The following is a 139,026-nucleotide window of genomic DNA, read 5'->3' on the forward strand; positions in this document are numbered from 1 at the left end:
AAATCCGTTATTTTTCGTACTAAGCAAATCCATTAAAATTAAACTTGGCTATTTATTTCATAAGTGTTGACAATTAAATTTGTTTTGATATGATACAGCCATTTTATAGTTTTCTCAACAACTACCCAAACTTTCTGAATAAAATAAGCTAACATTTTTTATCCCTGTTATTTGATTACGTCTTAAGTCCCCCTTCTGTGTTATGCCAAGCCCCAATACTTTCTACCTTATTCCCATCATAAATCCACTTCACCTTCATTTTTGTACAGCTTTAAGGGTCATTAACAAAGTGCAAGGTTCACTGCGCTCCGTAAACTGTTGTCCATGGTGTTGACTCCCACCGTAAATTTTACTTTAAGGAAGCGAAAGAAAAAAGAGAATTCTTTAAGATTTCCGGCACAGCCAAATGATATAAACAAACACACAATTTGCGCCACTTAGCAGCAAATGGACGAGGCCATTAATAATTCCATTTTTTCGTAAGGTCAACCACAAAAAAGTCAGGGGACGGCAAGGCAAACGAAAAACAAAGCCAAGAACCGCCCAGATAATAAGGAAATATGACTTGAGGCGGACCGCAAGAATCTGCGACCACAAAAATCGGGAGGGGAAGGGGGAGGCTGAGTGGTTGGGAGTTTTGGGAGGCTGGCAAGGGACATATACTAGTAAGCGTGGCGAGACGGGTCTTGTAAAACAAGCCAGCAACAAGAACAACTCAACACAAAACAATAAATCGAGCGGGGAGCAAGCCAAGGAGAAGCCGCTCTCATAAACAATGTAATAATAAGGCCAACGTTGTGCGAGAACTTGGCTTCGACTTGAGCGCCAGAAAGTGGCTGTCCCCCCACTCGTATAAATCTTACCCAAAGCCCGGGGATTTCTCTGATTGCCGGCCATTAGAAAAATGTTAATTGTCATTAAACGGGGATGCCCAGACATTCCCCAGGGATAACCATTAAGAATCGGAAGTGACCGGGATATTGATGAACAGTATAATAAAATTAACACTCAACGGTGTTCGTTTTTGTCCATTTAGACAACTTCCAATTCCAGCGGAAAAATTCCAATTCAAATTCAATTAAGTTGGCTGAATTTAATTTTCCAATTTCATTTTACACCAGTTTTTTTTTGCACTCAGTGTGACAGGATAATAAGCTGGATGAACTGTCATGAACATTTTTAATTAAATTCAATATCCAAGATCTTTGTTCTGGTACTTTTTTGTTTGTCTTTCTAAAATGACGAGGGAGAAAATGGAAGACGGAAATATGATTGCAAATAATTGCATAGGTTCTGGATGCTGTAATGAGAAAGGATGGAACAAAGTTTGGTTCGACAAAAAAGCATGCATTTACAAAATTCAATTTTATGCGGAAGTTTTATTTAAAGGCTTAAAAATTGATTTGTTTAACTGAAAATGTTATAATAAAAAATTAATAGCTTAAATGTTTTATGTCAATTTACTATTGACTTGTTAACCTTAATCACCAGTGAAAAAGTCGGTTTTACAAATCGTGTTGCAAACAAGGGCGGCCAAATTGCGTCGAGCATTTTTTTTAGATGTCCCTTTGGCTTTGTATTCCTGGCCGTCCACCATGATTCCCATTTCGAACACCTCATTCGGGATTTCGCCGGTACATCCCAAATATTTGTAAATAGAATTTGGGCGTAAGTGAGAAAGAACCACGCCGGGATGCATGGTCTCCCAGTCTAAGGGTAACTCCGAGCGTTTAAGATACTGCTCTGGAACATGGAAACCTTCCATCTTCCACTCCTCAAAAAGTTTGTAAAGGGCATACGAGGCCAGCTCTATCATGGGCATATCGTCTTCTTCAATTTCATTTGCATTATGTTGCATAGCGTTCAGTTTGTCAATGATTATGCCGCGCAATGCCTTTTCGCAGGCTCTTTTCTTGGCCAAGGTTATAGAAGGACCCTCGCCAAAGTACTGCTTTGAGTTCACGGTCAAATGGGTCGTGAACTGACCGTCATGGTAGCGTTTATTGGCAATGCGGTTGATGATCACACCCTTTAACTCATTAAGGACTGTCGTAGCGTCCTTGGGGATCAAGCACTGGCGCAGTTGGCGGTTCATGGCCGAAATGCAATCAACCGGTTTCTCGCTCCTTATGTCGATTTCCCTTCCTTCCACGGAAAGCTCTCCGCTCGAATCCATCTGATGCCCAAGTTCACTCATATTGATGGAATCATCCTCTGATTCATTCGTAAAGGTCATTGATACACCGCTGGTGTCCACAGAAAGCTCTCCGCTCGAATCCATCTGATGCCAAAGCTCACTCATATCGCTGGAATTATCCTCTAATTCCGTCTTAAAGTTCATTGATATACCGCTGGTGTTCTCGGCAAGTGAATCTGGATCAGAAGACTGGATGCGATCCTCGTCAGCGAAAATTTCATCCGAAGGATCCAATGTCGGAATAGGGTCTTCAATCGCCACTGTTAACAGAAAATTCAAAATTCAGAATGGGTTCACAACGTTGCTAGAGGGTTTACTCTTATTTGAAAACTTGAGATTATAAAAGATATATGTATGAGCTTATAAAAAAAGAAGCAAGTTATTGGACAAAATTTGGGGTCAAAAGGGCCTTAACTTCAGTTTCTTTTCAATCGATTCTGGTTTTCAGAAAAACTGAATGTAAACATTAGTCCCGGCTTATGCAGCAGAAAGGTTATGATTCATGACAGTATTATAAATCTTACCCGAGGTCGAAGCTAGAACCGAATCTTGATCCTCCTGGACACTATTTTCCCCATCAACAGCATCTGGCTTACCAAAAGGATATGGAGCCTGGAGGGTCTCATCAATTGCAGTTGGTAACTGGTTATCAGAAAAAACTGAATGGTAACATAATTATTATTACTTTAGGTTATGATTCATGACAGTAATATAAATCTCACCTGAGGTCGAAGCTAGAACCGAATCCTGATTCTCCTGGACACTATTTTCCCCTTTGATAGCAGCTTGCTTATCAGAAGGATCAAAATCCGAAATAGTATCACCAACCGAAGTTGGTACAGGAGAATGGTCCGGATTTAGGCCGGTATTATCAGCCTCAACTAATGTCGATGCAGGAATCGTATCTTGTCTCTCCTGGACACTTTTTTCCCCATCAATAGCAGCTAGTTCATCAAAAGGATTTGGTGCCGCCATGGGAGCAGCTAATTCTGAAGATATATCAGGAATCAGGGCCATGGCGGCATCATCAGTTTCACCTGGAATCGGAGCAGAAACTACATCCTGTTTCACTGGTTCACCATTCTCCGTCGACGGCAACGATTCGTTGTTGGCATTTGAATCTTCAAGTTCGTCGGAAAACATTTTCTTAATGATAGGCACATCTGAACCACAAGCTCGCTTCATTTTTCTTTTTTTATGATCTCCTGTATTGTTTTAGACTTATTTAATGTCACCTCACCTGTCACTTCGATGTCAATGACTTGTAATTATTAGACTTCAACAGTTCAGTGTGACCGTGCGTTGTCAAAAAGCTGCAGACAGAATGAAGTGACTATTGGTCAAGGTCACACCATAACGATATAAAAAATGCAAGGTTTAAAACTGTGCGTCATGCGATAAGGAATAATAATTTAAAAAGCTATAAAGCAAAAGAATAGGGTTCTGTATGAATGTGTTAGTTGTAGTAAAAAGAAATTTTAGATTTACTAAAAAATCGGAAAAAGAAATGAACAAAAATTATAACTCTGTTTTTTTATTGAATAATGACTATTTTTGGTCCCTTTAGATATTTTAAAGAATATTTAATTTTGGAAATATTTGAAGGAGTTTTAAATTAAAATTGATTTAGAAGAATAAACAACGATTTTTTTAATTGAAATTCAATTGTGGGTTAGGGTAAAAAAGTCGAAACTATTCCAACGTATGGCCAATTTGCTAGGCATTCATTTTCGACGATTCTATCCCCTGCTGCATGTTTTACACTCCGAACACTCGAACAGAACGATAGCTCAACCCGTACCTTTTCGCAGGACCCCCATCGTTTATCATTGAACCACTCGATGGACTTGCAATTCACATGGCTCGATGGCAAACGGGAGGGGATAAAATAGTTGGCGTGGCCATAATTGCTAAGCGCCTATAAAGTTGCCCTTGGTGTATTATGGGCCACAACAAGTTGGGCTGCACTTTCAGTTCGTGCACTTGCCAGAGGCCAAAAAGTCAGCAACGTGTTGGGTCTGCCACAAAAACAAGAGCCCGGCCAAAAAAAACAGGGGCACAACACGGCGCAAAATTCAGCTAAAATAGAAGCGTTAAAATATTGCCAACATTTTCCCGCTTTTAATAGGGCAAAAACCAAAAAAAAAAGGAAAAAAAATTAGAAGAACAAGAGGAGGAAAGTTAGCACTGCCGTCTATGGACCGAGAGCAGCTGATCCTGGCTAAAGCTTTTACATTGGTGACTTGGAGCGGAAATTATGTAAATTTAAGTGTTGGGCGCTGCTCCGCCCATCGCCCCGTTTTTGAGCAATGAAAACATGAAAGCAAAAATCCACACAGCGAAAAAAAAAAGAACGTGGAAAAGATGCCAACAAATAACCAATAAAAGCAACAAGCAACGAGCCATGGGGGCGAAAGGAAAACAGCATAAAGTTGTGCTTGGGAAAATTCGTACGTTTGGTTTGGAGTTGAGTTTTCTCTTGTTTTTCCACGGGGGTGGGGGCAGTATTGGTCCTGGGCCCGGCAACAAAGTTTTCGTAATTGTTTTTGCATTTTGCGGCGCACACATTCGGCCGGGAGTGGAAAGCAGGGCCCAAATGTGTCCTTTGGTGTATTAAAAAGTTTCACGTTTTTTTTTTTCTTTTTAGAGAACGAGGCGCTGGCCAAACATTTGCTGCCGTCGGGTCGTGGTCCATTGCCCATTAACATTTTATATGCAATTATGATTATTTTACCATTGCGCATTTGCGGTAATCTTTGGGGAGCAAACGTTGAAAGTTGAGTTGGCCAGGCAAGCGGAAAATTTAATGTGCTTCAATCGCTTCGAACTGGGCTAAAAAGGGAATTTAGGGGGAAAAAGACAGAGACAAGCACAATGTTTGAGAATGTGGAAGCTGGCTTGGAACTGCAATCACATTGCAGCCACATGTTGCAGAATGTAAATTGAATCGGTCGAGAATTTAATTGCTTTATGCAGTAATTAAAATCAGAACATGTATACTTTGCTTCAATTTGTCAATTTCTTGCAAATGATTTCGAGGGTATAGATATCAATTAATTAATTAGATAGATCAAAATTACATTCACTTCATAGCTAAATGTATCATACATTTAAAAGACGTACGCTTTGAAATATATTTTTAAAAGGTTACAAGTGAGGAGAATTCGTTTAAGTAGTGTTTACTTTTATATATTTTTATTTTTTATACCCTTGCAGAGGGTATTATAATTTCAGTCAGAAGTTTGCAACGCAGTGAAGGAGACGTTTCCGACCCTATACAGTATATATATTCTTGATCAGCATCACTAGTAGAGTCGATCTAGCCATGTCCGTCTGTCCGTCCGTCTGTCCGTCTGTCCGTCCGTCTGTCCGTCCGTTTATATGCAAACTAGTCTCTCAGTTTTAAAGCTATCTGCATGAAACTTTCCCAAAAGTTGTCTTTCTATTGCAGGTAGTATATAAGTCGGAACGAGCCGGATCGGACGACTATAGCATATAGCTCCCATAGGAACAATCGGAAAAATAAATGAAAAAAAATTATAACTTTGCTGTTTTTTAATTTTTTGTTTAGTTCTTCGACATATAGTAATGGTAAAATATTTCCGATTTACGTTTTAAATTTCATCAAAATCGGACGACTATAGCATATAGCTCCCATAGGAACAATCGGAAAAATAAATGAAAAAAAATTATAACTTTTCTGTTTTTTAATTTTTTGTTTAGTTCTTCGACATATAGCAATGTTTAATTATTTCAGAATTATGGTATAAATTTTATCAAATCGGACGTCTATAGCATATAGCTCCCATAGAAATTTCAATGTTTTTTTTTAGCACATACTCAAGTAAATCATAATTTAATTAATGCAATAGCTGCAAGGGTATATGAACTTCGGCTTGCCGAAGTTTGCTTTCCTTCATGTTTGTTTTATATTTTTGTCATAATAGTATTAAAAATGTGTGAACATTCATTCAGATGGTAGTATTTTTCCTTTCAAATATTATTTATTTTTCTAAATTAGTAAAGAGATCATTTTGATTGGAATTTTGTTTGTATCTCAAAGAATTTTTTTTAAATTTTTTTAAATTAGATGATTTTTTATTGGAATTTTGTTTGTATTTCAAAGAAATTTTAAAATTACATTACTTAGTATATGATTGTCTAGAGAAAATAAGTTTTTTATCTATTAAATTTTACGAATTTTACGTTAACACAAATTTTGTTGGTCATCAATTTGTAGTGCCTTTTCATAACCTGTACAAAACATGGTCAAAAACTTTCTATTTCCCCCTTTTCTACTCTATCCTTTCTGGCCTAAGTTACAATGCAGACAAAGGCCGTTCTGTACCCGCCCTTTGAACCAACCTGAGTGACTGCAACCAGCAGCCATTCTGTGGTCATTAGCCCAAACCAAACTTGACTTCTACTCTGGCCTGAGATTTTCTGCAGAATTTGCAAAAAAAAAGACAGTACTAGAAGTAGCAGATGAGAAGAGAATGTGATGGGGTAAAAATGTATCCACAAAATGCGACGGCGACACAAATCTTCTTTATTGCTTGCTACGTTTTGCATACACAGCCTGTCCTGTTACACTGAGAAGAAAATTTTGCACTTAAAAATATAATATCGGTAAAGCGCCGGTAAGAAGTAGAACATGTTTCTTGGTAAGGAATTTCGGCATATCTGAAAGAAATTCTAATCGCACTTTTATGGATGTCTTTGGATATTTTGATTCCAAAAGAGAATAATTTGATTTAAATTTCAGGTAACATTTCTTCTCAGTGATCCATGCTCCTTTGCGGGTGTTAGTGTGCTGCCTGTGTCTGACTGTGGACTTTGACAAGAGGACATTAGGCTGGGTCCTGGACAAACAACTAATGGCCTTTCGAGGACATTTTCCCTGGTCACAGGTGCTCGGGCTTACCTACGCTCAGGTTGTTTTAAATTAAAAATCTATATGTACGCAAACAGGCAACGAGGGCCAACATGCTAAATATTCTTTACATGCTTGATCTGAATTCTTGTGATTTATGCTTGGGTTCCATTCGATAATTTTATTGGTTTTGTACGAGTTTTGGTGCTGATGCTGCTGCTGGAATATTGCTCATACGCTACATTGCCCGTCCAGCGTAACTGAGAGTCCACATGAGCGGATATTCTCTAATGTTGACTTGATTATCAACAGTCGCTGCACATCTTGCATGTTCGCAGTTGGTGCTGCATGTTGCAGCTGGCATTTGACAGCTGATGATGTTGCACATTTCCCTCTGGTCGGATGAGTTTTTGGCTCCACTCTGTCCAACTCTCGTCGGTTGCCATGACCACACTAATAATGCAAAGCTAACTACGAATTCCAGAAATTAGAAGGAACTGAAATGTTACTTTCTCTGGAAAAATCATTCGTCTTTGATAGGAATTTTAATTTCGTAATATTTACCAAAAGAGTAAGAAATAAATTATTTGGATATCAAAATAGTATGTCAGTTAATTTTAATTAATTAATTTAATTTTAATTGTAATTGTAATTTAACTTAATTTTTCGAAGCATATTATAACGATTTAAATATTTTTAAAAATGTATGAATGGTGATTATGTTTTAAATACTTATGTGAAAGATATTAGCATAAGTCGAACATTATTTTATTGATCCATTTAAGGGCAACTTGCAACCTAAATTTGCACTACATATGCTCGTATGTGTCTTTTGGGGTCTCATAAAGCACTTAGGATAATTTTTAAGTATTTTTCGGGGACGCTCCGGCAGCACTTACCTTATCAGGAGGCACATGCTGGGAGCTGGGAGCTGGAAGCTGGTTGCTCCACTATCAGGTAGCTGGGGCAACTCTGTGCAGCCAAGTGGTGAAAAGTATTCACATTAATTCAAGCAAAAATAAATTATAAAGGCAAAGGGCCTGCCTGCCCCCTCGTTGTCGGCGACTTTTCGCTGCGTTGTGCATTTTATGACGTTTAATGTGTTTCTGCTGTCAGCAGCAGAAGTTGCAGTCGCTGCCTCCGTCGACGTAGATGCAACTTTTAACTTGTGTTGTCGTTTTTTGTGCTGCCGCGTTGAGTGCATTTTGTTGATTTATAATAAAATAATGTAAAAATATTACACAATAATGAATGCGCCGCGCATCCCGCTTGCTTTCGGTCCTGCTCTGTCTCTTTCTTTGTCCTTCTTTTTCGGGATGAAATATGAAACAAGGAAATGCTCGAGGTGGAAAAAAGTTTCAGCCAAGAATATGAAATATGCGAGAAATAAAACTTTTAACTAAAATTATATATGTATATAGCCCCTGCGTCTATCCACTTACATATGTTGCTCATGGTAAGGTGTGTGTTTGTGTTTGTATTTGTCATGTTGTTTACGTTCACTTCTGGGCCATATTTCTTTCGTGCGAAACTACACGAAATATTTTTGCGGTTTGTTACTGCTGAAATACGCTCACAAAATATGTTGTAATATCGGTGAATGATGAATTGTTTTTGTTTTTAGCAGACAATTTTTTTTTACTTTATTGACATTTGTATTGTTATTTTCAAAAAAACCTTTTATTACACATTGGAGAAATTGGAAATTAAAGAAATTTAGCTGAAGATACAAAATTTGAGCTTTTAATGCTTTAAGAAGGCTCATTCAAATAAGTAGTGTTGTTTCAGGAGTATAGAGACCTTGCGGATCTGATTATCTTTTTAACATATTAAACTCCATTTTAGTAAGCACAAAATGTTTAACTATAATTTTGTATTATTTTAATTTAAATGTTTAAATACAGTTATAAATAAAATTTAAATATACAATGAAGATTTAGTAATACTTAGCGGCGTAAGGCAGCATTCTTCTCCTAGTTAAGAAGCTTCATTCCATAAATCTTATTGGGTTAGAGTAACTGGCAACTTTACCCACAAGGACCCCTAACTTCCCCTCACTCAAAGTCAACACATACAGCTCACATTTTGATGCGCTTCGAGATCGTGGCGTCCTTGCAACTTTATCGCACCAGAAATTGCATCATATTTCACGGACCTCAGCGTGACAACAAAATATATATATATATATAAGTAATACTCGTACGAACTACATATATTGCTCAAAAAAACCGCTCACACAAAATGCTCGCGAAAGGTAACTTTACTCACCTGGCACCGTGAGGGGCCAACTAAGACGTCTGTCAGCGCGAAGAGAAGCGAACGAGTAAGGGAAAAAAGTTGTCAAAAGTTTCGCGCCACACGGCGTATGAGTAATGCCAGACAAAAGTCAGAGATACTTTAAGAACTGCACAATTTATTAAGAATACTCGCGTTTGATTATAATTTATAATGGCACTCGTTCAGAGCGCAATCTTTGGCATAATTTTGAAAATCCTGAAATAAACTTTGAGCATGCACATAATTAATGAAAGACCAAATGTCGTCTTCAGCATAGTGTGCAAAAGGAGCATCCTGAGCGCGTCCAGTTACAGATGCGTCGCAGGAGCAGAAGGAGCGTCAAGACGCAGCAGGAGCAGCATGCAAAAGGGAGTAAACAAAGTGTAATTAAAAACTACTTAGCGAAGGACCTGGTTCTCTACTTCTTTCAGCCCACCTGGAGAGTCAGACCCACCTGCGATAAATAGTTTTGCGCTGCTGTAATTTATTATCGTTAGCGCTATCCTTGAAAAAGTAGCGCCTGATGCCGCTGAGGTATGAGCGGAAATATTCGCTCCAATTAATCGTCGCAATGTTAAACTGCAGCAATGAACGCTCCTCGTGCGGCAGCAGCTCGTTCAATTCGTCAATGTTGCGATGGGCGAACTTCCACTCCTTCAATCCAAACCAAGCCATCATGTCGATTATGCGAGATATCTTCCTGTACGCCTTCACATAGCTGCATGTCGGAAAATTCACCAGATTGTTAACCAGTTTTTGCAAAATAATAATTTTGTCTGCTAACTAATGTCATCTTATTTCTTTAAAAAATGTTTTATTTTATGAACAAATTATTTTGATATAAGTAAAATAGTCACACAAAACTATATACCTATATACCCAAAATAATACAATGTAGGAACACCCTATTAAGTGCATTTTGAAAGAAAAGAAATTAATTAATTTTCACTAGTTTCTCTCTATGTAGAAGTGCAATAACGCGTAGAGGCTCAGAATGGAAGTAGAGATTTCTGTCAATATGTTTGCTAATTGAGGGGAGCTGGTGATGAGCAAAGCGGTCTGGTAAGGGTCCACCTACATAAATAAATGGCAAAATGCTGAAGCTAATGCGCTCTAATTGCAGTTTGTTAAATATACCGTATACGCCCGTTACTAAGAAGCTGGCCAAGAGACTTGACTGAATGGAAACGACAGTCTTTGCTCTTAGTTTACTTTGGCTAAGAGGTCAATACAATTTAATTAACTAAATTATTATATTGTATTATAAATAAAAATTCGGATACATCTCTACTGATAAATAAATTGGTTGACAATATTATTTATAAACAGAATATTTTCCGACAAATCTGTGAAAGTTTGTTTCAAAAATCTAAACTACAGAGATTACCTATACTTTAACTTGAAATTCGATATGAAAATAATTTCTCATTTTTAAATTTTTTAAGAAAGTAATCGCTCTTGATTGCCCCTTTATCCTTAACAAACTCGATATCAGGAAATGAGCCCCCGATGGATACCCTGAATAGGTCATTCAATTGCCTTTCCATGTTCCATTTAAAATCCATTCAATGTAGCCGACCCCCGAAAACCCACACACCAAACATTGCCACCTCTGTGAACATATTCTCAATGGAGGCAGGGGTGGGCGTGGCCTGGGTTTCAGAGTGGTTGTATGTGAGGGCAGATGAAACGATGTGTGAGTGTACTTACATGCGCTTTTGTCCGGTGACCATGGCAATTAAATCTAAAATATAAGCTGGGATATTGTGCAAGAAAAATGCAATTGCACAATGCAGAGGCTTCGATGGTATTATAACGTACGAGAAGCACCTGTGACAATAATGCGGTCGATCGAAGGATATATACATTCGTGTGGGCGAGAGGGGTCGTGGATATGGCGATTTCAGCGATTCCGTGTGGTATTTGGGTTCGATTTGGTTTAGTTGGCAATCCCCAGTTCGTTTTGTGTTTTTAGTTTTTGTACGTTGGATTTGTTTTAACGTAGTTTGAACCAAGTTGTTGGTTTTTTTTGGTTTTTGTTCCGAATTTCGTTCAGGTTTCGTTGTTTCAAGGTATTAGCAGAGCATAGATAAATTTTCCATTCGCAAAAATTCGAAAATATTTAAGCATCGGATTAGACATGCATACAATACGGCAGCGAATCGTGTTGATTTTTTTCCAGGGTTAGAAATTCAATTAAGAATATTTATTTTCAGACCACACAGTAGTGTGTGTGTGTTAAACTCACCAAAGCGCCTTGTCGAAAGGTTCGTGAAATCCTTTGCGCGACAAGTGCATATACTGGCCCCAGGTTATATTGTTCACGTCGGACACGTAATTGTAGACGGGCAGCTCCGATTTACCATTATCTTTACATTCACGAAGCTCAAATCTGCGAAGTAAAATTATGGTAATTATTTCGGGTCAAGCTAGAAATTGGATACGTATTTATCCAAAAGAAAAAATTGTAGATGAACATTTTTTTTTTATTTTAAAACAAAATATTTCAATACTTAAAAATGCTACACCTAGATACCAAACCAGTACAGAAAATAATTAATTTAAAGTAAAAATATTTGTTTTTACTGGGTGTTATTAAAATACTTTTTCAAAATTAACTTAATTTTTATTTATTTAATTTTGTGTAGATGTTAGATGTTAGAGAAAATATTTATTTATTATTTTAATTTAATGAACCAATATACTTGTCTTTTAAGTCTTGAAGTAATATTAAAATATTACAATTGGCTAGGTGCACATAACATTACAACTTTAAATATTGATTTTAAATACAATTTTTGCTTTTTATTGGATTTTATAGATAAAATATGTATGTTAAAAAAAAATAAATTAAAATGGTTAAAAAATGTGTAAAAAAAAAAAATTACAAAATTACAATAACCTAATTTATTAGGTTCAAAAAGTAAATAAAAAGCGTACAAGAAAGCCAGTGAACTTTTTCCATTCTAGCCTGCGACCTTTGCCCATCTTAATTTTTCCGCTCTTGGTATCTACAAATTTTCTCCTTTTTCCTGCTGCTTGCAAACAACCGAATGCTATCAGCTTGCGGTGCAACTCTTTACAACTTTTACACATCCTCTGGCACCGCTTCAGCAGGATGTCTGAGTGCTGGTGTGGACTAACCTTCGAGCTATATCCCAGGCGGTTGCTATCATGGCATTCACCACGTAATCGGCGGGCACCATATTCGCCTTGCAGCTGGCCGTGCCGTAAATGCAACGGACGAGTCCCCGGGCAGACCAAGTGCATAAACCTGATGGCCCGTACAAATTATCAGTCCAGCCGGGAAATGGATCCTTGTACGTTGACATTACTGCGAATAAATAAGAATTAATGGCTGCTTTGTTCGCTCCGCCAGAGAATCGCAGACGGAAGAGGACTTTTACTGCGGCGACCGGGAGTTTCCTTGTTGATTTTAGCCAACGTCAAAGTGATAATGGTAGCGACCGGTCCGCCAGTTCAGTTCCCAATCTTCCATCCCACCTCCGCCAACTCATTGCGAACTTCCCCTGCTATTTGCCATTTTGCTAACTGATATGCCTGACTCCCAATTGCAAGTTTTGGACTTGATTTTTTTCAATATACTCTAGAGCAATGGGGTTAAAGTGTTTAGATAAAAACGGGTTTTGAAATATCTATCTTATTTTGATAAAATAAAGATATAAATGTATTTATATAATAAATTTGTTCACTCATTAGTCAATGACTTCTAAATTATAAACAAATCTTTAAATTGTTTAGCTTTCTAAGCTTTTATTCAAACTCTGAATAAAATATATTCGTCTTACTAAAATCCCTTTAAACTAGTTTTAATTTAATGGGTACTTAGAAATGTTTTTACGCATTCTGATTCCTGAACTGATTTTCAAAAGCTAATATACCAATTCCAAGTATCAGACAGGACATAATATTTATTTTTTTTAATTATATGAGATCTTAAATGTGATTTTTCAATCAAACTTTGATTGATATAATCGGGTTTTGTTTTAAAAATAAACTGTTAATTGATTAAAGATAAAGAGCTTATTAAAATAATTTTCAAAAAAAAGGTAATAAGCGACTGCTTTTAGTTTGCTAAAGTAGAATTACTTCTTTATTTTTAAGTTAACTCAATGTTGAGTAATTAAAAACATAAAAAAGGATTACATATTAATAAAAGATTCTTTATGAAAATTAAAAAAAGTCTTAGATAATAATTAAAGATTCTTGTATTCAGTACCTTCATATAAAAGTAAGGGAATTTAGTTGACTACCAGATCACCCGAAAATTGTACTTTTCCATTGCCATCCTCGTTTGCACAGCCAGCTTAGAATCCAGCTGCATGAGGACGATGCTTTGGCATTTTTGTGTTAAAATAAATGAAAATTTGTTTGTGCTTTGTTTCTCGAGAGCTTCGGCAGCCAGAATCCCCCCTCCCTTGAGCACTGAGGCGATGGGAAAACCAAGTCAGACATCCTCTGACTTTTTGTTACGTTTTGCTCGTTACGTTACGTTGCGTTGCAGCCCAAACAAAGAAGCAAACGAAATCACAAAAAAGACCCGAAAATATAAAAACTTTTTCCACATGCATTTATCTGGTAAGCCCTAAGTCCTCTCTCTCTTCTTCTATATCTCCTATCTCATGCTACCGAATGTAGACAACTCTGTTGGCCATTTTTCACAAAATTTTAAATATTCCTTTTTTCCTTGGCCAACGAGATCCTCGGGGGATCTCACCATGGCAGAGCTGGATATGTTCCTTGTGTGGTTTGTTTACACAATGCCTGCCCCAGGGTATTTGTGCTAATTATCTGACAATTAGTTTGTTAAGTCAAGTCTGCAACCGCAATAAATATTCCGCACGCCACCCACTCACCTATGGGCGGTCGAAAGATGCCCGCCGGCATGTGGAATGCCCGATGATTCACCAGATTCTCGGCACACTTCTTGGTCATGGTGTAGGTGTTGGGCATCTGGCCAATTAGGCAGTGCCGCATCTTCTCCAGCGTTTCGTCGTCGAATGTGCGATAGATCTGCGGATATACACAAGCCCGTGAAAACATTTTCCAATTTAAATAAACTGTCATATCGCATATCAAATATGATATTCACGATTTTTGTGTGACACTTTTTTTGCGCGGAATACATTTGTTAAAAGGGTATATTGGCTTGAAATAGTTATAGGCCGGGAATGCTTTAACGAAAACAAGCAAAATGTGAAAAAAAATTTCATATTCATATATTTCAAAATTTTTTATTGTTCTAAATATTTAAGAAATGTCTTGATTAATGTTATATATTAAACGGCTTTTCAATTTACATTAAGTGCATAAAATATATAACTTCCATACATTTTAAGGAAGGTTGGTATTTCCTCAAACCTTATTATTTAATATCAATATTTAATTTTCAATTACATTTTGTAAATCGATAATTAAATAATATATTAAGTTTAATTTAAATCAGATATTGTTGTAAAAAGTAAAAAATATTGAAAAATTTCTGTTTAACTTCTAAATAAAGTAATTATTTTCCGTACAAAATTGTTTAAACTTCATATATATCGCCTTTCAGATTAAGAAATAAATTGATAATTAAATAATGTATTAAGTTTAATTTTAATCAGATATTGTTGTAAAAAGTAAAATATATTTAAAAATTTCTATTTAACTTCTAAAAACTCTACCGACAGACCGATTTAAAAATAAAGAAACATAGCTAAAACAGTAATTATTTTTCGGGATGAATCATTTAAACTTTATATAAGTCGCCTTTCAGATTTTTAAAAAGTTGGTTTAGAGGATCTATAATAGTCTTAAATATTTTGTACTTGAAGTTCCACAAGTGTTTCTTGTCTTCTTTTTAGGTATTTCATTTTATGTGGGCGATACCAACCTGCATGATTTTTTCGTAGCCAATTTCGTTCTCGTACACTTGTTCCTTGATGAATTTGCGATTGCAGTTGCAGTAGAGTGTTGAAATGTGCACGAAGGACTGTGCCCACGGGAAGGATGAAATGGAGGGACCACCGAAATTGGGAGGAAAACACGCATGTCGAATGTTGATTGAATTGTGTTGGAAATTGTTTGCCCGCCAACGCCGTAAAATATGCAACACCCAAATAAGTTTGGAAATCGGGAAAAATGGGAGAGAGAGAGAAAGCAGTACGTAAATATTACAATTCATACGAAAATATTTTTTCATGTATTGGGACAGGGGAATTATGTATTTTGGTTACTTAAAAGCCCGATATGTGAATATTTAACGTATATTTTTCCGTTATTTATTTTCACTAATGGAAAAATGGCCATACCGGGCCAAATAGTGGGTTGATATTTAATGTTGGTGTCTTTAATCGGCTTTAAAACTGTTTGCCCTGAATCAATATTCAACTCCAGCGTATTGATTACTGATATATTGGTTTGTTCGTAGAATTTGATTGAGGCCTTTTAATGCAGTGTTTCGGTGAAAATTTCAAAATGATTATAGTTTTTAAGTCCGTTTTTATTATAAAACCACCAACATTGTCACCATAAATAGTCCATGAATAGAGTTTAGTGAGTTAAAACTGTATTTTCAAGAACCTTACCTTTAACTGTTTCATTTCCATGGTCAAATCGAGTATTTTCTTGGTGCCCAAAACATTTATGTCAATAGCGTCGCTCAGTTTCTCATTGAATTTCACCGAAGCCACAACATTGAAGACAATCTACAGGCGAAAAAGAAACCAGACCCACGAATTGTAATGCATATTAAAAATAAAAAAGAACAAAAAGACAAGAGCTCAGCAGCACAGAAGCTCATGCAAAATGCACAAGAGATGTGCATACAAAGCAGCAACAGTCAGTGATGTGGGGTTTTATAGGTACATTCCTTGATGGCTTATTTCACTAGTTTTTCTTAAGTTTCAAGCTGATCAATAAAAATTCAGGATATTATGTTATAGTGATTGAACATTAGACACTATATATAGGAACATCAAGTGGTTAGAGTAATTGGTTGATATATGTTGGTATATACATATTATCACAAATATTACAACAAAAATTTTATTTTTAAAAAAAACCTAAAAAAAATGTAATATGTTTTAGATCAAGATCATTGACCGTGTACCTTGAGGTAGTTACTTTTCCATCACTGGCACAACCATTACTGCAGCGATCTGCTGCGGAATGTTCGGCCTGCGTTCTATGCTAACCTCAAAGTCAGAATCAAAATGCTGTAAAAGAAGCTGTGGCAGATGGAACAGGTCCTGAAACAGGAACAGGAGCAGGAGCGGGAATCCTGCAGTGCGGCGCGTGCATTGAACATCGACAACAAAGCAATTTCAGCTTAAAACAGTGCAAGCGGACTCTAAGCAGACCGACCAGGCTCGAGTGACTTGTATGCAAAATGTTTTCGCAAACAGCATGGGAAACGGAGGGAAAATAAAAACGACCAACGGATGCGGATAAATATGTGGATGTGCCAGGATGGCAGGACAATGGCTCGCGCATGCCGAGCACTTGAAGCATGCACAGGAATTTTCATTTATTTATATATTGTGTTTTATAACCAACAGCAAGAGGAGCAACAGCAATAGCAACAGGAGCAGGAGAAGCCGCCCGCCAGGATGCTCTACACATTTTCACAGTTTTACGTGGCGGTGGGTTTTTCAATTTTTGTTGAAAAGTAGAATATATATACATTTATATGCACATGCATACATATCGTGCGCCTCTTGTGATCAGCAAAACAAAACACAAAAAAATATGGGCGAGGAACGAAAGAAATAAACTGACTGCCTGGCTGGTGTTGTCGTAAACATTGCGCCTGCCTTTGGCATGCAACGTTTTACGTATACGTAATGCACATCCCAGAGAAGATGAGGGGAAGGTTGTGATAACCAGTGAAACACTTTGAAAAAATTGGACTTTATGCACTATACTTTATGACTTTTTACCATTTAATGTTCCTAAAACATATATTTATTAATGAATTTTTTATTTTTACAAGCGATTTCAACAAAGGTGTAAACTTTTTTAAGGCTTGCCTCTTTTTATTGTCTTTTAAAAGACTTTTCTTGCCTTTCTTAATTTTGTAAGTTTATAACATTTTTCATTTAAATAAATTGATAGAATCATATTTAGACAACAATTTTTTGTAAAATTCAAATAGATAATAAAATTAATTTATTAAAAATTAAAAATAGTTCAAAAATAATAATTAATAACAATAGGTAAACATTAAAATAAATTAAATATAAAGTATTTATGGAAATAATTCAGTTTATGGACAATGAATACATTTGCTCACTTGACCAACATATATATATATATATATTGAATTAATTCCATGTTAGGAACTATATTTTTTCTGGTGTAAATAGATAGGAACAGACAGGAATCGAGGGAGCCATCCAGATAGGCAAGCTTAACAAAAGCCCATGCAAAGTTTCTCACACAAAAAGTCCATTGATTGAATTGCCAGCAGGAGAGTGGCAGAGGGACGTGGATGATGCGGCGACGAGAGGGACGGGAATGACTGATAAAACATCAACAAAACTTACTCACCTGGACCTCAGACGAGAGCATTGCTCGGTCGGCGGAATCAATGTCCAGGTCGATGGCACTGTAATCAGCGCGTATCGGATGCACCTTCTCCAACAATTGCGGTGACTCCTCGCGCATCCTATTGAATATCTGTCGGAGGCAGTTGGTTGGGTTTTTATCCGACATTGTCCTTGCCTGCGGGAAGGAGAGCATGACAGGCTCCCGCATCCTGAGCGCTGACACTTACCGATTCATTGAAAAAGCCCTGCAAGCGTTCCTGCACGCTCATGTTGTCCTTGCTGCGTATCAGCATGTAAATTTTACGCAATCCAAACGAGCGAAGCAATTTCTCTGTTAACACTTTGCCCACGAAACCCGTTCCGCCCGTAATGAGTACGGTGGCATTGCTATAGAAATCCGTAACCGGTGTCGCACTGACGGCACTCGAGTGTGGGATGGTGCCACTCCCATCGATACTGTTTGTTCTCGTACTAGAGGACGCCTCCTGGAAGACCTGCTCCTCCTCGTCCTCCCCGGCCTCGTTGCCACTGCCACTGCCACCATTTTCATTGCTACTACGTCGCGAGGAGCTGGTGGACGAAAAAGCCTTGCGAGCAGCTAAAAGGGAGGTCAAATATTCAATACATTTTTGGGTCATTTTCAAATATTTTACATGGGCATATAGTATAAATTAGTATTTATGCAATTGATTCAAACAAAATTAAGTCAAATCGACAGCATTATAATATATTCAATGTTACACGTTTCGCCGAATTTATAAAAACCAAAACATTTACAAATTCCGATTTCTCACTTGGGGTTTTTTTTTTTGCTGTTTTTTCACTAGGTGCAAACAATGATATTTTGATATTATGTACAACAAAGTTTGTACTTAAGTTGTTTGACAATTTGGCCCTTTTTTCTATATAAAAATTCAAAATTTTAATGTTATCTTTTTAAATGACTTGATAAAACAGCATAAATTAATGGCCCATTCATAAAATTTATGTAGAGACTCTCAAGTTATGATTTTGGCTCGTGATGTCTATTGAATAATATTAAAGTAATACTTTCTGAAATTGTTCTTTGGTAGCAACTCTTTTTAACCTTTCCCTAATTCCTTAAGCTTTTAGACTCAAATGTGATTTAATCATTGTAAGTTCCTTTTTTAAGTTACTTCGAAGTCTATACATCACTCACATTTACTAGGATTTGCCTCATGCATGTTTTAATAATGTTAATAATGTTAATAATTGTCCCGAAATCGAACCGTTCACTTCAAGGGTAAAAAGAACATTGACAAGTTTTCAATTTCAAAGCGGCTAAAAACTGGGATTTTAATCAATAAACGGCAGACATATATCGAAAAGATTTTCCCACCGCAAGTCAATTATATTAATATGAAGTACACACGATATATGTGTATCCATTATAACCCAATTACACTATACCTATTTGTGTGTAGAACGACCGCTTGCACTTTTCCCTGCAGGTATATACATATATTGTTTAAAATGTGAGCTGTGCGGGGCCTGGCTGACATTGTGGTTGCATTTGACCCGATGACCTGGCCCGCAGGATGTCTGGCGGAAAAGAGATGGCGGATCAACCTGCTTCGGTCACGCCGTACTCTTTCACTCTTTCCCTCGTTTTCCACCCGCTTGTTGAGCCATTTTAAACAATGTTAATTATTCAATTATCAACAGCCAATGCGGCTGCCATGTGACCATGTGTCCTTCTAACTGCTTTTGACCATGTGTGTATGTGTGTTTGAATCAGAGTGTAAGTGTCCCTGTCGGTGAGTCTCTGTCTTTGTGTGCATGACCATATCCTCCGTCACAGTTGGTTCTTGTTCGTCGCGTGCGAGAGTGGACAGCATATGTTGTTTGATTGCTAAAGAAAAACGAGGCAAGTCCAGCATACACGAATGGACTGAAAAAAAACACTCAATAACTAAGAATTAAAAATTTAAATTATTATTTATTTCTTAATTATTATCTGTCTGGCATTCTAGGAAAAGTTAGCAGGATAATAATGCATTTAAATTAGAGATAAGAATAACATTTTTTTAAATTTCATAAAAAAGTTTAAATTTTAAAATTTTAATTGAAAATTGACTTATACGTTTTTTTTCAGTGCAAACACACATGGTACCATACCTCATTGCGTGACATAGTTGTGGTTGTTGCTGCAGCCGTCATATATTTGTGGCAGTTGTCATTGTCCACATACAGACAGTCTGGTATAGCTTGCATTGGCATTAAGAAAAAAGATTGGTCAAATTGGTCGCTGGATGATTATGGCTTAGACACTTAAAGAGTTTAAATTTTAATTATTAAAGCCCGTTTAACGAGAATTTTTCTTTAAAGACTTTTGGAAAAACGGTATTCTTTTTAATAAGTGTCCCGACACAATAACCTGTAAGCAAAGTTATTTAAAATGTATCACAAACCCGACTTAAAAGTACATTTTTTGAATTGAAATAATTGTTGATAAACTGTTTAGGTATACTTAAGAAAAATCATTCAATTTTAGTTTAGGCTAGATGTAAATAAATACGCATGCCAAAAAAATGGTTTTAAAAAATTTTTTGAAATATGTATGACATTTTTAGGTACTTGCATTAAAAAATCGAATAATTTATGATAGTTGATTTTGTAATCATACAGCCGTATGTTCCCCATAAATCTTAAGCAGTACGTTAGATCGAATTCTTTGACTTAAGGTACACTTTTATATGAAGTGTTAAGGCTATACTTAACTTCAGGTGAAAAAGTTTCCATTTTACTTCAGCATTTAAGCAAAACCACCACATAAGGGTTAAAGCTTGTCTTTGTCTTCGCTGTGCTCACAAGAAACTTTAAGCTTTTCGACCATCTTGGGCTTTTTATTGTCCATTTCCGGTTTGAGTCTCCACTAATGGAAAGTCTTCTAAGTGAAGAACCCAAGTAACAAAAATTCAAGTCAAAACACTTTAAATCTAAAAGTACATTTTCTCCTTATCCCAGATTTATAGCAACATATTTTTAGCAGCAGTTTAATTGTAGTCAACCAAATGAAGCGGAAATGGCAAGCCACTTTTATTTGTACAGTTTATGGTCCTCGCATTAACAATAATTAAAGTGCTGCGTTGTAATTAAATGAAAAAGATAACTCGTATATTTTATTGGTTTCCTTAATGACTCGAAATGTTTATTCGTTTTGGTTTGCAAATTTAATACAATAATAATTACATTAATTAGCCTTTCTGTTTTTTTTTTTTAATGACATATATTGTACATTCCGTTTGCATACAGCTGTGTGCAGATGTAGGTTTTAATACATAATCGAATTTTTATTAAATAACTATTTAAATAATTTAATTTAATGCTACTTAAATTATTTCAGGTGCTTATTTGATTTGCTTTATTTTTTGTGTCTTACTTTAAATTGATTTGGTGAATTTTGGCTTTGAAATAAGAACTTTAAACAAAAGATTCTAAGCACTGTTTGAACAATGTTTTGTGTGTTTTGTTCACATAAATTGTGCTTGAAGGAACGCCTTTTAATTACAATTATTATAATACTGTTCATGGCTCACGACCAGCATTCACACTCAATCAATACATATCCTTCTGCAAACCAATTATCAGCAATGGGACTTGTAATCACAATTTATTAAGATGAAATCACAGAAGTTACTAGTCAAGTTCCAGCGACACATTTAGTTTGCGAAATTAGGTTATATATTATCTTATTGATATTTTAAATATCCATGCTTGTCCAGAATATATACAGTTAGTATGAAAAATAAGATCTTTAATTAATGTGTGGGGGTTAAATGTGAAGAAAGCTATAAAATTGACATTTACCCGTAAAACACAGTGTTTTTCCCGATGACTAGTTATATTTCTAATTAGATTTGTTCAAGTGCATGGCGTTCAAATGTGTCAGTGGAACAAGGCTATAATTTGAATAACTCTAGATTAAATTATAGTGGTTGCCACAAGGACTTTCCCTGCTCCTTCTCCTTCACCTGAGGGCCGGGCATGTGGACACGTGATACCTCACTGAGTATACAGGTGCCATCGCAATCCGTCTGGCTGCCGAATTCCTGTTCGCAAATACAACTTGAACTCTTTCTACTGAGTAAGGCCAGCTGAACGCCCGCTCCGGAAGGAATTTCCTCACTGGGCGGCGTTGTCGATGGTAACTCCATGAGTGCCATGTCGTCCTCGCATTCGATTACGTTCGGGTGCAGAGGCTTGAAATTGTTACGGCGCCACGGTGGCATTGAGACACCTCCAACACCTGGACCCGAAACAGCTGGACCCGCGGCAAAGGTAACCACACTTTGGTGTTGATGGTGGCCGTTGTTGTTCTGCCCACTACTTCCGTTGTAAATTGCGCTGTTAGCACCGCTCCCATTGACCCGCGGCATATGCAAGCCCGTCTTGCCATTGTTGACCCCACCTCGGCCCGGACCAAACAGATTACTCCGAATTCGCATCGAGGAGTTGGCGTAGGTCGAACGGAGGGAACTGGCGCGTGTGTGCATCGAAAATGTCCTTTCGTGGGCGTCCAGACTCGTTTGGAACTTGCAAAAGCACGCAGCGAAGCGTTTATTAAATTCTCGCTTAAACTTTTCCTGTACGAAGAAAAAAACCAGAAGAAAAGGGTTAGTTTTTTTTCTGAATACCAAGAAATTGCTAATAAAAACTATTCAAACCCTGCTTTAACTTTTTCTTTGCAACTAAAACTCAACTGAGCGTTGATTAGTAAAGAAATATTTAAAAAATGAAAACAAAATTGTAGATGCTAGCAGACCAGAAATACGAATTTATATATTTTTAAAGACTTTTGTCAGTTTTTCAATGTAAAAACGACAAACTAATTTTATAAAATTTTTACATGTCAAAAAACTGTTAAAAAAGTTGAAATAATTGTACTTGTATACCTTTTTGAAGGAATTATTTGCTTCTTTTATTTAAACATCGAAAAACCGTCTTTATATATAATATTTATTTTTGTAATAACTGAAAGGGTAAACAAACTTCGGTTATCCGAAATTGATTTTCTTCTAAAGTGGTTAAGCACTTTTATTTAATATTTTAATAGAAAAAAAGTCTTTAAGAGGATACAAATTACATTTTATATGCTAAAAATAATTTTATTGTCTGTGACAGGGAAAAAATAAAATCTTTTTTATCTCAAGTTATCTGAAATTGGTGTTTGTTGCACAAGCAGAATCAAAGTTTCTGCGATTAGTCGGTCTAATTAAAAAGAAGAGTGGCAGTAAAAATTTCGGAGAAGCCGAAACTTGCCGCCAGCTAAGGCATCTTTTTGGCTAATGAAAATGGTCTAGAAAAATCTCCACCTCCGCTGCCAAATGCCATTTGTCTTTGCTGACAGTAAAATAGAATATTTGTTGACAAAGTTTTCACGCACACCCAGAAAAAGAAAAAGTTTACGAGCATTCGTAGATCTCGTTCTCAATCTATCTTTTACAGACAATTTAAGTGTCAAAGCACACAGTCGTGGGTTTTTTTTCGGCTTGCCACTTTGCCATTCCGAAGATTTTTGTGGATTTGCCTACACTTTGTGGACTCACAATTCCTGCGGTTCAGACAGGAGGTGTTTGCTTATTGGCTACAGTAAAGCGATGCTTTAATTAACTTTGACAAACAATTTTTTTGTGTCAGCTATTTTTGGTATAGGAATTGGAAATTGTTTCAAAGTAAGCCGAATTTTATTTTTGCTTAAATGTGACGCGGATGCTAATAATCAGTGAAAAGGAAACCCAATTTTCAACAGAGTTATCGATTCGTGCACAACAAAATGAAGAGAGACAAGTTTTCCTTATTTCGAGCTTTCTTTAAGCTGTGAACCAACAAAACTTCCATAGAAGTGTTTCATTCGATAAGATATGAAAAAATTTAAATAAGCTAATTAATGAACTGATGACAAATAAATGTTTTTCAATAAAGAAAAACTTGAACAAAAAAGATAAATAAAAAATCTTGGTTTGAAGGCTAAATAAAATCATATATTTAAATAATTACTTACTATATAATTTATGACAAATTATTATTACTACTACGGAGATCGATTTAATAATTTTAACAATAAGTTTGAATTTGATTTACTTTAATTTACGTCATTCCTCTACTAAAAACTAAAAAATGAACACTACTTAAACATTTGGCATATTAAATATAAGTTTAAAGTTGGTATCTATGGATTTAATATATTTCAATTCCATTTAATTTTTTTTTATTAACCACGAAAAATACATAAGAAGTGGCAAATACTTGGAAAGCAGTTCCTGCAAAAATCCTCATGTCAATATTTGAATCCCACAATTTATATGCCCAACACTAACCGAAATCGTTCTTAAGTCCCTCGTCAATTCCCAGGCAAATTTTGTTTCCTTTTTGGGACTTATGTCCATTTAGTGCGACTCCAACAAACGTGTCCCATCGGAACAGCTTTGAAACCAAGGACACCAATCAAAACGCAGACAGGCAAATGCGAATTCAGCACTCAGTAAACAAACCAGGACAAACAATCATCACCATCTGGCTAACTTACATTGTAGATGCCATAAATAAAGGGATTGTAGCAGCTATTGCTCATGGCCAGCCAGTCGCAGCAGAACCAGACGATGCTAATGAAATGGTAGTCGTTGATTTCCGGGATTGTGACATACAGAATATTATAGAGCTGCAGTGGCAACCAGCACAGACCGAAGATAATGACCACGATAATCAGCATTTTGATGACCTGTGCGAACGGCGGACAGAAAAAGGAAATTAAGTCCCGACCGATTTCGCTTCCCCCTGTGGCCTTACCTTTTTCTTGTTTTTCAGCAGCGTTATGTCCCGTGAATCCTGTGCGTTGCCCGGCGCCCGAGTGCCCCACAATCGCACCGCCATCTGAATGTACACAAAGCTGATGACACAAAAGGGAACCAGATACTGCACAAAGACCAGTGTGTAGCGAAACGATTGCAGTTGATCATCCGATAGGTTCTTGTTCATGCAGAACGGTCGCGTCATATTGAAGGTCTCATTGTTCTCTATTTTTGGGAGTCAGGCAAAAATGTGTGAGCACGTGGGCACATAATTAATGAAAATCGTATTGACTTACCACGAAACCTTTCGGTCAACTCCTCCACCCGAAAGGCGATGGCAAAAGGTACGGCAAAGAGCAGGGCCAACATCCAAATTCCCCCAATTATGAACTTCGAGATGAACTTTGTGGGTCGTGCCCTGCATGGGTAAGCCGATTTTTAATGACCCTGCCATTTCCAAATTGCAAATGATGCCCCAACTCACCTAAGTGGATTGATGATGGCCCGATGTCGATCGATTGCAATGGCGGTCAGCGTAAACACAGAGACATTGACGCTCAGTGCCTGGACAAAAGGGCAAAAGCTGCACATGAACCACGGCAGATTCCAACTCTGCAACAGGGCAGCCTGGAACTGCACAAATAAAATTTATTGAACATATTAGTAAAGCTTTTCTCTGAGTATTTTGCAAACTGTTCAATGGTATATGGTTAGTTTTCATGGCTTATCCAGACAAAATGTTTACAAAAAGCTGATCTTTAAAACAGATCTTTATACTCTTGCAGAGGGTATTCAACTAACCTCTTTTGCAACGCATATATAAAGCTCCCAAATGAACAATCGGAATATTAATGTAAAATTAATTACAACATGAACTAAAACTGTTTTTTTTTTAGTGTGGCTATAGCTTACTATTTTAAAATAACAAAGCCATAATATTAAAACCGAACAACTATCATATATCTGCCTTTCCTATATATGGAAAAATTCAGCGGAAAATCAACATAAAATATATCTTAAATAGAGTAGTTTTAGAAAATATTTAATTGTTTGTTGTTTTTGCAAGGGAATACAACCTTAAGCTTGCCAAAGTTTGTTTCCGTTTCCGTTTTTGTTTTTATTATTATATAGTTAGTTTTCGGCGCTATTCATGAAAAAAAAAACTTAAAATAAATCATGTTTTTATTTGTGCAAATACAGGTTTCTTAAATGTCAACACAAAGATTTGTTACAAATTTTGCTGGTGAGATATTCTCTTCTACTAGTAGTTAAAGGTAGTTCTTAAATTAATTTAAAAAACTAATTACTAAAGGTCATAAGATTCAGAATTATAATAAACTTGTTAGTTATAATTATTTTTTGTTTATTCCAAGCAGGTTACATTTGGCCGAACGTTTTTCTCAGTGCTCACAGAAAGGGCAAGCACATGTGAATGTCGGTACGATGTGCGATGATTAAATCAACCCAAAATTGCGAACCCATTCAAGTCACATGGCAAACATCATTAATGGACACTGGTCCGCAAACAACAGGAAACTGTGGGGGTGTTTTGTTTTGGTTTGGCCCTGTCCCAGCAACTCATGGGCAAATAAATGGCCAAAATCTCCACTGAGTTGTTGGACTGAGATTTACGTGGCAGGGAATGCGAACGTGTATGCGGTTACTGCGGATATTTGAGGAACGCGCTTTCTCCTTTCGCTACACTCAATAATGGTCGCCGCAAATTGCAATTTTCTCGCCAGCTTATTGATGACATTTACTGGCGGCTATGACAGGACCAAAGTTGTGTTTGATTGCGGGATTAATATAAGTTAAGTGCGGAATGTGAAGGCTGACTTTGACATAAGTTCAAAGTTTAAAGGAATGATATAGTTGCGTTTTATTTAAGGTTTTTATTTGAGAGTAAAATAAATGGTGTATATTTGTTATATGACTCACCAAGCTCATTCAAAAAGGAATTATTGTCTTGTTCATGGTATCGTTCGAATTTTAAATTTTCCCCTTAAAATATTTTATGAATGAAAGAGCAAAATTCGACAAAATTGGTCAAAATCAGGAGCAGAACAAACTTTTGTATTCATTATTTTATTTAAATTTTTGTTGCTGACTAATATTTAAACATTTTCTAAACAGCTTTTCAAAGCACCCTTTGTTTGTGTATGTATTTAATAACACCACCAAATCAATTGCTGGTAATGGCTTTACCATTTTCCCAGTATCACATACAAATTCAATCTGCTTTCATATGCTGCCGCCAGCAATAGGGCGAGAAAATTGTTCACTTGGCTTTTAGCACTTTAATTTCGGTGGCTTAAATGTTATACTAATCCCATTAACACATAAACCGAAAATCGCAATCAAATTTAAAGTAGGTAATATTCCATTACCCCAGCTTTTTAGGTGTGTGGAGAGTAGGATTTGATGACTTCCTAATTTTGAAATTGAGCGCTCGCCGCCCGGAAATTAAATTGATGTTGGATTATGCCGAAATTGATGTCACTGGGCCCTGTGCGGCTTGAAATGTGTGTTGGTGTCATTTTAGGACTACCTATTTATGGCGAAAATAAGTGAAAACTAATGCTAATGCTGTTGGCGTGTGTGATTTATGCATATAAACTGTAAACAGCGCCGCGTACGAAAAGCATTTAAGTTGATATCCATTAACCCGACCAACACTGCGTATGCGCGATGTTTAATTCAAGCATTTTACAGTCACATGAAATAAGCCTAATTACCTGTAATGCAATTAAGCATTGCGGTCGTAACTCACCTGAAATGGTATGCAGAACAGGCCAATGATCACATCGGCGAATGCCAAATTAGCGATATACATATTTGTGACAGTTCGCATTTGCCTGGTAGTGGCCACTACCCAGATAACCAGGGTGTTGCCAATGACAGCCACAATGCTGATCCCCCCGTAGAAGATGGACAGCAGGGCCACAATCTCAGCGGGGGCCGCGTATAAACGTTCTGCGAATGGATTGAAAAATAGTTATGATTGCTGTTTGTTCTCACTCAAAAAAACTGTAAGGTTCAATGGAAATTAAAAATGTTTATTAATGATTTTTTTTTAAGTTTAAAATTTTGGTTCCCTGTTGTCCCATTAAAATGGGTTTGTTGGTTTGTTTATCCCCCTAATTGTATAGGACAATACTTAACATACAATATTTTTTAAACTTTAAATAATTTTGAAGTTTTAAAAAGAAAAATCAAAATTATAATTCAAAATTTTCTGCATCTCAATAATCTTTATTGCTTCAGTTCAAACAGCCCGACCTTCATTCTAATCGCTTACTTTGCTAATTTTTTTAAGATTAAAAATTTTATATTTTTTGCTGCTTTCTAAGTCCTTTTAGTTTAGTGTTGAACCGTGTGAAAATCTCGCTGAACTGACAGGAGCAGATTAATTTAAGCATCAGTTGTCTGTCAGTTGGTGGCAGGGCGAACGACATTGACATTCCTGCTGAGTGATAAATGTCAAGGAAATTGAATCGGATTTATAATGCTAAAGAGAAATTTATAAAGTCAATTTAAGGGACTAGTTTTAGATAAAAACTTATACTTCAACATAGCATTTGTAAGCATTTCCAAATAACACATATAACAAATTTAAAATTTACTCAGTTAAAGTCATCGAATTTGGGCCTTAATTTGCCACCCCAAAAACTCATGAATGATTCGAGATCAAAGAACTAACAGCGAGCTGTCAATACAAAAAACAAACTTCTGAATGTTTTGATTGATGGTACGTGGAGTCAATATAATCCAGTTGGTTGAATCGTGTCCCCAGTTCTCCAAAGGGATTAGGGAATAACTTACCGAATTCCGCTTCCTCCTCGGCTCCTGGCAAGAATTCCAGACGGGATTCCTGCTCTATTAAGTCCATTGCCATGGCACTATGTTTTTGTTTTGCTTAATGATAATATAAAATCCTCTAAGCCTTGTACTTAAGTTTGACCTTTCTGTGTTTATGTAGTGCTATACATCCTTAGGCGCTTCTTGCTATCTAAAAGAGAGATATAAATTGCTACATTAATTTACAGCTTCTGCAAAATTGTTTAAAAGTGACTTACAACAATTCTGGTGGTCCGAGTAAATCACGAGTGCAGACAACATGAAAAACAAATGAACCAAAATAACATTGAAAGCCAAACAAGCAATCTCAGTTATCCCTCAAGGAACTGACCAATTTGAGTGGGTGGACATGAGTAATGGCTCAGGTGGAATCACATGTCAGCTTCCTCATGTGAAAAGTTTGTTTTGTATAATTGAAATTGGACCAAAATTCAACTCTCTTAGGTTGGTGATTGTGGGCAGTGAAATAGAATACTGCACGTATTTCGTTTCTAAGAAAAACAGTTTTCACTCCCCAATAATATTTTCATGTTTTTATTGAAGAGTCACGCCAACGCTCGTATGTTTGCAAAGCCGCAATAAGGTTGGTCTTTTAATAACAAATGAGAACTGACAGAATTCATTGAATAATTGAGAATAAGATTCTCAGTGCGGTTAATTGGCCACTTATCTAATTATTAACATTTTGGGGGACTTGTTAATTTATCTTATGTAGTGTAAACACTGCCAAGACTTGTTAATTTATTGGACAACTAAATGTTTATTTTATTGGCAGACAGAATTGTTATCGAGTCTTATATACAAAATTTGAAAGCAGTTGATATTATACAACAATGATATTTTATTTCATGTTTATACAATTAATTCCACATAACTTAACATACTGTGTGGATTTTGTGAGACCCCCAAGGTCAAAGTAACAAACAAAATTTGTTTACAAGAACTTTACTTTTGTATATTATTTGCCAAAAATATAAATTATTTTAAATTCTCATAAATTCCTGAAACCATATTTTTCTCATAAGTATTTTTTTTTTATTGTATAATTTTAAAGCTTAGAAAATGCATGGAAATAACAAGAAAATTTATATAAAAATGTATACCTATTTTCTAAATTAACTATTTTATTTATAGCCAGACGAAACTATAAACTTAAATAATTTATATGACATTTTCTATAGCCTTTTTTGCATAACAATTTTACACCTTTTCTTTTTTGTTGAAAAAACTTCGGGGAACCACTATGTGACATGCACACAAATTACCCATAATTACTTCTTTTGTTATTTTCGTATAAATTATGAGCAGTACTCCAGGCAAGTTGCCTTTTACTGAAATAAGCATTTGCTCCCTAATCCTGTTTAAAGCAAGCCCAAAATCCTTAAGTTCGACCTATTTGCGTAGCTCAACGAGAACTGCAGATAATACGCCAGCTTAGGACCTAATGCGATTTTTCAAGTGTAAACTAGATGGGGATTGTTCATTGTTGAAATTGCGTATGTCGAATTCCACCGCCACCGCAAACTCATTTAGTTGGCGCTTCATCAGCTTAAAGGTTCAAAGCCATCAAGGCCAAGCCAGAAAGTGTTTTTTTTTGTGTGGGGTCCTATGCAAAGAATCGCTGCAAGCTGTTTGAAAAATTGAATACAATTTTTCAGTGGCAAGTGGGGGAATAATCGGGAAAGTTGTCGGATCTTTTTATGCTACACAGTGAGTGCAATTAGTCTGCCCATGCGAGACGTCGAGATTTTCTAATTAACGTCAAAGAAAATCTCTCTCCATTTGTGTTCCTCTTATTTTGGTTTGAATTTTGATGGTCAACTAATTGAAACCCAAGGATTTTCAGGTCATTAAGCTGACGTATAGGTTGGCCTGTGTGTGCCTTTGAAATGATGCACTAGGAAAAATGGAAGCTATGAAATAACTCCTTAGTCTATTAAGATTCAATTTTTAATATTTCAATTAAAAACCCTATTAAATTAATTTTATTAGTTTTAAATTTTGAGCATTAAAAATAAAATTTTGTAAGGGTTTAACCTTTGTTCAAATTTTAAATTTTTCTATTATTTTTTTCCGTGTTGGCGACCCCAGACTGCGTGAAAAGTGCTGCCGTAGATTTTCCATAAAATTCTTTTGAAACACACTCGAGAACAAAGCAACAGGGATTCTTGTCACCAAGGACCAAACCATTAATTTGTTAAATTTTTAGACTTTTGACTTCACTCAAACAAGAAACACGGGTCGCACGTGCGTACTAGCAGCGAAATATTCAGGAATGAACCCGGGTGAATTGAATAACTTTTTTTTTGAATCGAAATTGTTCTTCAAGCAGCGAATATTATTAAAAGTGTATCCTAATATAACGTCGGTGGGACGTGGGAGATCAAAGAATAAATTTATATTGGATGGCAACGAGTAACGTAGCTTCAAAAGTTCGGCCTATCAGCGAGCCAGTTGACAACAATGTATTATGGCAATGGGGGCTCCCACGTCCTGGTCTCTTAAGTAACATTGAGCAATGCGTATACGACACATAAGCCGAGGAACAACATCCACATTATTGGAAGGCTTATGCCTTTACCATTCCCGAGTAGGAGCGTCAGATTTAATGAAAAAGGAAACAAAAAGACAACATGTCCAATAAAAGCGCAAGCCATTTTAATACCCTTACAGGGGGTGTTATCTTTCTGTCAGAAAGCTTTTCATTTCACATTTTTATACATATGTTCTTAATAAAAACTGTACGAAATAATAAAAAATATTATAATATTTATCATACTTTTATTCATTTTAGAGCATTTATTTTCTAAGGAAGACATCATTTAAGGTAACAACAATTTTTTTATTTTTCTGACATAGGAGCGATTAAACCAGAAGTATTTAATCAATCTTAAAATGGAGTTTTCGTAGTCAAATAAAATTGAAATTAAATCATTATGCAATTCGGTTTATACTCTTCTGTTTAATATCTTTTTCGAATTTGAGGGTGAGAAAAGGGACCATCCAAAGGTTAAAGAATTGGGCGTGTAATTTCCAGGGGTCCTGTGTGTATCTTTGTTTGCAATGCCAACGGTCTTTGGACTTAAGCTTGAACTAAGACGGCGTGTGTTTACGACTTCTGGTTTGATTGGACTTTTGGGACAAATGTTTTCAGCTGTCTAGTCTCATTTTAATAAATAATCACTTGGTTGAGCGAGGATTGTAATTAAGATTGTTTGCTGTTTTAGTTAATGTGTCAAACAAGTAGTGATAAATTAGGACCGCTTAAGAAAATGTCACAGAAAGTTCAGAGCTGGTCTTATCTAATTTAATGTGTTCAAAGGAAGCTTTTTTAACCTTTTCATGCTTGATTACTTATCGTTCCCGATGTTTGGATTATTTACCCTAATTTTTCTGGTATTCACAATTCAAATTGGCAGAACGCCGGATATTATTAAGCCCTCGCCTATGCAAATTGATGGCGACTTGAGACTTTTCTGCCAGCAGGACTCAAAGGCGAATCAATTAAAAATTCATCAAACACAATGCCCCAGGGGTAAGGTAAATGATTTCAGACGGCTTATTAATTTGCGAAAGGCACGCTAAGTGTTTTGCCACAATCGCTGACCAAAAAGGATTGCCTAGCATCAAAAATTCTGTTCAAAACACTTGATAAAATGCTTTAAGCTGTCGGAGGACAAAAACTTTCCTACAGTTCATTTAACTTGCTTTTTCTACAATTTTTTTGCTCTGCTTTTGGGCTACCTTCCCCTTCAGTGACAACCAAAGGACCTCGTTAAGTACCTCCCATTATGGTCGCCGGTCCTTTGACATTGTTTGCGTAATATCCGGCCAAGTTTATGCTCCCTTTTGGGGATCTACCATTTTACAATTGCAAAATACTAAAATTAGCAAGAACAAAATTCTTTAAAAATTAATAACAAAATTATGCCTTCCCGCCGATTGCCTTTTGTGGCACACAATTTAATTGCGTATTACAGGCAAGGATGCTCTTAAAAAACGCCCCAGGTGTCCTGTTCTCTCGGACACGTGTTTCGTAAAAAACAGAGATGGCAAGCAATCCATTGAATAGAAGTGAAAGTCTCGTTTGAACAGAACTTGTCAAGTATGCTATGTTTAATTAACATAAATAATAACAAATAATTTGAAATAATCAGAAATTTCTTTATCTTTGATAATAATATTTTATTTAATTTAATTTTAAGTTATAAAATGTTTCGGGAATTTTTTGGCATACGTTTTGCGCAATTTACAGACTAATTGTAATAAATGTGAGTGTTACCCGCAGGTGCTGTGAGTCCAAAAATAACAAAACTCTCTTCTGGCACTCACGCCTGAAACACTTATCCAGTTAAATTGGTCTTAATATAGTTTTATTTTGGCACACAACGCCTTGGGCCACGTTAGACTTTTCCGTGTGGAAATCTAATTAAAAGTCCTTTTGTAAACTGTACGAATGTTTCGCTTTCCATAAAATTTGAATTCACTTTCACTGCAGAACTTTAGGTTTCTTTTAAAGGAGGCAGCCAAGCATCCTGGCCGAACGAGTTCCCGTTATCAACTGTTGGCAGTAGGTCCTTCTCGGGTGGCACAACTGTTGAACGGTTGGCAATTCGCACACGAGCCCAAAGTACGAACCCCAGCCGATGCCGGAATTTTCAAAGCACAAGAAGACGAGGCGTTTAAGAGGAAATTTTGGCACTCAAAACACAACAAGTTGCACTTCAAACCTGTTTGCCATCGAACAGAATCCGACGACCCTTGGAGTAAGCAGAAAGTAAAAAAAAAGAGTAATACATAGTACATAAAAGTATAAATTTATGGTGCTCATTTTCATTCCTCTGGTAAGTTTATGCTGATGAAGCTAAGTGAAAAATTATCAAGAATTGTAATAAGCAATTAAAGAGAGTTCTGCATACCCTCAGAAAACAAAGTTAATACAAATTTGCTACCAGCGGGTACCCTGCTCTTCTTCTCAAGATTTGCACTTATCACAGCCCTTCCGTGTCATCAGCTTTAACGCTTCCAGACACAATGACATCGCGCACTAAATCCTTGTGGCTGAACACATTCTTATTTGCATACATAGTATACACACACCTTTATCATCACCCCCACGATTTCTGAATGGGAATTATATTCCCTATTATGTTGAACAAACGGAATGCCAAAATATGTACCATTCTCATTCCTTTTTGTTTGCCTAATACATATGCAAATTTGGGAGGAAATGTGGCGGAAATTGAAAACAGATAATCTTAAAAGTGCTCTTTTGCACACAACAGAATAATTCTTATTGATTGATGTCAACAAATCAAAAAAATCATGGCAAATCAAACACGGAAATCTTTGGAAAAATTTGATTGAATTTAACATTTCTAGGACCCGCAAATTCTTGCTCTAGGAATTTTTATTTTTGATCTAGCAGAAAGTTTTTCTTTAAATATTTAATAATATAACCCACATATCTTGATGAAACTTTAGTGCACGTATGACATCAGTTGAGATTGGGGGAAATATTTGTAAAGCAGATCACGTTTGCTCGCAACTCATTAATATGAGAAACCCTTTAGAAAAAAGGACACGTATTTTTAATTAAATTGGTAAAAGTTTGAGTTTAAAGGCAGTGAAAAACAAAAAACGGAATAAAAGTTTGCTTTAGAGAAGGGTTCTAGGGACCACGAGCACATGTCTAGTTTAATCAAACGTAATAGAAAACCATTTCAAAAATGTCTCAATTTTTTATGTAACTAAACGTTAACCAGGTAAAAAGAAGACTAAAATTACAAGTCTGAAGGTGATTGTGACACGAACCCCCAATCGTATGCGGAAGGGGTATGAGAAAATCATTGTCTGCGGGGAGTTGCTGGCCTGTCAATTTAAAATTCATCCTCTTTTTTTGCCTTTGGCTGACAAAATTTCCAGACGACAGGTGGAAATAGGCCGTAACTGTTTCCGTTGAAATGTGTTTATTAGATTGAAGCACATCTGTACCGATAAAAATTGATTTCATTCTATTTCACTCCAACTCAGCTTTAGATTTTCATACTTCAGACTGCCCCCTGCATTCCACTTTGAGTGGCATTTCGTGAATATCGATTAAAACAAATTCCTTGTATGGCAAAATATACAAATATGCCAATCAAAATGCTCTAGAGAATTCAATTAAAATTCTTGGACATTTGGAGTTACGCATAAGTTCTTGCATAAATCAAGTTGCGTTTAAAATTTCTTAATTAAGTAAAGACTTACTTATTTGATGGCCTTAAATAAAACTGATTGAAAGCAAATGTGTTTTTTGCATATTGGGCCCCTGCATCTCTACACAATCAACAAAGCAATTGAAGTGCACATAATTAAACCTGCTCACATTTCAAAGGACTTTCACCCAGACAAGTTATTGCAGTGGCAATGACAGACCTAAATCAAGTTAATCAGCACATTTAAATGCACACAAACGGATCCATTTGGCACTTTTTTCCTCGCCAAAAAGCCAAAGAAATGTCCGGACCGAATCCCACATCTAATCGGACATCTCAAGTGGCGAAAAGAAACCCCAAACTCAATCCCACAAGGAATACAACCAATGCCAGACAGGTTGAAAACAAGTTTCACGGTCTATTGTCGGCTTCTTTCTGCGGTTGAATAAACTGACACAATATAAATATTAAATGCGACTAATTATTGCCCAAATGTTATAAATATTAATAGAACATGGAACAGTCTAGACCTGCTGGATATTTCTATCAAAAAAGTCATGTCGCTAATGACAAATGTTGAAGATATCAACAATTGATTGGCTTTATTTTTGGGTCAGCTTACTGCCTTACACGGTTCTCCATTAAGACTTAATTATGAAATGATAATCACTTAGAAAAGAAAGAAGAATAAGAATAAGAAAATAATGCAATTAGCACAAATTGTGATGATGATGGAAAATGTCTCATAATTATTATACTTACTTAAGAAAATACATTTATAAGTTAATTTGTAAGCACACCTAAATCTCTTTAATTATATTATTGAAATTAATTTTATTACTTAAATTTTATCAGTTTTCATGACGTTCTGCCTTGCAAAAGCAGATGAACTCTGTCCTTTCTAAGTCAATTTAAATAGGATATATTATCCTGTCCATCAATGGCAAAGCAACTGACATATTTATTATTGTTAAAACTTTATTGTATATGTATATGCATTTACTTCACTGATTTCGATTGACATTTCACAATTTGTGGTATTAATATATTCAGACTAAAATGATTACTGTAGTTGCTTTAATTTGCATTTAAGGATTTGATGCAACGTTTATTTTAACTTAATGAACATCATTTGCTTCAAGCTATTTCTATTCGATTATAAATAGAAGAAATTTATGCAGGAAGATGCAGTCAAAAATAACATTAAGCTGCTGACCATGAAATAATTCTACCCCCGGCAAAAAATGTCAAAGATTTGCAAATCCTGCATTATAATCTGCAGACATTTTAAGCAGAGACTTTGTCGAAGGAGGGTTGAAAATTTACATTGTTCTTGGCAAGGGAGAACCCTTCTTTCCAAAAACGTTAAAGTAAAATAAGAAAACAGAAGCGAAAAATGGAAGTTTTTCAATAAAAGTCAACAAGCGGGAAGACAAGTAGAAATATTTATGTGGCTGAGTACGTGATGGCACATTGCCAGATGGTAAGTAGAAACCTTTTAATATATACAAGCACTTTGATGCGAATTGGAACTAGTAATCCCATGCAAATCTAGTCTCATATTCTGGAATCAATATAAAATAATTAAGTGTAATCAAATAAATTAATTTTAGTTTCTTACTCTAAAAAAAAAGGTTCAAGTGCAAGAGATAAATGCAAAATATGTATTACACCCTTTTATTTACTTATTAAGTTCTTTTTTATTGAACAATAAGTTATGTCCAAAAGTTTTGCCGATTTTGAAAAGTTCCACGTTGCAATTGCGCAAAATTTGAAGACAAATTTTTTTAAATTAGTTTGAAGACTTTTTATGCTCTTCAAGTTGACTTGGAGATCCTTTAAATTGCAACTACTTAGAGGTCTTCTGATTAAACACACCCTTGAAAGTTCTTTAAACTTTCAATGAAGCCCTCTTTACATATCTTCAATTCTATAAAAAACTCTTTAATTGCCCAAAGCATCTGCCACCCGTTCAGTGAACCTTTGAACAATCTTGAGTTAAGCTCGATTCAATTGAGTTTCCTCCGCACAAGTTCGGCTAATTTTTTAGCAACCATTCGTAGCTAATACAATTTGCCATTACAAATTCCAACAGTTCCTTGACCTTTTTGCCAAACAATGGCAATGTAGAAGACGTTCCACAAAAAAAGGTGGAACAACAAAGCCGACCATGATGAGCAATCCCATCCCAATGGCCCAATTAAACGATGCAAACCTGACAAAGCATTGCACAGGCGTCATCAGGTGTTGAGGGGGATTTTTTACAAGTCACAATGTTACTTATAAGATATAGAAATATTGGTAATTTTACAACAGTGAATAAAAGAAGGCAAGAAATACCACTTTATTAATCCTCCATTTTAAAGTAAATAGCGTCATATTAAAGCTCGCGTAAGTAGGCTATGAAAATCTCTTTAAAGTTATAAAAATAAAAAGAATCATCCCCAGGCTCTTTCTGTGAAGCCAAATCAGTAGCGTAATTTAAAAATTTAATTTATACGGCCAAAAAATTATGGAAAAGGCTTTCATACCTTACAGCTTCAAGGCTGATGTAATTAATTGTGTTATGTGAAATCCAGACAAGCCGTATGGATTTCGTTAACTGAAGCCAACCTGAGATAAATACATTTAATCACACTTCAGCCGCAACAACAGTAGAAACTTCATTAACGAGATTCATTATGACCGTGAGTAATTAGTGGCTTAGCAATAGGAATCCAAATTCCAAAGGGTTAAATGCCAACCAAAACAAAGGATGAGTTTTTGGCCAGGAAAGTAAAGAGAAAGATTTGGCTATATGTCTTCATTTTGTTAACTTTTACAAACAGCAACAAAAACAGAACAGGAAAAAGCCATTTGTTCTTTGTGTTTTCTCAGATTGCAATTTGGGATGTTTCATGTTTGTTTCTTTGCTTAATATTTACAGTGAGCTTACCCTTAAAAATGCAAATAAAATGGCTATGAAATGCCAGCTAGCTCCTTAACGTTTAAATTACATTCCATACTTGTGTTAAATATTTTGCTGTTTTCATCATTTTAACGGTCTACTAGCAAAAAAATCAGAAAACTTTGAGAAGGTTGTTACGAGGCTTATTATTTGTTTTTTCCATCGCCTCTTGATAATTTCCTTACCAAGGCTGCGTTTGTCGCACCTGTAATAACCTCCAGCCACCTCTAATTGAATTTCTCTGGCGCTGGAAACAAAGGTAGAAAATATAAGCCAACAGATTAAAACGGAAGAGCTTTTCCAGCTGCCGGACACTTGAAGGAAAAGCAAAAGACAGCTTACTCAAGCTGACTCCACATTTTGTTAGCTGACATTTAAAATACTCAATGACGAGCAAAACCATCACGAACCGAAAAAGGATTGTATCTGCATTACCAATGAAAATATTTTACTTAATGTCTATCAAGTGCCGAAAAATTGTATATTCAATTAGGAATTCCTTTTTTCTCATGCTTATAAATATTTAAGCATTTTCTGTGCGTAATTGAACTTCAATATTAACTGCATTTAATTTTCTTACTTCCAGGTAAGCTAACCGCAACAGAAAAATTCCAAGCAAAGTGTTTGACTATCGCAAGTAAACAAAACACTTTATATTACAAGCTCTTTTATTGTCCCACGTGATGCCAGTCTATTGGATGCTAAAAATTCATTGATAAAAATTCATTCATCGCAGACAACAAAAATTTACTAGCCGACTGGGAGAACGTTTAAATTGCTCAATTGCCAAACAAATCAACAGAGTGTATGTGGTTTTAATAGATTTTTTATTTGTTTATTGATGCGAGAACTCGAAACGAATGAGTTACTCTTCCCTCGCACCGTTGGATAACTATTTAATTTGTCTACAACGTACGCATTTAATGCTCTTAATTGTAACGATAATGCATTTTTATCCATTTTTTGAATAACGGAAGCACATTTGATGTGCGTGTCATACTCAACTTACCTTACAGAAATTAATTACTTTTCCAATGGATTAAATTAAAGTCCGTTTTTTTCCAATAAATTAATTAATTCTCATTTACTGAGGCTAAGTGTTTTTCACTGTTTAATGCAATTAGCTTTCTGGTTATTTTGCTATTGATTCCGCGGTCATTTGTTTTACGGCCATAATCAGCAGGCGAATAAATAGAGTACTGTATCTATGTTTAATTATACTTTTAGATAAACACACTTTCAAATGGTTTTTAGTTATGGCCCAAATGTTTCAACAGCATATCTGTGTGGAATATAATTTAATGATTTAATTTAGAAGCGTATTGCTAACGAATTTGCGCGAATATTTGGGTATAATTTTTTTTTTTTGATACAGTTTCGATCGCGAGCCACAACCTCACGATAAAAGCTTACGGAGCCAACTGATGGCAATGAAAACTCGGCAGCCTGTTAATTTTTTCTTTGCGTGCCGGCTTCTATTGATTCCCACACAGATACAAAGAGGGGCAGGCGCGTTCGCACACAAACAAACGCAGCCCCCAAAAGTATTTATTTTATCTCGAAAAATTACGCATACGTCAGAGTGGGCGGAACGGGGTGCATATGACATGAGCAAAAACTCAGGTGCAGCCCCACAAGAAATCTTAATCAATTTACCTTGTTTTTGTGGTGTTGTTAATATAAATCAATAAAAAATCCAACACCAACTCAGATGGGAGTCTGGGCGTGTCTCGACGTATTTACTCGCTTATTTGTTTACTGATTATTGCTGCCACCCACCCCAAAAACAATTTTATTGCCTCCCCTCAGCAAAATTGATACAGATAAGTGAAAGTTTCAATGTCTGCGTATTGTTGAATTAGTAATTACCATTTAATACTGAATTAAGTCGGTTTCTAGTGGAGTTTCCGCGCCTACGCATTTTATCTGCCCCAGACAGACACTCTTGCTTGTAATTGTTTTGTTAAGCCAACTACTTCGCATTTAATGATTAATTTGTTGAGGGTTGGGGGCAGACGATACAATTTAATCTAGGAAACAATTTTTTGCAGAAGTGAATTTGGCTATTTAATGTCAATTCTGCTAATGAATATACGTTCCTGAATTCGTACTTGAATTCCATTTAAAATGAAGTCCTGGGGGGAATAGCAAATACATTAATGAATTTTAGATATTTTTGTTCCATACAAATATTTTACTACCTTTAATAAATTGGATTTCTTGTTGTTGTCTGTTTATGAGAACTTCAAAAAGCTTGATAACTTTGTGTGCATATGAATAAGCACTGCTTTTAAATATATAAATATTAAGTAATTTAGGTATATTATTAAGCAGTTTAGGTATAATTTAATGTGCATTTCTTTAAGAGAAAAAACACTTGACTGAGAAAACAATAAAATTTTATAAGTCTTTGTAAGTCCTCAAAACCTTATAAAATTTTACAATTTTCTGTGACGCTTCTTTCAATTCCTTTAACAATGCCTGAATTGTTATGTTCATTTTCGCTTGCCCAAATTCCCTTAAAGCTGTGCAAATTGAATTTGAGAACATAAACTCATCATGACCGGCACATGCAAGACAATGTCCATCAATGACCCATCTTTGGGTCGCAAACAGAAATAGAAAATGCCTGTAGCCAATGAGTTTTACAGACGAAAATGAAGTCTAAGCAAAGTCCGAAAACTAACCAGTGCCAGAGATAAATGTTAACAGGATTAAGGCACATAAATAAAAAAGATGCCCTACAAACACCCATCATAAATATTTAATGAGCAAGTACTAAACTTGGCAAACACATTACGGTGAAATAAAATTATTTTGCATAGATTGTACATTAAAATAAATTTTTATTAACCTCCTCACAGCGTTTTCAGTTCACAGCTGAATTATATTCCCCTTCGAGTTGTAATCAATTAAATTGCCATTCAATTACATCAAATGGATTTGAAATTCGACACGAGTTTGAACAAACATCGCATTCAGTCAAGTTGTTTGCACAGAAGCTCCATAGCCAATTACTGACCGAAAATGGTTTAAAATTGTGTAGTTCAGGGGAAATTCTTGCATTGAAATGGTATCCCACGGCGGCCAAGTTCCACACATACTTAAGAACAGATTTCGAGTCGCTGGCATCATGGCGTCCATTAGAGCTCGTGTGCGAATTGAATTAAATACAAACTAATTTAACTAAATTCGCATTATCATCGGGACCAGAAAAGTTTGCCTCTACTCGCAACTGAGTTGAACCAACAGATCTTGCGCAGCCAGAACTCTGTTAATTGTTTTAATTAATTTAATTATTACCTTACTTTATTTTAGCTTACTTTACCGAATGTAGACTTTGCGAAATGCCCACCGACGAAGTTTAAATGTCTCGCACGAGAACATTTTCATTTGACATCGACAAGTATCATCGAAATCCAATATAAATAAGTATATATCGCATTTTGCTCCTTTTTTATAGGTACACAACAAATTGATTGATTTACCTCTGTCTGGCATTGTCTGGCATTGGCTCTTTGATTATTTGCCTTGTGAAGTGTGCTTTTTATGGGCTCCTCTTCCTGAAATTGAGTGAATGAGAATGCCCAAAATGAATTTTATTCATTTCGGGTTCCCCATTAAATCAACCCATAATCGATTTCTTTATTGGGCCACGTTTTTTACGCATATAATTAAATGCATTTATGCATAAATTCCACCTGGATGCAATCGGCCAATGTTAACAAGCGATTTGTTTTGATTTATCTGTAATAAATTACATAGCCTAAATTAATGGCAGCAGCGCTTCTTCCCTTTCGCCCACAATGCGTCTATCGATCTCCTCTTGTTTTCTGTTAATGGGAAACACAAACAAAACAAAGTGCGATATGATAATGATTTTGAATCATTTATAGTCTGGCTTCCTTCCGACGGCACGTGCTAAACTTATCATTGGGAAAGGGACTGCGCTTGTGTGCTTTGCAGATACAATTTATGTTTGGCTTTTGGTGTAATCAGTCAGCTAAATTAACTTTCCCTGTTCCCCCCGCACAACCCTTAAAATTCGTTGTCGGGTTCTGTGATCTTTGGACTTGGACCAAACGCCCCTCACACCTTTTCGGTATAATAACTGAAGCACGTGGCGCCTGTTCAGGTGCTAATTGGTTAAGCATGCCATAAATTGAACTCGCTTTTAGAATAAAATCACAAAAGATGTCGCGGTCTATATAAAATTAGCCGAACAGCCACGATCTAAGCCAATAAATCCGACGAAAGCGAGTTTATTTTAATATACTATAGATATTTTGGAGCAATCGTTGTGAAACGCCCAGAAAAAAGCATCTAATTGTTTATTAGCACGGGTTGACACGGCGCCATAAAAGTATGCATTTTGAAAGTGCAGCTGAACGGTTAGTTTAAAACATGCATTTTAGAAGATTCCATTTTAGCTGTTTTCTTGAATTTTTGTCTGTTTAAGGTCTTTTTGATCTTTTTTTTTTGCCGGCTTACACAGTTGTTAAATATTTCTGTTATAAAAGTCGATTTGAACCCCTTTTTGCCCTGCAGTTGCGAAACAGAAGCTAACCTATTATATAACAAAAAATTTAAGAAACGGCCTTTACCCTTTATCGTATAAATAATTCGTTTAAAAGGGACACCTGTTGTCTCTTCAAACGTCAGTTTTGGGAAACTCAACTTCTTAGCTGCTATTGAAGGGTTCATCAAAGTTTTATTAGCTGCTATTTCCTCTTAAAGCAATTGACTAAACCTTGATTAAACCTTTCAGTTTTTCTTCAACTAATAAATAATTCGAACGAAAATCGTTTTGCTTACCCTGAAACTTTGTCCTTTGACAAGGAATGGCAAGGAAATTGTCCTGCTTTTCTGTCACCTTCCCACTCTATTTGAACTGCTGTGCAAGTTTTTCCCTGCAATTACCACACTTGGTCTTGGTTTTGGTTTTAGTCAGCAGCTGTGGCGAGTTATGAACTGCCATATAAAAGTTGCGTCATTTTCCGCAACAAACAGAAGGAAAGTGTAGGACTTTACTCGGACTGATAAGAACGTGACGAAAACTAGCTCTTGGCAAAGACCATTTTCTACAGACTTCTTGGTGAGACCTTTAAATTATACAACAATTTCTGTAAGCGGTTCACAACTCGAACCTTTTGTTATGACTGCACTTGAAAGTTTCTTTTGACTTCCTTTAGTTTCTTTCACCCTTTAATATTGAGCTTGGGAAGTCGGCGATGGGGTAACCAACGTTTACAGAAATAGCAATTTTACTCCGTGTACTTATTGAATTCAACTTTTTTCTTTTGCGTCGGAGGGCAGTAAAAAGTGGTATATATGCCAGGCAAATATTTGTACTGAACAAACTGACGCGGGGCTCATTTATCCAATACCCAGCAATTACATGCAATAATTTTTGCATTATTTGTTGGCGATTTTATTGTCTCTCGAGCTGCTGGATCGTTAATTAAATTGTTGTTAACATTAGATTTCAACGCCTGATGCGGCGTTTAATCCGCTCGCCAAATAAATGTTTCCATTTCCCCCTCGGGCCAGATATTTTTATCGGTTTTCTTTATTTTTATTTATTGTAGTTTGCGCCGCTTAATTATTTCTATTTGCTTTTAATGCAGACCATAGCACAGCAGAGCAATAATAAACAGTGCTGAATAAATGAAGAACAAAACAAAATAAAAATAATGAAATGGTATTCTCTCAATTCCATTTGATCATAACTTGTGTTCTTTAATGACCTAAGAATTCTGTTTTTATGCCTGTACCTATTCTAAACAATTTGGCGATAAATTTGAGAAAAATTCCATACGAATGTATTTACACATCGAGTCATGTATCTGTATCTTGTATCTGTATGTGGGTCTTCTTTTCCGGTATTGTTTTTATTTTTATGACTGCACGGAAGTAAGCAGCTCATTCAATGGAACCAGCCAAAAGAGACAAATGAATGAGCAAATAGATTAAAAATCACAGATTTTATAAATGGAAAGATCCCCAGTATGAGCAATGCTTTTTGTCATATGTGTTTGTTTATGTTAAAAGGAATTTAAGAAATCCAAATGTATATTTAAATTGTTTTTTGTTGCCTTTTAAAGAGAGGAATTCCATTTAATTACTCTTTTTAATACCATTATGATTGTATTTTGTACTGTATTTTGCTTTGGGTTCTTTAGTTCTTATGCAGATGGTACTATTGGAATGTGTTTCCTAACAAAGTTGTGATGACCTTCAACTACCAAAATCATGAACGGTATTTCTTCATTTTAAAATGCCCTTTATATTATATTTAAAGTTAGCTTCAGCTCCATTTGGTTTAATTAATTTTCTTGGCCCCACATAAGTTTGTTGGAAAATATTGCTTTATTTAACAAGGAAAATCTATTAGCTTATCACAAATTGCTCTCCGCACATGCTCAACTGGCGGAGGAGGGATTCGGGCACTTTTCCCTGGAAAATTGCAACGAAAAGTTTGCTCCACTGCATTTACGAGCTTGCAGAAGGCGATGTTGAAAACATAAACAGGACTTTTCTTAAAATTTAAGACTTAATAGTCAAGACAAGATGCTGCACAAGCTTTGTTTCCGAGCAAAAACTTGAGGAGATGTGTGCGTCGGTGCAGTTAAAGTGGCTGACCAAATATTCCGGCTCAGAGGTTATTTCGCCTTCGGAGATGTTTTACCTAATAAATTGCTTATATAAGTTTACGATCTTTTTGTGTGTTGATTTTGATGCGTGCCGAAGCGTAACATTTGGTTAAGTTTTAGTCGGACTTCCCATTGGACTGGTTTTAGCCAAAAGTGGTGCGCACATAGCCTGTAAATGAAGAGAGCGGGTAAAACAAGTCAGAAAGTTGGCAACGCGATGTGCTCGACCACAATTTCATAGCCAACTTTTGGGTTGAAGCTTCAAAAATGCATTTAATTTCGGCATCTGATAAAAGCACACATTTTCATCAGCACTGAGAGCATGAATATGAACGAATGACAAACGGGCAGATTTGAGTGTGCAATTGGGCGTGTCCGCAGGTAATTTGAATGCCTCATGGAAATGTAACCTAGAAGCAAATTAATTACGCGCCAAGCAAAAGCGACAACTTACACATTAAATTAGTAGCACTTGAGATACAATTTGGATTTATTATTAGTCAAGGGAGGAGGCGAAAAAGCGGTAACAAAAATGCTATAACATGGAACACAAACAAAAGCAGATACTTAGTTGTAGCCGTGATAGGAATTTGAGCCTCGATCTCGGGAATAAGGCAGGCCAAAGCGATCAGTGTCATCGTAGTAGCCATAGCCGCGATTCCGCTGGCCCTGATAGTCCCGCTGCCAATAACCCGAATATTGCCTCAAGCCGCCATTACCTCCGTATCCACCATATCCGCCATATCCTCCTCCCTGCGATCCCAGAATGTTCGTGGTGGGATAACTGCTGGTGGGATAATAGTTAACCGAGCCATAGCCCTGGGTTGGATAGTAGTTCGAGGATCCATAGCCCCCCTGGTTGGGATAGTACGTTGTGGAGCCATAGCCAGAGCCTGGATAATATCCCGATGAGCCGTAGTAGTTCGTATTATAACCGGGATTGTAGCCGTACGTTGGGCGATTGTAGTTATAGCCATAATTGGGATAGCCAGTGCCGGTTCCAAAAAGATTTATCACTAAAAGGAAAATATATTTTCATCTGAGTTATATTCTTGAAGGAATAATAAATAAATTGCACAATATTATATTTTCTTGGAAATAAAAGTTGAAGTGTCCAACAAAAGTTAAATGTTGAATATATTGCTTATCACAAAATATTTATATATTTAAATACTTTTCTCCTTGGATAAACAACTCACTAAACTCCAAGCCAATTTTTTATTTTTTTAATATATTTTTTTTTTGCGTAACATGTAATATTCGTCCTTCTGGTTTCCTGTACGCATACTTTTTTGATCGCAGATGAAATCATAAACTATGCGAGATTAATTTCTATGAATTCAATTTAATGTAATGCTACATTTATATTATAGCTCCATCTGTTTTTGTACTCACATTTGGCTGAAGTCGCGGCTGTGGCCAAATCACCAGTCGACGTCCTAGCTGCCGTTGCTACCTGATTTTCGGGCAGGGCAGCACTCCAGACTCCAGTTACGGCCAACTGAAAAGTCGTTTTGGGGGCTTGTATTTTTGGGGATTGTACACAAATTGGATACCGCTCAGAGCACTCACCATTAGAGTAAATAGCTTAATGAACATTGTTATTTTTTTTACTATTTTTCAAAAGAAGCAATCAGAATACAGTGAATAAACTTCCCGTAAAGAGAGCTTTGGAAACCAAGACAACTGCTTGGCCCGATTGTTGGACGTTAAATAATTCTGTTTCTCAGACACGGGGCCAATTTATATTTTTCATTTTCCGGCTGAGTTGCTACGCTCAAGTTGAAGCCGCTGTCGACGTCGTGGAGACAAACAAGCCGAAACAGAAACAGAAACAAAACAAAGCCCCCAACTCTCGCACTTGTCGCACTTTTGTATCTTACTTGGAAGCCAAGCTTGGTTTTATTACTCATACGACACGTTGGTGTGGCCAAAGCAAAACTTCGGCTCAAAAGGTGGGAAATTGGCGCCCAGTTGCTATCCAGCCCTAAAGAGTTCTAAAGAGAGGGAGACCTTTTCTGCCACAGTGACTGTGATTATGTATTATTATTAATAATACGAGTAATGTTCTCAATTACACCAGGCAGGTGACAAAATAAATGCCCCATCTTGCCAGTGCGTGAGCCGAGTTTAATTTTAGCTATTTGTCTTTGCAAAACTTTAACAAACACAAATAGCAAAGCTGAAACAAAAACAAAAGCAGAGAAAAACCCCGCCCGGCAAACCATTGAATATTTACCCTTACTTCACAGATCGCATTTCTTTCAAGTTCCACCGCCATCCCGTAATGAATGAGAATACCAAGAGCGGCGAGCCAGGTCGTGCTTGTTTAGTATATCTTTAATTCCAATTATCCACAGTGAGTTTGCTGTCCAAATATTGAACTTATTTGACTTTTCGGTTTGGTTGTGTGAACTTTTTGTGCTCTTGCATAATCGCCGCTTATCGTGCCGCATACAGAACTAAATATTTCATAATCGCCAAAAGCCTTGGGAAGTTGTAAACTCATTCATAAAACTCGAGTTCCGGCGCTGACTAGAAAGCTTGGAAATTATCTCAATATGTGTGTTTGTATTTACCCGAATTTTGACCTCTTCCTAAGCTCTAAGCCAACTGAAGAGTTCACAGCTAAAGCTAAAGATACAATGTGTGAAAAGTATCGGGTATTTTGCGACATGCGGGTATTGCAACTCTTCAGCTATTTATCTAACATAGTCGTAAAATTGATCCCAAAACTGGGTTACACATTGGGCCAAGGTAAAGTTGTTACAAGTCAAAATGGTTGTAAGTAAACGTCTCGAGTTTTATATTAAATATTTAGCAATCAGACTTGTTGTTTTTTAATTTCTATCTTCCAAAGATGCTGGATGTCTTCGGCAGATTGCAATTTAATAAATGCTAATAAAATATCTTTGCTCTCTTTTACCCCTAAGCTTAAGGCAATATTGTGCCAAGCCTTCCAACCTTAAAGGTATTTTATGAGCATGAATACCTTCAACAAAGAACCACAACAGCAGAATAACAAAAAATAAACAACAGTCTCCATTTCACTTTGGCTTCACTCCATGTTTTTGTTCGACTATTGATTTCAGGGCCTTTTCCGAGGAGCTAGCTTGTTCATGCATTAAATACCACTCCAAACGTTGGAAAAAAGGAGACTCTCACATATTTGGATGGCAGATATTTTATGCCAACAGCCATTTCACGCACAATATGCGTCAGATAAATCTAATTAGAAGTAGTCGACAGCTACGAACCCTCGAAAATTTCAAGTCTTTACGAAAATGAGCTTAAATAATCAAGGAGTATTTTAAAAAAATGTGTTCTTTTCTTGTATTTATTAAATGTTGAGTTTAAGTCACGTATACCCTGACTTCCTCTTAGCTGGCTCCAAGCGGCGATGATTGCGGCTTACACAAGTCATTATAAACATCATTTTCACTTACACTTTTATTAAGATTTAATTTTCAAATTGGATTTTTTTAAACTTGTTTTGACTGTGAGTAAAGTTAGATGCTCGCCAAATTGGTAATTTACTTATGCTAATGGGATTTCGTTTGAATAAATTAGGTTTAGGTTTAGGTTTGCCCAACTTCAAAGAGATTTCTTAAAGATACTAAATCTTTAAAGATATTCGAAAAAATAAATAACCTAGGGAAATAATAAAAAATATATATGAAGGATACATTTGTTCCTAGAAGTTGGCATAGACAAAATCACCGAATTTAAGCCTTTATGCAAGATATTTAATTCAGTTGCATTTTTATGGGTCAACAAAATTCTACGACTTTTATTAGTTAAATCGAGTGCTGTATTGAATTTCATTAGTCACAGTATACTTTTAGGCAAAAATGCGAAAAGTATTTCGTGGCGCCATTCTACCAAATACCAACCTTTTTACAAAAAATTACCTTAATTGGATGTTTTTATGTAAAATAACGAATAAGCCCTTTGGGTATGCAGTATTTTCCCAGAATGTGGTCGTGAATAGCCGGACACTTAAACGTCCTCATTGAACAACAGTGTTCTTTCATCTTTTGAATGTAAAAGGAAAACGAAGGGAACATATTTCAATCAATTGGTACCCATAACATATCTGTAACATATTGTCCTTCTCACAATGATTTCGAAACCTTATTAGTTTAAGGTATAGATAACACTTATTCATATTCCGTGATTTCATTTCCCAGTTAAATCCAATTTTTCACTAAGTAAGAAAGCCAAAATGCATTTTTTCTTAATTTTTATTTAATTTCAATATTTCTCTTTTGATATAACAATTCAATATTCCGTCTCAATCATTATTAGAGTAGACATTAAATAAACTAAGAACTAAAGTCGATAAAAAATCATAAAGAAAAAAAACTGAACAAAATCATAAAGAAATAAAAAGCATACACAAATGCATAATAAACAACATGTCACAGAACAATTTTCTCATTTTTGCCAATTCCCAGCGCTCTCTCTTCAAGGAAACGTTTAGATTACAAACAGTGTTTAAGGAAAATTTTACAAAGAGAGCTCCGAAAGTAGTCGTGGACAGGCGGTCTGGAGTGCATTTACCAAAACTGCTGAATATACAAAATCTTCGAATTCGAATAACACACAAGAAAGCGAACACATTAACTGGGCTCTCCGCTCGATTTACCCTTCTTAAATGCTGGTTGGTCCTGCCTGGCAGACACTAAAAACACTTAGACTAGGTTTAGTTGTTGTTTTTTTACTTGGGGAGGTAGGATCGAGGTTGGGATGGGATTAAAGCGGGATCTGGGAGGGGATTTGGGTGGTTCTCCTGTCCTTGTCTTAGTTCGTCTCGCTAGTCGCTTTGATCTCGGGCTTGGGGTCGGCCAGGATTTTCGCTTCTTCGGGTTCAACCTTAGCTTTGATTTCTTCAGAGGCAGCTGCAATGAGTTCAGCCTTTGCCTTGACCTCTTCGGAGGCTGCTGGCTTGGGCTCAACCTCGGCCTTGACCTCTTCGGAAGCGGCTGCGACTGGTTCGACCTTGGCCTTGGCCTCTGGGATGGGATCGACCAGGACTTTCACCTCCTCGGAGGGAGAGGCTATGGGCTCAGCCAGCACCTTCACCTCCTCGGAGGGAGAGGCCACCTTGACCTCCACCGGAGCCTCAGCATCGCTGGCCTCGCGTTTCTTGTGTAATCTTCCCGGCAGGTTCTGGGTGCACGAGCACGGGCACATGCACTGATCCTTGGGCGCCGAACCGGTCAGCACCGAGTGCAGGCTAAAGGACACCGAGGGCTGGACGCCCAGCGGGAAGGGATCGATGTTCGAGTGCTGGTTAATTGAGTTCTCCTCGCAGTTGGAATAGTACTCCTGTGGCAGGATGACCACGGGCATCAGGGCAATGACGGCTCCCTTGGGGATCTTGTCCGGAGGATAGAAGGCCGGCTGTCCGGGGGCTTGGGGTATCACCGGCAGTTGGGTCAGTGACATGGCGTTTATTATGCTGCCGAAGTTTGCTTGTCCATTGAAGCCGGAAAATTGTTTGTTAAAGTCAACGGAGGCGGGATTGGGATAGGAGTTCGTGGTGGTTGTGGTTGTGGTTGAGGTAAGGGTGCTTTTCGATGAGTGCGTCTTATCGGCGTTACATACACAGGACTCGCTGATCGATGGCACATGCAAAGGTGGAGAGGGACGTGGCGTTACTTTCGGTTCAACGTAAACTGGCGGCGGTCTGGTCACAGGTTTGTACGGAACGGTCACGGGTTTGTTTGGGGTAGCCACGGTGGGAACCTGTGGCGTATGGTATTGGATTTGTGGCGGTGGCGTCACAGAAACCTTTGCAAAAGGTTGCGGTGGCGAGGGTTCGTAATAAATTGGGGGCGGGGTCCGAGTCGGAATCGGAATCGGAGTCGGAGTCGGAGTCTTGGTCACGTATTTTGGAGTCGGCGGTGGTGGTGGTAGGTACGTGTGGTTTTCAATATTACCCGTTGTCACTGGCGGTGAAGTAACGCTCTTATGGGGCTTATCCTTCTCAATAGTGATAACCGGGACCTTTGGCTGTACGATCGTCGTCGTGGTTATTTTTTGGGATGGCGGTTGAGGTGGAACGGGAACGGGAACATAGGGTTTCGGAGTGATGGGGAAAGAAGGAGGAATATAGGTTAGTGGTGGCTTTGTCGTTACAGGTACTTTCTTAATAACATAATCATTGTTGTGTTCGTAATTCGGCTTATAAACTGGCTTGGTGGGTGGTTCAATTTGAATGACTTGTGAGTGGGGTGGGATCGAGATTTTACCCGGTTGGTTTGGTGGCAGGTAGCCGGGCGTTTCCTTGTCCGAGTAACGAGGATCGTTGGGAGTAGGTCCTGGAATTATTGTATTTATAGTTTCACTTACTGACAAAACTTTGTAGCTAAATGTCTTACCTGGTGGGCCGGGACGAGTTGGGCCAGGTGGTCCGGGTGGGCCGGGACGAGTTGGGCCGGGTGGGCCGGGAGGTCCATAGGGTCCAGGACGAGTGGGTCCGGGTGGTCCTAAATTATTGAAATTAAGTTAACTTCGTGGCCTATAAATTGAGTGATTATCTAAAGCTTACCGGGTGGTCCCGGTGGTCCGAAAGGTCCGGGCTTGGTGGGTCCCTTAGGTCCGGGAGGTCCTACACAGTAAGGATTTAGAATGTTAAGTGGTGGAACTATAGGGCATTTCCCAAAGTCTTACCAGGTGGTCCGGGTGGGCCGGGGGGTCCGGGAGGTCCGTTGGGTCCGTTGGGTCCCTTTGGGCCTAATTGGTGTTTTCAAATTATATTACATATGTTCATAAAGCAAAAATGTATCAAAATTGTACCGCCGGGTCCTTTAGGTCCACCTGGGCCGCCGGGGCCTACGCCGCCGCCGTCTCCTTTGCCGCCGTTTCCTCCGTATCCGCCTTCGGGTCCAACCACGTGGACATATGGGGGTGCTGGAGGACCGGTTGGGCCTTCAACGTGAACATATTTGCCCGAATCATCGTGATAATACCGACCATCGTTAATACCTGTTGACGAATAGCAGTCGAACATGAGTATTTGTTATCCTAGTTTTACGGCTTATAGTTAACTCACCGTTATATTGACCGCCGTTGCCGTTATATTTACCGTTATCTAGAGATTGGATATTAAGATCACAAAAATAGTTGGATTAGAAACTGTGCAGTAAGAAGTGGTCAGTCTACATGCTCTCGATTTAACTACAGTTACAGATACTAGCTAACTAGCTACTAGTAACTATATTACAAAATATATAGACTACGACAGTGGATTATCTAATACTGATCTACATAATTACATCAAGTTACATGCTAAACGGTCTAGGCCGACACCAAAGAACAAAAATCATAACAACAAGCAAACAAGTAGGATGGAATTGGTAGTAAACTATGGGATTAGTTAGGGGATCAGGAATACCGAAAACCAAACTGAAATAAATCACAGGTATTAATTGTTAGTTGCAGTTGTAGAGTTGATTAATAGTCATTGCTCAAGCGTTTTTTTTTTTTTACTTTTTATGTGCCGTGTAATTGTTTTACAATAAATGTGTGTTCTTGTGTGAGTGGGTGTGTTTGTGTGGGTGTTTTTGGGTGTGTGTGTGTGTGTGTGTGTGGGTGGGTGTTGAACTGAAGAATCGGTGCAAGCATTGGTGATATAACTGTGAACGGATCTCAGCCAAATAATCATGCTGAGAAACAGAATTTGTGACCAAATTGTTTTTCTTTTTCATTTCATTCGGTAACTTTTTGTGCAGGAGGAAAAGAAAGTGAGATATAGATATATATATATATAGATATAGATTGGGATTGTGCGCTCTTGGGAGAGGTGCTCTGATAAGGGATAACTAAAAATCAAAAACGTGCCCTAGCATTGCCTGACATATATATGTGTGTGTATGTTCTTTTGGGAAGTTGCAAAATAAAATTATAGAAAATATTGAAATTAGGTGCGAAATCATTGTTTCATGGCTGAAAATAAACGAAAAGTCCTTAAAATAGTTTAAAGTTTAAATAAATTATTGTAAATTAGACATAGTGGTAATTTAGCCATCTCTTACGAACTAAAAGCCTTGAAGAGAAAAATTTGAACGAACTGATCGCGCATTTAAATGAGAAATACGATGTCGATGCTTTTTAGGTAACCTTTTGTCAATGGGCATTATAGTTAATCCGCTCCGTCCACAGCTCGTTCAAATTTTGCTCTCCATGTGAAGAAAATCGTTGGAGGGCTAACCTGGAGTGTATGGAATGGCCCCAGGAAAACCGGTCTCGGTGTGCGTGTAGGTGCTGGTGTAGGTTCCCTCATTCTCCGGGCGGTACTGGCCGCCGGAAGCGATTCCGAAGCCACTGCCCGTTCCCGTGCGATCGCCACCGCCGACGCCGCCACCGTTTCCGGTGGTATAGCGACCGCCGGAGCCACTGCCACCACCGTTTCCGGTGGTGTAACGATCGCCGGAACCGACAGCGCCACCGTTTCCGGTGCTAATGCGATCACCGGACCCGATTCCGGAACCGCTGCCCAGGCCAGTTCGATCGCCATCCTTGTAGACCGGTTTTCCTGAGGCTCCTCCTCCCGCGCCGACCGGACCCAAACCGCCAGGTGGTCCCGGTGGTCCGTTTGGTTCATTTGGTCCCTTCGGTCCATTGGGACCACCCGGACCGTTGGGTCCAAAACCGCCAACGCCTCCAAAGCCTCCGTTTCCGCCAAAACCGCCGCCGGAGCCGCTGCCTCCGCTTCCGCCATTGGGTCCAATCACATGCACATAGGGATTAGTGTCCGGCACGTACTGGCCATCATCTAGAAGGACACAAACTTTGCAGTTTCCGATCCGCATACCCGGCTATAGCTCATTGCTCACTGTTGCTGCCCGGTAGCAGGGTGTTCACCGAATGGAAGGACGGCGCCTGATCGCCGGGATGGCTGAGATCGGAGTGACCCTTGTCGGTGCCGAAGATGCCCGTGCCCTGGGGCACCAGAGGACCGGTGGGCTTGTGGATGGGCAGACTCTTCTGGTCGGAGCCCTTGATCACTAGTGTGTTGGAGGAGAACGATGGTATCGCATCGTTGCCATTGCCTCCCTTGGTTTTGAACTGGAATATTGGTTTATCCGGTTAGAAGGGGTTCAATCGGCGTTCCCGACCATGTTCCGGAATGTAATTACCCAAAAGGCAATAGTATTATGCATGCAATATTTTGTTGCCTTTTAGGAAGTCAAACTCTTGGAAATGACCAGGAACCGTCCGGAGGAGTTCCCCTGCAACCTTACGTCTTCTAGGAAGAACGGCACTCCGTGTTGGGCGCCATTCGCAAACTTTCCACATCCGATGGGGAAGTAGAGTTCCTCCCATTGCAGCAGGATACCCGGCTCCGAAGGACCACCGTCGGTCTCCTTGTACAGATGTGGCGGGAATGTCTCCACTGGCTTCTGCGGCTCCACAGTCCTGTAACCGTGAGCATCGGCCACGTAGTGTGTTGCCCGGAGCAGGTGGTAGGGATCGATCAGCCCGTAGCAACCGTAGGTAACTCCATCGGGACCTCGGGTCTCGTGATGGAAGTTGCCGGTCTTGCCGACATCGTAGCCATACCGATAGGCATCTTTTGGGTGATCATGTTCGTGTCGATTTGGGTTGGTTTTTGGTTTGGGGTTTTGTTTTGTTTTGGAAGAGTAATGTTTAGAGTATAACTGGGTTTTTTTTTTGGTGTGATTTGGTGTGCTTTGCTTGTATTTTTGGAGTGCTGTGAGGACCTGAAAATGGTGTGCTTATATAACCCTAAGACTCTCGACTAACTGACTGTGATCTAACATCTCTTAAAGGGCGCTGTAACTGAAAGTTTCACAAAGAACCTAATCAGATGATAATTTTATAAAGAAAATGTTGGTGTTTGTTGTGTGTTTTTGTTGGTTTGGTTTCTTTTTTTGCAACCGTTTTATCTGGTTTTGGTTGAGGTAATCAATTTTGAGGTGGTGAGGTAGAGTTATGAGTATGCGAAGCATTTTTAAAGAAGTTTCATGTAAAACTTTTGGCCACTGAAGAACAAATGCTTACATAAAACTGTAGAAAGAAGTGTATATTTATATGTAAGAGAAAGAGAAAGTAGCATAGAATAAGAGAGAGAGATATATAGGTAAATGGTTGATTGATTGTTGAGCGTGTATATATTTACATTTTGAGTATAGCTACAACGCATACTACGAGTTCTACTGGGTGAGTTTAGTAAAGCTGCTACGGAGGTATATATAAATGAATATATATAGACGGGTTCTACAGTTGGTTGTGGTTTCGATTTGAGGTGTAGATTAATTAATGTAAGTTGGTTGATCTAACAAAAGGGGAGGGGGTAATACAAGTACTTACGACTAAGGTACTACTAACAACTACGATAACAATGTTTTGGTCAATTTAACTACTTAAGTGGTATATAATTAACAAAAACAAGGACTAACTAACTGCATGGATGGGGCATATCAAGAATGAATGGGCAGTACAAAGTTTAACTGATTTTTACATAGTTAATGGATCGGGGTTTTTCAACTAGTTTTACTTTTCGGATGTTTGTAATGGATTCAAGCGGCTTAGATAGACACGGATAGAAAATTGTAAAACGTGTTCACTTACTTGTGTCAATATTTGACGAATAGTATTGACGGTTCGTTGTCTTTTGGTCGTTTATATCGAGAATAAGACGACGGTTCTGTTCATCGAACTTTGCAGAGTAGACGCATTGCACCAAAATGCAAGCAACGGCCTGAAAAAAAAGTAAAGAAAAAAAGATGGCGATTGATTAATGAAACTGTCGAACGACGAAAAACCCAAAAGTTACAGCTGTCGAAAGATTTTTCCCATTCATAGCACGCCCCCACACCGAACTAGTATCTTAAAGATTTAAGTCTTGGCTTGGCTTGGCTCGGCTCAATTTGCATACTGTGGCCAGAGATGAGTCAAAAACACGAGCTCGTTTTTGGTTATGTGTATCTCCAACAGGCCCAAGCAAATCAGCAGCCATTTAGATCCGGTTCGATTCGAAACCAAAGCGAAAAATAAAAACCGTTCACCGAAACTGCAGGCAAAATGTCAAAGGCATAATAATTAAATCACAGCGCATTCTTGGCTCACTCGTCAAATGTTGACGGACTTTTTAGCAAACTGGAACTGGCTTTCGATTTGGTAGAACATGCTAATTTCCCAACATTTGTCACAGCCGAAGAAAAACTAGTTGACTTCCACTGACAGTAATGGACAATTAGCTTAGTTCTAAACGCACTTGCTGGCGTTCTGAGTGGCAGGCTGCAAATCGATTACCGATGGCATCAGGTTTCAGCTCTCAACTGTCCCACATAATCGTTGGATCATCTTTTGGCCGTCGATCTTTGCCTGAATATCTGAGATTACGAAATTGTTTCGTTCATCGATTTGCATAAATTGCCCATAGAATTAATATAATCAAGTTAGGTTCCGGCTTGGCCAAGACTTCCTTATTAAAACGAGTTCTTTTACGAAACGTATTTTAACCACATCCTAATATAGAATTCATAAATTGAGTCATAATTCTTAAATATGTCGCTGAGTTTATGGCCAAAAAAAAAAAAAAAATAGAAACAGAAAAAGGCAGGTGCGGAAAATGACCTTCGCATTATGCTAAGTAATTAACTCGTTTATGATTTGATAGATTTGTTCGAACCCAAATTGAGCCTCCATCTCTTCGTCGAGGGTGTGTTTGTCTTAAGGTTAAAGAGGGATTGCAGTAATTAAATGGGAAACAATGGCATTTTATGGTTAACACCCGCCATAGATTCCATCTATCAATGGCTGCGATAAGGTCAATAATTTTGCGTATTTGTGGGTGCAAACAAAGTGGAAACCGAACCATGTGAAGGAAACCGAAAATGCGGCGACTAAACAAATGAATTTCTCATAAAACAATTTTATTTGCCTATCGCGGCCATCGAACGGCTCGAGATTGTGATTCCAAAGGCAAAAATATGAAACCTCATTAATGCAAATCGGTGGCTCGATGGATAACTGTCTTTTGATTGGCATATCTTCAAGTTGAAGTTGTTGCCAAATCGCCTGCTCCAAAATCTCCACCACTGATCAATAAACACAGAAATTATGGACAAAAATTTCAGAGTCCATAAAAAATACAATTTTCGTTGTTAATTTATTATGCCATGATATCTAGCAGCTGCTGACAACGGAGGTCGTTTCCATCTCACCCACATTGCCTAGCGGCATGGCAAGTTTTTCATAAACAGAAGTTGCTTTTTCTCTTTCAGCTTTTTCCCCCATTTTAACATCGCGTGACTTTCATTAAAGTCTATCGAAAAATGCTGGATCAATATTACAAAAGATTTTAATTTTTTTGGTCCCATGGATCTTTGACTTATTACAGAAACGAATTACGTTTGATGTTTAAAAAACTTCGTTTTTCACTCATGGGAAACTAACATATTGTTAAAGTTTTTTTCTATGTCAAGAAAAACTTTTTTCGTTCACAAGACGGAAAAGTTATAGATTGATTGAAGTGCTTTTATTTATTATTTTCTTTTTTAAGTTAGAGAAAGATTTTAACAATTAAAATTAAGTGCTTTTAAATCTTTAGATTGAAACTAAGTTGATCGAAAATGACTGTATTATGAATAACAGAAAAAATTCTTTGGGGCAATTAATTGGATATAAAATTAAGCAATACATTTTTACTGTTGAAATACTTTTGATGTGATTTTTTTATTTGAACTTTACCCTGATTTCGAAACTGCGTTAGCCCAGAAAACTGAAAAATTCATTTGTTACTGGTAATTAAGCTCTTAAATTGAGTGAAGGGGCAGCCAAGCCCGCTTTCGAGCTGCTGATCGCTGCACAAAGCCGCACATCAATTGCCAATCAATTAAACGCAAAAGCCAAATAACAAATGTGGGCCACAAATATGCAGACAGGCGTCGGTCATAAAAGAAGTGCGAAGAGGCGAATTTCAAGTTGCGAATGCAGTAAATCAATTCCAAGTCGCATAGATCATGCAAACCGAGTGGCAACTGACGTTGTGACCCAAAAAACCCATGGATACGCCTTGAGAACCAAAGCGTTCTATGGGTACCACTAGTGTCCACAATGAGCCAATGAATCTTGAAAATTTAGCATAACTCACCGTCGACAATTTATTAATCGACTTATTCGCACGCACAAGACGCTAGTCTCTGTTGTTGTTTACATGATTTCGTGTACATCGTCTTTTTCATCATAATCATCTTGATCATTATAACCAGCCGAAAAGTAACCGGTTTAGTCATCCTCACACTTTTCGCTCAAGCCTCTTGACTGCTTTTGCCCTTTGGCGGTTGGGGCGAAACTTTTTTTCGTGTAAGTATTTATACTTTTCAAGGTCGATCTTTTGCCGGCGGCCAATAACTTGAACAAGAAAATATGTATCTTTATTTTTGTATACATCGAATCAAAATGCAACTGACTGTGGGACGGCGACCTTAATCGATGATAACTTTTTTTTGGGATGCAGTTTCGGGCTGCAGGGAATTGTGAAATTTCTCTTCAACGAAACATTGTTGTAAAGTTGTGAAATGTCTGTTTCAACATGCCCATACTCCGCACCAAACATTTGCATAAAGTAAGAGATAAATAGATGACAACAAAAATGACTAACAAACATTCATTATGAGTCTAAACGGCAACAAAATTCCCCTCAGTAACAAAAGAGTTACTAGAACCTGGCAAAAATCGGGACCAAAAACTAAAAAAAAATGTATTTTGGGTTGAACGGCAAAATTGAGGAAACAGGAATAACCAGATGTGGGCGATGGCCTTTTGGGTTCGGATTTTTCAGTTAATCCAGACTCGCATTTAATTAGCGCCGTATCTAGAATTCTTTGAGAGCAGAACAGTGCTAATGAGTCCAGTCCACATCGATAGACAAACGTATTAGCCAAGTTGATCTCAGACAAAGCTGAGAATTTGTCCACAGAATGTAGCTCATTAACTTTCGGGCTGTCAGTGAACTTCCACTCGACCTGTTCTGATTTATTAAAACAATTAAAAAATAAACCGTTGTGTTTGGCACGCTCAAACATCCCGAGTGACATCATTTTATTTTAAAAAAAACTTTTACTTTCAACTTTTGGCATTTGGCTCTGGCTTAATAAATACTTTTTGTATAACGTTTTCGTTTTTACTTAAACCAGCCCGAAGACTTCCTCTATCATCGCCTCCATATATTTCCATAGCAGTCGCCTTTGGCGATTGTCTCTCCTAATCGCCGACAAGCGATCAAGACCTAATTTGCATTTCTAGATTTTGTATTTTAGATACACACATCTCTCTGCCTCTATATAGATTCCATATTAAAATTGGCCAGTGAAATATGCCAACAAAGGAGCCCCATAATTTAATGCGTCACAACACAATACCTTTTGGGCCTCAAATATCGAAAGTCAAGTAGAAGTAGAAAAACTGATGAGCTCTAAAAGTGAATGGAAGTCGATAAAGTTCCCTGAACTCTTACGTAAGGTTGTTCTGAACAGAAGTCTGTTCAGCTAAAGTTAAGTCTATAAACAAGTATTTTCTTTGGGCCCTACACTATTGGCACACATATTTTTTCTTCTTAAGAAAAAAAGATCTGTGAATTTAGGGACACTTTTAAGAGCCTTTACTATATACGGAGAAATCATTGAAATTTTAACAATATTACAGGAATTATGTTCTTTAAGCCACGTTACACTGTTCGCAGTTTGAAAAGATAAATTTTGTTTCTTTTTCTGGAAAAATTTTAAAGATGAGATCAAGATATTTCTACAATATTTGTAGAATAAATTCTTTCTCCTATTACTTAAATTTCACCTTCGACTCTAGTAACTGTAAACTGTTAACTATTCTTCGGACATGCTTTACGCTCCATTTTACAACCGAATAAATGCCGTAATCTATTTCAATTGCCTATAAGCCAGCAGCCAACTGTTTGTCATGCCAACCTCGACTTTTGCTACTCCATTTTATGACTCAACTTGCCAACCGAGCGATTAAATCTCTTCAAATTGCACTACACAAGACGGCGAAGAAAATTCCGCGCACTCTTTAAAATTCCGCACAACCAAAGTTGGGAACAAATTTATAATAAAAGAATTGTGGGCCAAGAGGAGATGGGCTGTCAACGTTTGCCGCTGGGCATTAACAATATTTTTCTCCTCCAACTTCTGTTTTTTTGTTGTTGTTTTTTGTTTGCCGAGTACGTGTCTGGCAGAATATCTCGGCCGAAACAGAGGCTTAAGCCGCAGGCTGTGGTGATAAATTCCGAAACCCAAAAGCTTAACCCCAAAAGACCAACAGGGAACGGGTCAAAGGAATGGAGGTATTTTGACAGGTGGCAGGGCCCGAGACAGAAACCATTTTTCTAGCCCCAAATCGAGATAATATCGCAGCTCACTTAGAGCATCATTATGGCACCTTCGGGGAATTTATTTGGTCGTAAAAAACGCAAAAAAGCAGTCAAAAGCATAAACAATTAACAGCTTTGGATGAGTATTATCTAAGATATTATTTAAGAATATTTTGCCATAATCAAATTATCACTCTCTTGTGATAGTCTTTCCTAATGAAGCGGGTCCTTGACTCACGATATAATATAACCTTTACTTTCGCACTTATAGTATGTGATTCCCTTCGAAAAAAAACCTGACAAATGATACCAAAATCGAATTTGCATATTGCAGACAATAACAAAATTCGCAATGATTTAAATTTAACTCTCTCTCTCTAAGTTAAATACCCAGAAATTCGTTACTTTTGGTAAACAACAAAACGTTTAGCATTTTTCCCTGATGCCTCATTTTTGTCCGTTGACTCGCCTGACTAAAAACAACACACTTTACGAATATCGATTCGATTTCAAATGACAACAATAAAATCCAGTAGACTGAGCAGCACAACAAAAATTTCAGTCAAATAAAAACTGGGCAATACTTTTGCTTTTGCGTTGTGCGGTAAAACAAACAGAAGTACCTGCGTTTGCATCGGATAGTTACGAAATTGCCGGTATTTGTATTTGTTTGCCCAGAAAACGCCGGTTTGCTATTATTATTGTTACTCCTCCTACTCAGTTGTCTGTGAGCCCATACTTTGGCAAATAAACGGAACAAAAAATTGCCCGAAATAGTAATAATTTGCCTTGACTTGTTAACGCTCGTTAAAAGAGGAATTCCGGCATAATTATTGGCCATGAGCTCTACAGGTATTCTAAATGCAGTTTAGAGCTCGAACCTTCAAACTTGGTTGCCATGCATTACTCGTTTGTAATCAAACAAAATGGGCAGTCGTATTTCTCACATATTCATTTGTAAATCATGTTTGACATTATTTTTGACCAAGTGCTAAATGTTGTTGCCGACATTAGATAATACAAAATATGAGACTTAATAACGTTTAAATTGATAGAGGTCATCTAAAGAAATCAAATTACTTCGAATAGCTCACATTAAATCAAATTGCAAATAAACCATTTTGAGATTTGCAAATAAATATTTAATGATCTTTTTAATAAAATCTGTTCGCTAAAAATAATTGTTTTTTTTTATTATTCTATTAACTTACCATGCAAAGAGCGACACGCGTCATTTTGCAACGAGTTTTATGGTTTATTTGACACAAGAAACGCCAGTAAATAATTAGGTGTTTTTTTATTTTCCAACGGAATAAACTCAGTTATCCCTTTTCCAATCTTGAAAAAGAAGAAAAGGTTTATTTTAGATGAATTTGATCGCAGACGAGCACAGTTTCACACTATAAAGATAGGAATTTGCTAAAATTCCGCTTTGTTTATCCTTGCAATTAGTACAGTTCGCTTGGGGCTGAGATTGCCATTGATCACAGATGGTGGGGTGTTTTAGTATTTACTTTTAGGAGCTTAAACTAGAGCTCATACCGTGGTGACCGATGTGGACGAACTGAAGATGAACGCATCGGGTCTTTGCCATATAAACAGAGGCAGACGCAAAACAAAAAGGCAAAAAAAACTCGACACAAAAAGACTAAAAATCGAATTTCGAGACGCGCTCAGTGTACTTGAGAGCAGCTCCTAACCAACACAAAGGTTTGGCTTAAAGTGCGTGAGTGTGTGAGTGGAACGAGTTTGCTTATTTTTCGCCGGATTCGTTAATTTATTTGGCCAAGCGCCGGAGAGATGAGCTCGAACTAAGCCAACATCGGAGACCCGGGTCGTATACTTGATATATTGAGCACTCTCTTCGGATCGCTCGGTTTCTCGCGCTCCGAGATCTCTAGGATCTGCTTGCGTGCCGCAAGAATTTAAGTTCACTTTCAGGTTCTCGGGGTTCATTAATATTTAAAGATTGATTTTTTTCTTTTCTTATTTATTCTATTTTATGTTTTATTGTCTTGCGTTTTTGTTTGTTCAAAGAACGTTTTTTGTCTTTAATTGAAAATTCGAGTTTTTCGTGTTTATTTTGATTTAATTTTATCGTTAATCGAAGAGCGATATTTTAGCTATACATAGATAAATAGAATGTTGTCGTTTTCTGTCTCCCGCCGTTGAGGTTGCTAAAATTATTTAGATGGTTTATTGATTTAATTAAAGCTTAGCAAGAAACCAGGCGAGTTTGGCTTTATAACGCTTGCCGCACGATCTCGCACGATTTCCGTATATACTTATTTTTCTTCCTGTGTATGCAAGGGGCATAATTAAAATAACTTTGCAGCTATTGATCACAAATCAGCCAGAATAAAGATATTTCTAAATCTTGAAATGAACTCACACAGTAGCCAAGAAATTAATCTCTGAGATCACGAACCCAATGTCAGATAGGATTGCAAATCCATTTGCCATAATTCAGACACCTTTTCATTTAGTTGCGAAACACTTCCGTTTGATGATCCGCTTAGCCAAGTCTTAGAATGTTTCTCAATTTTATTTTTCGCATTTATTGCTCTAGAAGTTGCTGACATTTAAGCAAATTTTGCGGATTAAGTTTCTCGACTGTACAAAAAAGGGGAAACAATTTCAGTTTCAACTTGGTTCGAAATCTTGGCTTGCTCTTGAATGCAGCAATTGACACAGAAAATAATCAGCTTCTTCGCTCTTGGACATTAAACAGGATGACTTTAATGACAATGCTTAAGTCAAGGCTAAATCCAGCGAAAAAAAGACAATGTATAGGTATTTTCGACTATAAAAAAAAAATAAGAAAGGAGAGAGAGAAAAAAATAGGAATCGAATGTTGAATACACTCACATGAGTATTAAAAGTAGCCAAATCATATTTAAAACGTATAAATTAATTTTTTAATATTTAAAAAAGATTTTTAAAATTGTACACGTAGTTAAATCAACTTAGTTAATATACTCATCTGAAATAAAGGGCATTCCAATAAAATCGAATCTTGGCTCCGCACGCAACCGTCCAACGCAGCTGGAGGTCTTTCTGTAAAATATGTCTACGTGGGCTTAGTTAAAAATTAAAAAAAATAAATTTAAACAAACGTGCCAACGGCAATATTAAGCAAGGATGCATATTAAAACTTAAGTCAGAAAAAAAAAACCAGAAGAGTCAAATACTTAAGTGCATTCTCAACATTCCATTTATTTTACCGCCAACGAAAGATGACCTTGACATCGCTTAGTAATCTGGGCATATCCTCTAAAGCCTTCAACATTCTCAAACCATTTTTAACATTTTTTACTTTATTTTTCGCAACTTCGCGCTGACCAAAAAAAAAGGAAAACAAAATGAAACATTTAAAACACGGTGCCTTTTGTTTTGCTTTAATTTTTTTTCCATATGTAAATGCATTTTTGACAGAGTTTCATTGACAGTAAAATTATTAAAAATAATTTCGAGATAAGCCCCAAAAACAGCAAGTGGGCAAAGTAATTTTGATGAAGTGAAAAGGTACAAAGAATTTTTATATATAATATTTAAATTACGTTTAATCCAAATTTGGGCTCTGTAAAATTTAAATAAATATATATACATTTTTGCGAACTTTCAGCCCACACAAAATTTAATTTTATAACCACAACGAGTCACACAATACATTAGTTTTGTTTTTTTTTTTTTGGAAAACGACCTTTGAGAGAACAAAACCCCAAAACGAAAAACTTTTAGCTGTCATCGGTCGCAAAACAAGTTAAATTTTTGTTAATCAAATTCATAAGTTGGCGAAACTATCAAGAAATCAAATTTATAAATAGAAAAATCGCATTTGAGATACGTTTTTAACAAGCCCAAGTCAAGTTCGATATGAGAAAAGACACAAGAAATAAGCAACTTTAACCTAAGATCAATATTTCATACGAACAAAGAATCGGAGGCGAGTGAGCTACGCAATGGCCAACATATTTGTGGTACACAGAACATGTACATGAGCACCAAATTTAGAAAGCCTACCAAAAGCAATTTGTGGCAGTCTCAGTCTCTCTGACAAAATACCAAAAGTCAACGCCTCTGACTCAAGTCGATGATATGAGATGAGACGATGCGTCGGATGGGGGAATCGTTACCATAAATCGTTCAGCCGAATGGCTTGCTCTCCAGCCAATGAGTCACGGTTGTGCAGGGCAAGTCCCTTGATCCCTGGTCCCATGTTGCATGTTGCATTCGACGACCTTCACATCAGATATGCACGTATTTATCTCCTACCAGCAGCTGTTTCCGTCTTCAGCCGCACGCATCGATGCTTATGTAACCGGAGTTGAATGACTCCGCAAAGTTGCCCTTGTGCAATCTCAGTCCCAAAAATAAATCAACTATGAAATCCTCATCAACTCCCCCCTTCTCTACGCTTCTGCTGGCATTTCCGTGCGCATCTTAAAAGTTCCTATGGACTTTAATTTTTTGATTAAAAAAAAGTACGCCCCTGTAATCCTTTAATGTCAAGCTGCTGCAGAAAGGATACGATTTTTTGCTCGATCTAAAGTGAAAGGCAAAACAAACTCATGAATGCGTCACAGATGCAGAGGCACATTTACCCATTTACATCCGCTTGCAATTTTCACAAAGTTGAATGGCAGCAGCGAATTTATCAAGCTGAGAGACTTGGGAATAATTTCGTAATTATTTCAAAAAATTCTTGAGAAATTTCTTAAGAGCTGCTATACTTTTTAATTTAGTTTCTGACGAGTTAGCCGGCTTTAATTGTTTCTGCTTGAACTTTTGGAAGTTTTTTAATTCTTCACGAACTAATTTCGTATGATGTCATTCGAGCAGTTTCATTAAAAATGCATTAGTCAAATTTGTCAAAATCAAAAGAATAACAGGCCTATGAAGTTATTTTTTGGCTAAATCACGAGCGGATTTGCAAAGGACAGGGCACAACGAATTTTGTATTTAAACTATTTTATTTAAAATAATTTTTCAAAATCTATTTAGTCAAAAAATAGAGATTTATTTAGCAATAAAAAAAATATATTTTTATATCGAATATTTTAATTATAAAACGCAAAAGTTCCTGTAAAATTTTTTGATTTTCAATGAAAAAACAAGAATTTTTTACCTAAGCAAGTCAATTATTTAAAGTAACTAAATTATCGTAATACAGGTTATTTTTTAAAAGCTTTGCTAGGGCTAATATATATATTATTTGTATAACATAATCAGCGCCCAAACTCCGACAACCTCAATCCGCGACTGTTTTTAGCGCTGGTCATCGCACAATACGTGAGAAATTCACAAGAGTGAAAAAGAATTCGCGGCCAATTAAAAGCTGAAATAATGGCAAGACAAATGGCGACCGGGTCTGACGGAATGACAGCCCGCAATTGTCTTAGGCGTTTGGGCAGAAACATAATCCGCTTGGCCATCTTATCAATGATATCAGACACCAAGAACTTGTTTGGCCAAGGTAGAGGTTGTAGTAGCAGCTGGTAACATATAAACAAATCATTTGCATACAAATTGTGGATGAACACTAAGAGAACATTAAAGCTTCGTGTATTAAAGCTAATTCGTGGAAGAGGGGACCTTCTGAGGGGGTGGAGCAAGAGCCAAGGCCGAACATGGTCAGACAAAACTGCAAACAAATTTCCTTCACCTTGTTGCAATCAATCAATACACTTGTGTCTCGTTGACTGTCAACACCAAGCGAAATTTATCTGCCTTCTCGGATTAAATTTAATTTCATACTTCCGTTTCCAGTGCATAAAAAACCAGAGATACACTTTGACCAATGCCTGAGATGGCTTATGTTGTGAGCTAATATTTGCCTAAGCCTGCTCAAAATCGCGGGGCATTAAAACTATAAATATTTATTAGTTTATAAGCGAGGCATTTGTATGAATTATGACACCAAATTAAGCTCACACGAAAATAAGCCGAAACTTAAAGTGGTCAAGATTCCAAAAACCCAACTCAAGTTTGAACTAATAGTCCATACAAAGTTTAATGATTGTTTACAAAAATAAAGCATGAGGAATCCTCCACTTAGATCCCACCAATTCAACCTCTTAAAACACCTCTCAAACACCTCACCTGTTCAGATTTGTTATCTCTTTTGATTTATCGAAATATAATGCGTACGCTCACATATTTTCTGGCCAGGAAATACAAGCCCAAAACCGCCTTTAAATGAAATTAAAGCTAAACTAAAAATCTGCAAAATAAAAACGGTGGCATTGAAGCTTCGCACAAATAAAAACAAAGATTAATTTAAACTAAAGTAAAGGAAGAGTTGGAATTAAACAACAATTTAGCGGTCATTGTGGGCCGAACAAGTTAATATTTGCCTGGCTCGGGTGTCACATTTTGATATTAATGAGGAGCAAAAAAGCACACATAAAACAACAGCAAACATTTTACGATCTATTTCGAAAAGGAAAAACAGAAATTAGCATAGAAATAATTCAATTAGGTAACTTTGATCCATTCTCAGGTTTGTCATTAGCACACAAAGCTCGCCTTAAATCAGATCATAAAAAATCTTGCAAAAAATCAAAATTCAAAACCCAATCGAGAACACCCGCAAACAACTGATATTTTACTTTGGGCGGACCAGAAAACCACATTCTCTATTTTTTGTTGATTTTAATCGAAGTTCGTTTGGTAGCTGGTTTTATTTGCCAAAATGCTGCTGATTTGATTCGGGCAAAATGTGTGTGCATAAATTTGAATTTGAGATGTAGCTTAGTTTAAAGAGCTTGAACGTGTTCTGGCTGGCATGGAGTGTTAATAGGACTTTTCTTTCATAACTTAGACTAGTTTGTTATCTGAAAGTGTTTTAAAGTGTCTTTTACATACAAGTTATGGTATTGTTCTCGGTTTGGTGGTCCCCAGTGCCATCTCCCCAAGTTCAGAAGCATATCTAACGATCTGTTGGCTCAGCACTATTTTGGTGACGAAAAAGGTTGCGTGTCCGGATTGGCCACTTGTGGACTCTGGGGCTGGGTCATTTGAATGATAATATCTCGGGCCGACAGAATTATGGCCAGAATGAGGATACTGGTTATGTCGTGATATAATATTCTATAATAACTAAGCATCGATTTAAACTAAAAGCCACCAAACTGTCTCAGCCGCCTGCCACGTTCTTCTATTTTAGGTAACTGTGTGAAGTTCAAGGAACTTGCTGACGCACGTCTCGTATACTCATTCTGTCAAATAGGAGGTGAAACTTTGAATTTTCAGCTCTGCCGGTGTTCTAGAAGACACTGATGTTTTATTTTTGGGACTGACATTTCACCTGACAAGCGGAGCATTTATTTAGACATGTGATAAATATTACACTGAATACCATTAACCTCCCAAAAGAAATTTTTCAGAAATGCTAATCTGCTTAAAAATGCTTATACTTTCAATGAAAGTCTGTGACAGAAAAGAAAAGAAAAAAGCAACAGAATTTTAAAAGAAAGACTTTTACTTTCGTTTTGCGAAGAACGTTCGTTGAAAATAAATAAATTCCCTCAAATACGCTTACCCAGACAAGTTTGGGGTTTTTTCAAGCCCAGCCTTTAATTCCTTGTTTAAACATATAAAAATACAAGTTATTATTTTATCTTTCCGCTTTCGATTCGCTTTAATGAACCCCTTTTCAAATAAACCGGACAATGAAATTCATTCAACTCCATAAAGAAATGTTCCATCTTTTCGATTGCATATTCATGATGCAAACATGCTTTTTTTTGCACACTATCTCAGGTCTTATGAAACTTTTATAAGCACGCTAATCTCGTTTAGGATACATACTGAAAATACCCAAAACAAGAATTCAAATAAATTCCTCATTAATTACACACGTCAGCAGAAGCCACAAACCAACAGACAAACTTATCAAGATTATCAAGACAGTCCTTTTTCATGGGCTTTAAAAATAGAAACATTTTAGATCAGAACACCATACAGGAATGCTCTTAAAATTGATTAATCCCATAAAACTGGACAAGTTAATCCAGCAGAAGTCGTTGAGAATGTTTAAGCCCAATTTGTGTTAAGTGCCATAAAAATTGTTCTATATCGAAAATAAAATCGTCATGTCCATAAAGTTTAAATGAGCCCCCACAAAGCCCGACCTTCATGGACCCCATCAATATTTTAGATGACCAGCAGCACCAACAAAACTTCAAAAAAAAAGAGTGGTTTTGAGGAAAGTTTGCGTGTGGCAAACAGTAATCAATCTAATGGCTTTGCTTATTGATTATAAACAGTTTATTTTTGAGACTTTTGCGTAATCGCAGGCCCAAACTCTCATTTTCGATTTTAGATTTTCTTATCCCCCCAAAAATAAATACCTCCGACCACTTTTAATTTCAATGTGTATAAGCGTTCATTGACGCTCGATTTGATTGAAAATATTATGCAAAATGTTTCTTTGTGGCCAAAGCGATGGCAATTAATCTCTGGCCAGCGCCTAAGAACAGGTATATTGCCTTTTGTTAATGAAGCTTCGTCTCGGTCTGAAAGTTAACTTCAAATTCTGGTTCTTCTCATCAAGTTTTACTGTATGTTGTGATGGCAGCATTTTATGCAAATGGAAAATCTTGAAACCTCTTTAAACAAATTAAGCAAAAATGTATTCTTTTTTTTAATATAATGTATTAAATCAATATATTAATTTAAGTGGTTTGGTGATGAATATTTGTATAAATTAAGTAAGACATATGTATACTTTAGCCACATTATAAATAATTATTATTTTTGTCCACGCTAATTTCCCTTGAACATTTTTTAATTAGCCTGTCTCTTAAATCACTTGTAATCAGCGACTTGCTTCCACAGGGGATTTCGAAGCTGTCCGTCAATCAAATTCAAATGCAAAGCAGAAGAACCATGAACAAAAAATCCGAGCAGCGAAAACTCGACAATTTTCACACAGTCAGTAAGATTAAGCCACCTTACTTCAGAGTTCTTAATCCGTTCCGTGTAATAAGTGAAGTAAGCCGATTTGTTTGTCAATCTAACGGCAAGTGAGGTCACCAAAACTGGATGTAGAGGTTCCTCACTCTCGATATGGTGACCATAACAAAATCCGTAAATAAATTTGCGTTTAGCACATATTTTTGTGCAGTTTTCTACCAAGGCCATTCGACTGAGTCAGTCAGTCATGAGGCATGGGGCATCCGGTTTGAATCGACTTCGTTTTGCGCTAATCAGATCTGTAGCGAATGTGCACGCTAATCCATCCATCAATTCGAACTATCTTCGTTCAGATTTCACGCTTTAGCAAGTCCTCACAATCGCTCAAAAGATCCATTTTTCTTTCTGTCTCTTCCCTGAATGTCTTTGCCGCCAAGTCGGGTCTCAAAATCGTGGGTGGGGTTTTTTTCTGATCGATATATCTTACCACCTGTTTCACTAATTATGCCTTTATAAGCCAGACAAATTAATATATTTTATTTTGTTATGGTTACCATTTAAAATACTTTTTAAGTGCCCGAGTGAGTCGAGTCAAATATGTTGTTGACAAAATGATCTAATAGTTTTGTGGGTTTTTGGAACGTATGAGTGACTTTAAGCCTTCGCAGATTATATATTTTATTCCATAGTATTTTAAATGCACCATTAATCAAGTATGTTTGAGTCGTAAACTTAAGGCATTTGAAAGTTACCCTTGTCAATGATCGATTGATCAATTAAGTACAGGATTTTTTAAGTGTAGCATGTTAAAATATCTCTAAAACTAAATTAAACTATTAATTTCCGATATGACAGCAACCGTTCTGAATTGTGCTTTTAGTGCCGAACTCAAGTAAGAGTTATGGCTAATTTAAATATTAGTAAGATGGAAAAAGGGAATAGTTTGTACTTTGAACGGCCGTTCACAATTTTTTTTACGTGCCCTTGATAACATTCTTACAACACCATAACCTGAGTTATAAATTTAAAGTAGCATGTTGCTTAATAATTAAAACGGTTGAACTTATATTACTTAACCAATAAAAATTGCTAAATATACATTAAATCTATGGCAATTCTGTCTGGCTTTTTTGTTGAGATACCTTTATTTCATCAATCAAAAACAAATAGTTGAGCACAAAAGATAACTACGAAATCGTTGGGTTGACACATTGTGCAGCCCACAATCCGTTGGCATATCAATTGTTACTCCAGTAAACTGATGCATATCCGAATCTGTTGCCTCAGCTGCTACAAAAGCTGACAACAAAAAGTTTGTTTGGTTTTCCCAAAATGCAAACGCCATGGGAAAACTAAGTCGAATGCACCAATGCGACTGGTGACGAGATTCATTGTTGCGGGCATCGGTTTAAACCCCAAGCTGCCTTGAACTCGCTCAAAAGATGCATTCAGCTGTTGTATACAATAAAAACTTTATTATTCTTCGCTTTAGCTAAATGTCGTTTGTACATAAAAAATGTTACAAATATTATTGTATATGGGGGTAAAGGACGGATGTATTGCTTTTAATACGTTGCTAAATTCTTGGTTTAGAATATGTTACAAATACAAATTTTGTGCAAAAGATGAACAGTTACTAATACATACTAGTTGTTTCATACCTTTAAAAGAAGGTAATATTCGAGTAGAAAAGATAGTGGTCGGAATTCGCTTAGCTTTCTCTGGGCTCTTAATTAAGGCACTAGCTTAGCAGAAGTTTATGCAATCCAATGGGTCTTTTTGGGGTCATCGCAGGTCGGTCGGTCAGGTATCTAACAATAATTTGTTTATAGGCACTATAAACTATACCAAAATAGTTCTCTCTAATTAAGGCACGAGTGTAATATTTCGTTGCTAGTTTCAACTAGCCTGCGACTTTGCAAAAAAAAAGTAGTTACAACTGTTGAGGGGGGACGGCAGTTGTCTCTGGGCGTTAATTGAGCGAAAATTGATATGCAAATATTGTAGAATACTCTACATGAACATGAGTCATCTGGTTGAGCGTGTTCGTTTGATGGTAGCAGTGCGAATTATGCGGTTTTCATTCGAAAAAAAACATTCAGTCTTCGTTTGGAACTGATCTTGTCGATTGGATGGATGATTAATAAGTACCAAAAACTGAAAGCTTGTGATGCGGTGTGGCTGTCAATTGCATAAACTTTTTTAACTAAAAACTATATTTACAGTCGAACTTCTACAAATTAAACTTCCTTTTAATTGTTAAGCGGCAAACAAATAAATACTTTGTTAAGCTTATTATCATGTTTTTTGATTAAATACTTTTTTAAAACAAAATTTGTTGAAACTTAAAAAAGAAAAATTTTAGGATTTTAAATAAATAATTTTGGTTTACGATTGCCTCAGAAGTCTCTGAAGGTATTTCAAAATTTGTCTAAAAGTATGCTGTTGAAACTAGAATTTAGTCTTTCGTCATTTGAACATTAAACTCCTTTTTAAGGTTTTTTAACTACTAAAAAATTAGGGATTCTGGTGAGTTAAATACAAAAATTGTTCTAGCAGAAAACTTAGTTTCAAAATGTTAACTTTCTGAAATTTTCACTTTGGAAGTTTCGTCTTGGAGAAGTTCGACTGTAATGATTAGGCTGAGAATTCATCGTGGGGACGGAATGTTTTAGTGTTACTCTCCTCTTAATTTGCTCGTAGTTTCTGTGTTTTGCTTGGTGCATGTGTGCCAGTGGCTGGGACTGAAAGAAACAATGCAAGAAGGTTAACCCAATGACCCTGACTTGGATATAGCCAAATACTCACCGGCGACTATCCGCGCACCAGCTCGAATCGCGTCTGCGACTCTTTGAACTGAATCCGCTTCCTGTGCTGCACATGGGCTTCACTGAGGAACAAAGTGGCCGCCACCAGGGTGAACACTGTACCCACACAGGCCAGGATGAAGGACCAACCAAACCAGTTGTTCGCATGCTCCGGCATCCAGCCATTTCGGTTGCCGAATCCAGCAAAAACTATCACCGCAATGGCTGCACTCACTCCGGATCCCAGGAGCACATAGCCCACTGATCGGATGAGTGTGATGAAGTGCTTCTGATCAGGTCCAGCGCACAGGAAGAAGATCAGCACACCGATGGCAGACAATAGCATCCCGATGAAGGCCAGGGTGTAAAAGAACTGAGTGGCTATCATGAAGGCGGGCAGCAGGAATCCCCGGATCTCGTCGTAGCCCGTGGTGAATGGGTCGTATACCCAGCGGCAGCCCACGAAGAACCTCCGCTGGCTGTCGTCATTCACATCCGGCAGCGACCGGAAGCAGTGCACCCACAATCCCAGGCGGTCCAGCTTGGCGCCCGTGATGCGGTAATCGCTGACCAACCAACTGGGCGTTGCAAATGCAATCACAATGAAGGCAAAGGCAAACACGAAGACGCCAACGCCACAGCTTCCGGATAAAGTGCGCCTCTTCATGTTCACCGTGTGGACGTTTTGGGTTTGGCTGGTGGGCAGGTGCTCCTGGGAATCCTCGCGTGCAATGTGGGAAGATTTTCGCATCCTTTGCTTGGGAAATTCTATGGGAATTTCGCTGGTTTCCTCGTTGTTTGTTTGGCTTGATGGCTGTTTGGGTGTGACTGCAGTGTGACCGCGTAATTGTAAGAAAAATATACCGTCCGGGTCTCAAAAAATACTTTTATACCATTTGTTTAAAAATATAACACAAATGTATCTGGGGTATTCCCTTAATTTTGCAAAACTGTGCCAATGAAGTTGAATTTTTGAAAATGTTTCGCCGATTACTTTAGTAAAATGTAATCATTATTTTAAAATTGTATACGTAACAGTATCTGTAAAAGAATGTCCAGAGATAAAAATTTTAACATGGGTGGGTTCAATATATACAAACACCATGGTCGGAATTTGTTAGTGATTTTGAATACGGGACTCCTAAATCCCGAATAAAGCACAAACTTAGTTTTAAAATATACCATTCTGGTTATATTGTCGATAAAAACTTATATTTAAAAGGCCTATCCATTGGAAAAGCTAATGTGCGTTGTGATAATCCGGAAGACATTATCTCCTTAATAGAAATCCACCTAATTAAGGGCAGCCACCGCCTTGCTGGCGGCATCGTCCAAATCACTGGCAGTTTGAATAGGCAGACCGGAATTCTTCAATATTTCGCGAGCCTGGTTCACATTGGTCCCCTCCAGCCGCACCACCAGTGGAACATTTAGTTGCAACTTCTTGGAGGCGGCCACAATGCCGTTGGCTATAGTTGCACAATTCACAATTCCGCCAAAAACATTAACCAGGATTCCCTTGACCTTTGGATCAGCGGTGAGGATCTCGAAGGCTTTGGCCACCTGATCCTCCTTGACGCCACCTCCGACATCCAGGAAGTTGGCGGGCTCGCCGCCATTCAGCTTGATGATGTCCATGGTGGCCATGGCCAAACCAGCGCCATTCACCAAACATCCAATATTTCCATCCATGGCGACGTAGTTGAGGTTGTACTTGGCCGCCTCAACTTCCCGGGGATCGGATTCCTCCTCGGTGACATCCATCGCGAAGATATCCTTCTGACGGAACTGGGCATTGTCATCAAAGTTGAGCTTGGCATCAACCGAGATGACTTCTCCCTTGTCCGTCTCCGCCAGCGGATTGATCTCAATCTGTACGGCATCCACAGCCTTGAAGAGAGTGTAGAGCTTTTGAATTTCCTCGGCGCAACGCTTCACCGAGTCTCCCTTGAACTCCAAAAACTTGGCCACCTCCAAGAGCGTCGCCTCTGGAATGGGTTTATCAATGCTCAGCGGAACAGTCTTAATTTTCTCCGGCGTTTCCTCGGCCACCGCCTCGATATCCATGCCTCCAGCGGGAGAGGCGATGAGCACGGGGCCATTGTGCTCCCGATCCAACAAGATGCAGAGGTAGGTCTCCCGGGTGATGTTGATACTGCGCGCCACCATGACCTTATTGACCAGAATTCCCGATTTGGGCGTTTGCTTCGTTATCAGCCGGTTTCCTATCATCTGCTTGGTGAGCGAAAGCACCTCGCTCTTGCTGCCAAAAGTACAAACAATTATATTAGCTCGCCTTATCTGATTTGTCTTTAAAGTCTGTTCTGGATTTCACAGATATCAAATTTTAAATGTTATTCAATTATATTAAATTTGTTTATTTGATTTGCCTGTTCGCATTATGAATTAAGCTGAGATTTTCTTATTAAAATTTAACTTCTTTCTTTTTACAATAAGTTTTTCAGCTGTTTGCGATTTGAAAATTAAAAAAAAAATTTTTTTACTTGGACATTTTTAATAATTACTAAAATTTTCTAAATTTTTACAATAAGTTTTTCAGCTGTTTGCGGTTTGAAAATAAAAAAAAAATGTTAAAAACTTGGACATTTTTAATAATTATTAAAATTTTCTAAATTTTGAATTTTTACTTTTTTTTACGTTTGGACTATCGTTTATGGCAGTATTTAACTTTTAAGTTTTAAATAAAGGGATGGAAACAACTTTTAAATCATAAATTGATAAAATCAAATACAGCACATAACTATAGCATATTTTTGAAATTTGTTTCATATAAAAGCTTAAAAGCAAATGCTTTCTATAAGCAAATTTTTATATATATATGAAATTAAATTGAAATATGAAAATCGGAGTATCTTACTTAGAAGTGATATGGACGCCGCCTTTGAAACCGTTGTCGAAAGTTCCCTTACCACGCCCACCGGCCAGAATCTGCGCCTTCACCACATATTCGGGGCATTCTGAAAAAGCATTGAACATCAATTAGCCGAGAGATTACATAAACGCCCGGCATGGTTCCTCTACTTACCAAAAGTCTTGACGACTTCCGTATCTGCCTTGGAGTTATCCAAAACCTTGAACTGCTGGATGGCCACTCCGTATTTCTGGAGGAGATCCTTGCTCTGAAACTCCAAGAGATTCAGATGGCGCACGGGAACCTATCATCGAAAGATAAACAAAGCGAAGGCAAAGGTCAACAACTCAACTTCTCTTTTGTGAAGAGTTCGGAACATATGTTCAAGAAACCTTATGAACGATTTGACGGGCTGTGGCTGCTGCTTTCAGTAGAAAGGACATCTTGGCTGTACTTCTGTGGTAACTGGCTTTCTTGCCTATATTTTTATTAATTTATTTTTATAGGCGGCCCACTTTGTCGGCAATAATTGTTTAAAAACACAACCAAAAGTCACCGCACGATGCTTATCACAAATCAATGTGACCAAATGACATGAAAATTGTTATTGGAGTGTTTAAATATACCGGGAATATATCAAAGAAATCAGTTTAGATTTAAAATGAAAATTTAAATCATATTTATAACAAGTTTTGTTTTTGAGAGTGTCAAATAAATCAATAAATTGTAATGCTTAAGAGACCTTGCCGATCTTTAATAGTTTGCTCGTTCAATAATTATGTTTTCCAGCTATCCAAATATATCATTTTTTCAAGCGAAATTACTTTCCTTTATGTTAAGATAGTTTTTACTGGTGCTAATATTTACAAAACAAAGATAAAAAGGATTGCAAGAAGAATTAAAGGCTTGTTAAATTTAAAAGATTGATATTATGATTATGGGCAAGAGATTTTTAAAAACAATATCATTAAATATAATAATATTATTTTTTTCTGTTATTTTGTAGTTGTCAATAAACAGCCGTTAATTCATATACTTACTATATTTAAAATTTCTAAATTCCGTGTTCTCATAGTTTTTTTAAAAATACCGAAACGCATTATCTTAAACGGTCACATTACTGCAATCAGCTGCTTATCACACCTGGCTTTGTGTACTTTTTTTTGGCTCAGTGGTCAGCGAAGAATGACGAATAACTTCATTAAATGAATAACCTGAGTGAGATGGAAGCCGAAGTAACCATGCAGGAGCATCCAGTGCACGAATCACTGCCCCAAATCCCAGTAGTCACCTCGGTGACCTGTTGTTTCGTACTGGCGTTTCTCTACGTGGGTAGCCTCTACATTTGGAGCACAAAACACAACAGGGATCATCCAACGACGATTAAGCGAAGATTCGCTAGTGTCTCCATGGTTATGATGGTGGCCCCTTTTTTTGTATATTTCTTCTCGTCGCCGGAACTCCTTAGCCGAGAGCCATTTCCCAAGTTGTTGGGATTCCGTTTGGAAGGATTATGGCAGGCGGTGGTCATTCCCTACGGTCTGACGGTGCTTCTATTTATAGGACCCATCTTTGTCAACATGCAGAACGAGTCCATACGCTCATACTTTGGTTTGTAGTATTTTATATATAAAATATAATTAATAATGTGTTAACTCACAAAATGTTTCCGAAATTTTGACTCCCAGTTGCAAAGAACTTTGTATGTTCTTTTATGTTCGTTATTATTTTAAAAGTTATTAAAAAAATGAGTAGGGTCCATTGAAGTCTTACGGCCTTATTTGTACAACGAATAGGTTGAAAAAATAACCTTAATCTTTAAAATATTTAAAAATTCAGAACTTAATTTAAATTGAAAATGTTCTATGCAGTTACACATGAACCGAATTAGAACTCACATATTTATTTATATTTTAGATCTCGATTACTGGAAAGGATCCTTTAACAGCATCATCTGGGTGCGCAACCATGTGATGGCTCCGCTGAGCGAGGAGTTTGTGTTCCGCGCCTGCATGATGCCTTTAATCCTGCAGAGTTTTTCGCCCTTGGTCGCCGTTTTTATAACGCCGCTTTTCTTTGGAGTGGCCCATTTGCATCACATAGCCGAGCGATTAAGTTTGGGAGTGGAGCTAAGCACGGCCTTATTGATTGGATTGTTCCAGTTCATCTACACCACGTTGTTTGGATTTTATTCCGCTTTTCTATTTGCCCGAACGGGTCATGTGGTGGCCCCGATTTTGGTGCACGCATTTTGCAACCATATGGGTCTACCAGATCTGCAGGATCTGTGGCAGCAAGATCTTTGGCGTCGAGTGGTGGCAATCGCCCTCTATATAGCTGGATTCGCTGGGTGGACTTTCCTGCTTCCGTTGGCTACCGTTCCTTCGATATATCAAAACACTCTCTACTGGAATGTATAATGCAAATATCAAATTGGACAGTTCCATTTATAGGACAGTTCCATTTATTTGCCGCTGCCATATAAGAAGCTAAAGCTGTATGTACATAATATTCTTGTATGTATCATGTTTAGGTATAAATTGCATATCAAACCAAGCTGACTGCTCACATAACATAAACACGTATTTGCTTACGAAACATGTCTTCCGTTTAGAAGCCAATATAAAAACTAGGAAAAACGGAAATATAAAATTTAAATGCATTTGTAGATCTATTGTTTTTATGGTAGTTATTAAATTTGTTAGTCCCATGTCAAATATTTGCTTGGGACTTAAAAAACGAATGTAGTTGCAATATTTAATGTTTCGTTATTTTACTTAAAAGAAAATCTGAAATATAAGAGCTGTATTTTTGATTTGTTTTATTTCACTCAGTCAATTATATTTCTTTTCAGTGATTTTTTTGAAAACTGTTTTTATTAAATAGTTAATTGTTTAACTAGATTTTCTAAATTTTTATTTATTCTTATGAATAAATTCTAAAAGGATAAAATGTATTTAAACCGTAAAGATTATAGTTTAAATTTAAATTGTTCGCGGGATGGAGTGGTTCCGGTTCCACCTTTGATTCCCCTGGTTCCGCGGAACTACGCACAAGAATGCTGATATTTTTCGGTATTATTCAACGTTACTCAATACTCGTTACAGATGGATAAACATCGATAACTCCTACCAAACGTCGATGCCATCGGTAATTCACCACCTCTATTTTGGTAGCATTGGTAAATATGTGATGATTTTAAACGACGCACAACAAACGATCAACTAAGCAAGACGAAAACAGCGAGCCCAGCGCCAAAAGGCCCAAGGAGAGGTAATCGCACGGAATACATACCTCCGTAAGACCGGTAACAACAGCTCCGTCGACTGCTGACGTTTTTGGTCTTTGCCCAGGATTACGGTTGATATTAATTATAGAACAATTAAGACTAACCTCGACCCCCCCGGGTTTTTCCTGGGTCTTACTTTTGCAGGCCTTTGCGCGGAAGACCACGTCAACTCGCGAATAGAACCCTTGAAAACACACACCCACCCGCACACAGAATGTATTGCCTACAATGCCTGCTACCCGTATTACTGATACCGAAACCCACGAATCCGGCCCTTATGGAAACCCACGTGATGTTCATAGTGCTGTACCTGGTGGGGTTCTTCCTGGAGCGGAAGCCCTGCACCATCTGCAGCCTGGTATTCCTCACAGCCGTGTCACTCATATGCTACAGTGGCGTCGGGAACTGCATATTTTGGGGGAACTGCGAGGGTCACCAATGTGAGAATGGCTAGAAGATCATCCCTGCCCATTATAGTTTCCCCCAAGTAGTCATAGTCAACGAAGAGATAAAGTGCTAATAATAATAATTAGATACCTTACTTTGGAATTACGTTCGCGTTGTTACAGCTTTACATCCTAGAAATCAGATAAACCGGAGAAGAGTAGGCGGAGAAGAGGGATCCGGGAACTTAACTAAATCGGTGAAATCAGTGATACAAGTGATGAGTGAGTCCGACCAGGAACAAAGATTGTGTGTTTAGATCCATTCATATTATTTCCAGCTCCCCACATGTTTCCTTCATAATTCTTTTGGTTATGAACTGTAATTGTATTCAAGAGTGTGTTTTGTTTTTAAGGCTTAGACGAATTTAGTTTTAACGAGAGAAAGCGCTACGAAAACGTATTGTACATCACCCCACCCAAAAAAAAAACCCTTCAAATCAAAGTAACCCCTACCTACCCCACTTGTCAATGCAACTTACGATAAGTCATATACGTTATATATATATATATATATATATATATTACAAAAAGTAATTGTAAAAAAAAAATTATGAAAAATCCAACAATTTCACTGCGCATCCTTGCTGAGCCAACGGAATACACTGACAACGGTTGTAATTACCCTGTCTTCTGCACGTGCAAACACTGTATATACAAGCATATAACTTACACAGTTCAAAACATATATTATATACATAAACTGTAAACGAGAGACAAGCACAAAAATGTAAAAACGAGGAAATTGCGGGAGATTAAAACATATACAAATAATATTGTTCGATTTTTGCGAGTTTGTATGATTTCAGCGGTATCTCAAAAACCAAAGCGTGTCTGGAAAGGTATTGAAATAAAATTTAAATGATGCTAAAGCTCAAGAGGTGTTTGCTCAAATAATTTTAAAATATCGGGGGACAAACAAATACCTATATAAGTCTTGTGTCAACTTGACTTTTTAGGGAATTTTAATTTTCAGAATGGTTTCTTTATAGTTCCATTTCCTACTTTCAAACAAAAACACATATTTGATTTCCAATTATCCACAATTTTATTCGCTTCAAAATGTGTGTGTGTATATAGTATATATAATTATATAAAATGTACAAATTTATCTTTGCTGTCGATGGTTTTGGAATTTGATTATATCAAGATCAGATCAGCTCCATCATCGTTCTTAATTTACTAACAACTACACAAGACAATTAATTAATTAAAAATACGATAATAATTTATGTACAAAAATTTCCATCGGATTTATTTGTGTGTATGTGAAAACAAAACTGTAGACAATTCAAAAAACTGAAAGAAAAAAAACATTTGGAAAACTTTTACAATTTTCTTTTCACAGGAGATTTCTGTCTGCTTTTGTGTTGTTGTTGATTGTAATGTTATACACGCAGTTATATAAAATATACAAATATGAAATATATAGAAAAAGGCTTTAAAAGAAGTCCAAAAAGGGTGGAAGGGATGTTTAAAACTTTTTGATTTAGTTTTGGTTTTAACGTTTTTTTTTTTTAAGCTGCTTTAATAACAAAACAAATCGAGACGACTCGGTTACAATTCAATAGATTCTTCGGGTTCAGTTAGGGACATAGTGACTCCTTCTCCTAGTTTTTCTCATTCTTCCATCTCGTCGAGATTCGATTCGCACAGCAGCAATCACAGGCGTGGTCTTCTTGTTACTTAAACGGAACGGGGCTGGACGACTGTCAATGTAGAAGTGAATTAGTTAATGATTAAAGAATAAAAATCATATTAAAAATATGTGCTTTAATGTCCCAAGATTAAATAATTTTTGAGTAACAATTAATGGTCGATTCATTAATAAATCCGTTTTGAAACGTAATTCAAAGTAAATTATTCTGAAATTTAATTCGAGTCATAAATATTCATTTGATTAATTTAATTTTTCTACACGTTTAAATGGCGTATTCATGAATACTAGTTTTAATTTAATTATACATTAAATGAAATGATTTTAAAGATTTTATATTTCACGATTAAAGATTTAAGACACATCTATTCTTCAAGTTAATTTATTGACTTTAAATGTTTTTGAGTAAGAATACCTTTATTTGTTCAACTGGATAGGCTAATATTTAGTGTAGGGAAAGATACTAGTTTTTTTGGAACTTAGTAAGTTACAGGGTATTTGCAAAAAAAAGGACTTTGGTAAGGCAAAAGATAAAAAAAATTATTAATATCAAGCTTAGGTAAAAGATACAAAAAGATACACGAATCATTTTGAGGTCTAAGGTTATTTTCGAAGTAACATTTCAATTATGATATTTTGTATACGGTCAGGTACTTAAGTCTGGTTGCAGAAACACGTTTCAGTGAAATAATGCTATTTTTTATTAGCATATTTGCGAAAATAAGAAAAAATGTATTTGAAAACAAAAATAAATACAAATATTTCAGTACCTAAATACCTAACATATAATTTTCTTAAGATAAGTTAAAATCTTTACCTAGGTAAAAGGTAGCCGAGTATTTTTTTTTAAATAGTAAGGTATTAGGTACAAAAAAACGTATCTAGGTACACTGTTATTATTGTGTTTGATACTTTTTTTAAGATTTAAAATATATTCATATTCACTTCAAGTGAAGTCTCTACTTAAGGGATGGGTAGTACTCACAGTGAGGTCGCTGAGACTCTTCGGGGACAGCAGCTCCTCCCTCCATGGCCTGCATCATGGGCACTGGGATGCGGACGGGCTGGGCCAGACTGCGGCCGTAGACCATGCGTCCGAAGGGCAACTGCTGGGGCTGGTCGGGCATGGGCGGGGTCATGGTGTCACGGGGCTGCTCCGGCAGTGGCTGCAGGATCAAGCGCTGGATGCGCATCTGGGGCACCTGCTGCTCCGGCTGCTGCTGCTGCTGCTCCTGGCTGACCTCCTGGTGCTGCTCCTCCTGCTGTTCAGGCTGGTTGGTCTGCTGCTGCTGCTGCTGCTGCACCGAGGTCTGTGCCTCGGTGGTGGCCTGTTCGGCGGAGGCGGAGACATCCTCCTCACTGCCCTCGCTCGACTCCGCACCCTCCTCGGCGGCCAGACGGCGCAGCTCGTCGGTGATGCGATCCTCGGCCATGCGCTGGATGTTCCTCAGATCCTCGGCGGTGATGCCCACACGCTGCAGGGCCATGCCGAAGGGCATGGGCTGGATCTGGATCTGGGGGACCTCGCGCTGCTCCTGGCGCTGCTGCATCTCTTGGCGCTGCTGCATCTCCTGGCGGTGCTGCATCTCCTGGCGCTGCTGCTGCTCCTGGCGCTGCTGGGCGGGAATCTGGACGGGCACATCGTCGGCCACGTGGATCTCGCGGAAGGGGATCTGCTGCATGTGAATGCGCAGGGTCTGGACCTTGGGCATCTGCATCTGCATCTCCTCGGAGGACTCCATGCGGGGGGCCTGCATCACCTGCGGCGGCATGGGGGGACGCATGGGCAGGTGCTGGAACGGAGGCGGCAGCTGACGGATGATGATGGGTCCCTGCTGCTGCTGCTGGGGCAGCTGCTGGTGCATCTGCATGGCCGGGGGCATCATCCTCTGGGGCATGTGCGTCAGCGGCATCTGGTCGGGAATGCGGCCGAAGGGGATGGGCACTCGCTGGAAGGGAATGAACATAGGCCTCAGCGGCTCGGCATCCTCGTCGGAGTCCTCCTCCTCCTGCTCCCGCTGCCGCTTAGCCTCCTTCTCCTCCTTGTCCTTCTCGTCGCCGCCGTCGCAGAAGATCGAGATGCGCTCGCCGGTGATGCGGGCCTTCTTGGGATCCGTGGTCAGGTTGACGCCGAAGGGCAGGGCCACCGTCTTCGAGGGCGAGTCGACAATCTCCTCGGCGTGCTTGCGCTCCACCACACAGTTCATGCGGGATCTGTGGGGTGAAGGGGGAGATTCGAAAACGATTAGAATTGGGATTATCTAAGCCGGTCATCATTTTTGTAATCCTTTTTTTTAATTTTTAATTTTGTATGCAAAAGTCATACAAATACAAAAAAATCAACAAGTTTATATAACTTGCCTTAAAAAAATAAATTATTTAAATAGTTTTAAGTAAAATGTTGGCTATGTGCTTTGGGACTATTTTAAAATAAATATAATTTAAATTTAATTCAAATTTTTTAATCTATCTTTTAGACTCTTACTTCTTGTTGTTGCGCAGAATGGCGGCAGCCAGGTCGCTCAAGTCCAGCTCGAGCGGCATTTTGCCGGGGTACTTCTGCAGCTCGTCGGTCTCATCGCTGTCGGAGTAGGAGTTGTCCTTGTCGGAGGAGTGCTCCTCGGCATCCTGGGTGGCTTCAGCCTTGCGACTCTCAGGCTCCAGGGTCTGCAACTCGGAGTCGTCGGCAGATCCGGCGGATCCTAGGAGGGGTTCAGCGCGAGGAAGCTCCTGAAAACAAAGACCACAGTGTTTATATTAGCTTTGTTATAAACATTAAATTAAAATCAAATATAGTTTAAAGTATCCAAAGACTAGCAGTCCATTCAGCTTGTTTCGGACTCTAATTTAAATTTATAAAACCGATTATAACAATAACCATAAAAATATAAATATTTTGCGTTTTTTTTTCCGTTCACATGACAGTTATAAGTTTACGTAATTTGCCTTAACTCAATTGAAATTTCCAGTTCTTACCAAACTCAAAATGTCAGTCTTAGACAGTCTTATATCATTCCCCAATTTTCCAGCGTTTTGTCGTAAATTGACAAAGTTGTTTAGGCCCTCAACTGAAACTGAGTGTCTCGGCGGAGTTTGTTTTCGTTATTTGCTTGACTATTTTTTGCTGGGGCTTCTTGCCTGCTCTTCGTGCTCGAAACAATGAGGGGCAGACCCCGGTGGCAGTCATCGCAGTCAATTGCCCGGCGGAGATGTGACCCCAACCTACATACGACCGAAACCAAAAGTAAAATGCCATCGGAACAGACTTGTTGTTGCTGCGGCTCGAGAAGTCTAAACAAAACAGCAACGAACAGCACTGAAATTACATAATCGCATACACAACAAATGGCTATATCTGAGTGAATCGTGGCTAAACAAAACTCATGCCCAGCCACAATGGCCACAGAAAAAACAAACGAAAAATAAATTTAAATTATATGAACCTCATTAATGACGAGCCACAAATGAGGGGGAGTAAGGTGGAGCTGGAGTCGGAGACGGAATCGGAGAGAGGTGATTTGGATAATGTTTTATATATCCGGTTTGTGGATGGCTTATTTTGCAGGTCACCGTGTACTTGACAGAAGAGGTTGACATTGAATTGAGACAAGTTCTCTTCGGATTTCCTCCAAATGGCTGAGATTCTTAAAACAGGAAATCTCAGTTAATAGAGCTGAAAGTAATTTATTTGCCCTTGATATTGAGTACTACAAATGTGATTTGAGCATCAAGACAATGTTGTCCTCATATGGTTAAAATATTTGTAAAGGACCTTGTTTCTAGAGATTTTATTATTTATTTGCAAAGAGATTCTCTTCATGAAAGGTTTCTTACTTTAAAGACCCTTACATTTATTTTTATTTAATACCAAATTCTGAATTTTCTACAATTATCAAACGAATTCATGGTTTCTGTCCCTTAGCCCTTCCAAATTATTCAAGCATATTTAAAAAGTCGCTAACTTTAAACGAAATTCAGCAGTGTGACAAATTCAAAGAAATGTTCACAGCTTCTCAGAAAAATCGAAACAAAAACCTGTATATATGCAAAATGGACCAAAAACTGAGTCAAACCTGAGTCATTTGCTCCCAGGCCAGGTGACACACAATCCGAAAATTTCACTTTAACATCACTTTTGGAGGAAAACGGCAGAAAAGAAAAAAACTGAAATCGAAACCGAAGCCGAACCCAACCAGTTCAGCAAACAAGTTCGCTCGATTTGATTGTTTATTTTCGCATTCGTAGTTGAATTTCAAGGCCAGTCTCGTCTGGAGATAAGATCTATTATAATACAAAGAGAACATTTGTTTGCCCCTAATTTGTTTATTGCGAGGGACATGTGGGGAATCGACTCGAGTCGCATTAAGATGACAATTAAATGATTACAAATTGAACGCTCTGTGCAATTAAAATGGCAGACAGCCGTATGAAGTCTGACGGTAGGCATTTAATTTGCAAAATCTTTATTTATAGCCCGGCTGACTGACGCACGTCAATTGTAATTCTACAGGCGGCGCACGGCAATTTCTTTAGGGAAATCATCCATAAAATTATCCATTTGCTTAGCCAGCATAATAAGTTTTTCCTCTCGTCGTTTCTTGACGTTCTTTTCATTCCTCCACTGTCGAAGTGCCAAACGATTTTGCACAACAGCAGATAAATTATATTTACCTATGTGCTGGCTGCCTGTATGTCGGTACATTACATAATCGTCAGGCCAAAAAGCATTTGCTTTGTCCCAAAAAAAAAAAAACAAAGTACGACAAACAAAAGCAAAAAAAAACGAAAGACTCAGGCGCGCAACTCGCCTTAAATGGCAAACAGTCAACGGCAATGGCCAAAACCACAATGGAACTCCGGTCTTTGGTCTTCGGTCTTTGGTCTCTCAGTCGCTGATGGCTTTTTGTTGGATGCCTGGGATGTTTGCCTGAAAGGTTGCTTGGCTGCTTATTTTTGGTTGGTGCCAAGCGGCGCCAGCCGGCAAAAGCAACCAACGAAAAAACAAGTAAAACCAAAATGACAGCAAAATTGCATTATGGCCCGGCTGTTGCAAGCGATGGCCACGTGAGAAGATCTTCATCAGCAGGAGATACCAAAGCAAACGGAGGTGTAGAGAATTGCATTTGGGAGGAGGAGGATTTCTTAATTCTGTTTGGTTTCTGCAAAGTAACCATTAAGGCGAAGAAACCTTAAAATTCAAGTGAGTAATTCCTCTGGTATTCCCCAGAATTAAGACAAAGTGTTCTTATAAACGATAACAGAAATCATTTTCAACCACATGAAAGTTGAATTTTAGTATCTCAGACATGTTGAAGAGACTTGCAAACCTGCAAGCAATCAGTTGGTCGTGGGAAAATTTACTATAAAATCTGCAGTTAACTAGGGCTATTCAATTTCAATTTGATAATTTCATTCCAAATAAAAATATAATAACTTACAGACAGCTTTAAAATTGTATTAAAATTTCAAAGCATATTTCTACTTAAATTATCTATTATTATACAAATGTAAAAAACTAATTAAAAAACCAAATCTTATCATCTTATCTTAAATTTTGATTATAAATTATATTATCGTTTAAGTGACTTTTGTCCTGAAAAATTTAATAAACTTAATCTTGCTTAGTTTACATAGATGTATTTAACCTTTTCATGATTAAACAAAATGTTATAAACATTGAGGCCTAAATTAATTAAAAGAAAAACGAATTTTTACCATAAACTTCAGTGCAACAATGGTTCATTAAGATGGCTTTACAATTTTTTGTAGCTTTCACTCTTATCCATTAAATATCAGCACAATCAAATTAATTGGGATCATATATTCAATAATGAGCCTTTATAAAAATTGTGTATTTTTAGGGGGTTTGGCTGGGTTTGGCTTTTCGAATGATCTCTTAACAATTGCATTCATTCAAGGGAAGTTGCATTGGGGAAAAATTCACTTTCACGATTTTCCGACCATCTCTAGTTGCTGCTGCTCTTTCAGCTGATGATCTCTGGCATTTTGGATGCCCCTACAGCAGCAGCAGCAGCAACCCAGCAGCAACATCAGGACAGCGGCAACATCAGCAACAGCAGCAACAATTGCTGCGCCCACGCCCGCTTGAGTGGATTTTGTTTGTGTTGTATTTTTGTATGTGGCTTGCAACATGCTTTTTGTTACTACTGACTGCTGCTTTCACTTTGTCTGGCATTTGATTCGCAATTGTTTGCTATTGCTGCTTTGGCTGCTGCTGCTGCTGTTGCTGCTGCTGCTCTCTGGTTATTATGTCGCAAGCTCCAAATGCGAACTCCACCATTTTGGTGTCCACTTAAGCGTCAATTATGGGAATTTCGCTTGATTGAATTTATCGTTGCATTCGCTGAGTTTGTTCGTTCATTCGTTTACATAAGCCATCTGTGCTGCGAGTTGAACAACCTGATCACAGTATTATAAACAGTGTATAGCCCCCCTTCCCCTTCCCTGGCTAATGTGTAATTTGTTTCATTTTGCACTTTCCATATCGGCTAATTGAATATTGATGACACGAATGCAAATGATTGGCCGAAAGTCATTAAGTTTGAATTATGCTCTTTGGCCAGTCATCCAATCATCTATCAGCCATTTTATATCCATCGTTTTATGGTGTGTCCATAAAGTTGATACTTTGATTTTTATAATGGCCATTTGGTTACGGTTACAAGCGTTAAATTTCTCAAGGAAGCACACAATTGAAAATTTGTTTTGTGCTATTACATGTGAATATGCGAAATGGCTTTTGAGGTGCTTATTCAATCACTTTTGATCAAATTGGCAGTTATGTGGTAAGGTGTGTTGACGTATGAAAGATTTGTATATAACAAAAAGTCTAGGAAACGATTAGCTCTATTTTTTTATTTACGTGCAAAGTTGTTTGCCAATAATTGTCTCAGTGATTAATAGCCAACATGAAGTTGAGTAAAAACAATTTAACTTGACACTTTTTTAATTAGTTTATATTTATATAAAATAAAATTATATCAATTTAAAACTACCCAAGAAAATTAAAAAAACTGCAAAAGTCGTTCAACTTTCCATCCAATTCTACACAAACTGTTTTAAGTTTTTTCCGAACGATATTTCTACTAAATGAGAAACAGTTGCTACGCCTTAAGCTAATAATATATATACCGCGTATCAACTTTTCGTACATTAAAACCCCCTCACAGTGCCTGTCACAAGTTTGCGATCCCGTGGAACTAATAGCGCGTGCAGTCAACAACTTTTTCAGGGAAATTACACCTAATCCACACGAACAGGCCATACTTTACGGCTACCACAGATTGAACCTACATTTTCCGGTAATTATATTTAATTTTGCTTAATATTCGAATTTTTTTTGGGAGTTGACTCCGATCTGTGGCGTGTGCAGCCAAACGATGCGAGCCATTATTACCCAACTATGTAATTTTAAAAGCCAAAGTCCGAACACGATACAAATCTGCCATAGCAGCGGATCATTGAAGCACGACGGATTGTGCGGATTGGTATATAAAGTGGTATATGTATATTGGACTCACCTTGCCCACCTGCTGCAGAGTCTCGAGCATAAGCTCCTTTTCCAGCACCGAATCGAGGGCCTGCACCTGGTCGCAAGAGGCCTTGGCCTGCAGATACGACGAGGCCAGGATAAAGGAGCCCAGAATGAAGGACGACACGATGATGGTGAAGGCGGTGATCTTGGCAATCTTCACCGAATTCGCCTGGCGCTTGTAGGCCTAAAAAGTGACAAGAAATAAGATTAGCCATGAGGTTTTAAAATGCACACTTTGATGTGTTTTGGTACATGCAATTAAATATTTCTACGTGCTCTTTTGTCTATGACCTCTCTGTGTGTCAGTTTTTTTTTGGGGGTCAGGTAAAAGCCACGGCCTTACTCTACAAAATACTCTTTAGCATGGCCGAGCACGTTTTTCCCTTCAAAATGTTTAAGTTTAAGAGAATTTGTACAATAGTGCAGGGTGCAGAAAGAGTTTATAGGTGGATTACATTATTTTTACAAGAAATTGAGTATGCTTAAAAATGGGTAAAAAGTTTTTATTGAAAAGTAGAGTTTGTACAGAAAGTGTATAGTAAAAAGCGGTGACTCAACATAAATTGCAAAATAGTTCAACAGCCAAAGATGAGACAAGAGGTAATAAACAATAAGTGATTGTCAAACGCAATTAAGTTTTCGGCAAGTGTTTATAAAATCAAGTTAACTGCGTCTTAGATCATCGCAAATATTTGCTTTTCCAGCAGAGCTAAGCCGTGACTAATGTTTAAGCTTTCCGCCTAAGGTGCAAAAATTTACAAGTGGATGCAAAAAGCCGCAGCATAGGAATATCCACCAAAATGCTTAGGTATATATGTATTCCGCATTCGGGTCTGCGATTGCATAACAGGAAGCCCACCGCAAAATTGAGGAAATGGCAAGCCCAAGAGAAAACTGAAGACGAAGAGTCGACTTGAGTGTGGGTGCAGTCAGGTGAGGCAGCTCTTTCTCGGTTATATCTATATCTTTTCGAAATGTGCAATGTTTTTTTAGTCTTTTCTTGGTTTTGTTTTTTTTTTTTTTAACACCTTTACGTGCGTGGCTGGCGTGGCCCCAAAATGCAGTTGCGAAAGTGAATTGTGAGTGAGCTACGATCGGAGTGAGTGATCATCATCATCAACACCAGGCAAAGTGAAGTGGAAGTGAATGGATCGCCTGGCACTCTATTTTAGTCTACTCTACTCTACTTGATGAGGTTTTATTTTTTGTTTTCCTTTTTTTGTGAAGATTTTTGTGCAGACAAAAGACTTGAGCGACAAACCTGATGATTAAAGTTAAAAAATCCCATCTGTGGTTGGTTTTGGGTGTTGTTTTGTGTTGTGGCGAGTGCGGGGGAATAGAGAAAATTTCATATTGTCAATCATGGTTTCGGGTTCGTTTTTAGTTTTTTGCATTCACATTTTTCAACAAACGAAAGAAAAACGATTTTTGTGGTTTTTGTTTGGAGTGTTGTGCACACACACATATACGATATTTTAAGGAGAAGTACATAAAAACAATAGAAGACAAAAAGTTAATGAGATTGTACTGCATTTGTGTGGGGTCGCTGAATAATACTTGAGGTAAAAACTTTACACATATGACTTAAAGGTAAATAATGCACAAAAGGGAAAGCTTTTGGCCAAGGGTCGATTTGTGAAGGCTTCGACAGAGCTATTGACGTATTGAGTAACTTATTGATTGATGGACTGTCTCTGGTCTGTTGATTTATTAGAAAGGTCAATCTATCGGCTATAAAGTCATTGGCTTTTATTGAAATATATATATATATATATATATATATATATATATATATATATATATATATATATATATTTTATTCCCTAAATACTAATGATAATTGTTAGCTTTACTGATTTATCGTTGTTTTATACTTAATGGTTGTTCAAATGTTTTTTTTTAATCCACTCATTAAGATCTATTAAATGCGTATTTAATGCATTAAAAACTGGTAATTATTCAAATGTTTTATTTATGTTTTGCAATAACAGCACATCAAAAGATTTATCAGCTTTCAGTGTAATATTTGTTGGGGGTAAACCAATTTTAGATTATAAAAATTTTATGTTTAAAAATTTTTAAGTTTTTATTAATCTTTTACTGTGTTTTTATACCTCGACCAATCAGATTTGCCGCATTTTTCGCTTCGGGTTAATGTAAGTATGCACTTGAACTGAGCCTGTTAGATAACTTTTTGCTTTCACTGTACCGCTGATAATAATGGAAGGGGAAAACCCTCGCGTGAATGGTACCGCACAAATCATTTTATGGCTTATGCGGATGCTGACGGTTGAGAATGCCAAATGCAAAATGTACTGTGCAATTTATGCAAATTTTTATTTTTAATGAACCCACACAAACTATCCCACCCAGAGATCTAATAATTTCGTATATATATATATGGTATGACTGGGAAAACAAGTTGAACAAGCCAAAGTACTCGTTGGCGCAGCCATTATAGGTATTGTATTTGTTTAGGTTTTGCGTTATTAGCGTGTCGTGACTGGAGCATTAGAGCTTTCCGAGATTCGTATTGAGGCGGATTTCTAGTTGTCCAACCATATCGGATACACAGATCCATTCACACCTTGCCGAGAAGTGAAGCAAAAGTAATCGAGTTTATCTTGTATCACGCAGACACTGACGATTGCGGACTACGACTATCCCAGGGAAATGTCAAGCCGCAGAAAATTGTCAAAGCCGCTCACGTTGCATGCGATTCCCTCTCGGCTGTCAGACAGTAATAATTTTTTAAAATTGCACATTAATGGGCGGCTTGCAAATTGCTTATGCATGCAATGCAGACTGATTTGGTGAAAATGCAGCTCACGTTTGCAGCTGCGTGCAGAAAAAAGTCCGCATTGCGCATACGCTCTGTGGTACGGCAGCGGATGCAATAAGTCAAAGGGTGACCCTGGCATTTTCTAACCCACTTGGCTGCTGGCCAATCAACGTTCAACAGGTCAGCTAAGCTAAGGAAAATATAAAATGCGCAAATACTAAATGTAGATTGCTTCCCAAAGATCATTTGGGAATTTTCCCTTTAACTATGAATGTGTTCATTAAGTGTAGCAAAGCCAAATGAAGTTTAAACTGATATCTGTTTTACAATCTCAGTGTTATTGAAAGCTGAGTTAAAAAGTGATTTACTTCTAAAAAATGCTCAAAAAACAACTGCGTTATAGGCAAAGATCTCGTTAAATGTATTTTCTGTTAGCTCATTACGGCTTTCGGTGCAAATCCTAAATTAGCGCATATAATTGCTGGACAAAATGAGGAATCTGCTTGCAATTAGTCTCGCCATTTTTCACACACAAAGAGAGCGGAGCTAACTGATCGAGGCTTTACTGTACTCACCGGTGGCGGTTCGCTGGCGGTACTGTAGACCTCGCTAGCCGCATAGTCGGGCTTCATTTGCACGGTAGCCATCGAGACGGTATCCTTCTCGGTCATCTATAGCACTACAAAATATTGGGGGAACAATCGGTTAACTCTCAGGAACTCAGGACCGCAAAATCCAAGCAAGGACAACTGATGGCAAAACAGTTCGCTTTTAAATTTCTAGCACAGTTTCCCGTCTTGAACACTTTCTTTCAACACTTTTCACTTGCTTTAGTTATCCAGCGTATTTTATATTCCTTCACTTACGTAGAGGATTTTCCAAAAGTTCGACAAAAGTAAAAGGAATTTGTTGAGCGTTTTTTTTTCTGCAGGTTTTGATGGTTGAAAAAGTTGCCTGACCAACTTTTCAGTAAGGGGAATTTTTGGCCTCTGGAAACTTTGGAGAACTACGTCTTTGTTGTACGACTGCCACTCGCCGTCTGAAGCCACAAACGCGTTTCGTTTCAGATTTGTCTGCCAGACTTAAAACTTTTTTCGTACCCGACGGCGACGCCGGCAGAGGCAGCGACTGCGACTGCAGCAGAGCGGTCTCTGAAACAGAGATACAAAAACTACAGCACACAGATACAGATACAGCTGCACGATCAACACGAAGCTGAAATACGAACAAACGAACGAAAAACAAAAGTTAAACTTAAAAAAAAGTATAAAAAAGATCAACAATAACACACTCAAGCTGGCTGGCTGGCTTACTAATACATTTGTGCTATATTCATGCAAGTACGGGTACAGTGAAAGCTCACTAAATGTACACTATGGAGTAGAATTAAAATTAGTAAATGAAATAAAAAACATTACACAGAAAGGAAAGAAAGCAAGTAGTTGTTGGATTCAAAGTTCCTTTCTGTTTAAAATTAAAATCTTGGAGAGGCTAGAGGCTCAATAATGAACCTTAAGCTTTTTAAGCTGTTTTCTTTAGATTATTAAGTTTAATTTTATATATATAATATACATACATAACTTTATAAAACGGTAGAAATTTACTCCTACATTTTAATAAAACTAAAACAATTCATATGGTATCAGTTTCCAAGTTATAATGTAGGTAAATTCTCAATTATTTTTATTTTTGAAAGTACACACGTCCGGTTTACCGTGTAAAGACTGTCTAATGGAAGCTGAGCTCAGGTACAGAAAAAGCTTTCGACTGAGTTGGACCCTAACATTGAGCTACACACGTGATTGTGCGTTGACGCTTAGCAATTAGCCGAACGCGAATTAAATTGAATTTAAAAATGAAATTATATTAAATGATTTTATGGTTTGTGTACACACAACTATTTATAGAGCCATTGTTGTTTGAGAATAGTCTCATTTTATTTTAGACCCAACGATATGCCAGGCATTCCTGCAATTAGATATAGCAAATGTGGTTAAGCAGCAGAACCTGTGAAGTTATGTAAATACGATAACGATACGCCCCACGAATGAGTAGGGTATTATGGAGTGTGGTGAAAAAGCTCTCGCGACACACTAAAAACTAAAGGTACTCGCACAACTCCGCCAACACAATCACACACATAAATTAACAGCCGGAGTAGACCTCGTATAACTTGCTCCCCGACTTATAAGTTGTCGGCTGCGCTGCTGCAGCTGACATGTTCAGTTGTTGTTGCACCACTTCAGGTTGCTTACGAAAAAAAAACATTAAGTTTTTGTAGTATTTCTCTTTTTTTTGTAATTTTCCCATTGTGATTGCGGCTGGCCAAAAGCATTGCACTTGCCCATACAGATGCAGAATACCAGGGGTACATATAGTAGCCACTATTTATGCCATACAGTCAGCGTTCATCTTGATTGCTGGAACAGCTGCCGCCGCCTGATGTGTGCTTAGATTGTCCATTATTTTAAAAAGTTCTGGGAATTGCTTTTAATATAAGTAAAAGGGCTGGTCCTGATTGATAAGACTTTCTGATGATCCGTATTTGAAACTGTTCTGTTAGTCAGGGAGATTGCTCATACGCCATGTTGCCAGCAAACCAGTTTTGGCTTTTTGATTTTGTTTTGATTTGTTTCCTGCGCCACAGCTTTGTATCATGCTAGATGCTCGTTTATTATCTATTTGGTGACCCAACATTGGACCCGCCTCGGGTATTATGTAACGCGAAGATCTGCTTTTGACTCTATTCGTTAATTGCATAATTCCTAGGGTTTATGATTAAAATGTCACAAGCCAACGAACTAGCGGGCAACCCACCAAATAAAAACCGCGCTTGAAGTTGGTCAAACTCAAGTGATTAGTCAATAAAAAAGTGGCTTTCTTTGTTTATGTTTATGCAACTTGAAAATGGAGATGGGGTACAGCATCCCTCTAATTACGATCATCCCACAGCTAATCTCATGGCTTTTATTTACCTTTCCTCTTTCTTTTGTCCCTACCACATTTATTAATTAATGTATTTTTTGTGGGTCCCCTAATTTGCATGGCACAATGAACAACCAAATTCATTTCTCATTGCATCACTGATTGTGCGATCCAATTGAAAATATGGTCTATAGTGGGTAACGTGGGTTGGATTTCAAATTAACAGATACTATTCCAGCTGTTCGTAGAGAATGCCAAGTTTTGTTGAGATGCCTTTCGAAACAGCATTTTAATCAGCTGGGAAATTCCAACTAGAAGCTTCAGGTTCCTCAATTTGCTCGTCTTCAACTGTTTACTTTCCCAAATGGCCTGCCCTTATAATAAACTAATTAATAATTCACGTTCTTGGCTTACATTGCGCATATAAACAATACAAAACTAATAATCATTATCTGTTTTGATTCACAGCAGAGACGCATATTCTTCTGCCTTAGTGATCGTACGTACTAATAAATGTGCTAAACATTTAATTTCTTACTGAAAACATTATCAATGTCAAACCAAAAATGTAATTCATTATTGTGAAATGTCATATATATTTAAGAGCTGCTTTTATATGCCGACTAATTAATTTAATTTAGCGATAAGAATGAAACAAACAGGTCAATTTATTTGTAGTCTAGATGGGTACTTTGAGATTTCACTTATGAATTCTTGGCAAACATTAAAATAAAAATAAAACTCAAAGCAAGTTACCGCTTTTGAAACACGGTTTTATAGGGAAAGTTAAACTGTCGATTATTTTCTAGAAATATAATACGTTTTAAAATTATAAGAAATGTAAGCAAAACTCTATCGCTGCAAAGTAAACGAAATAAGAGTTGTGTATACATATATGCATTGTATATAGTATCATTTAGGGCCCGGGGCTTTCAAGTTTTACGATCGGGGTTTTTTTGCCGACTATAAACACCTCTGCTGAAGCTAAGCTAAATGGAAAAACAAGAGAGAAAGATGCGCTTAGCTTGACTCGCAAATTGGCACCCGGCTTTGGATTTCGGCTCCGTCTCCGGCTGGAACTACTGCGAATTTATTTGGGAGCCGGACGGGTTTTCGGGGGATGCCGTGTGCTACGAGGTACCAAGCGGCGAACTGGCACCGTCTTAGGCCTGGGAATTGAGTAAAATGAATACAGAAAAATACAGCAAAATACAGAAAAACAAACACACATAAAACACAAACTAAAAACGAGAAAAATGAATGAAAAAAAAGGCAATTCAATGCAGGTATCGGACGGATACATGCGAGTATCTCAGAAATACAATGTGCCAGTGCCTAATAACTGAACACAAGTTGATTTTGAGTGTCTATGTGAAAAATAAAATCAAAACAAATCACAAAAAGCTCATAAATAATAGCCACAATAACTGAACATCAGCAGCGACAACAACAAAGATTTTCGGTCGTTAGCGCAGTTCGCCATTTTGGCTTGGCTAAAATTAGCTAATAACGATAAAAAAATGGTAAACAAGAAAACCAAAATAAACCAAAAAAGTTACAAGCATATGAAAAGCAAAGGGAATTTAAAAATCAAGCTGATTGCTTGGGATTTTTATGGAACTGAACGTACAGAAAACATAATTATTTAATTTTAAGAATTTCCAAACTTCCCTAAATATGTTTATTGATATTAATGGAATTTTCAGTTGTAAATAAGTTAGTAATTTGGGTTTACTGTAATTTTAACTATAATTGGTTTAAAATAACCATTGGTAAGCTTGTTGTGTTATTTAAAACAAGCAGGTTTAAGCCCTATAATTCAAGTTCAAATTTATTCAAGAAGGTTCCTCTAAAAAGCAGACCGACTTGCTTCAGATTCCACTTCATTTGTTTACAACTTTTACCCACTCAATTAGGGATTCCAACTTCCTAGACCCACAGCTAATATTTTTATCGCTTTTGATGTGAGTCCGTCACGGGAGAGTGAACGAAGCAGTAATTACAATTGGATTTCAAATGCTTCAACGACTGCCGAGGGGATTATATTTAATTTTTCATACGTGTACTTCTGTATATACTGTATTTGCCTCTCTCGGAGAAACTGCGTTCTAAGAATCAAGCATCTTTGCCCCTCTTTTTGTGTCTGCTATTGGAACGAACGTGCGAGCGGCGATTAACACCTCATCGTTGGAAACTAAGCGCATCCGGAGTTACCTGTCCAACTGCTCCGCAATCTCTTCATCATCCCATCCTTTCGCAGATGGGCATGTGATGAAAGCATGCCCAAATAAATTAAGCCAATTTGGGCAGGAACAATAGAAGTTTTTTGTATGCCTAGCAGTCCGTAAATTGACAGAGATCTTTATTCGTGTTGTACGTGTTTTCCCCTCGGTCCCTCCAAATCTGCCAATTAGCGACGCTTACAGGTACACACAAATGTATATAAATTAACATGGATATTAACGAATATTGTTAGGGATACTGGAACACTCTCACGGAGGTTCGTACACATTTATCGGTACGGGTACAAAAGATTTAATATGTGTGCTCTCAACCCAAGCTCACCCGTATAAAACACTTTTAAACATTTTAAAGAGATATTTTTTGACGTACATTATTCATCAAACAAAAAAAAAGTTTGTCAAAATAGTTTTTACTTTCGAAAAATGTTGACAAAACTTATTATTTGAGGTGTTTTTTTTGTTTAGCTTTGATTTTTAAAATACATTTTTCTTGGTCTTTAGTTAAATATGCAAAGAACTTCTTAAAACATAAATAAATTTGATGGCTGCCTAAATTCAAAGCGATATAGGAAAACTAAATCTTTTAGAATCCAAATACTTTAATCCAAAGATTGTGATTTTATCAGTGAATTAAAAATGAATGTCTGTTGATCGACTAACTTAATACTGATATTCACAAGGTAAAAAATTAAAGAGTATATCCAGCATAGATGCTTTATTATTAGTTTCGTTTACATTGTACTACATTGCAATTATCACATTTTTCGAATGCGGACTTGTAAGTTTTCTAGTTCAGCCAGCGATCGCAGCGAATGTCAATGACTCGTCATTGCTCTAAGCTTTTTGGATTGGAACTGCCGCTGGCCGGAGCATTTACCGCTCTCATTTGTCAACGCCGGCAAACAGCCACATCTAAGTACGTACTCGTACATACCAACGTGCCGCCCTCGATGCCCATGGAGCGTTGCGCTTTTAACGCTTCTCAGGTATTAATTGCCGGCCAGATCACGAAAATATACATATATGCGGGTGGAAGGAAAAATAACTACATTTGTAGCTGTACATATTTGGCTTAATGCGGCATTAAAAAATGTTAATTGAAAAGAGTTACTGTAGTGGAGGAAGCAACTTTGAAGCTGTGGGTTACTTAGGAAAGTGATTTATGAAAGTTTAGGCGGAGAAGTACCAGAAATACTAGACTGAATGGATTCAGTTCTTCATTTGAATCGATTTTCCATAGAACCAAACTATAATTAAAAGCCTTGCTTATCATTCCCAAAACATTTACATAAATCGTATCCATATACAGGAAGTTATTAAATGATTAATGATAATGCAGAGTACAACATATTGAATGCATCGTTATGAGGCTTTTTAAGCCCTTTTATGGGAAGATGACTTTTTATTATAATATTAAAGCTTTTGTCTCACCTTCGCTGGTTTATCCCCTACTGATCTTCAGGACAAAGCAAACCAAAGTACTGTACTGCCCAAGGCTTTCGCACCCAAGTGCCAAATTCGAGAAGTCTCGTGGTCGCCAATATGTGGGCACATGAAACCCCAAAGTCAAAGCCCTGCTTGAAGACCGCCAGTGATGAGATACAATGTGTTTTGTACGCAGTTTCAACTAAAGCGGTGCTCGGGGACATCCGAGTTGATTTTTCGACATTCCCAAACAATGGTGGCTGTTTTTTTCGCCTTGTTTTTCATTGCGCATCCACTTAGCAGTTGGAGATTTTCAAAATGAGATAACACGTTACATTTTAGGGATGGGGTTTTGGGTTTTGTCTTTTGGGCGAGCTTTAGCCGCTGAGATGAAAAATCGCTTAAAATGCAGGAGATTATGCTGGGCGTAATGATGGGGTGGGACAAAAGTGAGCAAGGTTATTGTGGGTCGCCACAAATTAATTTGCACCTTTCGCCTCTGCTGCAGCGCTGCAACTGAGACGGCGACGCCGACGTCAGCAGATGTCGGGACAGCAGCCGGTGAAAGTTGCACATGCAAATCTACAAAAGAAAGAAAAACTGCGAGCGCTGTCGGCAATTAAAGACAACTTTGTTGCACTGGAAGGAAAAAGAAACATAATGACTGTGCTGCAGGTATTTAAAAAAAAATTGATTTGAATTTTTTTATATAAAAAGGGTGGATTGGAGGATTTGACAATGATCAAATTTGAATGTGGTTTGCTTATTAATCCTTTAAATTGTCAAAAGTACTCTCAAACTAAATTATAGGTGATCTAGATAAACTCTGAAAAATTTTACTTTTAGATGAGGTTCAACTTAGTTTTATTCTTTACCTATATGACAAGGAACAAAGAACCACCCCTCTTCTGTTTTAAAATTAAATTGATTTTATTGGTTTTATATATCTGAAAACTAATATGACGCATCTTAAAACTTGTTTACAAAACACTTCTATATCCAACTTTATTGATATTTTAAAGGGTAAACAGCGATCGCTTTAAGTTTAAGGCGTAATTTGCTAAAGTTCAATTTAACACTTTTAAATATGTTTGCAAATATTTTGGTCTCCGATTATAAACTTCTTGCTATCACGTCTAACATTTTTCAGTGCTTAGTAAGAGCATATCGTGACTGCAAAAGTGCAGCATCCAGAGCAAGCTCTTTTTATTTTTGATGCATCTCAAAATGCCAGAGGGAAACTTTTTCCGTCTTTTTCGAATTTCCCTTTACCGGCGGCCAATGTCATAATATTTGCGGATCGACGGGTTTTCCACGATGTGCTTGACTTATGTATGTGCAGGCCTATTGTATATTTTTTCTGACTTTGTTTATATGTGTGTTTAGCGGGCAAAACGATACTCGTAATTTGTCATTTATTTGCACTTCGCATTTGTGTGATCGCCGCTTGAAGTCAGTCGGAAGCGGAAATAAGTGCAGGTTGCAGCGGTAAAGTGCATTTTGGTGTTTGATTGCGTTTCACACAGTTAGTGGAATTCTTCATGCATGTTAAATTCGGTTGTTAAGTAAAGATAAGTTGGTTTAAATTAAATTAGAGCTCACTATGTTGTAACGGTTTTGACAGTGTGGCAACGCCAAGACTATCGATAGCCCTCGTTCACATTACGGGAATGCAATTGCTGAAATTCAAATTAATTTTATCGATATTTTTATTCATTTAATGAATTTAATAAAGACATTTTTAAAAAATCAATTTCGAAATTCAGACTTGTACATTAATAGCCAGACTCCTTTGGCGCATTATTAGACTTTTTAAATTTTCTTTATTCCATTGGCGCAGTTATCCTTAAGCTAATGCTATTCTGACATGTGATACCACGAACAGCTAATCTGGGTTGTCTAATTTTGTATTTTTCAAATCAAAACAAAATGAATTGAAAATCATGAATGTGAGTAAGTTTATGGAACTCTTCAATGCTCAGTCGGATATAAATAATATTATAAACACATTTGTCAACTCGGAAGGCAAGGAAGGGGAGCTGATGGTATTGTTTGACGGGTTTGCATAGGAGACCACCGCAGTTATCAAAAAGAGCAAGCCATATATGTGGGAGTTTATTCCTCCCAGAGATCCAGCAGAAATCCATTGTTGTACTGCTACCAGGATTTGTTGCGTGTGCCTTGTTTTCAGTAATTTTTATGCAAAATAGATTTGATACTCGAAAGAAATCAAAAATTGCGCCATCCTTTCATATAGAAAACAGCTGTTGTAGTGGTGGCACGAACAAAACATTGCAAAAAATCGGTAATTTCCAGTATTTTTCTAAAAATGTATTTTTATTTAGTTTTATGGGATTCCCTGTGTAAATAAATGCGCATGAGGCTAAATGCTCTTTTATGCGCCAATGAAATCCTGCTATTAGACGTTTCGGGAACACCCAAATTGATTACTTCTGTAACACATCGATATACGAAGATTCGGTGTGACCGCTTTTTGTTGGTAAATTTTGGACTTTTGACGGGCAATCTGACGCGATTCTGAAATTAGGCAGTGTTGACAGATTAGCGGTTTTTCCACCAGACTTAGAGGTTTTTTGACGGTCTAGGGTATTTTTAAGGGGGAATAATTTTAAGGGTAATTACCTAATTTCTTAATAAGACTACAATAAATTTCAGTAAATATATATATGTATATATAATATATTGATATCTTTTCGTATCTTTTTAGAATAAAACATGATTTTTAAGGGGGGAAAACGGGCATCTGAGGGATTATTTAGTAAGAAACAAAATTTTTCATCTGGCAACACTGTTATGGCAAAAACATCCAAAATGATGGCATAAACATTATTAAAAAACGTACATGAAACCGCAACCGCCCAGCTGGTGCACCGCTGCTACCGACGAGGACGTCCGCCCGCGCCGCCCAATCGATTTTAGCGCCCGGCGAGGGGAAGCGCAGCGTGGAAACTCAGCAACAACGCGGCGCCGCCATTGAGAAAGCGAAAAGAAGAGCGTGTGCTCCCGCACACAACAAGAAAAACGCAACGAAAAAGGGAGTGAGAGAGCCGATTCGAGGTCGCCGGATGTGAAAATGTCGCAAGCAGTGGGAGGATCAGTCGCCGGACTGGAGGAGCTGGCACCTGGCAACAACTCGAAACTGCCGGAGGATCTGCAGGACAACGACACCAACAGTCTGGAGCCGGGCGAAGTGGTGACCCCGCCCCATAATCATCCGGGGAGTCCCGCCCTCAAAAAGCATCTGTCCAAAGACCTGATGATTGGCAAAACGCTGAGAAAGATACCCAGTGGCATGCTGGAACCGGCACGCAAAGAAAACGGCTCGATGGGAACACCGCAGAAGCAATCGGAGGAGGCAGACGACAGTGAAGGTCTCTACTCGGACTCGGATTCCTCGGGGGAGGATCTCAAGAACCTGGAGGATGTGCAGAAGGCCAGGAAGGAGAAACAGGAGGAGGCTGCAGCCGCCGCCCTTCCGCAAGCACCGCCCACGCCCTTCCTGGGCATTAATCCTTTGAGATTCCATATGAGAGCACCCTGTTTTGAGTTCCCCCGCATGGGTTTTATGCCCCGGATGGCCAGGGGCGGGCCCAGGGGCATGCGACCGCCGTTTTTCGGACGCTCGCCCACTCCCAACCGCATGGGATCACCCATGATGGGTGGGCCGCCAGCCCAAGGACCTCCGCCGGGATCATATGGACCACAGGTACCACCTGGACAAGGAACTAACAGCAATACAGGACGTTGCAAGCGACCCCAATCGGATTTGGTGTAAGTACCTCACATAATTACGAATAGAAATCAAGTTATAAAAGTGTCATTTCAGATGGACAGCCTTGCAGCCGCCCCTGTCATTTGTGTTCAATCTAGTTTCCGAGTGCTCGAATTTAAAGCATGAGAATTGCAGATCCAAAGCGGATACTGCAGCACCCAAATCCAAAGAAGCCACCAGCGAAACAAAGGACAAGTCCACAGACCAACCAAATGAGCAAAATCGATCCAGGGGCAAGACCAGGGAAAAATCCCAGCACAGAGATGGCGTCAAAGAAAAAACCAGAAAAAGATCCCGAGGAAAAACTAAAGAGCGGTCCAAGGAAAGGGATTTAACCAGAGGAAAGACAAGAGAAAAATCAAAGGACAGGGATTTCAGCAGAGGGAAGACAAGGGAAAAGTCAAAGGAAAGAGATATAAATCGAGGGAAAACCCGAGAACCCTCCCAAGAAACGAATCAGGCCAGAGAAAAAATAACGGATAGATCGAAGGATAGAGATCAAACTGGAGGTGAAACTAGGACGTCAGCAAGGGAAAAGTCTAAAGTAAGTGCTCTAACTAGAGGAAAAACGAAAGACCGATCCAGAGAGAGAAATCAAACCAGGGCAAAAACACCAGAAAGATCCCAGGCCAAAGATCATACCAGAGGAAAGACAAAGGACAGAGATCACACCAGGGCGATATGCAGAGAAAAACGTAGAGAAAACTCCAGGGAAAGAACGGGAGCTAGAGACAAGCACAGAGACTTTTCCAAGGAAAAGCTAAAAGAACAATCTACAGAGCTTGCTGAGAAATCTAGGGATGAATCCAAAGACAAATACAAAAAAATGCATGAGGAAAATCACAGTAAAAAGCAGCGCGAAGGATCAAAAGAAAATGTTAGAAGACGATCTAAGGAAAAAGTGCATGGGATAACCACTGAAAAAGTTCGAGATAAGGCAACAGAAGAAGCGAATCAAAATAAAGATACAGAAAAGCCATCAGAACGTAGAATAGATAAACTGCCGGGACTATTAGTCGAAACACTAGACGAACGTTTCAAAGAAAAACAAAGAAAGCGATCCAGAGAGAAATCCACAACAAAATGCTTAAAAGATAGCGTTAAGGAAAAATCCAGAGAGCACTCGAGGGAAAACCCAAAGGAATGGAAAGATGAAAAGTATAGCGTTCTGTCGAGGGAGAACGAGTTTGGAGCTCCAAAGAAAGGGGTATAGATAGCTCCAGGAGAGCAGCAACTCCGCATTATTCCGCAAATGAAAATACCAGGGAAATCGACCACAAGTCAAAAAAAATGGACCAGGCCAATTCTTCCTGGGTGGAGAGGGAAGGAACTCCTCCAATGACGCCTCCTCAGGTGCCACAGACTCCACCTGCTGAAGCTTTAAAGCCCAAGGGGTACGATATTTTTGCCGACTCACCTCCAAGATCAATCACTGCCGTTACAGCCCCAGCTGTATTTATACAAAGGAGCACTACGCCCCCCTTAAAGGCGGCTCCTGTTTCCAAACCCGATAAACTGGCCCCACTGCTCAAGGCCAGCGAGATTCACAGCAGGATTGGCGCCCTGCTCGAGGACAGTGACTTGCATTTGGAGGCCCTATTGGCTACCAAAGAGCAGCTGTTCCGCCGCACTAATGAATACAAGGAGAGGAAGGAGGCGCCCAAGAAGATTAAAACAGAACCTATGCCAAATAGTAGCAGTAGGAGATCTGGTAGTGACAGGGTAGTGGTGGACCACCATAACAGCCAGACAAGACATGTAAATCCGTTCAAGCGTGAATCAGTATTAAGCGAAAGGAAGTCTTCCCCGCGTCCGTCGAGCAAGGAGAGACGACTTCAGACAAACGGCAGTCAGAGTGAAGAGGATTGGGATGAAGACCTTGAGAGAGGCAGACATGGCAGTCGATATCAACCAAGGCGCAGTGATAAGTACAAAGAAATCAGCATAAAGATTGAAAAGGACCTGACGCCACCGCCCCAACAACCGGCCCTTGCTGTACCCACCATTAAGATCGAACGCAAAACCACGCCCCGCAGGGAGGTGGAGCGTGAGATCCTGGTCAGGAATGGCGCGGTGGCGGCCAATGCACCTCCACCAGCAAAAGAGCAGGAAAGTCCTGATACGGATGACTACATCGATAACTGGGAAAACGACGATTCTATGGCCAGTATGCCGAAGAACGCTCCGCCCGCTACTCCGACTCCTGCTCCGACTGCTGCTCCCAATCTCCATCACAATGCCTCTCTTAATGCCACGCCCCTGCCTCCGCCAGCTACTCAATTCAATGGCGATGATGATGATTCGAATGCTCTGTGGAATGCCAACAGTACACCACCTCCTCGGGCCAAGGATGCGGACCTGCCCACCAGCAATATCCATGAGTTATATGACAAATTCATGAGTAGTATTAAGATGTCCAACGAGGATTTGGAGACGGAAACGAAAGCGGAAACCCTGGAGGCCTCCAAGAACAGTTCCTTGAGTAATTCCACTGCCGATGAAAGTTCCTCGGGCACTGAGACCTCCTCAACAAGTAGCAGTAGTAGCGAATCCGGCGATGATTCCAGTTCAGAAGAAGAAGATGCCAATGAGGACTCTTCGGGTGAGGATACACTCCAAAATTCGGATAACTGCAAAGCCAATCTAGATGATATCCCTGGAAAAGAGCAGCAGCAAAAGAGGAACAGTGTCAGCAAGGATCTGCGCAAGCTGAAAAGTCTCGAGGACAATTTGGCCAGGATTCAAATGATGCGGGAGAACTACGACGCGGGCGATGAGATTTCCGAGGAGCTACTCAAAATGGAATCCCTATTTCTCATGCAGCGCAATGCCATCATGGATAAGTATCGCAAACAGGAGCTGAAGAGCAATGCAAGTGAAGATCAGCAGCCAGTAGACGAACAAGAAAACCTCCAGCAACCGGTGGAGGTTAAGCAGTCCGCTTTTCCCGTAAACAACATCTTCGACGCCAATCGTGAGGCAATCAAGCTGACCATCTCCCCTCTGAAGCTCACAAGGAAATCGGCAATTTTCGATAAGGATGACCAAGAGCAGCCCGAACAGTCGAAACTCGGCGAAGAGCCCCCTAAGACAGCGCTGCAAAAGCCACCCAAAGAGATTGCCATTGTTAAGCCCACGATTGTCAAGTCCCGATCGAAGCCCAGGATATTGAGGAGTCCACCGCCGCCGGCAGGGCACCGTCGCCGGTCTCGTTCGCGTTCTATCTCCAGAAACAGATCACGCCGTCGCGGGTCGAGGCCCAAGTCTCGTTCCCCGAGCCCCAGACGTTGGCGTCCTCCGTCGCCGAGAAGAGGATCCAGATACGCCAAGAGGATTGGAGGAGTAACCGTAGGAGGCATCAAAATAGGGCGAAGTCACAGCAGGAGTGTGAGTAGAAGTCGTACGCGCAGCAGAAGTCCAAATCGACGGAGGCGACTGCCACCGATCGTTGGGAACAGGAAACGTGGTTCTTTGTCTCCTATCCCAGCAAAAATGGCTGGACCTCGGTCACCACCTCCACCGCGCTCTCATCACTCGCTAAGTCGGGACAGGGAACGAGATCGGGAGCGGGACCGAGAACGGGAACATTTCTCCCGCTCACGATCACCGCTGCCTTTCAAGCCCCCATCGCCGCCCATGCGACGCAGCTGGTCCAAATCCCGCTCACCAACCAGAAGGAGATCCTACTCCAGGTCAAGATCCCGCTCCATATCGCCGAGAGCTCGTTCACCCACTGGCGGAGACTTCATGAACTATTTCGAGGAAAACCAGGGAATGGAAATGGAAGCGGCTGCCTACTACTACAACATGTCGCTGGCTCAACAGGAGGATCAGAATGCGATGGGTGAGGGCTATGACATGTATGCCGCCTACATGGACTCCGCCTACAACATGGAACAGGCCTATGCCCAATACTCCGAAGACTACTCTAGTTCCTATGGGGATTATATGGGTGAAATGGTCAGTGCATCCTCACCTCAGCCACCGGGTTCTGTACTTAGGGAGCTTCCCATGGCCCCAATGGTTCCCATGGAATCAATGACTCCTATGGCACCGATGGTTCCAAAGGTGCCGATGGTTCCCATGGCATCGGTGGTGCCGGTTGCAGTGCAAAAGGGAAACGTTTTGGAGATAGTGCCCTCCGGTGAGGACATTATGGAACCGGAGGAGAACCTACTGGCAGCTGCAATAGAGGAGCCAATTGAGGACAAAAGGTAAACTAGAAATATTCTACAATTATTCTAAGATAGTCCTAATTATTTACATTTCTTCCAGTAAACCCAAGCGAAAGAGCGTGAACTTCGTGGACAATGTGCTGCCCACTTACGAGAGCGATAACGAAGACCGCGCTGTGGTTGGAATGGCGGTGGAACGAGCTTTGCGGCAATACCAGGAGCGTCGCTCCCAAGCCGCCGCCAAACTGCAAATGATTCGCGACGAGCTGCTTAGTATGCCCCCGCCACCGCCGCCTCTGACACCCAAGCCCGACAATCTAGAGAAGCCCGTCTTGGTGCAGAAGAAGCCCAAGTTCCGGTACTTTCACTTCGATCCCATCAAAGGAGCAATAGTGAAGTCTCACGCACGAATGCTACGTTCACCCAGCCGCCCGCCCTTCGATCCCAAGCACTTTGCCATGCTGATGAAGACCGGACGCCTGCCACAGTTTCCGCCCGGATTCCTGCGACACCGCCCGCCAATGATTCCCGCGCATGTGGATCCCGCCACGAGATCGGCCATGCTGAAGGAGTTCTTCAGCAAGCATCCGCCACCACCGCTGCCGATGCCAATGCCGGATGGGATGCCCTATTACCTGAGTGGACCGCCTCCAATGCCAAGTGGAGCTGTACTCTCTCCGGTGCCAGTTAACGTGCTGCCGCAGCCTATTCCCGTACTGGATGGAAGTGGCTATCAGGGCTATCCACAGCCGGTTGCCATGGTGCCATCGCCAGTTCCGGTTCCTGGTCCTGTTCCTGCACCCGTGCCGCTACCTGTGCCCGTGCCCGTGCCTGTTCCAAGCAACTCTACGCCACCTCCCGCGATAATAGCTCCCTACTTCACACCACCACCTCTACCCGAGCTGCCAATTCTACCCGAACTGCCCTCTCAATTCAGTGTGAGCTCGGTGCCTACCATTACGGAAATCATGCCAGTCGATATACTGCAAAAATTGGGACCTCTGCCGAAAACTTTAGACGTAGATGATGGAGGAGGAATATGCAGTCCGGAGGAAGCGGGCAACGATCTCAAGGAGGCGGAAGCAGAGCCAACCGAACAGCCAGCGGTGGACGTTAAGCCGCAGCTCCTTGTGGAGTCCCAGTAGTCGACCCATATCCTGATAGTTTGATTATTTAGCCAATAGTTTCTTTAGATAATTTTCTCTAATACTACATGCAAAGTCCTTTATCCTTTACTTTAAGATTTACTTTTTAAAAGTTTTGTTTTTAAATTTTGTTTATTTGACCATTTTGTAAACAAATCGCATTTATTGATAAAAGTCTTGCTAGGTTTATTGAGCTCTAAGTTTGTATGTCATTTATATATGGTTCCACTTTGACCCAAGTTCATTGATTTCTACAAGAAAATAAAATTGTAAATAGTTCAATGCGCTTAAGAATTATACATGAAACACAACATTACACAACATTTAAAATATAATTGAGTCATTTATCATAACGAAATTCTTAACGAAATAATCTAATATTAAAATCTTTATGAGTCGAATGCGTGTGAGATTTATAGTGTGGCGTGAAACTATAAGAATTTGTTTGAATGTACAAAATACAGCAATGAATTACAAATACTTAAGTCTGTGCGTTATATGAGTCTTTGAAAATAATGAGAGTAAAATAGTTTTACTATTTAATTTGATTGGGTATTGGAGAGCTCAACAATCATTGAAAGAGTGGGATTAAAAATCTATATTCAATAGTAGGATCGTATAAAACTACACCAATTTGTCAATCAATATTAATTGTTAAAAGTTACTTATTAACTCGATTAATTGGTCCTTGGACCCATTGTTAAGAAGCTATAATTATTTTTTGTTTTATCTGATTACGTTTCATGAAACTTTCCCATTACTCTATTTGTAGCTTAAAGTTTTTTACCTGGCCCTTTTGTTTTCCCTAGGTGTCAAGACCAATGGAAAACAATTGGCAGGCAGTGCCAAACTCTCTGGACTGATTTGAATCGTCGATAGATCATTGCTGCTCACATTATATCTCTGCATTACGTTAACGAGGACCAGGAAACCAAAGCCCCTGACCAAATTCTGTCCAATGCAAGTCCGTTTTCCAATGCTAAAGGGTAGAAAATGGGGAATATTCTTTCTTAGTTGAAGTTTCTCCTTATCGCTTTCGATGCCCGAATCGCAACCTTTGGAATTTTTGGGGCTTTGCTCATTTGATTTCTCCAGAAACCGTAACGGATTAAATTCTTTTGGATTGATCCAATGCTTATCGCTGGTGTTCAGCACATAGTTGTTGATGAACACAATGGTGCCCTTTGTGACCCCGTAGCCAGAGATCACTGTATCCTCTGTGGCCACATGGGGCACAATCGGTGAGGATGAGTATCGCAGCACCTCAAAGATCGTGGCCATTGTATAGGGCATCGCATTCATATCCAGTAGATTGACTTGTCTGTCCTCCTCCAAAGCTATGGCATCTATTTCCTCTTGGATTCTCCCTCCTATGTCATGATTCTTGGCTATATAGGCCAAAACAAGCATCACAAGATTTCCGACCGCCGAGTGTCCACCAATGAAATCCTCCAGCATAAAGATGATCGTGTTCCGGGAAACCTCTTTATCCTCAATGAGACTTCTTAGTAGGGCATCGGCAAAATCCCTATCCGGTTCATCCAAGTCGATGTTCACCTCTCGGTGACAGATAATCCGTTCCAGTATAAATTTCCTGATGGACGTGGACCAGTTGATGATTTTGCTGAGGTGCCGCCGGTAAAAGGGATACAGCCAGGGTAGAAAATCCAAGGGATGACCTTGATTGATCTCCCAGAAAATCTCATCAAAGTACTGCACAATCTGATGGAACGCCACATCATCGTAGTCGAATCTCAGGGAACACATATACTGACTGAACATGTTGGCACAGGCCTTGAGAATGAGGGGCTTTAGCTCGATGGGTTTACCAGGGATCAAATGTTCCCTAAGCTCGCGATTCCAGTGCTCCATCTCCTCACATCCAATTTGGGACATTTTCATGTAGAAGGAGGAGGACTCCCTGGGCGAACAGTGACGTCGGGCGAGGTTCCTCCTCTTCTGCTGCAGTTGTGACCAGTTGCAGAGAGCCAATGAATTGCTCCGCTCGCCTCCAAATAGCTTATGATAGCGTATAAAGTCCGGTCGTCCACCCATCACCTTTCCGTTTTCGTTCAGGACCTCACGGATCAGCTCCAGATTGTTCACCACCAAGCAGCGTGTGTGTCCAAGAGTCAGGGAGTAAATGTCCCCGTATTGTTTGGCCAACTCGGTAAATCCAGCAAAGGGGCTATCTCGATAGCGATCCAGCAGATGCAGGTTTCCAATAATGGGCCAAGGCAGTGGACCTGGGGCTTGTCCACATTTTCGGTAAGCTATTTCGCTCGTTGGAGCTACATTTCCATTTTTAACAGGCTGAACAACGCATCTTTTCAATCCATAGAAAATAGTCACGTATGATGTGATCACAACGCCTATTAAAATGGCCGAAACACTGGAAGCCAAAATAACCCACATTTTCGCGTAGTTCTTGAAGGTAGAGAGTGCAAAAGACAACTGACGATGGCCAAGCAAATCAAGTAGCCAGGTACACACCAGGCCAGGATATTTGTATATCCTTCGGGATAATAATTGTTTCCTTTTGTGGGATGAGATATTACCTGCTCTTTTAGTGAAATTGGTACCTGATTGATTTTGTTTTAATGGTTTGTTTTTCCCATAACATGAATCATCAGGATGGAAACTGATAAGAATGATAAAGTTGTTATTTACTTCGAATGATTGTCTGTTTATTTTAATTTTGATTTTACTACATTTTAATAGCGCTTTAATTTTCCCCTAATCTTAAGCTACTCTTTATTTATTGAGTATTCCGTATGAGTATGCGATTTAAATGAAGACTTTATTACTCGTTCAGTTTGTCCTTCGCGAAGGGTCCAATGTTGGCCGCATAAGCCATCATCGCTGGGATGGAGCTCTGCTCGAAATTGCCAGTGAAGAGATGCTCGAAGGGACCGGAGGCGAAGACACCCACATCCTCGGCGCCATGGGTTTCGCTACTCAGGGGAACCGTGGCCTGGAAGGCAAACTCCTCGTTCGTCGTGTCCACATTGGCAAGATCAATGCGTCCAGACTCGGAACTGTAGGTATCGATGAATCCTGGACCATTTGCATAGGACAGGATGGTAAACGGCAGTTCGTCATCAGCCAAGTTGGGAGCCAGGGACAGGATGTTTTGGCGACGATACTGAATAGAGAAGATGGGTAAGTGGATTAGAAAAATACTTAGTTTAACAATTAAACATATTAACGGGCGATAAAACTATTGCAGTTTAAGATTACTGATGTTGTAATAAGATCTTAAGCTATGGAAGTATTTAAAATGTTTGCATCAGTAAATGGTTGAATAATTATATTGAATTTTTAGATTTCTTGAAATTGAAACTAGTTTACTGAGAAAGTAATGAGTTTTGATATTATTTTCTTAATCTGTCCTTATTCAAATTAAATATTAACTGTTTTTCTATACCAGAAATTAATTAATAATTAAATAGTTATTCCTACAATAACTTTACTCACCGGGTAGCCATTGATAGACATGGTGTGCGAGTGATCCGACGTGACCACGATGAGAGTGTCCTCTTCGTTGGTCATTTTCCTTGCCTTTTCCACGGCCGCCGCGAATTCTTGGGTATCCTCCAGAGCCTTCCTCGCTTTCGTGGCATGATGGGCCATATCGATGCGACCGCTCTCCACGAAAAGGAAGTATCCGTCCTCGTTCTTACTGAGCAAATCGATGGCTGCTTCTGTCATGTCGGAAAGGGATGGCTCGGCGTCCTCATAGTGGGTTCGCCGACGATCACCGTGGTAGGGCAGATGGGAAGTGTCGAAGAGCCCAAGCAGATAGTCCGTCTTGCTGAGATCCGTTTCCTTGAGGCCCTTGAGGGACCACACATACTTGCCCTCCGATCCCTGCCGTTTCTTGATCTCCTGCCAGTCATGGATCAGATCTCGGCCATCGGTTCGCAGGCCCGCAACGCCAACTTCATCGTGCTGGGACTGATCCCGGAAATAGGACCGACCACCGCCCAGTATGACGCGAAGTTCCTGGCCCACTGGCCACTCCACCAGTTGGCGGGCAGTGTCCGTGTTGATATCCGGACTGCACTTTGAGCTAACGATCTCGCCGTCGTGCTCCCAGTTCCGCTCAGCCACATGGGCATAAACTCCGGCTGGAGAAGCGTGTGTCACCCGGGCGGTGGTCACAATGCCCGCCCACTTGCCCGCCTCCTGGGCCCACTGACCAATGCTGTGGACATGGTTGCTGGAATTGGTCACACAATCGCCCCTTTGCACCTGGGCATTCACTCCGATGGTGCCATAGTTGGCCTTGACTCCGGTCAAATAGGCCGTGGCCGTGCTGGCCGAATCCGGAGTGCGTTCATCCACCGCATAGGTCTTGGACAGTCCCAGGTAGGGGAACTTCTCGAAGAAGACCTGCTTGTTGCTATCGCCCATGAAGGCACGTGTGGCCGCTATCGTGTGGATGGACATGCCGTCGCCCAAAAAAAGGATCACGTTCTTGGCTCGATTTTCGTTGAGTTTGTTGTGGCTGGCCAGCTTATCGGCCAGAATCGATTGGGCCTTATCGTGCCAGAATCGTGTTTCCAGCTCCTCGTCAAGGGCCTCGAAGTCGCGTGATGACGGCAGTCGGGGATGTTGGGCTGTAAGGGCCGGACTTTGGGTTAGCAACTAATCGGCGGGAAAGTTGGTCTAATAAAAGTGTTTCAAGTGGTAAACATGTTTTCTGGCTGTCCTATCGATTAGATCTATAAATCAGTTTTAATTATAACTGTTTATGGGCTTCAATTTAATCGCTGGAAAAACGCACCTGATTAAACCTTAATAAAACGTGCTAAAAACGTTTTAATCTTTAATAGTTTCACCATGATTTCGTAATTTCATCGCTTTATTATGACTATTGAGTTGAGTCCAAATCAAATTTTAGGTACTACACATATATATTTTTATGATTTTTTAAAGCTTGCTTTAAATTGTAGATACTTAGTCTTAAATACTTTTATTTAGCTATTTAATTGTGAGTAGAACGAATTAAACTTCTAAACTGTTTGCTCAACAATAATTTTGTAAAATCGGTATCTTTTAAATGTTTTTTTTTTATTTTTAATTCAGCCATAAATGGCAATCGCTTTTCAATAATCATATACAATTCACTTGTTCACGTGAACTAAATAAACGTTTAAAAGTCATTTCACGTGAACGAATGAATCGTAAATCATATTACCTCTTCGATGACAACCTTTTCAAATATATGTAGATATAGATTAGCCCAGTCTAATAAATTCACAAGATTTGCGATAAGGCAGGTGGGCTTTTTCAATTGGCTGCAGATAAGGTGGGGGCCGAAACGAATCGGATTGGTTCGGGGGCTCCCTTCGTGTTAAATTTCGACAACACTTACCATTTTCTCGGTCATCGGATAGTTCACTCCGAACCTGGATGAACAGGAGAGCAAGAAAGCACACGATCAGTCCAGTTTTTGCCATCTTGAGGGGGCGGTAACTTGAGGCTGAGAAATGCTCGGTTCGAGATTGACCGCGAGACTGGCCAAAATAGGCGGATTGGCCCGGTTATATAGCCTCCGACTTTCAAAGCGTTCTTCCTGCAACACATGTACGCATTATACGTACATACGTACATACGATTGTTTTTGTGATTTGAGCAATCTAAAGTGGCGATCGATTAATTATCTCGAGTGCCTAGAAACGTGAGTATCACGATCTGGTCAAGAAGGGGTCGTAAATTAGCCGATCCCCCAAACGCCCCATCGACTCCTCGCACGAACTGCACCTGATGGTATATTAATGGGCGGTGTGTGACTCCGGAGTACAGTGTTCACTTGGCTGGCGCAGTGAAGGCATCTCCGAAATGCTGAGTCCTAAGTTCTGGTTTGGCCTGACCCTGCTGACCATCGTTTCGGGGGCAGCGGTACCTGGAAAAGCTCCCGTCGACGAGGAGCGAATGCATCCGCATCTGCCCAGTAGTCCCAGACTTCGTTCGATTGCCGGCGAGGACACCCAGGAGTACTGGCACTCGGCCGGCAAGAAACTCATCCGTGAGAAGCTGGAGTATGTGAGGAACACGAACAAGGCCAAGAACATAATCCTATTCCTGGGCGATGGCATGGGCTTGGCCACTCTGGCTGCTGCCCGTAGTTACATTGGGGACGAAGAGCTGAAGCTCTCTTTCGAAGAGTTTCCTTTCACCGGGCTGTCCAAGACCTACTCGGTGGACAAGATAGTTCCCGACAGTGCCTGCACCTCCACCTCCTACCTGTGCGGAGTGAAAGCCAACTACGGAACCATTGGCGTGAATGCCCATGTGAAAAGAGGCGACTGTTTGGCCATGGCCGATGAGAAGAACCATGTCTTCTCCCTGGGCAAATGGGCCATGGATGCGGGAAAAGCAGCTGGACTGGTGACCACCACCCGGGTGACCCATGCCTCGCCCTCGGGAGTCTACGCCCATGTCGCCGATCGCTGAGTGGGAGAACAACGCTGCCCTGGAAGAGGCCTGCGGTGAGCAATCGGAGGGTCTCCAGGACATAGCCGTCCAGTTGATCCATGGCGAAGTGGGCAGCAAACTGAAGGTAATGCTGGGTGGTGGCAAGCGGAGCTTCTATAGTCCGGAGCACTACGACAAGGGCAGACGCACGGATGGCCGCAATCTCGTCGAGGAATTCGAGGCCTTGAGCAAGGGCAATACGTTCGTTAAAACGCAGAAGAAACTGCTCGATGTGAATGCCACCGAAACGGGCAGACTATTGGGTCTGTTCAGCAAGAGTCACTTGCACTACCATCTGGAGCAGTTGGCCGATCCGGAGAACAAAGAGCCCACGCTGGAGGAGATGACGCAGAAGGCCATTGAAGTGCTGGAAACCGAGGAGCAGGGCTACTTCCTCTTCGTCGAGGGGGGAAAGATCGACATCAGTCATCACGACACCATGGCGCGCATTGCCCTGGACGAGACCGCCGAGCTATCGAAGGCGGTGAAGAGGGCCAGGGAGATGACCAACCCGGAGGAGACGCTCATCGTGGTCACCTCGGACCACTCGCACACCTTCAGCGTGTCCGGCTACCAGCCCCGTGGCAGCGACATCTTCGGAGCGGCCAAGGCGAAGGGCCAGGATGGCAAACCCTATCTGGCACTGAGCTATGCGAACGGCAAGAGTTTCGAGGACTTCTACAACACGGAGACCCACGAGCGCGAGGATCCCACCAGTCTGCCCACAATCGGGGACTTTGACCAGCTCTTCCCCGCCACGGTGCCCCTGGAGTCGGAGACCCACGGCGGCGAGGATGTCGGTGTCTTTGCCTCGGGTCCATGGGCCCATCTTTTCACCGGGGTCTACGAGCAGAACACCATTCCCCACATAATGGCCTTTGCCGCGTGCGTTGGCGACGGACTAACCGCCTGCGATAAGGAATGAAGAATGAAGAATGAAGAGGTGATTGACAGGCCGAAGGACTCTTAATTAGCTCGTCCACTAGACGATTCTCACGTACGCTTTATCGTGTCATACGAATACTCAACAGTTGACAGGTGCTGCAATACATGGCCCTCGAGAGAGGGAATCCGATCGGGGATTACTACTATCAATAAGAAAAACCAAATATACTAATATTATCTGAGATTAAATTCGATTAAACTGTAAGCAACATTCTAGTCTTGGACTTTGTCTTTGGAGGTGTGGTGTGATCGGAAAGAACTGCTTTTGAAGATTTATATCAAGCCACTTATACATTCGGAGGAGTGCCTTTGCCATTAGTGGGTCTGAAGATCCAGATAGTTGGACTTATGGAAGCACAAATATAATGCGGACTTTTTTATGGTGCATTCTTGTCCATCAATATCAAATCAGCAAATCGTTTGATAAAAACTTTCATTTTATGCGACGCATTTTATTGACTTAGTCAAATGACGCAAAAAGTTGACTTTGAAGAAATTAAGCACCGACCAAAGTCATACAAAATTTGGATTTCATTTGCCCATTTTAAATGTTATATTTAAAATGATTAATCATTTAAAATATAATATCTTCTAAAGGAATTTAACTCAATAGTGTCTTATAACAAAGTATACATTTTAAACTGATTGTCCTATCATTACTAAGAAATTTAATTATCAGCCTTTAACTTTTAAAAAGTAAATTTGTTGACGTCGGATGAATGGCCCCAAACTAAAAATTATTTGCCCACCAATTCTTAGAAATATTATTTTTAAATTTAATCAGAAAATAAAATCTATTTAAAATGATAAACTAGTGCATCAAATTGAATTTTATAGTAGACAACTAAATGCGATTTGTTAGAAATCTATTGTTTTCATTCCCAGAATTCCTCATACCACAAATGTCAGTCTTTATGATACGCGAATGAGTTAATAAAATTTAAAATCTTTGTACTATCCATTTAATTTAAGTTTCTCTTAAGAATCTTTTATATTTGTGGAACATATTTTGCGCATAATCATTGTTGACAGTTGTCATTACGGAATTTCGTTGGGAATACCCTGATAATTTCTATTTTTGTTGAACCGTCGTTCAACGATTCTAAGAAATTTATTTATCTTTGATTTTGTTTACTTTAAGAACTATTAGCGATGCCTAAACAATTAATCGTGAGAACCAGTTAAATATTTTTTCACAACAATAAAATAAAGTAACTCAGTAAAATAACTTATGTATCTTCAAACCATTTTATAAATAGTAAAATTAATTTTGAAGTTGTTCATAACATTCGCCCCAATCGTTGTTAATAAATGGTAAGTAGAAAAAACCATCAGAATATAGTTAGACATTATCAGAACAGGTTTTATTTAAATATTCAACCAACTTAATCTCGACTTTGCTCATCAAATGATGACTGCATATTGATTAGAACTGCGCGGTTGGATGAGCGTCGCATACTTCTCCTTGAGCTCGACCAGAGCCTTCTGGAAGTTCTCCATGCTGTTCTCCAGCTGGTTGGGATTATGCTGCTGGACGGAGTGGCCCTTGGGAGTGAGCAGGCCATCGTGGGATCTCTCGCCCAAGAGGAGAATCCTCCGCCAATCGCTGGCATCGGTGCTTCCTCGCAGGAAGTCCTTTCGATTGCCCACGGCATATACGGTTTCCTCTAAATTTTCCGGCAACGATGTAGTCTGCGGAGGGAACAGTTCTCCGGGCGTGGCCTGAGTGGGAGCCCCTTGCACAGCGGGTGGTGTGATCCCCGACAGAGATGCGGAAGTGGGCTGAGGCTGAGGGCTCTGAGCAGCAGGTGAATCGAATAGTTCACTGGGCAGATTCTGCGGTCGCTCGATCTGCATCACCTGACCATCGGGCGAAATGTGGAAGAACTGAGCGCGACCATTTAGTACTCCTCCGGGAATGACTATTATGTTGCCCACGGCAGTGGTCAAGGCGGATGCTGCTCCGAAACCTCCACCAGGAACTGCTTGGGTGGAGATCAACGGTGGAACGGGCACTCCAGGTGGAACCACAGGTGGAACCACAGGTGGAATCACAGGTGGAATTACAGGTGGAACCGCAGGACAGGGAAAACAATATCCAGGAGGACCCGGTGGTCCGGGTAAACCTCTAGGTCCCGGAATAAGGGGCAGATTCGGAGGATAAGGACCCATGGGCGGATAGCCCCAGAAGCCAGGAGGACCGGGTGGCCCAGGAGGTCCTCGATCGCCCTTGGCACCAGGGTCACAAGAGCACTTCACCAGGGAAGACTGAACAGTAGAGCAAAGGCCTACACAGGCACATAATGTATCACAAAATTGTACAATAAAAAGGATTCTTCACAAACTCACCCAAAGCCAAAAAAGCCAAGTGACCCCAATAACCCATGATGTTGGTGAGAAAGCACTTCGATACAGACTGAGCTGAGCCTAGGACTCGGTAGCCGCTTTTATAAGCTGGAAAACTTGGGACCAAGTTAAAAGAGTTGACAAATATTTTCATGTGCATATAAAAAAAACCAAATAATCTTAATATTAAACCCAAAACTCATTTACCGCATCTCCATAACTGTTCTGGGCACACAATCGAAAGGGAAATGTTAAAAAGATCAAACGGAATAAGGCATTTATTACGGAGTTCGCTGCGTTTATAATAATTTATGCAACAAAATACACACGAACATCATTGGACGTTAGGGCCAAGCCCATAAACTGGGTCAGCAGGGTTCTGGTTCTTGGCCAACAGTCGGCAGGGAAAATGTCTATCAAGAAGAGTAAATTGTGATTAAGTCAGACAATTTATGTGACTAAATGTGGGCTCTTGTCATCAAAATGACACCCAGACATTTGAAAAGGAAGCGCCGTTATGGTTTTCATGTGCCAGAATTAGCATAAATTACGAAATCCCCTAGGCGGATTTAAATGAAAAGGTTCTGCGACATTTCCGACTAATCTGAGAGTTCCATTGACAAAGCCGTCGAAAACACGCGTCATTAGTGGCACTCGTCCATTCTGTAAGTGTCCACTTGCAAACGATCGTCATTCTCTTGAAAACTGGTGACTTTGGGCCCCTTGAGCGTTCAGATAAGCGGAAAAGTAAAACCTGATGAAGGAGGGCTGCTAGTTTCAGATTAAATCTATATATACTCTGAGAAACCCTAATTTTCCTCTTTTCGAAAGAATTTTCACTCAAATCAATCCGTATATAAAACCCAAACACCTACCAATTCTTAAACATTTAAAGTTCGACCTTATAAAAAATTATAGAACTGACGAACTTTCACTATATACTAAGTAAAGTAAATATTATTGAACTGAGAAGTCAGTAATATTACCAAAATCTTATAAAAGAGGATTAATCTTGTTCATAATAATGATAGCCCAAGTACGTAAACCCAAACAAAACCCTATCAGTAACCAAAAACGCTCTAGAAGTCTTTATCAATTGTATTGTCATGGAATAATTCCAAAGTACTTGAGCTCATTGGTTTTTTTATTTTCTGGCATTGTTGCTTCCCAAAAATCATTAAGAGTGTTAAAATCGGTAATTGGCCCACTAATAAACCAGCAGATAAGCACCAAACCAACTAATGTCAAAAAATCGAAAAAGAATACCGCTCAAGTTGTTTGCCTCCCAACAATTGAAAAACAATTTGAGGGTCAATGTTACTGAGCGGATTATGAATCGTTTAACGATCTTAGTGTTTGATAGTGATGAAGATGATGGTGAAATCTAAAGTAATCAACTTTTAGATTGGTTTTATATATTGAATTTATTATAAGATTATCGACTATTGCTAATCAGCACATTTCTTGCATCGTACATAAACTTAATTGGCGCAAACAAGTTCAAGTCACATTTTGTTGCAATTGCATAGATTGATAAGTTTTCTAGGCAAACAATTCAAATAAAATACTTGATGTATACGGTACGCAGGCTGAGCACATATAAGGCAAAAATGTAATCTTCGGAATTTGTAAAAAATATATGACTACCAATATTTAGATATGAAAATATACAAAGCAATCCAAACGTTTATTATCGTTATTTTTAAATTATTAACTTTATGGAATTAGGGACACTCCAATTGAAAAAGATAAGATTAATAATTGACTCTTAATTCTATTAGAAAGTAAATGCAAGAAACTGAGCTTTCAATTTACAATTATATCTTAATGTTATTTTTTCTACACTTCGTCAGAATTAGATTTCAAAGTTCATTTCAAAGTTAATTTCAAAGTCTTACAATTCCGAAAAGCACTATTTAAGTTATATATGTGCCCTGCGTGCACATCGTTAAACTGAATAATTAATCTTTGGTGCGAATACATTGGACTGGCATTCATTTTCACACCAACATGAGAAGTGAGAAACGCAAAGAGACGGAGAGAAGAGCCAACTGGAGCAAAAGAAAACACACAGAACTAAAACTCTACTCAATAAATACAAGTGTAAATCGATTAGGATGATATACAGATCTGGGGGCGGGTTGCGGCGGTTCGAGTCGCAGGGCTCTTAGTCTATTTTCACATTGGAATAGATTTTGCGCACGAAGAGATTCGTGCCCACATAGCCGACGGTGCCGCAGATAATTCCCAAGGCGCCGCTGAAGAGGGCCATGTAGCCAAAGTAGAAGGCCGTTTGGAACAGACCAAACATTCTGCAAAAAAAATATATTATATTTATTAATGACTACCATTGTGTCAATCAGAAATATGCAACTTACTTGGTCTTAAAAAAGAAGTAGTAAAAGGAGTAGGCATACACGTAAATGGACGTGGAGCCCGCCGCCATGAAACTCGTCCACTGCCATCGGTAGTCCTCCGCATTCAGCAGGAAGTATGTGCACACAATAGTAACACACACAGTGACCACGGTCAAGATGCTGAACACCAGCAACATAAAGCCATAGACATAGTAGATTTTGTACGCCCAGAAGGAGGTGAAGATAAAGTACCTGTGGGGAAAAAAACAGAAAACTGAACTAACTCTCTTTAAATAATATTAGTATCTTACAAACTAAATAGTATTGTATATCAATACAAAAATATATAATATGTCTTTTTCGACCTTTTTATGATCTTTTTGTTTTTAAAGCAAATTTTCGAAAAGTAAAAGTAGTTAGGGGCTACGATTTTTTCTTATGTATTATGATAAATACTTATTCATAGTTGACCTTTTTTGACAATAAATTACATATATATTATATATATATTTACCACTAATCTAAAAACTATACTGTATCATTTTAAAATAAATTAGTACTGTGGGTTATCATTGTAAAGCAAATTATTCGTGATATGATTGCATTAAACTAAGTTAATCATTAAATTAATTGCCTAAATGTTCAGTAAACACCTACATCTCAATGAAGATGGAGCCGAAGGGCAGGACGCCACCCAGGAGGACAATAATCAGCGGCTCCATGTACCACTTCTTTTCGGGAATGGGTCGTGGTACTGCGTTCACTCGACACGGGAAGTCCGGCTGTCCATCTAGGTTGCGACCCACCACAGTGCCCACCAAAGTCAAGGGCAGGATCACAAAAAGACAGATGCAGGTGACAGCCACCATGGTGCCAAAGGGAATGGCTCGCGAGGCATGATAACCGATGGCAATGAAATTGATCAGGAAAGCCGTGCCACACACAGCCACTGGGACTGTAAATGCGGAGACCAGCATCTGCCGAATCCACATTCGTCCTCCTAATCGGGCGTACAGTGATCCTCCAAAGTAACCATTGATTGGAGAGGTCGCAGCATACACAAATATGGCGGTGGACAGCATGGAACCACGTTCCGTGTACAGTTCACCGACTATAGCGAACATAATGACACAAAACACCACTGAAATTAGTTGGTATCCAGCTCCAACCAAAGCCGAAAACAGCAGGGTGTTTGGTGGCGAACGGAAGACGTCGCCGTGCACCTGCTTCCATCCGTACTCATCGCCCAGATCGCGCTCCATGTCGTCCACCTCCTCGTCTTTACTGTACCGCGCATAATCCTTGCGCAGTGTTCGCATCAGAATCATAGATACGAGACCCACCAGGAAAATGACCATCATGAAACTGTTGAAAATGCTGAACCAATGGATCTGTAGGGGTTTTAAAAAAAGGGGAAATATAAATTAATAATTTTGTAAAGAATAGGTCAACATCTGGCGGAAATATAATCTATATTAAATTGTAACTTAATTAAAATATTTAATTTCAGAAAAATATTAACGGTTCTTTAATTCTAAATAACATGAATTTGCTATATTTGTCGTGTTATTTTTTAAGCATTAGCTTAAGCAATGGAAATATACTGGTTGTTCGCCTTATCTATAAACTTGTGAGCTGCTTACTCATTGACAGATTTACTATTAAAGATATACTCATTTTCCCGCTTTCCATTTACAATATTTAATACGCACCCTGTGTTGGAAGAAGTTGGGGTCCAGGTACTTGTCGAATCGATTCTTGAACTCCACCTTGCTGGGCTTCCAGTTGACCTCGTAGGAGAAGTTGATTTGCGAGCCCGGTTTCAGTTCCTCCCGAGCATCGGTGGTAAGGGTGATGTCGACGATTTGCTGGCCATTGTAGCCAATGTCGAACTTCTTGTGCGAGAAGATATAGTATTTTCCATCCCGTTCGTCCCGCTCGCCGACTTTTCCCCCAAATGGGCAAACCGTCGATGTACATCTGGTACCAGTACTCGTTCTTCACGGCATAAGTGAATGCCTTGGCGCTCTCCTCCTGCAAGGTGATCATGCAGATGACGGATCGCGGGGCATCGTTCTTGAACTCCATCTCGTAGCCACTGAACTCCAGTTCCACTCCCTGGAGGGCTTCACTCAGGGTCTCGTGGTAATGCGAAATCGAGGATTTTTGGCCACTGCAGAAGGGCAGGGAGAAGTAGGCGTAGGTCTCCTGCCGATTGTGGTACGGACCCACCGTGTTCATCCACAGGACCACCTCCTCCCGGTCATTGTACTAGAAATATAGGAGATGTAGTTCAGCTGGGTGTAGACAAGGGACTCAAACTCACCTTGTGGTTGTGCTCATCAGCTTGGGACTGCGACACGTAGCAGCTGGCGATGAGCAGACATAAACAAATTGCACGAAACTTTGGCGCAGCCACCTTGGTGGTGGAGATTGTGGTGGTGCCGACCATCTTCATTGGCGACCTCGGTAACGCGTCTTCCGGTGACCTCGCTCTGAAGGCGTGTTTCGATTGCCTTTCCAAACAATTTGCCAAACAGTTTTCCAAACAATTCAGATTTGCCGACAGAAAAATAGATCTCGTAAACGTAAAGTCAGTTCATTTGTGCTGGTTCCGGTTTTAAGGAACCAAATCACAGAACTAGAACACACGTCACTTTCACGAATCGAGAGTTGTGCAACACTGGCACAGCGGAATTTAGTGTGGCCATTTACTTATTACATTTGAAAATTCCGCTCGCACACGTTTTTTTTGTTTCTAAACGTAATTTAATTTTTTCTTCCTAGGCAGCACAATCTTTTCTGCAATCCAATATTTTAAATTAATACAAATTCTCAATTTTAAGTGCTTTATAGAGTTTTAAGATCTGAGATTGTTGAACTTGTTATGCAATGTATAAATGAAAAACTACTATAATAAATGTAATTATCGGATGTCTCAAAAAGTTTTTAATTAGTAATTTAAGTTACTGACTTCTCACGAGAGATTCATTGTAATAGTAAACTACGAGTTCTAATAGTTTTTCTCAGTGTTATTATTTCATAACAACAAGAACAAAATTTCACCAAACTAGATTTATAGAATTTTCCCAAAGCAACAACTACTTAGTTTTAAATCTACATTTGTTTTATTAGTTGAACAAATTTTAATTTAAAAACTTTGAACTTAAAAAGTTAATTTTTCCGGTGAAGACCCAACCGCAGCAGTCATCATCGATGTCGAATCTTCTTATTTATGTGCCCGCTCTTCTTCGCCGTCGCACTGGAGTTAGTGGAAAGTTTGCTCTTTGTGTTCGAAGTGGGTGTGCCTAGAGTTGTTCCTGAACTGACACCTCCACCGCCAGCAGATCCAGGTACCAGTCCGGTACCTCCAGCAACTGCCAGACTACTCTCATTTCGATGCGAGGGGGAATCTGTGAATTAATTGATAACCACGGAATTAATAAGGGAATTGCAAATGTGGTGGAGTAGTTTAGGTATACATACTTTAATATTTATAAACTAGTCTTGATTATTAAATTTATCTCAAGCTTTTCAAGAGAGAAATATTGTTGCTTGAACTGCAGGTCCTTCTTATAAATACAAAATTGGATGTTAAAACATGTAATTAATGTTTTTTTTATTGGTTTAGGAAGCGGTTTACTTTATAAACAATGAGCCTTTGATCAAATTGTTTTCAAAGCTTATGAGGTTTTTATATTTGGTTTATATTTTTGGTTTCACAGAAAAAATTGTATTTTAAGTGTCTTGTCCAAAATGTTTTCTAGTTTTAATATAATCAGTCTATATCTCAGTCTGTGTAGAATAAATATTTATGTTTAAAATACTTTCTATTTTGTATGCAAAAATAACTAATTAATCACAATGTTGGGTAAGGCTCTTTAATGATAGCTTCGTTTGGAATCCCTTTTGATTTTTGAATTAATCTTCATAAATTTTCCTCTGATGTTTTCCATCATCTTAGCTTTTGTATGAATCATATTTATATCCCCTCGATGCAGACATCATCTTCGGAAGTTCTGCCTTACCCTTTTCATCTTTTGGCGTGCTCTTGATTGTCGTGGCTCCATCGTGGGCCGTGGTAGTGTTCTGGTTGATTGAGATCTGATTGTCGCTGGAGTCTTCATTAGTAATAGAATCCGATTCGCTGGCGCGCTCGGCTAAAAATAAGCGTATTTTTTTCAAACATAAACATAAATAAATAAAAACGAAAAGGAAACCTCGGCATGCCGAGGTATATACAAACTCGAGCTTATATCGTTCCCAAGGAAACTATATATAAACAGGCTTATATGTCAATATTGCCTCCTGTCGTGACCATGGTAGAATAGATATACATTGTAATTTAACAATGTTCCAATAATAACCAATATCTGAAGATGAGGAACTTTCCGAAACGGATTAGGGAGCGAGTCCTAATGATTCCCCACTTACGATTGCATATAGCCATGGAGGTAATGCTGGACTTCGAGAAGAGGCGCTCCGCCTCCTTGAACTTGCGGTTCCGCTTGTCAGCCTTGGAGTTGGTGGCCTTGTTGGAGGTCAAGTAGCGCTCCCAGCCGCGGATGATGTTTCCGCACAGCTGAGTGTCCTCCAAATAGGATCCCTCGAAGGCGTAGATCTGTCGCTCCAGATTGGCCAGTTGCTCCTGTCAATCGGACAATGTAATAATGATATAATGCCCCGGTTTCAGGTTTGTTTATATTGCGTCTCACCGAGGTTTCCGCCTTTTTTTTGATGAGGTCCGCCAGTTCGGCACGTGTGTCCATTTGTCCACTCTTCGCATTCGAATTTGTCTTGCCCGACTTCTTGGGCTTGTTCCCATTGGTTTCGCTAACATTTTTACTCGTGGGCGAGCTCATATTTAAAGAAAATGCTATATGTTTTTATTAAATTGTTTGTGTTTTGACAAATTTGTGGACTAACTTCGATAACACTATCGAATCGGTAGTATCGACGCATAGATTTTTGATGGGTAAGTGGAGGCGCTAGTGCATTTTAAAACGTTCGAAGCGTTTTTAGCCGCGACTCAAACCCAGTTTCTTTTGTTTTAAGAATCTAATGAACAGATGGCGCTATTCCTACCCTGGCAGCGCCTACAAATGAAATTTTAGTCAGCCAAATTCAAAAATTACTGATTAGACTTATACTCCTTAATTTACTTTGAATTAAAAAACAGCATTGTAATTTTACGAAAATAGTGTGATATTACTGAAAAAATGAGTTTTCGCTGCGTGCATAGGCAATAGATTAAAAGCAATAACATATTTTTTTTTAACGAAAATTATTTTTCGATGTTTTCAACGAGTTTCTGTAATCAGTATGACAATTTTAAGTATTCTTGGACTATATACTTCATCACAATTTAGTTAAGTGAATGAGATGTATACAGTTTCGGTACAAACGCGTTTAAATCTTTGTTTTAAGCTTTAGTTGCGACAAAAGAATTATTAAGAGTGCATATTTTTATAAATTCTTTAAAGAAGAAACCTAAAACAAAAATACTAAAATTATTTCAATTGCTGGGTCAAAGATCGCAACTACTAATTTTAATAGCCTTAATTGCTCCTCTATTTTCGTAAGATTGTTCTTTAGCGATACAAAAACTATTTTCCCTTTTTCTTAGCTTTTTTATGACAGCGCTTGCCCCTTCACCACTTTGCATTCATTTTGAGGCGAGTGTGGCTGCCATTGACCTCTCGTCTTGTTATTCTTTTTCATTTATGCGTTTGCCTTAGACAAAAGATTCGGTTCAGCTCAAGCGCCATCATCATCGTTATGATGGTGATCATCTAATGATCCCGCCGTGGGTCTTGCATAGTTTATTGACCCATGTTCGTTTCAAAGTTTGTTGAACTGCCGAAAAAAAGTGAAGCTACCGTTCTAGCTCTCTATTTCTTCCCGCTCCCTCTTTTTTTTTTCTTTTTATTTTTATTTTTCCTTTCTCTTCCGCTTTCTGGCCGTTTTGCTCTTTCTCTTTTACTTGGCTTTATTTTGACTGCTGCTTTTTATGGGCCTCCTTTGTCGCGCCTGTTTCACTTTCGTCATACGCGGCGTATGCGTGATTTTATTTTTGCAGCACATGGCCGTTTATGTTGACCATAGAAAAGCAATATGAAGTGAGGCTGCTGCAGATGAAGACGAACTCGATTAGAAAATGAAATCATAATGCAGCGGCCAGCAAAAGCGAAACGGCAACGACCGTTTGCAAGTCGCTGGCTAAACAAAGTCTGCTATTTCGCCATGTTCCACTAACACAATCGACTGAGTGTCTAAGAGACTAAGTGACTAGGTGACTAAGTGACCGACTGTCAGACTCAGGCTGCCGTCTTCTATGTATGTCAAACATTGGCGCGCGCGTATTTGCAAAACAACAAAAAGTGCAGCAAAAACTTTCATTTTATTTAAACAAACACACAAGGCGCGGCCTGGGCTTGGACTTGGAAAAACTTATTTTCATTTGGTTTTAAGCAAACATCTTGCAACTGAAAACTCTGCCGGTCGATCGGTTTTGGCCATCTTCTTCTGGTTTACACTAAAAAAAAGGTTATACCTAAGAAAATTGCAAGTGTTGAGTTTTTAAAATGAATCACCATATTTTATTGTTTTTAAATTCATAAGATTTACTTATTTCTTATTTCATTTGTTAACAGTTTATTTTTTTAAGTTTTGTTATACAATCTTGTAAGGTCTATATTAATACTAAGTTATTTTTGAGAAAATATAAAATAACCAGTAAAATTTACAGCATTTATTTTTTTGTTAAAGATTTTTATCTTACATTTTTATCAGTGCTGCCAATTGATGGCAGCTTGCAATAATTTTTATGATGAATTGCTTGGCCGCGTGTGAAATCTGCTTGAGTCGCAGCATTGGCCGGTGGAAAAGTGGAAAACTGCCAGAAAAGTGGAACACAGCTAAAGAAGCGCAGATCCAAGTGCAACAACTGCAAGTGCAACAACTGCAGCAGCAGCAACGCAAACACTCTCGACTAATTAGCTGCGTTTTAGAAATTCAGGCGGCAATGAAAACAAAATCGAGTTCAATGCTTGCAGCGATGACGTTGTTGTTGCTCTCGGAGTGGTGTGTTTTCGACTTTTCCAAGAATTTCACATATAGCATACATAGGCCGATGTGGCGCTTTCCCAACGCCAAGCGAGTGAAAATGAGTCTGCTTCATTTTGGGCGGCTAGGGAAAACTGCAAAATAAAATGAGAAGTCAATACATTGTATTGAAGCTAATGGCTTTATATTTTTTTTTTTATGTATTCAGTTGTAGCAAACTAGTTCTTTACTCAAAATGATAAAACGGAATATTTAACTTCAGAATAACATTTAATTTATGAGTGTGTGGCACACAAACTTGGTAATGGTTTATTTTCTTATTCGCTGTTATTATTAATTTATAAGAGCTTAAATGAAACCATACCATATATGTTTAATCATAACAAAAAAATTATGTTAATAAGATAATACTTTTAAAACGATGATAAATTGATTTCTTGAAATGCTTTATTCAAATTATGTATGCATATGTTTCGCTATTTTAAGGTTTTAAACTATAAATAGACGTTGTAAATTTACAGGAACAGCAAAAGAGTAATGTGTTTAACATGAAATTTCAATGCTTTACTTTGATATTAAAATGTAATTAAACCAAATAACAATAAATCTTAACCCACTGAGGGCTACAGGCGGCCAAAGTGACATCATAGCGGTGATAACAGAAATGCACTTGCCATGCACTCATACTAACACACACGCCAACGCCATTTAAAAGCTCTCTTAACGAAGCTTGTTCTCTTTCCCTCTCTGACATACACTCTTTCTCATTCTCTTTTCGCAAAGCTCTAGTTTTGTTGTTGTGAAAATGCCGGAAGAAACTTGATCTTGATTATTTTCTATGTGTGCTGGCGAGAGAGGAGAGCGAGTGCGCAAAAAGTTCAAGTTGAATGTCGCGGCCATTTTGCCCATGTGTGTGCGGGTGTGTGTATGGGGCGTTACAATTTGCACCGCTGCAGCGCGCTGGTTTTGTTGTTGTTTCTGCCTTTGTGTGTGGGTTCGTATGCGTTTTAGAATTGTTCTGTGCGATTTGAAAGCTTTTCATTGTTGTTGCACTCTTTGCGTGCGTTTAGCAAAAATAAGAGGAACAGAAAACCTTTTGTGTGTATTTTTATAGATTTTAATGGCTTTTATTTGTATAAGCCCATTCGATTTGGAGTGGATGACAGTAATCAGTTATTTTATATTGATTCTGTGTAAGTAGTAGTAAAAAGGCACATATGTATATTGTTTTTAAAATATGTCCTACCTGATTTATTATTCTTTTAGATATTTAAAATTACTTGTTACAAATAGTTCTTTAATATTTTTTTCTTGCAAACATGCTAAGCTTTTTGATTTTCGACTTATTCAAGGATCAAAATAGAATTATTTTCTTTAAAACATTATGCACTTCGATTTTTAAATACTTTTTTAAAATTGAAAATTCTGTAATGAATTACTTTCTAAAGAACATTGCTAAGCAAAATATAGTATGTTCTCCGCTTCCGTTCGTTCGATCTTTGTTTTCTTTTAAATGCTTCTAAGCATTTCCTTAAAAATTGTCTAATGACCACTTGAGAATTTGTTTGCACTTCGCACCTTTTGGATAGTGCCCTCGCCCAACTAATAATTATTACCCAAGGCTTCGGTTCACCAAACCCTTTCGACTGTTTACCCAAAAAAACTGTTGACCAACAAACAACGCACAAACGAACACATTTCGGAGAAATATAAAACAAAAAACAGACAAAAATGCAATCAAAGTTAGGTAAGAGAACTGACCTTTAACAATGCTGCACAGATCGACGACATCATCTCCGCATCGCATTCCCGTCTCTTTTACTTTACCCTCCCCCATCTTTTCTCTTTTTCTCTACCCAAAACACATTCACCCAAAAACGTCGCCGCTGACAAACAACAAACATTCCTTTTTCAAGAGACAACACTAAAAACACACACACCAAAAAACTTTTTCAAGCTGCGCGCCAAAGGCAAACTCAAATGAAAGCCAAGCTCACTAAAAAGAGGAAAGCAATCCCAAAACAGTCAAGACCAAAAATATGTACAAATAGATTCGCAGAATTTAATGTTAAAAAATTTAAAAAAAAAAATGTATAACAAAAGATTGTATTTTGGCCATATCTAATATTTTTAATTTATATCACAAAAAAAACCTGCGGTTTGAAAACACTTCGTGTTTCAATATTTTTTAAATGGGCTTTCCGATTTAATAAATATCGAATATATATATAATATTAATAAATAGTGGTTTTTTAACGATACCGGTATCTGTGTCACGTATTTCTTTAAAATGTACTATATTTTTGTTCTGAAATAAGTCAGTACTCTAAGCATTATGTTAGTTGATAGATAATAGATGAAAAGATAATATACTTGCTTACATTTTCTTTTAAATCTAGACTACACCTTTAATTTCAAAATATTTTCAAGGAAATTTTTACAGTTGATTGCTATTATTTTGGCCGCGGCAGTGAATTGGCCTGCAATGGCTAAGAGGCTGAGAATCGGTTAACAGAGAGCCAGACGGCCAAGAGAGCCAGTGAGAGGGGAGCGAGCGGGGTAAAGAGATGGGACGAATGGAGTGCACGAGGCGAATGAACTTTCGTGGCGCTCTGTTTTAATGCTGGTATGAAAGTTATGCAACTGAGCTCGGCTTTCGGCTTTTCACACGAAGCTCGACGAAGTCAGTTAACTGTTTTGCGGACAGAGGAAGCAAGTGATGAAGGAAACGAGACAGAAAAAGAGAGAGAGAGGAAAGCAGCGACGAGTCGTTGACTTTGCATAAGTGTGCCAATTTATAAAACAGTTCAAGATTAACGTGGCCTTCAACACCAGATCGAACACAAACGCAACAACGGAGCAAAATAAATACAATGAATTAAAAAAGAGGAACAATTATATTATCCAACTCGTAACTTCTACATTAAATAAATTAATCGAGATATAGCTATCTATAGAAAAATATCTATCTATCTATCTAAAATAGATTTCATACAAAATTTGTATTAAACATCATTGATTTTTCTTTTAGCATTTAAATATACATGATATGGTATATGATATGGATATGGATAGCAACCAAGGATTAAATTATATTGTAGATTTATTTGTTATGCAATTTAGTGAAATAAATTAAGATTAAACCATGATTAAGATAATAATGGTTTTGTTCCCATACCATTTCGTCATTTGAAGAATTGAGTTTTTTGCCGTTTTTACGATTGAAAATCAGAAAACACAAACTAGAACCATATCTTAAGTAACATGTACTGAAGTAATTTATCATTTGAATTCCCTTTGATTTCTGGGAAATTTGGTTGACAATTAAGAAAGTCAATGAAAATAAAGATTATTTTTCAAAGGAAAATATATAACAAATTAAGTAATTAGAAAATAATAATTTTCTAAATCATATTTGTATTTAGCCATTTCAACTGCCATCTTGAGAGAATGTGTTTTCCTGGAGCCCAAAATCATTTCCATTTGTGGCCTTCTACCTTTTGGGTTTTTTCCTCAGCCGCTTTTGGCCCTGACAGAACATCACGAATTTGCCACGTTTTGTTGTTGTTGTTGCTTGCAGCATTGCAATTGAGCATGCAGCAAACATTACTGTACATTCACCCACTTTTCAAAGTTCAAACATAGACACTCGCACACACACAAACACACACTGTCGGAGAAAGAGAAGCGAAACAGAAAATTGCATTCTAACAGAGTTGCGCATGCGCAGCAATCTATGAGAATTCGTATTGGTATTGGAGCTGTAGTTGCAGAAAGAAAGAAACGAAAAAAACTGCTTTCTCTTGCAGTCCAAAATCAAATACGTTAAACTAAAAGTTTGCCATAAACTTCTAATGCAAAGGCAAGCAAAAAAAGTTGGTGCAAGAATTGCAGGAAAACGTTTTCCACTTCTTAGAAAAGTAAAGCTGAACACAAATGCTTTTAGTATCTCTTATTAAAAGAATATTTTTGAGCTAAAGTCGAGCAATCAAAATTTAATGTCTAAGAAACCTCAGATAACATTGAAATTATTTTAAAATTATTGCATTAATTTGATTTTATTATTGAGATTTAGTATTTTTGAGAGGATCTAGGTAAAACACTTTTATATTTCATTTAGTTAAAAGCTAAAAAGCTGTATTCAAGTTATGTAAGAGCTGTTCCTATAAATCTCAAACACTACAAATAAACGTAGTGTTACGCAGTTTTTAAATAGAATGATAAGTTATAACTTATTTGAACCTAAGTTTAAGACATTCCCACAAATTTTTCCAAGATTGAAGTGCGAAGGGGGTGGAGAACAAAAGCTAAAAAAATGAACTCTTAATAATTGAATCACAAACTCAAGAAATTTTAGCTTTCCTTGTCGCCGCTCAGGGCAAACAGAATCCATATTCCAGCCACGTTGAAAGCAAAAAGTGGAAAATTGCATAGCACTAATATATGTGAAGTCTGTGTATATGTGAGTGCCTGCATTTGTGTGTTTGTGCGCAAAATGTACGGTTATAATGCACTTCGCTGCAGCAGCATTTCACTTAGCGATCGGTTCTCTGGCTTTTCCAGCCATTCGTTCTGGCTGTGCCCGTTGTTGTTGCTAGTTGCAACCTAGCTGATGTTGCTGTTGTGGCAATTGCAGTTGCACACTCTCTGGCGATGGCGAAAATAAAGAAAAGCCCCGTTAGGCGAGTGTTTATTACGCTCCTGTTACAGCATACAAAGTGGGCAACAATTGACAGACGAGAGCGCGGGATTCAAAACAGAGGGGAAATCCATGTGAAACCAATAAGGGAGAAAGGTGGGGAAGAGAGACAGGAAGAAAGGTCCCAGTACGGAGACAAAATATTTGCAATATTGGTCATACCATTCAACATCCTTTATGATCAAATTTTGTATTTTTTTGGCAATAACTTGATTTTTTTTTGGATAAACAAGGTGGAGTTAATTATTTTAAATATATAATTTTAGGTATTTCTTTAAATGTGAAATGTGAAATTTATATTATGTATTGGTTGTCAATTCCATTTCCATTTGGTATTTAAAAAATATATATATTCTATACAAAATTTTGGAGACTAACCATAATTTTTAGAAACATATAAATCTGTAGAAATTTAAAAGCAGTTTGATATGTATATTAATGGAAATCTCTGATTAATCGATGTTACAAAATCTTATAGGCCTGTTTTCTTTTGATAATTTTAAACTAATTTTTAAATTTAAAAATGCTTTACAAATTTTCATTTTGCAAGCTTGTAACTAGTATATCATCAAAATGCAAAAATTTGCCTACTATTTTAAATATATACGCATTTATTTTATGATGCAGGCAGTTTTGGAAATCTGTTTCCACTTACGATTCAAGGCATTTGTATGGTTCCCAAATTAAATTCAGTTAACAGATATGACAGTTTCGAACTAATATCGTGCCCTTTTCCCAGTGTGTAGTAAAAAGTAATTTTCAATGACTAGCCGCGAGCGAAGAAAATTCGCTTGCATCGAAACACGAATGGTTTTCACGTTCTGCGGATATTTTTTCAATGCCCAAATGCGCCGATGGCCAAAACGTTGTTCGGAAACTTGGCCTCTACCAGTCGATGCGATCGGTTCCTGTACTCTATAATTTTATTGCTAGATGGCGTAAAAGTCCAAGCAGAATTGGTTGAATCGGAGTGGGAATAATTTCAGTTATTTGCAAGCTGCAAGTTCCTAGGCCTCTCATGCGCATGGGCAAAGAACTTCCGGGCCGAGAACAAAAAAACGGCAACAGCAGTGGGAAGCAATGGCCAACTAACGCCAACAGCCACAACAAATACAATGGCAACGAGAGCTACAACAACTGCAACTGAGCGCAAAATTAGGTCACTGGGAATTCTTTTTTGTGCAACATTTTGCTGCCGTTGTTTGTGGTTAGAACGTTTTTTCCTAACGTTTTTTTTGTGGCTGCTGTTGCTGTTTTGGGAAGCGTTCCCAGCTGCATTCTGAACTGAGTGTGATTATGGCCAAGAAATATCTTTTGCTTGCCAATTTTCAATTAGTTGCAATTTTTTGTTGGCGTTTTTCTTTCCTGTGGTTAACAAAATGAATTTTTGACATCAATTGCGGTCGTTGGAAGGTTATTTTGGTAGAGATGAAGATGGGCGATTGCTGGAAGATAGAGGTGATATGTGGGTTGTGGTTGGGAGCAATAGAAGAATCTAGAAGAGCTTGGCTATGAGAAGGTTGTTCATTGGAAGACAAAAAGTGGAGAAGACTGAAGGAATTTTTTAAAACCCAACTATGTTGTGGGTCACTTAAAAGTGATTCAGAAATTTATAATTAGTGCAGTAATGGTAGTCTTCACTGAAACAATAATTTAGTAACATATACATCTTTTTTTGCATTCTTTAGTTGATTTTAAATTATCTTCTGTTTCAAAATTTATTTATTTTACTAAAACGTTTCCAAATCTAGCAAATATCTCGATATATAAATAAGTAGTATATATAACTTTTTTGCAATGTTCGTTCATCAAAATTCTTGTAAATTGTTTTTACTTCTTGCCAAAGAAAACCTAACAAAATGACTGGAAAACTTTCAAAACTGCCTCCCACATTCCCGCGACAGCTCAACTTAATTTGGTAAGTGATAAACTTATAAATAGTCCATTAAGTGGAATGTATTTCATAATTGCATGTCGCAGATTGTCTTCATCAGCGAACTGAGGTGAATGTTTCCTCAAGAACTTTTGACTTGGAAAACTTGGCCGATGTTTGCCTAAAAGTAGTTGGGGGTTTTTTTTTTTGCTTTGCGCCTTTCCCTCAATAATTTTCTTGGAAAATGCTTCTTGGCGACCGGTTTGCATCTTTGGGCAGCAAAAAGAATCGCGAAGCTACCGCGGAGTACTGTTATATTCTGCTGCATCTGTCTCTCTGCCCGTCTTTCTCCCACCGCCTTTCTCTCTCTCTCTTTCTTTCAGCTGCATCTGTATGCAAGTCTCCTTTCGCTGTGCTTTTTGCACACATTTTTCAAATGTAAGTTACTTGCGGTCATTGGCTTTAACTGCTTCTGCTTCTTCTTCTTGTGCTGACTTGGACTTCAGCTTCTTCTTCTTCTTTGGCCGACTGCTTCAACTTTTTTTGCTGCATTTTCTTCTGCCTCCTCTTCGACTTGCATTTTTGCAAATTTCTTTCTATTCTGGTTTGCTGTATTTTACGATAAAATTTGTTTTATTTGTTAATAAGTAGTACATTTCGTCAAATTTTCTGAAGCCATTCAAAAAATCTCAAATGTTAAGCAAGTGCCTTAACAATAAGAAATACAAAAAGACAATTATATAATAGCCTGAAACAGTTTATACTTGATTATCAACAATTTTGGACTTGTGATTATTTTGAGATATAGTTGTGATTTTGTGATATAGTTATCTACTTTAAAATAATTTTAATTGATCAATCCATTTTATATATATGTATTTTTTTAATAATTGTAATTGGACCGGTACATCCCAATTGCATTTAATCTTTCTTCATTAAATTTAAAAACGATAATATTAAATTATCAATATTTTTAAATTGGTTTGTTTACATACTCCTGTCCCTTAACCGCTTTAATTAAATTGTTGAACCTTTAATTTTCCGCTCGAAACGCAAGCAAAAACGAAAGACTTAGGCAACGAACTTGGCCGAGGCTGCGGCAGAGAAAGAAGCAGAGCCGCAGACGCGAACTCGAACTCGACGAGCGAAGGCGCACGAAGCCAACTGTTAGCAGTTGGCAGAAAGGCAGTCAGCAGTCAGTTCAACGAACCTGCGCTCGAATCTAGGCTAAACATTCTCAGGTCCGCTGCTGCTTCTTCTGCTTCCCCATGCCTCTTCTTCTGCTTCTCCCGCCTCTTCTTCTTCTGCCGCTGCTGACGTGCAATGAAATCGAAAAGTACCGTAAGCTAACCGCTACGCATGAAGACGAAGACGACGAGGCTTCCAGAACACTGAACGAGGCATTTGATTAGTGTGCGGGCCAGCATGGGTAAAAATATCAACGAAGGGGGTGGATCTTGACTTGGCCCGGCCAGAACGTGACGTTCTATTTGTCTGCTAATCAAATGAAGGCAAACCCGCGGCCCAAACGGAAGTTGCATGCGCCTTTATTAGCTTTTAATGGGAAAGTTATTAAGCCCAAAGAACTTCAGGGTTGGGGATATAAATAAAATATATACGGAAAGGTTTATGCACTAAACAAAAAATCTGTGCAAACAAATAATATTTAAACCCATATGTTAAGGTAATTTATTTAGAAAATAATATGAATCATTTGGAATAAATGCAATTTTACCCATACTTATCTTAAAATATTTTAAATGCTATTAAATAAAATAATATTTCCACGTAATCAATACATATTTTGTAAAGTATTTTTCAATTTTGTTGGTATTTTTTGTTAAGCAATAACCTGTATAAATTTATCCTGTTAATTAAAACGCATTTCCTGAATTGCCGTTTCAAAACTATCAATACAAAAAAAATTCATTGAAAAATACTAGGAATTATTCGCGATTTATTTTTATGTTTTGGAACAGGCCTCAAAGCAATTGATTGTACAAAGTTATATCGACAATATCTTTTCGCTGTGCATAAGCCTATGTACATATAATCCATTTAGAACTCTTTGCGGGGAGATGCCATTCGCATTGGCCGACTGACAACTTGGCTCATTGACTCTGGCTGTCAATTGTTTGTCGTCGAAGTCTTTCGTTTGCTGTCGTCGTCGTCGACGTCTCCAGAACTGCGAAAGCAAAACAAATTGGTGAAAGTTGTTGGCCATCGTCGCCCGCTTTGTTTTGCGTTATATTCGCGTTCTTATTCGCAACAACAGCAATGCTGGAAAGAAGGTTCTCTTCGAACCATTCTTTCGTTCGTGTTACAAAAACGGTCGTTGAACCTGCCATGAAGTCTCGAAAACTCCAACTCTCGAGCGGAGCCGGAGCTGCGGTTCTTCGCCTTTTGTTCATCTGTAATAATTTGGCGTGTAAACAACCAACGGAGGCCTCATGAAGTCAACGACTTCTGTGCTGATCGGCAACTTCATCATCGCCTTTTGCGATAACACTGGGCTGACTCATTTTGAGAGTTTCTTTTCATTGGAATCGGAATCGGAATCGGGGAATATCGCGCATAAGGAATTGGGCTAACGGCTTGACTCAGCCGCTCTGCCAAAAGACTTGCAGCCAACTAACCGAAAGTGTACTGGCCAAAAAAATAAGTCACAAACAAACCGGCAAACAAGAAACCCCCTTCTTCTTCGCCCGACATGTTAATTCTGACCGTGGCATTAACAACAGTAACCACCATAACAACAACCATGTAAACAAGACGTCTGACTCATTTGTTTTGTTCCGTTTTGATTAGGGCCAAATGTGAGTGAACTGCAGGCCGTCCAGAAGAAAACTTGATAGATTTCGTAAACATTCTGGGGAATTCTTCCGATGAGTGGGGGAATTTCCCCAGCTAACTGGGCCACAGCTAGTTAGCCGAGGCCTTTTCGCTGGGTTTAAGTGCTGTGATCTACTTCATATAAAGAATGCAGTAGACCCTTTGGTAATATTAAAAAATTTTATTATCTGGTTTCAAGTTAAACTAAATTCGAACTTGTATTGACAATAGGTATCATCAATTCTAATTAAAATAAATTTATATTTATCCAAAAATAATTTAGTTTGTGCAAACACTTTTTAAATTAAAATTCAGAGGCCTAAACAATTTTTCTAGATATCATTACAAATAGAACACCAAGGATATCTGATCTCAATGCAATAAAAACTTAAAAGACAGCCGCCTGAGCTCCATGCAGAGACTAAGAACTAACAATTACCATGGCTCTCCAAGACCCACAATTGTCTCAACTTGTGGCATTCGCTTAATATTCCAACTTTCCTTTGGACCTCATAGATTATCTCACTGTGATTTCTGCACAGTTTTGTTCTACTTCAAAATAGTCATTCGAAGAATGTGCAAACTGAGAAGAATTCTTGCCAGCTCTTATCCTCTAAGACATCAAGTTCAACCTGCCGGCGATGTAGAAAGACTGCGGAAAAGAGACGGAGGAAAGACCCACATAGAGAGACAAACGAATCGCATTAGAATTCCCAGCGCGAGAGGTGCATCCATAATCATCATCGGATGCATCGGTTGCAATCGTAATAGCACTTTGATAATCTTCTTATCGGTTAGCCGAAATCTGTAATGAAACCTGAGGCAGAATTCTGTCGTTTAATTATTTGTCATCTCTTTTGCTACTCCACTTCTGTTTATGAGTGTGAGTGAGTGGGTATCTGTGTGAGTGTTGTGCAGAACACAAGTTCAACGCACTCGTTTGAACTGCAAAGAAGAGCGAGAAGGAGCGATGGAAAGGAAAGAGAGGGAACATTTCCGCAAAAATCTAAGTAGAAGAATTCTTTCAGCCAGATACTTTCATTGCCAATCTCTGTGTGTCTCTTCTGCCATTTCTCTTTCTCTCTTCTGCAGCAGCCAACCAGTTTCCATCCAATGCAAAAAGAAAGGCTTTCTTTCGGTCTTTCTTCTCCTCGTTTCGCTTCATTCTTCTGACTGCAGTCAGCGATTGCAGTTTTTTCTCTCGTCTTTTTTGCAATTTGAAAGTATGACCGACTGAGTCGCGTTCTCCGTCTTCTTTTAACGTGGCTGCCATCTCGTTTCCGCCTTCTAAGCCGTTGAGTAATTTCGGCTGGATTCTAACTCCCAACTCCATCTTGAAACCTGGCTTTTGTGTTAAAGTTCATTTGGTTAGATTGCCATTCTTGGCCCGGGACTGGCTGTTGTCTTTCTTTTGTCGGCTGGTCAATGAACTGCCCAAAAAACAGAACTATATACATACATACCCCGAAAGCAAATCAAAAGTTCTGTCCCAGCAAACTTTGTTACATTCTCGCTTACATAAAAGAAAAAGGCACGAAAGGAAAACACAAAAACAAATTTTTGAACGCACTTTTGCGGTGGGACAGGGGAGAGTTCTTTGGGGTCTTTGAAAACTCAGCGGCGTATTAATTTTTCTAATTTGTCTTAGCGTGAGGCGAATGAACTTTTGTCGGTCTCTATGGGGTTTTAGTTCTTTTAAGTTTTTCGTTTATATTTTTTTTTTGGTAGTTTGCTTTTATGTCATGATGATGTTATTTCGTTTTCGTTTCTTCAGCTCAGCTCAAAGCCCTAGCTTAGCTTTTTGAACCTATGAAGACATAATCGTTATAGTCGCAGCCAAAGTTCAAAGAACTCTATGACTTCGTGTGCGAGTCTATTGTGAGAATTCGTGCATAAATTTGGATAACACGCGTTCCTAACGTAGAGCTGGAATAATGGTTTTGGGGAAGGGGGATCGGACGTTGGATATGGACGTTGTGATTTATGGAAAAAGCATAAAACGTATCATAAAAATCCTACGAAATTAGCAAAGATCGAGTCATTAATCACAGATCGTTTTGGCAGCCTGCACTGAATATAATTTGCATTTTTTTTATCGTTTAGAGGCAAATGATCTCTGATCACTCTTCGGGCAATTTTAATTTCCTTCATATCGTTAGTTTCTCATAAAATTGACTTATCAATTCCAGTTTTGTTGTCGTTGACTATAATTTTGATTTCTCGCATAAAATGATTTGCATCTTTGTATTGTATTGTATTTGACCGTTCTGTATTCATTAATGAAGTCCATTAATTATTTAAAGTTTAAGTTGAAACCAATAAATTGATTTTAAATGTGGGTTAAGGATAATTAGACATCGAAATGTATATTTTAAATAACTCAATTAATCTATTGATTGAACTTGACACTTTAATATTTATTGTTAAGGACTTAGACTTGTATAGACTTAAGTACTTAGATTGACTTAAATAAATTGGTAAACATATTAAACCTACCATCAAAAACAAATTGCCCTTTAAATGGTAAAATACTTCCGTTCACGCAACCAACCATTTTACAGTTAGGGTTTTACCTTGCTCGTCGAACAGATGTCCCAGCATTTACATAACCCCAACATAACAATTTAAGTTTTCTTAGGATGGAGGCATCCTTCCGTTTTTTCGGAACTATAATGAGTAAGAACCCTCACAAATATACTGATTACGAAAACAAATCTAAGACGAAACCTAACGGTGCCTCCCAGTGAATCCTTTTCGCGTCAGCTGCTCAATGCCCCAACCTATCTCTTTCCTTCTACGCGAAGGAATTCATTCAACATGCTGTCATAATTGATATCCGCCAGGATCAGTTGCTCAACTTGACATCCTCATCCTCTTAGACAACTGTTAACCCACTCGCTTTGCATTCACAGTTATGCAATGGAAGCCGCGACAATGCATCCTTTTGACAGAATGCCCACGCTGAGACCCAGAAACGAGTTTCCTGTGTCTGTGTAAAATTTAAATAATGAACAGCAACGGCAGAGTAAAAAGTAAGAAAAACCCGCTATGTTGCCACTGCTCCTTTCCGTTTCTCGCAATTCTCACTTGGAAAATAATCCGAAATGAAGCAATCCTAGGAGCGACGTTCGTATCCGCCTCTGACGCCTACAAAACGAGCCACGGAGTTCTCCTACCCCATCTCAGCTCAGCTCTCCTCTCCCTGTCAATATACCATACTCCTCGGGAACAATAGAACAATAAACAGACGCAGAATGGTTTGGAAAACAACATTTTTACCGTAATCCTTTCGTTTTGATCCGCTTGAGAAGCGCACACATATACCGAAGCCGAAGCTATTTTCGTTCGGTTGAAAACGAGATTGAGGAAGGATTAAGGAATGTTGCGCTACCTGGGCCAGGACATGAGTCTGCTTTATTTGAATATCATCAGCGGAATACTCGGGCAGGTACCGCTAAAAACCCGCCGAAATGAAAAAAAGGTTCAGCGGCGTCAGGTGCTTCTTCCCTCTGTCCAAACTAATGAATAGGGATGGGATATGGGATTGCGTGGATCCTCAATCAATTTGATTGCGTGAAATGGAGAAAAATGATATTTTAGCCCCGAAAAACAGAGCGGGCAAAAGAAAGGATGGAGAAATTGAGTGTTTACCCAAACCCCAGACAATCGATTGTAACGCACATGTTGCGTACAGGATGTGAAAGGATAACTCACTCTACTTCTGTTTCCACAGCGGAAATAGCAGCAGTTCGGCTACTGTCCGAAAACAATTCCCTAATTATGGCAAGGACACGGTCATAAAGCCATAAAATCAGTCGTCAAAGGGTTCGGTTCGAGTCTGTTCCCAACTCGCACACCCATTGCACTCCCTTTGACCATTAACTGCCTTTTTCCTTTCAAGGGAATCCTCTTAACCCATTTTCGTCCTTGCACGGTAGGCAAATCAGTTTCGTTTCCAGCGAAAAATTGAGGCCAAAGGCGTGCCCACTTTTCGAAGTTCGTCGCCTAAGTCTTTCGTTTTGAAACGAAGATATGCACGAAAAATCAAGAAAAGCAAGAATAAATATAACCAAAAAAGATTGCTCAACTGCTGAACAAAAAAAAAAACGCCGGAGTTCAACGAACGCACAAAATATATAATGAAAATAACAACAATGCATGCTCTGTTACCAACAGTCAGTCAGTCAGTGGTCGTCTTCCCCCCCACCACCCCCAATCTCCACTCTCATTTCACCGCCTTTTTAACGTGGCTCTCAGTTTGTTGACCTTCTCGGTTTTGTACGTTATTGTGTGTTTTTTTTTTTGTAAAATACATTTTGGGCCAGAGCCGAAAATGAAATGGAAAAGAGCGAACTGGCCCAAAACCCACCGAATTTTACACGAAACACTCTCGCCCCGCACACGCGCTTTTTATGCTCCTCTGTCAAGAGTTTTGGGACTGCGGGAGAGTTAATTCACATATAACTCGATCTCTGTCGCTCTTGACTTGGTTTTTGGTTATTTTGTTTTTGTTAAAAAAGTGAAGTGAATCACTTCGATTCCCCCAGTTTACAAGCACAGTAGCTGAAATGATGTGAAACCGATGGGAGCATATGTGGAAGAGATTTTGGGCAAAGGGAACAAAATGAATGAATTCAGGAGAAATATGATAAAGGACCGATTG

At 38.6% G+C, this 139,026-nt stretch overlaps 17 protein-coding genes across 28 annotated transcripts; 4 read left to right on the plus strand and 13 right to left on the minus strand.

Annotated features, from left to right (window-relative positions):
* Positions 1-1,418: 1,418 nt before the first annotated feature.
* Positions 1,419-8,617, minus strand: LOC128258298 (uncharacterized). Of its 2 annotated transcripts, XM_052989853.1 has the most exons (4): positions 8,513-8,617; positions 2,920-3,510; positions 2,722-2,856; positions 1,423-2,457 (listed from the first exon to the last, which is right to left on the minus strand). In XM_052989853.1, exons 2-4 carry the CDS (start codon positions 3,380-3,382, stop codon positions 1,481-1,483), a joined length of 1,575 nt encoding a protein of 524 aa, XP_052845813.1. In that variant the 5' UTR covers positions 3,383-3,510; positions 8,513-8,617; the 3' UTR covers positions 1,423-1,480. The 2 variants fall into 2 exon arrangements, with proteins under 2 accessions (XP_052845814.1, XP_052845813.1); XM_052989854.1 differs by lacking the exon at positions 8,513-8,617 and having other exon boundaries at positions 1,419-2,457; positions 2,722-2,839; positions 2,920-3,000.
* Positions 8,618-9,503: 886 nt separating this feature from the next.
* On the minus strand, positions 9,504-19,162 carry LOC128258297 (fatty acyl-CoA reductase wat). Its single transcript, XM_052989852.1, has 11 exons — positions 19,080-19,162; positions 18,127-18,497; positions 17,901-18,029; positions 15,938-16,057; positions 15,244-15,342; positions 14,225-14,381; positions 12,492-12,681; positions 11,596-11,739; positions 11,058-11,177; positions 9,802-10,065; positions 9,504-9,641 (listed from the first exon to the last, which is right to left on the minus strand). The coding sequence occupies exons 1-11, from the start codon at positions 19,102-19,104 to the stop codon at positions 9,530-9,532; spliced, it is 1,731 nt and encodes a 576-aa protein (XP_052845812.1). The 5' UTR covers positions 19,105-19,162; the 3' UTR covers positions 9,504-9,529.
* Positions 19,163-21,296: 2,134 nt separating this feature from the next.
* Positions 21,297-39,118, minus strand: LOC128258640 (RYamide receptor). 5 transcript variants are annotated; one of them, XM_052990355.1, is made up of 8 exons: positions 38,726-39,118; positions 28,534-28,720; positions 27,482-27,684; positions 25,196-25,344; positions 25,008-25,129; positions 24,710-24,936; positions 24,450-24,641; positions 21,297-22,506 (listed from the first exon to the last, which is right to left on the minus strand). In XM_052990355.1, exons 2-8 carry the CDS (start codon positions 28,604-28,606, stop codon positions 21,850-21,852), a joined length of 1,623 nt encoding a protein of 540 aa, XP_052846315.1. In that variant the 5' UTR covers positions 28,607-28,720; positions 38,726-39,118; the 3' UTR covers positions 21,297-21,849. The 5 variants fall into 5 exon arrangements, with proteins under 5 accessions (XP_052846315.1, XP_052846317.1, XP_052846314.1 ...); XM_052990357.1 differs by lacking the exon at positions 38,726-39,118 and adding an exon at positions 32,902-33,137; XM_052990354.1 differs by lacking the exon at positions 38,726-39,118 and adding an exon at positions 32,852-33,137.
* Positions 39,119-44,066: 4,948 nt separating this feature from the next.
* LOC128258269 (prisilkin-39) lies at positions 44,067-46,093 on the minus strand. The gene is made up of 4 exons (XM_052989814.1): positions 45,942-46,093; positions 45,765-45,870; positions 45,089-45,385; positions 44,067-44,538 (listed from the first exon to the last, which is right to left on the minus strand). Exons 1-4 carry the CDS (start codon positions 45,966-45,968, stop codon positions 44,513-44,515), a joined length of 456 nt encoding a protein of 151 aa, XP_052845774.1. The 5' UTR covers positions 45,969-46,093; the 3' UTR covers positions 44,067-44,512.
* A 2,502-nt stretch (positions 46,094-48,595) lies between these two features.
* LOC128258199 (collagen alpha-1(I) chain) lies at positions 48,596-61,373 on the minus strand. Of its 4 annotated transcripts, XM_052989701.1 has the most exons (11): positions 61,276-61,371; positions 60,945-61,071; positions 54,972-55,101; positions 53,621-53,949; positions 53,213-53,444; positions 52,588-53,151; positions 51,430-51,468; positions 51,174-51,362; positions 51,048-51,110; positions 50,926-50,985; positions 48,596-50,863 (listed from the first exon to the last, which is right to left on the minus strand). In XM_052989701.1, exons 2-11 carry the CDS (start codon positions 60,966-60,968, stop codon positions 49,173-49,175), a joined length of 3,321 nt encoding a protein of 1,106 aa, XP_052845661.1. In that variant the 5' UTR covers positions 60,969-61,071; positions 61,276-61,371; the 3' UTR covers positions 48,596-49,172. The 4 variants fall into 4 exon arrangements, with proteins under 4 accessions (XP_052845661.1, XP_052845658.1, XP_052845659.1 ...); XM_052989700.1 differs by lacking the exons at positions 52,588-53,151; positions 53,213-53,444; positions 53,621-53,949 and having other exon boundaries at positions 49,919-49,989; positions 50,315-50,387; positions 50,627-50,863; positions 61,276-61,373; XM_052989698.1 differs by lacking the exons at positions 52,588-53,151; positions 53,213-53,444; positions 53,621-53,949 and having other exon boundaries at positions 61,276-61,367.
* An 8,732-nt stretch (positions 61,374-70,105) lies between these two features.
* LOC128258603 (uncharacterized) lies at positions 70,106-72,301 on the minus strand. The gene is made up of 2 exons (XM_052990308.1): positions 71,461-72,301; positions 70,106-71,396 (listed from the first exon to the last, which is right to left on the minus strand). The coding sequence occupies exon 1, from the start codon at positions 72,208-72,210 to the stop codon at positions 71,467-71,469; it is 744 nt and encodes a 247-aa protein (XP_052846268.1). The 5' UTR covers positions 72,211-72,301; the 3' UTR covers positions 70,106-71,396; positions 71,461-71,466.
* A 323-nt stretch (positions 72,302-72,624) lies between these two features.
* On the minus strand, positions 72,625-74,922 carry LOC128258891 (succinate--CoA ligase [GDP-forming] subunit beta, mitochondrial). Its single transcript, XM_052990868.1, has 4 exons — positions 74,724-74,922; positions 74,506-74,635; positions 74,338-74,437; positions 72,625-73,722 (listed from the first exon to the last, which is right to left on the minus strand). The coding sequence occupies exons 1-4, from the start codon at positions 74,772-74,774 to the stop codon at positions 72,753-72,755; spliced, it is 1,251 nt and encodes a 416-aa protein (XP_052846828.1). The 5' UTR covers positions 74,775-74,922; the 3' UTR covers positions 72,625-72,752.
* A 535-nt stretch (positions 74,923-75,457) lies between these two features.
* LOC128258892 (CAAX prenyl protease 2) lies at positions 75,458-77,549 on the plus strand. Of its 2 annotated transcripts, XR_008267999.1 has the most exons (3): positions 75,458-75,942; positions 76,249-76,828; positions 77,439-77,549. XR_008267999.1 is itself a non-coding variant. In XM_052990869.1 (2 exons), the coding sequence occupies exons 1-2, from the start codon at positions 75,537-75,539 to the stop codon at positions 76,749-76,751; spliced, it is 909 nt and encodes a 302-aa protein (XP_052846829.1). In that variant the 5' UTR covers positions 75,458-75,536; the 3' UTR covers positions 76,752-77,146. The 2 variants fall into 2 exon arrangements, 1 of the variants encoding a protein (XP_052846829.1); XM_052990869.1 differs by lacking the exon at positions 77,439-77,549 and having other exon boundaries at positions 76,249-77,146.
* Positions 77,464-78,941, plus strand: LOC128258893 (bladder cancer-associated protein). 2 transcript variants are annotated; one of them, XM_052990871.1, is made up of 2 exons: positions 77,464-77,604; positions 77,765-78,941. In XM_052990871.1, the coding sequence occupies exon 2, from the start codon at positions 77,835-77,837 to the stop codon at positions 78,072-78,074; it is 240 nt and encodes a 79-aa protein (XP_052846831.1). In that variant the 5' UTR covers positions 77,464-77,604; positions 77,765-77,834; the 3' UTR covers positions 78,075-78,941. The 2 variants fall into 2 exon arrangements, with proteins under 2 accessions (XP_052846831.1, XP_052846832.1); XM_052990872.1 differs by having other exon boundaries at positions 77,514-77,638.
* Positions 78,942-79,087: 146 nt separating this feature from the next.
* On the minus strand, positions 79,088-91,123 carry LOC128258889 (putative mediator of RNA polymerase II transcription subunit 12). 2 transcript variants are annotated; one of them, XM_052990866.1, is made up of 7 exons: positions 90,924-91,123; positions 90,633-90,736; positions 88,537-88,563; positions 87,262-87,459; positions 82,206-82,450; positions 80,706-81,934; positions 79,088-79,772 (listed from the first exon to the last, which is right to left on the minus strand). In XM_052990866.1, exons 2-7 carry the CDS (start codon positions 90,726-90,728, stop codon positions 79,750-79,752), a joined length of 1,818 nt encoding a protein of 605 aa, XP_052846826.1. In that variant the 5' UTR covers positions 90,729-90,736; positions 90,924-91,123; the 3' UTR covers positions 79,088-79,749. The 2 variants fall into 2 exon arrangements, with proteins under 2 accessions (XP_052846826.1, XP_052846827.1); XM_052990867.1 differs by lacking the exon at positions 88,537-88,563 and having other exon boundaries at positions 90,924-91,122.
* Positions 91,124-99,418: 8,295 nt separating this feature from the next.
* On the plus strand, positions 99,419-106,248 carry LOC128258351 (serine/arginine repetitive matrix protein 2). Its single transcript, XM_052989935.1, has 4 exons — positions 99,419-100,442; positions 100,498-101,601; positions 101,649-104,657; positions 104,719-106,248. Exons 1-4 carry the CDS (start codon positions 99,745-99,747, stop codon positions 105,761-105,763), a joined length of 5,856 nt encoding a protein of 1,951 aa, XP_052845895.1. The 5' UTR covers positions 99,419-99,744; the 3' UTR covers positions 105,764-106,248.
* Positions 106,249-106,546: 298 nt separating this feature from the next.
* Positions 106,547-108,204, minus strand: LOC128258372 (cytochrome P450 307a1). The gene has a single exon (XM_052989957.1). It carries the CDS (start codon positions 108,176-108,178, stop codon positions 106,547-106,549), a length of 1,632 nt encoding a protein of 543 aa, XP_052845917.1. The 5' UTR covers positions 108,179-108,204.
* Positions 108,205-108,544: 340 nt separating this feature from the next.
* On the minus strand, positions 108,545-111,299 carry LOC128258505 (alkaline phosphatase). Its single transcript, XM_052990144.1, has 3 exons — positions 111,144-111,299; positions 109,241-110,385; positions 108,545-108,908 (listed from the first exon to the last, which is right to left on the minus strand). The coding sequence occupies exons 1-3, from the start codon at positions 111,226-111,228 to the stop codon at positions 108,567-108,569; spliced, it is 1,572 nt and encodes a 523-aa protein (XP_052846104.1). The 5' UTR covers positions 111,229-111,299; the 3' UTR covers positions 108,545-108,566.
* Positions 111,300-111,551: 252 nt separating this feature from the next.
* Positions 111,552-113,309, plus strand: LOC128258506 (membrane-bound alkaline phosphatase). Its single transcript, XM_052990146.1, is given in 2 exon segments — positions 111,552-112,222; positions 112,224-113,309. Coding segments are annotated over 2 exon segments (1,560 nt in total). The 5' UTR covers positions 111,552-111,610; the 3' UTR covers positions 113,172-113,309.
* A 1,219-nt stretch (positions 113,310-114,528) lies between these two features.
* LOC128258542 (collagen alpha-1(VIII) chain) lies at positions 114,529-115,645 on the minus strand. Its single transcript, XM_052990196.1, has 2 exons — positions 115,541-115,645; positions 114,529-115,479 (listed from the first exon to the last, which is right to left on the minus strand). Exons 1-2 carry the CDS (start codon positions 115,575-115,577, stop codon positions 114,596-114,598), a joined length of 921 nt encoding a protein of 306 aa, XP_052846156.1. The 5' UTR covers positions 115,578-115,645; the 3' UTR covers positions 114,529-114,595.
* Positions 115,646-116,942: 1,297 nt separating this feature from the next.
* LOC128258543 (transmembrane 9 superfamily member 3) lies at positions 116,943-120,524 on the minus strand. Its single transcript, XM_052990197.1, is given in 6 exon segments — positions 116,943-117,849; positions 117,916-118,146; positions 118,552-119,285; positions 119,607-119,846; positions 119,848-120,165; positions 120,221-120,524. Coding segments are annotated over 6 exon segments (1,800 nt in total). The 5' UTR covers positions 120,353-120,524; the 3' UTR covers positions 116,943-117,704.
* Positions 120,525-121,003: 479 nt separating this feature from the next.
* Positions 121,004-122,841, minus strand: LOC128258666 (chromatin modification-related protein MEAF6). Its single transcript, XM_052990438.1, has 4 exons — positions 122,610-122,841; positions 122,329-122,542; positions 121,923-122,054; positions 121,004-121,307 (listed from the first exon to the last, which is right to left on the minus strand). Exons 1-4 carry the CDS (start codon positions 122,754-122,756, stop codon positions 121,105-121,107), a joined length of 696 nt encoding a protein of 231 aa, XP_052846398.1. The 5' UTR covers positions 122,757-122,841; the 3' UTR covers positions 121,004-121,104.
* Between the last annotated feature and the right edge of the window lie 16,185 nt (positions 122,842-139,026).

Source organism: Drosophila gunungcola (genome assembly GCF_025200985.1).
Source record: "Drosophila gunungcola strain Sukarami chromosome 3L unlocalized genomic scaffold, Dgunungcola_SK_2 000003F, whole genome shotgun sequence".
In the NCBI taxonomy this organism is placed as follows: Eukaryota; Metazoa; Arthropoda; class Insecta; order Diptera; family Drosophilidae; genus Drosophila; species Drosophila gunungcola.

Coding starts and splice junctions, on each gene's coding strand:
- LOC128258298 (XM_052989853.1), bottom strand. CDS start 3,382: ATGAAGCGAGCTTGTGGTTCAGATGTGCCTATCATTAAGAAAATGTTT. Junction 2,857..2,919: donor GGTTCTAGCTTCGACCTCAG/GTGAGATTTATA, acceptor GTTACCATTCAG/TTTTTTCTGATAACCAGTTA. Junction 2,458..2,721: donor GGTTCTAGCTTCGACCTCGG/GTAAGATTTATA, acceptor TTCTGTTAACAG/TGGCGATTGAAGACCCTATT.
- LOC128258297 (XM_052989852.1), bottom strand. CDS start 19,104: ATGCATGAGGCAAATCCTAGTAAAT. Junction 16,058..17,900: donor TGCTCTCGTCTGAGGTCCAG/GTGAGTAAGTTT, acceptor TTTCGCCTGTAG/ATTGTCTTCAATGTTGTGGC. Junction 11,740..12,491: donor GCCTGGGATATAGCTCGAAG/GTTAGTCCACAC, acceptor TTTACTTCGCAG/ATTTGAGCTTCGTGAATGTA.
- LOC128258640 (XM_052990355.1), bottom strand. CDS start 28,606: ATGGCAATGGACTTAATAGAGCAGGAATCCCGTCTGGAATTCTTGCCA. Junction 27,685..28,533: donor CGAGGAGGAAGCGGAATTCG/GTAAGTTATTCC, acceptor ATCCATTCGCAG/AACGTTTATACGCGGCCCCC. Junction 22,507..24,449: donor TTATTTATGGCATCTACAAT/GTAAGTTAGCCA, acceptor TTCTTCGTACAG/GAAAAGTTTAAGCGAGAATT.
- LOC128258269 (XM_052989814.1), bottom strand. CDS start 45,968: ATGTTCATTAAGCTATTTACTCTAATG. Junction 45,871..45,941: donor TTAAGCTATTTACTCTAATG/GTGAGTGCTCTG, acceptor ACGACTTTTCAG/TTGGCCGTAACTGGAGTCTG. Junction 45,386..45,764: donor AGCCGCGACTTCAGCCAAAT/GTGAGTACAAAA, acceptor TTTTCCTTTTAG/TGATAAATCTTTTTGGAACC.
- LOC128258199 (XM_052989701.1), bottom strand. CDS start 60,968: ATGACGCGTGTCGCTCTTTGCATG. Junction 53,152..53,212: donor CCTGCTACCGGGCAGCAACA/GTGAGCAATGAG, acceptor GTGTCCTTCTAG/ATGATGGCCAGTACGTGCCG. Junction 50,986..51,047: donor CGGCCCACCCGGACCACCTG/GTAAGACTTTGG, acceptor CTTACTGTGTAG/GACCTCCCGGACCTAAGGGA.
- LOC128258603 (XM_052990308.1), bottom strand. CDS start 72,210: ATGCGAAAATCTTCCCACATTGCACGCGAGGATTCCCAGGAGCACCTG.
- LOC128258891 (XM_052990868.1), bottom strand. CDS start 74,774: ATGTCCTTTCTACTGAAAGCAGCAGCCACAGCCCGTCAAATCGTTCAT. Junction 74,636..74,723: donor CCCGTCAAATCGTTCATAAG/GTTTCTTGAACA, acceptor TTTCGATGATAG/GTTCCCGTGCGCCATCTGAA. Junction 73,723..74,337: donor GGCGTCCATATCACTTCTAA/GTAAGATACTCC, acceptor TACTTTTGGCAG/CAAGAGCGAGGTGCTTTCGC.
- LOC128258892 (XM_052990869.1), top strand. CDS start 75,537: ATGAATAACCTGAGTGAGATGGAAGCCGAAGTAACCATGCAGGAGCAT. Junction 75,943..76,248: donor GTCCATACGCTCATACTTTG/GTTTGTAGTATT, acceptor TTTATATTTTAG/ATCTCGATTACTGGAAAGGA.
- LOC128258893 (XM_052990871.1), top strand. CDS start 77,835: ATGTATTGCCTACAATGCCTGCTACCCGTATTACTGATACCGAAACCC.
- LOC128258889 (XM_052990866.1), bottom strand. CDS start 90,728: ATGACCGAGAAGGATACCGTCTCGATGGCTACCGTGCAAATGAAGCCC. Junction 82,451..87,261: donor CTCTGCAGCAGGTGGGCAAG/GTGAGTCCAATA, acceptor CTTTGTTTTCAG/GAGCTTCCTCGCGCTGAACC. Junction 81,935..82,205: donor ATTCTGCGCAACAACAAGAA/GTAAGAGTCTAA, acceptor TTCACCCCACAG/ATCCCGCATGAACTGTGTGG.
- LOC128258351 (XM_052989935.1), top strand. CDS start 99,745: ATGTCGCAAGCAGTGGGAGGATCAGTCGCCGGACTGGAGGAGCTGGCA. Junction 100,443..100,497: donor CGACCCCAATCGGATTTGGT/GTAAGTACCTCA, acceptor GTGTCATTTCAG/ATGGACAGCCTTGCAGCCGC. Junction 104,658..104,718: donor GAGCCAATTGAGGACAAAAG/GTAAACTAGAAA, acceptor CATTTCTTCCAG/TAAACCCAAGCGAAAGAGCG.
- LOC128258372 (XM_052989957.1), bottom strand. CDS start 108,178: ATGTGGGTTATTTTGGCTTCCAGTGTTTCGGCCATTTTAATAGGCGTT.
- LOC128258505 (XM_052990144.1), bottom strand. CDS start 111,228: ATGGCAAAAACTGGACTGATCGTGTGCTTTCTTGCTCTCCTGTTCATC. Junction 110,386..111,143: donor ATCCGATGACCGAGAAAATG/GTAAGTGTTGTC, acceptor CGGCCCTTACAG/CCCAACATCCCCGACTGCCG. Junction 108,909..109,240: donor TGTCTATCAATGGCTACCCG/GTGAGTAAAGTT, acceptor TTCTCTATTCAG/TATCGTCGCCAAAACATCCT.
- LOC128258542 (XM_052990196.1), bottom strand. CDS start 115,577: ATGGGTTATTGGGGTCACTTGGCTTTTTTGGCTTTGG. Junction 115,480..115,540: donor CTTGGCTTTTTTGGCTTTGG/GTGAGTTTGTGA, acceptor GTGCCTGTGTAG/GCCTTTGCTCTACTGTTCAG.
- LOC128258666 (XM_052990438.1), bottom strand. CDS start 122,756: ATGAGCTCGCCCACGAGTAAAAATGTTAGCGAAACCAATGGGAACAAG. Junction 122,055..122,328: donor CTCCATGGCTATATGCAATC/GTAAGTGGGGAA, acceptor GCTTATTTTTAG/CCGAGCGCGCCAGCGAATCG. Junction 121,308..121,922: donor CACGCCAAAAGATGAAAAGG/GTAAGGCAGAAC, acceptor ATTAATTCACAG/ATTCCCCCTCGCATCGAAAT.